Source organism: Alosa pseudoharengus, unplaced genomic scaffold, assembly GCF_046254945.1.
Source record: "Alosa pseudoharengus isolate Yale_2024_CS ecotype anadromous, Long Island Sound unplaced genomic scaffold, YU_APseudo_1.1 YU_APseudo_1.1_scf_18, whole genome shotgun sequence".
Classification (NCBI taxonomy): domain Eukaryota; kingdom Metazoa; phylum Chordata; class Actinopteri; order Clupeiformes; family Clupeidae; genus Alosa; species Alosa pseudoharengus.
The window spans coordinates 29,668,229-29,812,407 of record NW_027468650.1 but is presented as its reverse complement, the minus strand read 5'-3'; the positions used below and the strand labels follow the sequence as shown (position 1 = coordinate 29,812,407).

The 144,179-nt window shown below is 43.0% G+C and overlaps 4 protein-coding genes and 1 long non-coding RNA gene across 8 annotated transcripts in view; 2 read left to right on the top strand and 3 right to left on the bottom strand.

Annotated features, from left to right (window-relative positions):
* dok6 (docking protein 6) overlaps positions 1 to 32,595 on the top strand; it is a 43,756-nt gene extending 11,161 nt beyond the window's left edge. The window contains exons 2-9 of the mRNA XM_076291353.1: positions 4,947 to 5,054; positions 11,873 to 11,987; positions 18,954 to 19,073; positions 21,587 to 21,776; positions 22,302 to 22,440; positions 25,351 to 25,459; positions 31,518 to 31,559; positions 32,435 to 32,595. Of these exons, the coding sequence (XP_076147468.1) occupies positions 4,947 to 5,054; positions 11,873 to 11,987; positions 18,954 to 19,073; positions 21,587 to 21,776; positions 22,302 to 22,440; positions 25,351 to 25,459; positions 31,518 to 31,559; positions 32,435 to 32,595 (984 nt within the window). The remainder of the gene's footprint in view (positions 1 to 4,946; positions 5,055 to 11,872; positions 11,988 to 18,953; positions 19,074 to 21,586; positions 21,777 to 22,301; positions 22,441 to 25,350; positions 25,460 to 31,517; positions 31,560 to 32,434) is intronic.
* A 2,036-nt stretch (positions 32,596 to 34,631) lies between these two features.
* Positions 34,632 to 50,487, bottom strand: cd226 (CD226 molecule). 3 transcript variants are annotated; one of them, XM_076290842.1, is made up of 16 exons: positions 50,388 to 50,487; positions 49,464 to 49,787; positions 48,292 to 48,630; positions 47,113 to 47,190; positions 46,907 to 46,984; positions 46,330 to 46,401; positions 46,126 to 46,194; positions 45,725 to 45,787; positions 45,551 to 45,628; positions 42,190 to 42,258; positions 41,451 to 41,519; positions 41,102 to 41,173; positions 40,924 to 41,001; positions 37,984 to 38,110; positions 36,684 to 36,738; positions 34,632 to 36,058 (listed from the first exon to the last, which is right to left on the bottom strand). In XM_076290842.1, the coding sequence occupies exons 1-16, from the start codon at positions 50,452 to 50,454 to the stop codon at positions 35,924 to 35,926; spliced, it is 1,773 nt and encodes a 590-aa protein (XP_076146957.1). In that variant the 5' UTR covers positions 50,455 to 50,487; the 3' UTR covers positions 34,632 to 35,923. The 3 variants fall into 3 exon arrangements, with proteins under 3 accessions (XP_076146957.1, XP_076146959.1, XP_076146958.1); XM_076290844.1 differs by lacking the exon at positions 42,190 to 42,258; XM_076290843.1 differs by lacking the exons at positions 42,190 to 42,258; positions 45,551 to 45,628; positions 45,725 to 45,787 and adding an exon at positions 44,444 to 44,614.
* Positions 50,488 to 52,208: 1,721 nt separating this feature from the next.
* rttn (rotatin) lies at positions 52,209 to 112,333 on the bottom strand. 2 transcript variants are annotated; one of them, XM_076290840.1, is made up of 49 exons: positions 112,195 to 112,333; positions 111,441 to 111,628; positions 111,111 to 111,312; positions 110,827 to 110,904; positions 110,530 to 110,620; positions 109,383 to 109,497; positions 108,086 to 108,233; positions 107,196 to 107,367; positions 106,167 to 106,369; positions 104,763 to 104,878; positions 103,559 to 103,726; positions 102,961 to 103,173; positions 102,591 to 102,703; positions 101,906 to 102,032; positions 101,695 to 101,820; positions 101,269 to 101,385; positions 100,620 to 100,759; positions 99,793 to 99,964; positions 99,210 to 99,309; positions 98,726 to 98,814; positions 96,738 to 96,855; positions 94,727 to 94,826; positions 93,708 to 93,779; positions 92,886 to 93,077; positions 90,928 to 91,167; positions 89,932 to 90,088; positions 86,865 to 87,064; positions 78,349 to 78,574; positions 77,358 to 77,486; positions 76,433 to 76,543; positions 73,531 to 73,689; positions 73,076 to 73,153; positions 72,116 to 72,305; positions 70,645 to 70,736; positions 69,945 to 70,041; positions 69,305 to 69,512; positions 65,563 to 65,653; positions 64,360 to 64,510; positions 62,754 to 62,891; positions 61,720 to 61,925; positions 59,993 to 60,098; positions 59,708 to 59,808; positions 59,462 to 59,539; positions 58,251 to 58,377; positions 55,059 to 55,294; positions 54,368 to 54,677; positions 53,151 to 53,254; positions 52,627 to 52,696; positions 52,209 to 52,503 (listed from the first exon to the last, which is right to left on the bottom strand). In XM_076290840.1, the coding sequence occupies exons 1-49, from the start codon at positions 112,223 to 112,225 to the stop codon at positions 52,421 to 52,423; spliced, it is 6,879 nt and encodes a 2,292-aa protein (XP_076146955.1). In that variant the 5' UTR covers positions 112,226 to 112,333; the 3' UTR covers positions 52,209 to 52,420. The 2 variants fall into 2 exon arrangements, with proteins under 2 accessions (XP_076146955.1, XP_076146956.1); XM_076290841.1 differs by lacking the exon at positions 73,531 to 73,689.
* Positions 112,334 to 119,633: 7,300 nt separating this feature from the next.
* socs6a (suppressor of cytokine signaling 6a) lies at positions 119,634 to 126,039 on the top strand. The gene is made up of 2 exons (XM_076290839.1): positions 119,634 to 120,062; positions 121,087 to 126,039. The coding sequence occupies exon 2, from the start codon at positions 121,196 to 121,198 to the stop codon at positions 122,774 to 122,776; it is 1,581 nt and encodes a 526-aa protein (XP_076146954.1). The 5' UTR covers positions 119,634 to 120,062; positions 121,087 to 121,195; the 3' UTR covers positions 122,777 to 126,039.
* Positions 126,040 to 133,795: 7,756 nt separating this feature from the next.
* On the bottom strand, positions 133,796 to 135,628 carry LOC143131309 (uncharacterized). The gene is made up of 3 exons (XR_012988092.1): positions 135,423 to 135,628; positions 134,657 to 134,769; positions 133,796 to 134,053 (listed from the first exon to the last, which is right to left on the bottom strand). It is a non-coding gene; the product is annotated as an uncharacterized LOC143131309 (long non-coding RNA).
* Positions 135,629 to 144,179: the final 8,551 nt, after the last annotated feature.

Below are 144,179 nucleotides of genomic sequence, written 5' to 3'. Positions count from 1 at the left end.
ACTGAATGACTGCCGGATTAGAACCCCTGTGCTGACACCGCCTGACCTCTTAGGTAGCCGAGGGAGAGGAGCGACTGCCACTGCCACTGCTGCCGCCACTGCCTCCGCATATGTATCACATTTCTGGACCGGGGTGGAGAGCACATGAATGTTTCATTGAAAACTCCATCCAAGCATGGGTGATGAGACAGGGAGAAGGATTCCGTGATTACTTGTACAGGAGGTAGCGGTGCATTTTGCATGAAGGATTTGGGCTGTCCCAGATAAAGTAATCTATGATTAACTGGGCCAAGGCGCGCTCGCTCTCTCTCTCTCTCTCTCTCTCTCTCTCTCTCTCTCTCTCTCTTGCGCTCATCTTCATACAGCAGCTCGAGTCAGGGCCAAATTACAAAATGATGTTGGAAGTAAATGTGGTGGTGGTGGTGGGGGGGGCATAATCACATTGGTAGCCAACAGTGATAGTTCGGCTAACGCCGACTTACTGGAGGACAGGGTTAGACATGATTGCCATAATGATGATTTTAACAACTGCCCAACAGCATAATAAATCAAACTCTGAGGATGTAATGTGTAATGTTGGGCACAGAACTAGTCCTGTCACATTTGTGTTTGGATTCGCAACACTGTCGGCAATCATGTTATTTATGGACACACAGCCAGTGCTCATTAGTATGCTAGAGTCCATTCATTTTTTGTAATACCTCAAAAAGTCTCCCAGGATTGTCTGCACTATTATTTGTAAGCCTGGCTTTAAATTGCTTGGGAGTTGCTTAAAGAAGTTGTCAAGGTAGAAGCAGCTGTCGTCTATTATGCTTATTTCATTATTTTTATGCAGCCCAACTCTCCTTGTACTTGTGTTGGCTATTGTTGGAGGTGCTATGAATATAATTCACCCAGACTGAAAGCTACATGCCAATGAAACATACGAATAGCTTTTTTAAAAAGATTCACCACACAATTTGTTGGATGACTAATTCATTCTCAGAAGTTTGATAATAAGAGAGTGATTAAAAAAATCAACAGTAATTTCAGGCATTGCATTAGCACGTCACTGTGGGAAAGAAGAACAGTGTGGTGAGAAAATATTACAGCATCAAAGGCTTTCTTAATCTCACAGAAAGGCATTTTCCTCGTGATTTTTCCATATTGTCCCTGTACATTTTCCTTCCCTCGTCTCATGAAGACCGTCTACATGAGATCCCCATGATTGTCCCCGGGGACCAAAAACTATATTAAAGATGATATCTTGTCATCTCCTACATAGCTGCTCTATTTTTACCCACTAATAGAAGCCTATAGGCCTACCCAACACGTCTCTTCCCCATACCATCATCATCATCGGATGCTTGACTGCACGTAGAGTCCATACGTTGGTGTCCCTTTTCAAGTCACTGCCTCGGCTATTAATTGCTATCTTTGGCAGCAGACATTCTGCTGAATACCTGATTGAGCTGGCTGAACAATGTAAGGCCAGGCAGGGGACTGCAAGCCTGGCGATAACCTTGTGTGGCTGGTGTATCTGTCTGAGCTGGGGGGAAAGTGAGTGTGATTGTCTGGCGGGCGAAAGGGAGGGAGGCGGGCGGCAGCGACGATGACGGGCGCAGCTAATGAGATAAACTTCACCTTTGACTGCCCGCGACTCCGAAGGCGCACTTGACAGGAATTTTCGCTTTTAAAGGTGAGGCGTCAGGTTGCTGCAACAACAACACCGCCGTCTCGTTGTGTCTCGTCTCGTCCCGCGCTCCCCTGTCGGAACATGAAAAGGTCACGCACGCTCCCTCGGCCCTCAGTGGGTTGTTTTGTCTTTAGGTCAGATAACGTCTAACTCATGCATTACTGCCCACTGAGTTTACCAGGATTGCTGCAGTAAAGTAGGCCCACTGTCACACACGCTATTATTGCATATTTTCGTTGGATTCACAAAATGGTTTTGATGTCACATACTGTGGACAATATCTTAATTATCCCAGCAGGGTGCCACATGGTAATTTTGCACTACCAAGAGCTGGCAGTTCTTTTGTATATAGTTTTTGTTTGGTCCTTGTTTTAATGAAGTGGCTAAATTTACCTGTCTCTTGTTCGCTGAAGTGAAGGGCTCTCAAGCACGTCTCTAATTTCCAGCATTTGGGAGGAACACGGTGCCCCTGATTCATAATTAACCAGCCTGCCACAGACAAGGGGAGTTGTATTCATTAATCAGCCTTTGAAAATTTCTCTGCGCAATCAGCGCGCTCGCAAAAGGTAGGGTCCATCCTCGGCTCTTAGACCCCCATTGAGAGGCACTGTAAAGCTGCGAGCATAAAAGGAGTCTGATTGCCTATTCATTTGCATTTTTCTCCTTTTAAGGGACCCCGCTTGGCTGAGTGTTGTCTGAACCCCTTCATCAGAGTTTGAGACACGGGCAAATCAGCCGTGCTGCAGGTTTGCCCTCTCGGATAGAAAGCTGTGGGAAAACTAGGAGGGTGTGTGTGTGTGTGTGTGTGTGTGTGTGGGGAGGGGGGGGGGGTGGGTATATTTGCACATGTGCGGTGCTGTCAAGAGCAGCAGACAAGCACTGCAGAAAAGTCTCTTATTGTGTTTCCAGGAACCCACAGAGTTATCGTGAAACCATTTGATGGAGTAGATTACCCCATGGGGCTAACAAGAATGCACTGACTATGGACAGATATCATTGCATGATATGATAGTAACACCTTTTGCCGGGAAAAAATTGTACAAAATGGCATCTTATGAAATTACTCATGATTCATGATCATTCTCATTTTGCTAAGATGAATTCATATCACATTTGTTTTCCATGCATAATAATAAATGAATAAAAGATGGAGTCATCATGTTGTCATCATGTTGATGACTAAAAAGCAATACTGGAACCTGTCCTTCAAAACATATCAGAGGCTATGGTATGTTGACATGCAGAAGTACAAACCACATGCATCTATAAACCTACAGTAGCATCTTTGTCTAAACAAGACTGCAAAATAATGTGGTGAAGACCAGGCTACCTGGGAGCAGAGCAGAACACATGAATCTTACACTTTCTTCTCTGTGCTTAGTTTTAATCTAGATCAGATGGAGCAGCACCAACACCACCCTGGCTATTTAGAGGATGATTAAGCAGGAGAAAAGGATTTTCAAAATCTCACACATTAAACATATTGCCAATTAAAACACATGCTGTGTTTTTATGCATTTTACTTTACAATATGTTTTTATGGCCTTCATGCATTACTTTTCATTTCGCCACTTAGTAATGATACCCCTGTCTGCTCCTGAATGTAAATTGAATTAATCTGCAGCTCGAAGGAACAAAATAAAAAAGGGACTATTTCATTTGATTGTTAATCAACTGGGGTTGTTTCTTAGATGATAGTTCACCAACATTTAGTAGACAAATTGCAAGAGAAATAATGGAAAATAAGTATAAAGGAGGGGTGTGCTGCTCCTATCAATTACCCCCAAATGCCTTGTTAAGCTCAGGTATAAAAATGAATCTCGCCCAGCAAAAATGACTTTTGTGGTCGCAAACTGTGATGAGGGAAGACATATACATCAACAAAATGACTCCTGACCACCTCAAGGCGTGAAAAACCTCTGTGAGAATTAATTCTCGTAACCGGCACAGAGGTCTTTTCGGCCATCTTTCTGCGAGGGCCATATCGCCTTCTCCATGGCCTCAGACGAGACCGCCTCAACTTTCTATTATCATGTCTGCTCAGAGGATACCATAAAACAGTATTATATTAAGATAATAAAGCATGGACGGGGTCCAAATGTCCCTTTGGCCAACTCCTTATCAATCTATCATTAAATGTTAAACTACCTTCGCAGAGATGTCTGTCATTTTTAATGGGAAGTGTGGCATCATCTGCATATATCATTGGCAGAAAAGCAGATGTGGACGTTTGGATGGGGGAAAGGCCTTTCCACTTCATTTGTTAATTATGATACTTTTGGGTTATTGATGTCATTAAAAAAACATGACTTCAAGAGCCAAGACTCGAGGGTTTACGTAACTTTTTTTGCTATATATGGTGAGTCAGAGAGAGAGAGAGAGAGAGAGAGAGAGTCTCTCTCTGTGTGTGTGTGTGTGTGTGTGTGTGTGTGTGTGTGCGGTGTCTGTTCCTCACATTCATAGTGTTCCTGGTTGACCTTGAAGATGTCCCCGGGGAAAAAAGAGATGTTTAATCTGATAGAGCCATAGACCTGGCTGGGGGGGATTCTGGGCCATCTTACTTTACTTTTTTAATGGTCACACGTGGAGCAGACAGAGAGAGAGAGAGAGAGAGAGAGAAAGTCTGCAAATCAAAGAGGGACCTGGATATATTCCGTCTCCTGGAGTAACTGAAATACAACGACTTTAAGTACACAGAAATTGAATGCTAATAAATGCTAGTAGAGACTTTTGGTGAACTGAGTCTTGTGAATATTGTTCCTGAATAAACTATATTTCTTTGTCTCATACAAAAGGATATAACATAGAGATGAAAGGCTCTGTTAAATAAGCACTCTCAAAGAAAAACACTGGCTACACCTACACTCTGCTTAGAATATACCAATATTGAACAAATATAAAATGCACAAAGGTGGATCAATTGGATGTTATGCAGTTTGCAGCTTCATTGTTTGCATAGTTAAGACATAACTGATAATGTCAGTGTTAGTCTTACGCTTAAAGGTGTGTTTTTTTGTTGTAAAAACTAAAACCACTTCTACTGCAGTAATTATGAGGACACGGCAACAATAATATCTCCAAGCACTTCTGTATCTCCAGGAGACTCATTGCATTTGTTTACATTTTCATAAATAATCAAGGAGCGTGCATGTAAAGTACACAAACACTGTAAAACATGATTTATTGCACCTTGATGATTTATAGCGTCATATTTATGGCACCTTGGTCTTATTTGTCTAATGAACGGCTATGTTTTCCATATTTTTTGCAGATCTTCCGGCGATGTTGGCTGGTTTTTAAGAAGGCCTCCAGTAAAGGACCACGGCGATTAGAGAAGTACCCTGATGAGAAAGCAGCGTACTTCAGAGGGTTTCATAAGGTAACGTCTCCCTCACATGCTGCATTCATGATATAAAGTCATGATATAAGATACTCTCACAGCACCATCAAGCCAAAAAGAGAAACACTGTCAACCCACTGGAATGCCACAATGAAGTGCCATTGTTGTGATTTATGAAAAAAAAAGTGATTTTTCAAAAAATTGCTAGAAATAGATATTGTGAACATAAACACCTACAGATGAAGTTGTCTCAAACATGAAAATTATACAAAGTAGGGGCGGAATGTGTGTTGTTTTATAGATGTCTCACACACACACACACACACACACACACACAGAGGGGGACAGAGGCGCGTGCAAGGGGAACTCAAAGCCAAGCTGAAGGAGGCTAAGGAGGACTACAGAAGGAAGGTGGAACAGAAGTTGCAGGAAAACAACATGAAGGAGGCATGGGACGGCATAAAGGCTATCACTGGCCTGAAGAAGAACAGCAGCTCTGTGGAGGGGGACCTGGACCTCCACTTCTACAACAGGTTTGACTGCCCTGCTCCAGCTCCAATGGTAGTGGTCTGTCCACCACCCCCGGGTGACTCAGACACTGCTCTTGTTTGCGTGCCTGCCCTACCCCCACCTCCCAGCCTCCCAGTCTCTCCAGCTCTGCATCCCGGTGACATCCAACAACCTAAGTCACCTCACGCCCTGGCCCCGCCTGACGCCTCCTTGCCTGTGCCTGTTGAAGTGTCCACGACTCTGGCAGACTTGACAGGGACATCAAGGAGGTGGTCATCCCCCAGCCCCTACCCCCACACCCCCTCAATACCAGTACAACACTCACCTCCACCATCACAGGCTATCGTACCCCCACCATCACTGGATATTGCACCCCTCCCCCACATGGCGATCACGAACAATGAGGTGACAATGACCTCAGTAAACAGCCATCAGACACACAGATCCCAGATGCACCCCTCCCCCTCCCCTCCCCTCCCCTCCCCTCACACCCCCATCATCACAGCAGATCAAGTAAGAGCTCATCTATAGAAACTTCACACCAATAAGGCAACGGGGCCTAACAGACTGTGTCCAAGGCTACTCAAGGCCTGTGCTGCTGAACTGGGGGAGCCACTGAAGCACATCTTCAATTTCAGTCTACGCCTCGGACAAGTTCCAACACTGTGGAAGACATCATGTCTCACCCCTGTCCCTAAGAAGCCACACCCTAGTGAGCTTAATGACTACAGACCTGTCGCTCTAACATCACATGTGATGAAGACAATGGAGCGACTGGTCTTAGGTATGCTCAGACCCCAGGTACGCCATGCACTAGATCCGTTACAGTTTGCATACCAGGAGAAAGTGGGCGTAGACGATGCCATCACTTATCTTCTACACAGGACACATTCCCGCCTAGACAAGGGGAAAAGTGCTGTGAGAATCATGTTCTTTGATTTCTCAAGTGCTTTTAACACCATCCAACCCCTCAGACTGGGAGACAAGCTCTTGCAGATGCGGTTGTGGATGCTCACCTGGTAACCTGGATTACAGATTACCTGACCGAGCGACCACAGTTCGTCAGACTGAAGAACTGTCTCTTTGACACTGTGATCAGCAGCACCGGAGCGCCACAGGGAACTGTTCTCTCTCCAGTCCTGTTCACCCTGTACACATCTGACTTCTGCTACAACACCGAGTCATGCCACATGCAGAAGTTTTCTGACGATACTGCAATTGTGGGGTGTATCAGGAATGGGCAGGAGGAGGAGTACAGGAGCCTGGTGGAGGACTTTGTGCAATGGTGCAAACTCAATCATCTTCAACTCAACACATCAAAGACCAAGGAGATGGTGGTGGATTTCCGCAGGTCTAAGCCCACTCTGCTACCAGTCTCCATTGATGGGGTCAATGTGGAGGTGGTAAGCACCTACAAGTATCTGGGTCTCCACCTGGACAATAAACTGGACTGGTCAGCCAACACTGACCCACTCTACAAGAAAGGGCAGAGCAGGCTGTACTTCCTGAGGAGGCTGCGGCCCTTCAATGTGTGCAGCAAGCTCCTCAGGATGTTCTACCAGTCTGTTGTTGCCAGCGTCCTCTTCTATGCAGTGGTATGCTGGGGAGGAAGCACAAAGAAGAAGGATGCTGGGCGACTTGACAGGCTGGTAAGGAAAGCTGGCTCTGTAGTGGGAGCTGAACTGGAGTGCATCACTTCAATATCTGACAAAAGGACCCTGAACAAACTGATCAACATCTTGGACAATGAGTGTCATCCACTCCATAGCACTATTGTAAAGCAGAAGAGCCTGATCAGCTGGAGACTTCGCTCACTGCTTTGCACAACAGACAGACTGAGGAAGTCATTTGTCCCCAGAGCCATTGAACTGTTCAATGCTTCACTTAAGGGAAGAGGAGAGATAGACTTCTCCGCATAATCTGTCTGCCTCTTCACCCCCTCCATGTTTGGATACTGTCTGTCCACTAGCCACTTTTACCACTGTCATTCTGCCTCACTGTTTGCGTGCTATATTAGCACATATGCATAACCCCTCCCCCATGCCACAGCCGAACTGTGGCCACACTTATACCATTTCTTAATATAGTTATATATATAGATATATAGATATATATATTGACTTTATTCTTGCACTGTTGGACTTACTCATTTGCACCATCACCATGACACTCACTCACACAGAGCACCTTACCTTCCATTACTATGTACAGAGAGACAGGCTCAGTCCCTGTCTCAGTCATTGCAAGCGCCTCTTGATTGATTAATCACCCACTATGTGGATACTGTTTTTAGAATTGATTTAGATTAAGTGTTATTTAGTATAATTTGTATTTTAGTATATTTAGTATATTCTTTATCTTCAACTGTCCTTATTGCTTAGTTGTGTTTTTTATATTACATACTTTTGTTACTTTTTTCTGCTGTTAGTGAATGTGTGTGTGATGTCTGTATGCTACTGAGACCTTGAATTTCCCCTGGGAATCAATAAAGTATCTATCTATCTATCTATCTATCTACACACACACACACACACACACACGAGACTAAAGATGCATCACATGGCTGGATTTCATCCCAGGTACCCAACATGCCCAAGAAGACACTGTTCAATATTCAACAGTGATATGGGCTTTGCGTGTAGTGTTAAAAGCTCTAGATAGAGCTATTTTCCATTAAAAGTCTTCCCAAGTCACGCTGCATGGCCCTGAAATCAGTTCACTTACTGTCTTGCGCTGGCAGATAAGTGCATTATTCAAACAGACGCAGATATTGCTGTTAAGATTCCATTAGGACAGATTTTTGGTCTTATCGAGTTCCTTCGAGGCTTCTTCCTTCCTTCCTCTCCTTTCTTTCTTTCTTTTTTTACTTTTTTTGAAGTAGATAATCGGGAGCGGAACATCTCCCTCTCTCCCACTCCTCTGTTCTTTGAAACTATTCCAATTAGGACTCATTAGGACTGGTGCGGCAGCTCCGCGCGGTGTAAGTGACTAACGCGCTCGGCGGCAGAACTTAAATAATGAGTGGGAGAGCCCCGCTCCTCGATTGGGACCGTGACATCTCCGGCGCTCTCTTGATGCCGTGTTGTCAAATGCCAATTCATCCGTGATTATGAGCGCTCTAATGTGATGTGCTGTCAGAAACGGGGGGGTCATGGGGTGCGTTAAGACGAGTCCTCCCTCTCTGTCTGTCCTTATCTGCCCTCCTTTTTTTGCTCTTAGCTATCAGAGTGTGGGCTTAATGCCATGCTTCACAAGGACACAACAAACATGGAGGGGAGTATTGAAACGGTCCTCTAGAATGTCCATGACCGAGGAGAAAAGGAGGAATAGAACCCTGCGGTTCTCCAGTGTTCTTGAGGGTATTGGTCATGTGTCTGCCATCTAGCCAGAGATCTTTACCTCTTTGTTGATTGTATGTCTCATACCAGCTGGGCTGATTTGAACTCACCAACGCTAACTCATGTCCGGCCACAGCTCAACAGCTCAACAGCTAATACCTACAATCAGTCCATTCATTTAGTGTTGAACAATGAGACCCACGAGGGAGAGACATGATTTTTCAAACCCGTCAGATTGATGCCAGGATGTGTGTTCCTACATCTGGACACTTTGGTGATTTCAGCTCTAGGTTGGGTTGGTGAGGCGTAAGAAGGAAGGGGCAGGAGCCAGTGGTCGGTACATTACCTCTCCCAGTCACCGGGGCACAGCGTCCACTGCACAACACAGATCACAGGATGATCAATGGAGGCGATTTAGTTCACGCGCTCTGGGTCCTGTACCAGCCTGCCTGCACAGCCACGAGAGGAGAGAGAGAGCAGGAGAGGAGAGAGAGAGCAGGAAAACAGAGAGAGAGCAGGAGAGGGGGAGAGAGAGAGCAGGAGAGGAGAGAGAGAGCAGGAGAGGATAGAGAGAGCAGGAGAACAGAGAGAGAGCTGGAGAGGGGGAGAGAGAGAGCAGGAGAGGAGAGAGAACAGGAGAGGAGAGAGAGAGCAGGAGAGGGGGAGAGAGAGAGCAGGAGAGGAGAGAGAGAGAGCAGGAGAGGGGGAGAGAGAGCAGGAAAACAGAGAGAGAGCAGGAGAGGGGGAGAGAGAGAGCAGGAGAGGAGAGAGAGAGCAGGAGAGGAGAGAGAGAGAGCAGGAGAGGGGGAGAGAGAGAGCAGGAGAGCATGATAGAGAGAGCAGGAGAGGAGAGAGAGAGTGAGTCGGACACCTTGCCATAATGCCCGACCTAATGTCTGTACTTAATCCAATGTGTTATAATGTGTATGCTGTCTGTGTGTGTATGTGTGTGTGTGTGTGTGTGTGTGTGTGTACAGTATGTGTGTGTGTGTGACTGTGTGCGTGTGTGTGACCACATGCCTACGTGTGTGTGCGTGTGCGTGTGTGCGTGTGTGTGTGTGTGTGTGTGTGGGTGTGTGTGAAGGAGAGAGAGAAAGTGAGGGTATAGACACAATTTTTCATGCTACATGTTACTGTTTCCCTTAATGCTGTCAATGTTCTAATTGTTATGCTGTTTTAATTGTGCTTTGGCAACACTGTACTTACAGTCATGCTAATAAAGCAACCTTGAATTGAATTGAATTGAATTGAGAGAGCAGGAGAAGAGAGAGAGAGAGCAGGAGAACAGAGAGAGAGCAGGAGAGGAGAGAGAGAGCAGGAGAGGGGGAGAGAGTGGGGGAGAAAGGGATAGCTTGAGAGAGAAGGCAAGAGAGAAGTAGATGGTGAGAGAATGATGATAGGGGGAGACTGAGAGGATTAGAGAGAGAGAGAGAGAGAGAGAGAGAGGGAGGAACAAGGATACATAGGGATATATTGAGTGAGAAAGAAAAGAGAGTAAGATGGAGACTGAGATTTTGGGGGTGGCAGAGAGGAGAGAGGGAGAGAGAGTGGGGGGAGAGAGAGAGAGAGAGATAGGTAGAGACAGAGATGGAAAGAGGAAGAGAGAAATAAGGACACAGAAAAACAGATTAGAAGAAAGGAAAGCAGAGAAATGGAGAGAAAAGGGAGGGGCCGCACCCTGGCATGCCCCACCTCACACCCTCCATGCATCTTCCCCACACACACACACACACACACACACACACACACACACACACACATATCCACACCCCCGCACACACACCAGGATGCAGCAGCGGGCAGCCCACAAACCTGGCATCCGCCACCGTCCCAAAACCACATTCCCCGCCGCGGCTGGCAAAACACACATTTACAGCCTCGAAAAACACCCCTGGCACTGTGTGAGGAGAGGAATACAGGAGCAGAGGAGGAGGAGGAGGAGGAGGAGGAAGGAGAAGAGAAAAAAGACAGAGAAGGAGAAGAGGAGGGGAAGAAATCTCAGCACGCTGTCGGCTGTTTTTCAACCGGCTCACAGCACTAAAAGTACTTGAGCCCTGGGGGGCGCATCAGGGTGTTTGGGGAAGAGTGAAGTTCTGGCTCCGTGGATAAGTCAGGATAAGGTCTGAAATAAAAACCTGATACGACCGACCTGAGGTGCTAAACATCTCTGAATCTCACAGAATGTCACCTGCTTGGTATTAGTCTGGGAGTGAGTGTGTGTGTGTGTGTGTGTGTGTCGCCTGTGGTGTTTTGATAATGCCACAGCATATGCGATGAACTCCAGCCTGGGATCTGTTTTCTGATTTAAGGCTTTCATTCTGTCTCTTTTGCAGAAATGGGGTAAACAAATCATATGATGACAATCACTGATATTATTTCACAATGAGGTGCAGTCTCTCTCCCTGGGAAGAGCCTGTAAATGTCAGCTGTGTTTTACTGAATGCAGTAACCCAGAGTTTGATAACTGTGTTATACAGCACATTTGAAAAGGCTTCATAACCTCCTAATTTCCGTCTCATAAGCAGATATTGATTCGGAGCTGACGGCTTGCATGCGTTTCTGATTTATTTTACAGAGGACAAGGCACACAGCAGTTTCTTTTCTCAGTTTGTGAATTCACAAAGTCAAAGACTAAGCAAAACCAGCAATTTGAAGTCGAATCTCCACAACGTCCAATCCGTATCTCAAACTCACAATTTTGCGGGGACAAAAAGAGCGTCCTTTATGGATCGCTGGGCATTGTTCTTGAAATCTGAATCTACTGGGCTCTTCATCCACAAAGAGGTTTTGTGTGCAGCGTTCTGGTCGGGCACCATTCAAACCAAACTCCCAGAGCCGCGCAATTCGGCCATTGCATTTCACTAGCCGGATCAGTTTTTGTTGTCCAAGAGATTAGCACTAACTGTGTTAGTCTGGCTGCTGTCAGTCTCAGCATCCTGGCTCTCCGCTTGACTTACTCCCCGTCCTTATTCAGTCGGAGTCATTTCTCTCTGGTTTTTAACCCCACAGATAACAGAACTCCACCACATCAAGAACATCACCAGGATGCCACGGGAGACGAAGAAACACGCCGTGGCGATCATCTTTCACGACGAGACCTCCAAAACATTCGCCTGCGAGTCAGGTGAGAGAGAGAGAGAGAGAGAGAGAGAGAGAGAGAGAGAGAAATGGCGGTCCCCAGACCGAGATGGACTAGCCTAGATTGACAGCACTACATCTGCCCGCCTGGAACACGGCCATAAAAAGACTCATTCAATTCTCTGTTAAGTAATGAAGGGGCCGATAATATTGATTTTTATACATCAGGTACTTGTGTATGACTTTATGCTGTAATTCCATTTCCCAAAAACATTTAAACCTTGTAGGAGTGGCACTTGCTTTCAAACATTCAGGCAGGATGCCAAAATATTATCACAGTATGCCCAAGGGCTTTCTTTCGAAAGCATTGGTTTGCGACATGCTTTTCAAACTAATATAAAGGCAATGGCCAGGAAAACTGCATGTGGGGAAAAAAAGAAATAAATACAAAACATAGACAAATAGTACCCACGGGCTTGAAATGGAAATAAGCTATCTTTCCCAACCATTAACTTCCGCTATAAGCTGTAAATACAGACAGCATGCTCTCTTAGCCATTAAACTGTGTTGGCACAGGGGCCTTTTGTGGGTCTAGACTCCTACCTTCTGAACAGATGATGTTATATGACAACAGACTCTGCCATAAGTGGGGAAAACATTTGTCTGGGCTAATATTATAGAAAGTTTCCTTTTTTTCTTTTCACACATACACACACACACACACACACACACACACACACACAATACCCACCTCTGAGAAGAAATGAAATGGAACTAGCCGGGATTTTTTTTCTTTTCTTCTTTTTTTGTGTTGGCTGTTTCTTTGGCTCTGCCGGCAGAATGATTCCCGGGCCGAGAGGAACACGGGCAGGGGGTAAGAGCAGCCCCCCTGCTGTGACATCATTAACACCTCACCAGCACTGCTGCCTCACCCAGCGCTCTCTCTCTCTCTCTCTGTGTGTGTGTGTGTGTGTGTGTGTGTGTATGTGTGTGTGTGTGTGTGTGTGTGTGTATGTGAGAGATAGAGAGAGAGGGAGAAAGAGAGATATTTTTAACAAAATTGCTTCAACAGAAATTATTTATTTATTTATTTATTTCTCTCTCTCTTTCTTTCTTTCTTTCTTTCTTTCCTTTTTTCTTTCTTTCTTTCTGTCTTTCTTTTTTTTTCTTTCTTTCTGTCTTTCATAATTTCTTTCTCTCTCTCTTTAGTTCTTTCTTTGATGTAATTAAACAAGAGAAGGTTAATAACTGAGAATTGAGTGATAAGACTTTTGTTTTGCTCGAGAGCTAGTAACCCTATCAAAATTGAAGCTTCTTTTCGACATCCCACTGAAATGATAACATTTCAGGTGTATGTTTTAATATATGTTTGAATTTATACTGTAATTGATAAAAATGGAACGACGACACTGGACGAGAGAGCCCTATTTTCAGTTATGTGTGCTGGTGTGATTGCTCAGGCATCTGTGGCACATCCATCTCGGTAACTCCGGTCACACCGCGGTGCCAGCCGCCCGGTGGTGACCTCCGCCCTCCCCTCACCCTGCTTCTTGGCGCAGGTATCCTCACAGCTGCCACATGCTCACACTTCCCACTTCCCACAATCCCTTGCCATATGGAGGGCCCCACTCTCTGGCGTGTGCACCACACACCAGGCACTGACCTCCCAGGAGTCTTCTCTCTCTCTCTCACACTCTTTCTCTCGCTCTCTCTCTCTCTTTATCACTCTTTATCTCCTCTTTCTTTCTCTCTGTCTTGCTCAGCCACCTGCCTCTCTTATTCTTACTCCCATCTCTCCCCTCTCTCTCTCCCTCCCCTGTCTCTCTCTCTCCCTCTCTCTCCCTCCCCTGTCTTTCTCTCTCTGTTTCTCTCTCTCATTCTTCTCTCATCTCTCCCCTCTCTCTCTCCCTCGTCTCTCTCTCTGTTTCTCTCTCTCTCATTCTTCTCTCATCTCTCCCCTCTCTCTCTCCCTCCCCCGTCTCTCTCTCTCTCTCTCTCTCTCTCCTGTGGAGTCAGGTCTGGCCCCATCAGAGTGGCGATAAAGCGCTTCCGTCTCCTCCCCTGGCTGATGCCGCTCAGCGTGCTCAGGTTCCCCCTGGACGCCACACCGACCACTCCCCCTATGCTCCGCCAACTCCCCGTGGCCCAGGACGGCACTCAGAGATGGGCTCTAGCTGGGTGAAATGACAGACATTTTCTCTCTGTTGTTTTTTTTTTGTTTTGTTTTGTTTTGTTTTGTTATTGTCACTATCCCAGAGCTCCATTCCTCCGATTAAACTTGGGTTTTTTTTACGCTGTTTATTTCTCCTGTGCCAGTTTCATGGTGAAATAACAACAACAACAACAACAGTGAAAGTTTCGGGTGGGAAAAAAAGGAAAGAAATAAGTGTGTAATCCGCAGGGCTTGCTGTGTTGCATGTGTGTGTGTGTGTGTGTTTCCCCGGTGTTCGCCCGCATGTCTGTCCCACTGATGAAGTGTTTGTTTATCCAATTTTCCACTCAGTAGGCCTGAAAGTGAGTGTGAATTTAGACACACTGAAAGGTCATTGTCTCATGAAGAGAAAACATGCACAGAAAAGCCTGACAGCACACCTGAAAGCGCGCACACACACACACACACACACACACACACACACAAACAAACACACACACACACACACACACACACACACACTGACACACAGAGACACATACAGAAAGACATACAAACATGCATACACACAGCCACATACACATAGGCACACACACACACACACACACACACACACACACACACACACACACACACACACACACACACACACACACACACACACACACACACACACACACACACACCCAGAGAGTGAGAGTGATTTAGCTATGCTGCTGTTGTCGGTGAAGGTATGGTGTCATTATACTTCAGCTTGGTGCTAGAGTGACTCAGGACAGAAATTTCTGGAGAGCATGATGAGGGACTGTAAGAGCATGCCGGCCTCTTTTATTACAAAATGGTTTATCGCAGATGCCACGCAACACCAAAAGCCAGTAGCCACTCAACATGGTTAGTTAGACAACAGAAACATGAACAAACCTGTCCCACTATGTGAGTTACGGTTAAAAAAATCAATCAGAAATCAAAATCATTAAAAAAAAAAAAACGTGAAAAAGCATGAAAGAAAAAGTTAAGTAAATCATTGTTACAGTAATGCAATATTACAGTAACATCGTCCGTGATTCACTAATGTGGCTGAAATCCGCCACTGAACTCATGCCGAGCAGGGTCATGGATTCGTTAGCTGCCGGTTGGTATGAAAGAGTAATTAAACTATTTAATCTCATAACACTCTGACGAGGCCAGGCTAACGCTAAGCTGTTTAGACAAGGCTTATATTTGAGGCTGGCTGTGGGGGCATTATTTCCTCTGCCCCTTCCCCAGCCTCTCGGCATCAGAGAGGAGAGTAGTCAACCCCCCCCCCCTCCCCAAGCATGAAGCTGATTTACTGGCTGTTGCCTTTACAGCTTGACCAGTCACAGCTTTGAGGTACAGCTGATCTGGCTTTATCCAGGAAGTGAATTTCGTTAAAGCAGATGTTGCTGTCAAGTAGAGTTGATAAGCTATGAACAAGCAGAAATGACAAAAAATTGGGTATACTTGTACCATGATTTATGTAAGGCCTGCCACTGTACACTGTATGACTTCCAAACAAATACACAAGCCGATCTTCACAGTGTCTAACCTCTTGCGCTGTAGTATTTATTACTGTATGTTCCTTTCAAAGGCGTCATTCTCAGCAGACGTTGTTAGACGATCAGGTTGGACATTGTTTGTGTCATGATGCTAAATGTCACTCTTTACTGCTGAAACATCCAGCAAATCACTAAAGTGTCATCACCGGTAACTCATAAATGGCAATGTCTCTGTCATTGCCACTGTGCCTCTGAAAAGCCTGGTATGCACTCTGCTCATCTACAGTTGGATTATAGACAGTACCAAACATCAGGCTCACCACAATGGGAGCAAGGCCTTCTCCTATGTTGCACCCAAACTGTGGAACTCACTCCCCTCACACATCCGCACTCTGAACTCCATCTCACAATAACTAAACGGCTCTTAAAACCCACCTCTTGCTCCTAGACCTTTTGAAATATCGCCTCTGGAACGTACGGCCGGAAACGGTGTTGTGTGGTCACATATTGTCAGATCTTCACGAAACTTTACGTACATGATCTTCAGACCAAGCCTCATAAAAAAGTTATGAAAAGGATTTTTGCTTTTCGAAGGCGTTCTCCTGACACAGCCAAACGAAATCAGCTGCCAAACAGGAAGCAGGTGATAGCTAAGGAACGCTTTCACGTTTCAAAACCATACTTTGGTACATGGACTCGGGGCGCTATTGTGAAGACACACATACAATCTCGTCCTTTTTGACCTCTGGGGGGCACTGCAGCTACCATTGAAGCATTTTAGGTTTTCAGACGTGAGTTTATGCACGTAACCTTTCACCTTGCACGTAACCTTGTTTTGCCCGATGTAAAACAAATGAGGTACTGTTGGAATCCTTGGATCAAGCAGAGTTCAACGCAGCCTATTTCACTGACTGCACCCGTTGGTGAACCGCATCTGAGCAAGCACACTTTGCAGTTCCTCGGAAATATTTTTTCTAGTTATTCTTACACTTTGGTGCTCTGTACAGAAATATAACCTGCAGCTCCACACTGCAGCCCCACACTGCAGCTCCACACTGCAGCCCCACACTGCAGCTCCACACTGCAGCCCCACACTGCAGTTCCACACGTCCCCACACTGCAGCTCCACACGCCCCCACACTGCAGCTCCACACTGCAGCTCCACACGCCCCCACACTGCAGCTCCACACTACAGCCCCACACTGCAGCTCCACACTGCAGCTCCACACACCCCCACACTGCAGCCCCACACATCCCCACACTGCAGCTCCACACACCCCCACACTGCAGCTCCACACTGCACCCCCACACTGCAGCCCCACACTGCAGCTCCACACACCCCCACACTGCAGCTCCACACTGCAGCTCCACATGTCCCCACACTGCACCCCCACACTGCAGCTCCACACACCCCCACACTGCAGCCCCACACACCCCCTAACTGCACCCCCACACTGCAGCTCCACTCTGCACCCCCACACTGCACTCCCACACTGCAGCTCCACACACCCCCACACTGCAGCTCCACACACCTCCACACTGCACCCCCACACTGCAGCCCCACACTGCAGCTCCACACTGCACCCCCACACTGCAGCTCCACACTGCACCCCCACACTGCAGCTCCACACACCCCCTAACTGCACCCCCACACTGCAGCTCCACACTGCAGCTCCACACTGCACCCCCACACTGCAGCTCCACACACCCCCTAACTGCACCCCCACACTGCAGCTCCACACTGCACCCCCACACTGCACCCCCACACTGCAGCTCCACACACCCCCTAACTGCACCCCCACACTGCACCCCCACACTGCAGCTCCACACACCCCCTAACTGCACCCCCACACTGCAGCTCCACACTGCACCCCCACACTGCACCCCCACACTGCAGCCCCACACTGCACCCCCACACTGCACCCCCACACTGCAGCTCCACACGTCCCCGCACTGCAGCTCCTTTTCACCTTTTCATCTCTTTTCGATGAACAGGGTTCCCTTTTATCGTTATTTAGTTGAAAATTATGTTAAAGGTGTACCTACTGTAGTATGTTGGAAATTGATTCCAAGGGGTTGATACCAATTATTAGAATTGTGTTATGACTTATTGCTAAGTATTACCTGCAGTATTTTTGGATAGGGGTCTATTTTGACAGGCCAGAGCATGCTGTATTAGCTCTCACTCTTCACAAAACCATACCCTACTTTTTAATTATAGCCGTAATAAGAGTACTTGGCAATTCTTACAACAATTAATCGCTTTAATTGTTTTCACTCCCAGAGTTTTTGGCAGTTGCCCTCCCCACTCAATAAAAGGGTGCACACATCCCTCTATTTGGGTAATAGAATATCGATTGTGTAGGGTTTAGTTGGGCAGCTAACCCCCTCCGTTTGATGTTAGTGAAGCGTTGTCACGAGGTGACCGAGTGAATGTAAGACTCAGAAGAGGAGGATGAGGGTTTCAAGGTTCTGGGTCGACCAATCAACATGCATCAGCTGGTCCGTGTTCATAACCAGGTTGCCTCTTTTCATCAACACTTAGTCAATGATATGGATTTCTTATCCTCCCTTTGTCCTGTTACCTGTTCAACAGGGACCCCCAATCCCTATCTGCTCGCTCTCTCTTTTACCCCCTCTATCCCTCTCTCCATATATTCTATCAATTTTTTTCTCTGTCCTTTTCTCCCTCTCTTTTTTATCTGTATCTGTGTTTCTCCTGTTAGTCATTTTTTTATGATTCCTCCTGTCTGCCTGTCTGTGTTTTGACTCGCCTGTCTGCCTGTCTGTCTGTCTGTTTATCTGCATCTCTCTCTCTGGAGTCCCTTTCTTTCATTCATTCTTTAATTCACTTTCAGTCACTAATTCTTTCAGTTTTGTATTTACAGTGTGTCTTTCTCTCTGTCCCTGAGTGTCAATCTCTTGTCGTTTTCTGTCCTTCCATATCTTCTGTGGTTCCCTCGCTCTCACCGCTCTTAGAATCTGATATCTCTGCTGTGTGGCGTTCGAGTCTCATTCATCCTTCAGTTTTCTCTCTGCATTCTTTCATGTCTAGTCTGTGTGTGTGTGTGTGTGTGTGTGTGTGTTTGTGTGTGTGTGTGTGTGAGAGAGAGAGTATGTGTAGAGTTTGTTTCTCTCTATCCCTTTTCATCTGATCTCTCTCTCTGTCTCTCTCTCTGTCTCTCTCTCTTTCTCCCTCTCTGTATGAGTTTATGTATATGTGTGTTGTGTAAGTCTTTGTGTGTATTGTGTAGACACATTTTGTTTCCCTCCACCTATTCACATCTGATCTCTCTCCTTCTCTCTCTCCCTGTGTGTGTGTGTGTGTGTGTTGTGTTGACAGAGTTGGAGGCTGAGGAGTGGTGTAAGCTACTGTGTGTGGAGTGCCTGAGCAGCAGGCTTAACGACATCAGCCTGGGAGAGCCAGACCTGCTAGCAGCGGGTGTACAGAGGGAGCAGAACGGTCAGTGGCCAATTACCCACTCTTTTTTGGGTCACTCCTTTGTGCATTTGTGTGTGTGTGTCTGTCTGTGTGTGAGTGAGTGAATGTGTTATGTTTGTGTGTGTGTGTGTGTGCGTGTGTGTGTGTATGTGTCAGTGTGTGAGTTACTGTTCTGGTGTGTGTGTGTGTGTGTTTGTATGTGTGTGTGTGTGTGTGTGTGTAAGTTACTGTTCTGGTGTGTGTGTGTGTTTGTGTGTTTGTGTGTGTGTATGTGTGTGTGTGTATGTGTGCGTGTTTGTGCGTGTACATGTGTGTGTACTTGTGTTTGTGTGTGTGTATTAGTGTCTGTGTATTGCCACATCAGGAAATTAATCTATTACGCGCCCCAAGCATGTTTGTTAAACAACGGAACGCTGTGGGTCCGAGCGAGTGCGACACATTGCGGCGTGGTGCGAGCGCAGCGCGGTGCGGTGCGGTGCGGTGCGGTGCGGAGCGTTGCAGTGCGTGTGCTGTGCGCTGCGCTGGCGTGTTTATGGATCGGAGGTCTGGGCCGCAGCTCCTCTCCTCCCCGGGCCTCTAATGAGCACTGCTGCGCCTCAGTGCATTCAGCCCCTAATGAAGCTTGTCACCCAGATGGATGAGATTATGGGCCTCAAACAAAGTGAAATAAATGTGCTAGGTTGAGCAGAGACGGGGATACAAGACACCACGATGTCAGAGAGGCCTGCCATCATCCTCATCATCATCTTCATCGTCATCATCATCATCATCCTCCACCTCCTCATCTTCATCATCATCATCATCATCATCATCCTCCACCTCCTCATCATCATCATAATCATCCTCATCATCATCATCCTCCACCTCCTCCACCTCCTCCTCATCATCATCATCATCATCATCATCATCAGCATTATCATCATCCTCATCATCATTCTCATCATCATTATATCATCATCATCATCATTATTTCTCTGTTTTATTTTAATGACTAAATTCATCATTCATCACTTTTCAGTGTACTGAAGAAGGCAGATGAAGTACAGAGTAGTTTCTGTCTCAGTGTAGTTTCTATCTACAGAGTAGTTTCTACCATTTGAACATGATCATGTCATGATTTCTGATCACAACCTGCTTTTTTTACATTGTAAATTAGCTAGTATTTAAAGGGACACCAGGCAAGCCTGATGCTTTTTCTCTACGAAACTCCCCCTCGCTCGGTCTGAAGCTCTTTTCCTTTTCTTTGCGTCTTCCGTCAAGGGTTTTCGCTGCTTCTTCGCCGGCTCTGCCATTATACACACGTTTGCAACAATCTCTAGTGCTGTAAACTGATCCTGCTTCGGTCGGCGGGTAGGATACACCGAACTTGCAAGTGGGATATTCTTCCTACAGGCAGTAGGGGCGGGCGAGAGAGCCTTCATTCGCCTCATAATGAGTCATTTAACCATATACCGACTTACGAAGATGATTAACACGAAAACGTTGCCTGGTGTCCCTTTAAACTGAAATTGACCCGAAGCAGTCTCTAATCACACGTGCATGATAAAACAAAACCTCCGGAACGTCTTTAAACAGCAGTGGAAATATTGACTCGTTTTCACGACAGTGGCCCATCCGTGTGGCATGTCTGGCAGTAAATCAGCTGGAGGTCATCGTTGTGATCGCGTCCCCCTGGTCTCCGTGTCGGGGGAATAGTATTTGCCTCCAAATCCCTCCCAGCAGGCCGGGATAATTAAATCACAGGCTCATTTCCACATTCCCAGAATAGCCGCGTATTACCCAGCCACTTCCACCCCACCAAGACACATAGCTTATTTTGAAACATTGGAGATAATTAGGCACTATTAATTTTGATTATGAAGTGCATCCACAGTCTGAATCTCTAGTCTCTTTGCCGTAATTTGCACACACACACACACACACACATACACACACGCACACAAACACATACACGCTCTCAATCTTAACTCCATAGCAACTCCTCTGCTGACCTTCATACTTTTTTGCTTTTTATGGAATATGTTGAGGTTAGAAGATAACGAATAGCAATAAATAAAAAACAAAAATGAGAGAGAGAAACAAGCAAAACTGTCCAAGGCTTGTTTCTTTTTTATGCCTACATATATCTGATGCCCCAAGGCCTATCAGTTATCATTTCATTCTGGCTAAGAAGGAACAACGTTTATGGTGTCATTTCTGGCATGATTCTAGACATATCCAGACACTATTTTTATGAGTTTGAAATATTGTCCTTGGGAAAAGGTGTCCTTATCAAGAAATTGTTGACCGCCTTTACCAGACATGCATAAAAAAAACAAAAAAAAAACAAATGCATTGATGCATCTCAAAAGCCAGTCCAGACATTGCTCTCAGAAATCCACAATGGATACCTAGAGTGTTCATTTGTTGATGCAATGTAACAGTGAGTTGAGCAAAGCCTAACAAATTGACTGCTTTTCTTCTGATTGCGTGCTGTTGCGTGATTTCCTCATTTTGTGTGTGTGTGTGTGTGTGTGTGTGTGTGTGTTTTTCAGAGCGCTTTAATGTGTACCTGATGCCCACCCCAAACCTGGACATCTACGGAGAGTGCACCATGCAGATCACACACGAGAACATCTACCTGTGGGACATCCACAACGCGCGGGTCAAGCTGGTCATGTGGCCCCTCAGCTCGCTGCGGCGCTACGGGAGAGACTGCACGTGGTTCACCTTCGAGGCCGGGAGGTAGGCAGACAGGACCAATGCGGCAGCAGTGGGAAGAGGGCTCCACGATCTTACTTCCTGTATGCTTCACAATTCACCTACATCAACACATGGGCAAATGGCTTGAAAATGAATACAGATGATATGTATTAAGGATGTACGTCAATTGTGTGGTTGATAAATGACAAGGATGTTTCCATTTGACATGCTCTGCCTTACGGTAATACGCTTTTTACTCACTTTACACTTCATGTTTAATGTAGTTACCGGTAATTATCTAACCTGATGATCTATGCTACCAAAAATCAAACAAGATGCTGCATAAGGGGGGAATTTGCCCTGATGCAAGGAAAGTGATCCCCATCGGAAAGCAGCCAAACTTGATTCACAAAGTAAATTTGGATCTGGTTATGAAAAATAATGGTAAAAAATGTGAATGCCTTTGAATGTTTTTCTTTGGATAATTTTCACACACCATTTCCCGAGCGTCATTACCCTTGTTTCTGCACCTGTTCGAGTGAGAACCCTCTCTGTTTTTGGTTTTAGGATGTGCGACACGGGTGAGGGGCTGTTCACGTTCCAAACACGCGAGGGCGAGATGATCTACCAGCGCGTCCACTCCGCTACGCTGTCCATTGCCGAGCAGCACGAGCGCATGCTGATGGAGATGGAGAAGAACTCACAGGTGACTCTCAGGCCGCTCAAATCACCCTCACCCTTCAAACACAGTATACCAGCTCCCTTATATTCTAAGCTAAACAACAATGAATGGAAACTTCATAGGAAGTTCATCAGTCTTACTTCATGTAATTTAGTATTCCATCAACACAGATGACTGACCGCTGTTCCTTGCTAGGTCTGAACTAATGCAAGCTCAAGCTGTCATGTGGAGACTCTAATGTCTCATGTCATCCTTTATGCTCCAAAAATATATGGTGGCAGTATGATTCCAAACTTGGGTAACACTCCATAATAAGGTGCCATAATAAATAGCAAACTAGTAATTACCTAACCCTGTTAATATTTGTTAATTGTTACTAAAATATCTATTTGGCACAAGTTAATAGTTTTTTCATCATTAATTAAATATTAGTTGTTTGCATAAAATCTGTATGTTAATGTTTTAACAAATCTATTAACTAATATTGTATTAATATTTGTTAATAGTTAACTACCGGTAAATGTCTTTTTGACACTAATGAACAGTTATTTCTTACATCATTTAAATGTTAAATTTACAAACTATATGCTAATATAAAAGTTAATGACATATTATTTTTTATCTAGCTTTTCTGATTAGCTTTGTGGAGAATTTATGGTTTATGGCTTTATGGTCTTGTGGGGTGTATAAGGCTCCCTACTGCCAGTGGTTGGTTGTGTGAGAGTTTGCGCACCTCTTCTTCCACTTCATCCTTATTGGATACCTTTGTGGTTGGCTGATCTGTAATTGGTGACCCTCTGTCTAGTGTTTGAAAGTAGTGTACTCTTTGCCTTTGGAAGTACTATTTGGTTGCTGCTTGAATTTGGTGAAATTCAGGGGAGGGGGGTGTAACAGAGTTAGAAATGTTGTTTTTGTATGTGATTTTCGCCGTAATTAAGCAGCTTTATTGAGATTGGTGTTTTAAATACCCCTTTGGAGAAACGGTATACTGCAGCTCTGCTGCGTTTTGTCCTTGTATTGTTGCCATAGCCGATCAGAAGTGGTATGCTTTGCATTGGGTAGGTTGACTGTATAAAGCACTCCCCACTTTGTTTTAATTTTGTAACTGTAAAATGTTGTTTAAGTTGAAAACTTCGATATACCACCTGTATTATATTACTTTACATGTATTGTTAGGATTTGGGTGCAATTCTAGCAACTTAGATAACGTTTATTAATGTTTTCATTATGGCCACGAGTTCACACTGAGTCTAACATGACTAGCTGTAAACTCCGCTAGCAACTTTCCATGCATTCAGTGTAGTTTAGCTTAGTGTGCATAGAAAGTGCAATTCATTCTAGCAGGAAATGAATGTACATTTAGTTTAGCATTATGTTTATGCATTACTTCCGTATGGTCTATGTCTGTGAGTGTGTAGTGAGTCTCAGAATATTAATAAACTCGTTCTGTGCACCTGAACATTCCATGTCGCATGTCTCCTTTTGCTAGTAGGGATGACAGTGATGGTATAGGAATAGTGCATGTAATATAGCCCATTCAACTACTTCTTTTTATTTTGCTTGTGCAGATGCTGTTTTATGTATGCCAGTGCCTGAAGGCATGTTTTGTTTTAACTTTTCCTAAAGGAATAAATGTGATAAGCCAGTTTTGGTCTCCCTTCACCGTCTGACTAATAGTTATATATTACTAATATATTAATAAAGCTTAACCAACTTTATTATAAGGGTCCCCCATACTGATAGTTATATATTACTAATATATTAATTAAGCTTAACCAACTTTATTATAAGGGGCCCCACACTGATGGCTATATACTACTAATATATTAATTAAGCTTAACCAACTTTATTATAAGGGTCCCCCATACTGATAGTTATATATCACTAATATATTAATTAAGCTTAACCAACTTTATTATAAGGGGCCCCACGCTTATAGCTATATACTACTAATATATTAATTAAGCTTAACCAACTTTATTGCAAGCGGTTCCAGCGCCGACAAGAGTGGCAGCATGTCAAAGTAGCTACGGGTTTTTTTCTTGAATCAATAAAGTATCTATCTATCTATCTATCTATCTATCTATTGTAAGGGTCCTATGGGGAGTGGTTCATATTGGGATAGGCAGAAGCACAGTTTAATAACAATTAGTTAAATAATAATAAGTCATTAACTTTTCTATTAACATATAGTTTGTAAATAAACATTTAACATTTAAATGATGTATGAAATAACTGTTAATTAGTGGTAAAATACATTTAGTTAACTATTAACACATAATAATCCAATATTATTTAATAGATTTGCTAAAACATTAACATACAGATTTTATGCAAACATCTAATATTTAATTAATGATGAAAAAACTATTAACTTGTGCCAAATAGATATGTTAGTAACAATTAACAAATATTAACAAAGGGTTAGGTAATTACTAGTTTGCTATTTATTATGGCACCTTATTATGGAGTGTTACCCAAACTTGTAACAATGTATAGTCTATATTGATGGAATATAGAAATTCATAGAGATATAGGGAAATCTTAGTGGTAGTGATCTGACATTCCTCAACATCTACTATATGCTTTCCCTTTTAGGTGCTTATAAAACATGAAGAAAGTTGCTTTTAGAAGAACATGAAAATTCCAGAATTTTCTATGCTCAAGCTCTATGAGTCACTGCCTTGGAGCGCTGCCTTAGAATCTGTAGCTTCCCTATGTGATTTGCAGCACTTACTATTGCCCAAAGCACAGTAACATAATGGTGGGCCTGCCTATCTGTTGTACTGATGGATTGTGCTGCTAATGGAGGCGCTTTGGTGTGCAGCGAAACTCATTGCCTGAAACACTGGTGAATGTTCAAGTGGCAACGCTTAGCAATGGTATGAGTGAAGATGTAATTGACCAGCGGTAATGATTTTGTTTCTTCTCCAGACGCTCTCGAATGAGGCCTCATTAACAAAGTCAATATCCTTACCACGGAGTGTCTACTGGCAACACATCATACGTCAGAACAGCGTCGGAGATATCTACAGTTGTCAAGGTAAGCTATAGGTAGCAATTAGCAGACTGTGAGGCGCAGACACGGAATGGGTTATAAAAAGATGTGCTGTGTATAGAAGGATAAAAAGGTTACTTTGACATTTTTACCGCACTAGACTGAAATCAAATGAGTCCTATTTTGTGTTTCTGCTTTGTTCAGTCATAAATAACTGTCACAATTGTATCTTGTAATTGTACAATGTTCCTGCATACATTTTACATGATGGAAATGGCTCATTCCAACTCTCCTCAGACAACCTGAGGAGTTGACAGAAGAGGCGCTTGAAACATACAGTATGCTCTCCTGACTGTTCTCATTGGACAACTCGTACGTGTTCTATGCAGAACCGTTAACGGGGATACAGTATATCTCTAATAGCAGTTGACTCTGGAACAGATCCTCAATCCATACCGGAGACCCACAGGTTTCTGTACAAGAAACAAGCTGACGCGGCTTTTGTTGGTTGTTGTTCTGGAGGCGCAGCCTTGTGCTTGTAGTAGTTGCCCCCTCCGTGTACAGTACAACAGCGGCTCATTTGTTTTCTCACAGCCCTTCTGTTGACACTGTCTCCCCGGGGAGAAGGCGAGTCGTGGGCTGGGTTGGGGGTGGAAGGTGGAGGATGTTCGTGGCCATCACACAGGTAGCAGAGGGCCGCTGGTGGCCTCATCTCGTCCCCGCAGCCGGGAGCAGGGACACCTGCGGAGGAGGGAAAAGGCCCGGGGCCAGCTGTCCACTAGCCCTGCTGCCGCTGCTGCTGGGGGATTACGCTCTTTTAGCTGATTGAGCTGTTAGCATGGGACAGCATGGGCTTGCTCTCTCTCTCTCTCTCCTCTGTCTCTTCTTTTGCTCCCTCCGTTATCTCTCTCTTGCTCTCTTTGCCCCTCTCCGGTACTTTTGTCTTTCTCTTTTCTCTCTCCCTCTGTCGTCTTTAACTCTCTCTTTCTCTCTTTCACTGTCCCTCCCTCCTTTCTCGTGTCCCTGCCGTAGCTTGGGCTTTTGCTTTGGTAGTGCATTTGCTTTGGTAGTAATCTCCTAATCTAAGGATTAAGCGCTTTGGGAGGTTTTCTGCAATAAAGCAATTTCCGTGATGGAGAAATTGAATAAATACCCATAACACAAGAGATGTCTTCCTCTCTCTCTCTCTCTCTCTCTCTCTCTCTCTCTAGCGCTCTGTCTTTCTGAGGTACAGTCACATTGTGTTTTCCCTAATTAAGTATTGCATTTTGGATGAGTTGTCAGGTAGACAAAGAAAAAAAAATGCTCTTTGTCTTGCATAGCAATTATTTCCTCAAAGCCTTTGAAGAAATTGTCTCGTCTATCATCTTAATCACAAAAAAGCTAATTATTGCCTTTGAAAGTCTGAAACGTGTTCAAAGAGCATCTTATGTACACCAAGCTTTGATATCACCACGTGTTGTTTATCTGCAATCTGGATATATTTTGGGTTGATTAAATTGGTTAGCGTGTGTGATAGCAGCCAGCACTGTAGGAATGGCCCTTTAAGTTGTTTGTTTATGTGTGTGGGGTGTGTGTGTGTATGGGGGGGGGGGGGGGGGTTGGGGGGGTAAAACCAGGGTCTCATTTATCATGATGGCATTCCTATTGTTGTTCTCAGAGATGTTGCGAAGTGATGTAGGGAGCATTCGTCCATCTCACGTATTTGCCTCCGAAACACAAATTCAGCAGAATGTTGCTGTTGTGGGGGCCCTTTTTTCCAATGAATAAATTGAATGTGTGGCCATGACTGAGGATGCTCTGGATGACGACGTGTGCGAGCGTGTGTGCGTGCGTGTGTGTGGAGGAGTGCTATACTGATGCTGATATCCTGACAGCAGTGGACTGGACATATATACCAGATCTGGGCCAGATAAGAGCCAGATCAGTGTTCACTAACAGTGACCTTGTATGTGAGGTTAATGCCAGTAATATACTTCTGTGAAATGGCATAGTTTGCATATCGTGCTTTAACACTGCTGGATAACCTCATCCTCCTGACTCCAGTAGCTCAGGTCTCATAGCAGTATACACTGTGAGCTAGCTAAGGTGCAGAAATATCACAGGTTATCTCACTCTCATCAGTATAGGAGCAGTGTAGAGATGAACTAATCTGTGGGCTTCCCCTCTGTGCTTTATACAGTCTATGGGTTTTCTTTCAAAAGAAAATGCCTAATCCAGAATATGGATTGTATTGGCCCCAATTCAGGTGAGGAATGGAACCTTTGCACCGAACTTCCTCCCTCTGCCCTACTTGATTGTACACAAGATGAATTTGCAATCAACATGCTCAATTTCCTGAGTCATGGTACGTTTAAGACTAAATGCCCCCTGGTCCCAAGGTGTAATTAAGGGGAGCCCACTGGATGCTGTTCAGCCGAGCTTTGGAGCTCCGCTGCAGTGCTATTTGTTTATTTTTCATTTAGCTAATCATCAAACTGTGAAAACACTCCTTTTTTTTTATTTGCACCGGCAACCAAAACACAGGAGTTTTAATTACAGAGCAGACACGCTGGGTGGCTTGAGTGTGTTTTTGGGTGTGGGCTTCACCAGGTCCCGGAGTGGAGATGGACCCACAGTAGAAAGGGCCACGGCTGCCCCCCCCCCCCTACTCAGAATCACCCCAGCGGATGACAGCTTCTCCGTCAAGCCTCCCCCGTGTCATCAACAACATCCTCTCGCTCACGTAGAGCGCTGTGGGCAGCTCGTTTCGTGCTGGTATGCCCAGGGGGGACGCTTTACCTTCTGTTAAACTCTCCGGCTTCAAAAAAAAAAAAAAAAAAGATTGCAGGAAAAACGTATTTTTAGCAGGCTCGCTCTCTCACACCCTCGCTGTTAATTATTGAGCGCATGTGTAGTTAACTGTGGAGAATAGCGGACGATACAGCCGTGGCTCAGCGCAAGCTGCGGGAGACCGTGAGACCGTACGAGTTCAAAGCTAAGCCGTGGAAAAGCTTCCTCCTCGTCCGCATGTCGTATGATTCACCACTGCACCACCACCTCACACAAGCACCGGATGAATCACATCTCCAACAGTGCAGCAGTTTGTATGACACAGTGTTGCATTCCCCCTATGAACAGTTTGACTGTTGATTGTGTAAGTGACGGACTTGTAGAAGGATGTAGGGTATCTTCAGTGGTGCAGTAGAACTGCAGCAAACATTGGTTGGGCATGCAATTTTTCATTTTGTTAATAAGCTGTCCAGGAGACAGGGAGTGTCTTAGGGTGGAGATGGAGCTTGTTATCTTCAGAAGGGTCTGTTGAGGCCTGATAGACTAGATTGGTCCCAGGTGTGTCATTCGTAGCACCTGTTCCCAGTCTCCTGTGGTTTGATCAGAGAAAAAGAGAGAGTGTGTGCGTGCGAGTGTGTGTGTGTGAGTGTATGTGCGTGGAGTGGGGGTTGTCGCTTATGACAACCTGTTTCTGTGACAGATGAATGAACAAAAGGGAAAAAAAACAAAGCAGGAAAGGAGAAAAGAAAGCAATGTGGAATAAAAGAAAGAAAAGGGTGAAAGTCCGGGTAGCCTCGAGCCAATGCTGTTGACAAGTTGAACTTATTGCGGCAGACAGTGGATTTTTCTTTTCTGTTTCGCTGGCAAAACTCAACCTCAGCTTGGGCTTGACATTTTCAGCAAATCGTTGGCTACTCAAAGGCAAACGGAAGCCTGCAAATTAAAGGCAGCACATCAGATTTATTGTAATGCGTTTTCAGAAATAGATTGTTCTGCTCATTTCCCTCTCTCCAGAATAGCAGCTTCGACTGGAGACCATCCGGCCCTGATGTGGCCCTGGGTCGCCCCAGGCAACCCAAGTCAGATGAGAGCCACATCTCCTCCAGGGTCCACTGCTGCTACTATGGTCATTTTCAGTTTCAAATGGACTGTCAGATATGCTTGGACTTTTATGTTGGCATTGAAGATAAGCAACAAGCCTGAGCAGAGGCCCTAAACGATGATGGGTTCTTTATTTTTTATAGAAATATGACACCAATCTCTTACTGGTATGTGGGTCTTATATTCCAGTGAGAGAGAGAGAAGGAGGAAGAGAGAGAGAGAGAAAATGTCTTTGTTCAATGGAAGGATTGCTGATGCAGAGAAATAAGTGCACTTTAAAGTTAGCAGGAAAAAAAGTCCCCACACTCTGCTCTCTCAAATGGATCAATTACAGGCTGTTATATCGAAAAGGAAAAGTACAAGGATACCACTTTTATTCTAACTGCAAAGTTTGAAAAGTAATTGCGTGCAGTTGCTGTAGGGGTGAGGTGTTATTTAGTGAAGTATTCAACAGTCTTTTTAGCATTAGCAATTCTAATGGAGTCTGCATCAGCCCTGTCTCATTTAGATCCCGTGGGTGATGGGGGGGTATTACGTAGGGAAAGTGATGAACGGCACGGTGGAACCGGACGAAGGTCGATCCGGTGGCTAACGGCATTAAAGTATGCAAGCGAGCGAACGAGAAAGGGAGGGGGGGTGGGGCTGTAGAGGCAGTGGAACGCTAACATCTGCCCACCTGCTCGACTTACCTACCAGCCACCGCTCGTGAATCATCTGAGGGTGGAGTGAGTTGTGTTGCTCCACCAGTTGCCCTGAACCACACACACACAAACACTCTCACACACGCTTCTATCTTTACGCACTCCACTTCAAATGGCTTCCCACCACCATAATTCAGCAGCATCTGTTCCACCAGGTAGAATGACGCAACCGTCCCCTATAATGACAAAGCAATGACACATCCCTCATCTTCCTGCACACACCCCACCCCACTTCCCCCTCTTCCCGGCCGGTGATGGAGTTCAGGAGAGCGAGATGATGCAGGGGCCTCTGGCTGCAGGCACTCCAGCGCCACAGAAACTCAGGCTCCCTTGCCCAACAAATGTGCTTGTTTACTGCCTGCTCCAATCGCCCAATTTATTGTGGGTTTTTTTTTTTCACAATGAAACTCAAACACCTGGAACATTAAAATGGCAGCTCACTTTTCCCCCAGACAATATATATATACAGTATATACTGATTAGATTGTGCTATGTGTGGTTCAGATTAGATTGCATAGCACTTCAGCCATTTCAGACCAAAACCAACAGACAGAGAGAGAGCAATAGAACAGTCAGGCCTGTTGAAATTGTTTGCTGTTAGTAATGTTGCTCTGCTTGTGGCACATAATTTGACATCAGGGAGAAGTGCCTTCTACAACAGTCTCATTGTTTGTGTTGTCACGGCACTGCCGTGTGCACTGAGAGTGACTAGAGTCACTCCACCGGTTGCTTGTAATTGACTGTTAAGCCCTGGTGATGTTGAATGTGAGCGTGCTGTAGGCCTACCCCCTGCCTCCCTCCCTCCCACCCCTGTCTGAGTTGTGTCCTAATTAATATTATGATAATAGATTTCTTAATGGGCTCTTTTGGAATGGACCAGATGAGACTCTGGCTCTTCCGTGCCCTCTGGCAGTTTCTCTCTGTGTGTGTGTGTGTGTGTGTGTATTGAAGGTGTGAGTTTGGGTCAGCTATGTAGGGAAGAATTGACTTTGTGTATGTGTGTGTGTTGGGTGAGGGGGGACAGGTTACAAATGACCTGCGCGTGTGTTTGTGTGTATTTATGTGTGTGTATGTGTGTGTGTGACTGGGACACGCTGTGTTGAGGGTGTGAGTAGCCCCTGGCTCCTGCTCCCTTTTCCACCCACCACTAGCAGTCAACCAGCCGGCCAGTCAGGCGTCCCGTCCAGCCCGCTAATCAGCTCGCCAGGCTGGCCCGTCCACCACCGGCCACCTGGGCCGGCCCGCCTCAGTCGCCAGGGCTGCAGCTTGACAGCGATTTCCAAGGTGACTGGAGCACGTTCTGTGGCCAGGAGCCCTGGCAAACTACAACCCACCCCACTCCGCCCCCCTGCCCTAGCCTACGGTGGCCTGCTTGGCTCATGCTGGGAAGTCTCGGGGCTTGCATACATTTCCTGAGCATGAGTGATGAGCACAAGGCATGCATGGCTCAGAATAGACTGTCCTCCACCATGACCAGCTCTGATCATAGGCCAGTGGCCAGTATTAGTGGACGGAAGCTGTGCAGGTAGGATGGGGGACTGTAGGAGAGAAACACGCAAACTCTGACCGTGGTCACACCTTGCTGGACTCCTTTAAGTGGCAGAGTGCGCTGTTAATAACTGTAATTTCCAGTTTGGCCTATGCTTTTACACACAACACACATACACACGTGTGTTATACAGGCTACACAAACACATGCCGAGTAACACATACACACACACACACACACATGCAGTCGTGCGCGCACACACACACACACACAGTGACAAACTATGTGTTTGCATGTAGGAGTGGTGCAGTCTTATTTATATATAGTGTGTGTGTGTGTCTGTGTGTGTCTCTCTCTCTCTCTCTCTCTGTGTGTATTGCTCTGCTTTTGTGTGCTTTGCAATTACCAATGAAGGTATCCTCGCCTCACCTCTGTGGTTTTTTGCGCTCTCCCTTTCATCTATAATTAATTAGAGGCGTCCAGTAGCTCCCAGCCCAGGTATCCATCTCCCTCTGCAGCTAAGCAGCCACTGCATTAGGGACCCATCAAATTGGGTTATTAATTTGAATCAAGGAAGTGAAATGCAAACTAATGGGTATTAATCAATGCTGACATGAACACTCTCTGCAATTAATGTTAACAGCACCAAGGCAGTGTTGCTCATGATTTTTATGTGGACACAGTCAATATGAAGTTAGAATAAATGTGGCAAAAGCCAGTAGGATTTCAAAATTTCAAGGAGGAATTCCCTTAAAAATGAAATATTTTAAGATGGTCTTTAAACTGAAGCCTTGAGTGGTCCCTGGCTATTTGCTTCTTAGCTCTTTAGCTGCCACAGTAAAATAGAATGTAATAGATGGTACTAATCTCTTTTCCTTTCTGCCCTGAGGGTAAAATATGAACAAGATGAATGTTAACGATGCTAATTACGGCCTTCTCTTCTGCCTCTTTTGACAGGGAGCAGCCTGACGCTGACGCTGATTCCTCGGGCGCAGACGTTCCCAAGTTTCCTGTCTGAGCAAAAAGAGGACGCGTCATGCTCGTCCCCAAACCAAGAGCAAGCTCTGTCGCCCTCTAGTGACTATGAAACAGACTACAGCACAGCACCTCTGCAATGACAAGCACTACATAGATATCCCCATCAAGCCAAAACGAGACATTCCTTCGTTTTAGCGACCCTCTAGGGACACATATAAGATTCTATGATATAAAAACATATAATGTATATTAAATACATTATATTTTAATGTATTTAAAATGATAACAGTGATTTGTAGAGCAGTTAATATAATGACGAAAGGAGTATCCTTTTGTAGGCTACCTGTTGTAAAACAACAGTAGGGTGGAAGTTGCACCAAAAACTTTTTTCCTCTTGTAGATTTAAATACAGATTTATTTTTCTGCAATTATATGTTGACAACATAGTAACATCTTTTTCTTCTTGTTCATTTGTAAGTCACCATGTCCAGTTGACGTAGCCTACCATATGTCTTGATGTCAGGTTTTGTGTTGAGTTTGTTTTTCTCTCTCCCAAGAATATTGATAAATATAGTTCCATTGCAGTTTGGCAACCTCATATATACCCATGACATGCCCTATGATAGTTTTGTGTTTGTCGGCATTCACTCCATCTTTGAGGGGATATTTTTGTTTTAAAAAATTGACATGTATGTGGGGGACAGGGTCAGATTCTCATTATTCACTTCTGTCTCCCTACACGGCTACTCACCTATGAACTGCTGTATGAAGTGCCTTCTGATATCCAGGGAGGAGGGTTGTTGGTCAAAAATGTCAGATTAGAAAGCCTCTTGTAGCTTACTGAGTGTATTTCCATTGTAATAATGACTCTAGATGCCTCTGCCATTTTATTGAAGAGCAAGGATGACAAAGAGCAGACAAGAGAAGACGTAAAGGTGTCTCTGCTGAGTCTGAGCTGTCGGAAGCTCTTTGAAAATGCGGAGGCAGCGGGAAATTAATGAGCCTGACACCAGCTTCTTTACCTACAAAGACAATCAGGCCAAACAAACACACACTCGTGACTCACAGGGGAGTCGTGCGGTCACCCTGCGTAACTGTTTCGGATGGGAGAACGTCACTCGTCCGGCTTGACCCAAATAACTGCCGACACGAAAAACAGATCTGTGCCAGTTCAGGCCCGCATCTGTGAGCCACTATCAGGTGTGTGTGTGTGTGTGTGTGTGTGTGTGTGTGAGAGAGTGTGTGTATTTTTGGTGTTGTGTCCTTGTAGGGAAAAGACCAAGGGGAAGTCATTAAGATACCATGGCAACCAGGAGTTCTGCATGACTAGGCTGGGTGTTCAGGCTGGCTTAAGAGCAGTGTGGAGGATACAGCCATCAACCTCTTAAAGCAGAAATGAAAATGTTATGCTGTGACCTTAATTATGGTTGTTAGCCCCACCTCCCCCAAACCCCTCTCTCTCTACTGCAAACTGGAACATTTCTACATCCTGAAGATTCCCTGTGGGATCTTGAAAAGAGCAGCCCTGGCCAGAGGTGTAGCCTACTTGGTCTGTGGTGTAAAAATTGCTTTGTGTTTGTTGCAACAATTGAATTAAATTCAAAATCCATGTGGGGAAAAAGACAAGTAGGTATGCCTGTTAAAAATGGCTAACAGTATCTCATACTGTCTAAAATGTGTTCAATTATAATTATTTATCATATACAAAAAGTTTATTTTTGGAAGAACAAAAAGTTATTGATGCCATATAGTATGATACACTGACCATGTTTTTGTTGTGTACCTGCCGTGTATTTTGTGTTTTTTTGTGTCATATTGTAATTCTGTTCCAACACGAGTGTTTGCTGCTCTTAGGGGTTGAATAAATGACATGTGGATTATATACATATGTATGCAATTCTGTTCATTATATAGCAATGCATACTAACTCACTCAAACACACACACACACAAAATATGTAAGTGTGTTCCCACCAAATGTCAAACATTAGAAGTTTGTGTGAATTTGCATCATCCTCATCCATTTTTTCAACTGACCACTCCAAAACTAAGCATTATCTCAGTGAGTGAAGTGTCACTTTGTTTAAACAACAAAAAGAGAACCTTGGCTAATTATTAATTGCGTCCTCGCCCATTCTGTATAAACGTCTAGCACATCATGGCACACATACAGTCCCTTTTCAAGTTTCATATTTTATTTCACTAAAAGTCGAACAAACAACATAAAAAACAACAACATATGGTTTCTCTGAACATTACTCTTTATAGGAAGCTTTAAATAAATAATGACAAAATAAAATAAAACATAAAATAAAAACTGTTCAGAGGGTCCACTCTCTACCATTCCTCCGCCACTATTGCAAAGTGACCAGCTAATCTCTACAGTCCATGGTTCTATTTATGCACAGATAAAGAAACTAGGCAGACCACTCTTACCTCATTCAGCTACAATGGCAGTGAATAGCGAATTCATCCACGCCTACAGCCCTGGGCTGTCACAGAACTGGTATTCACGGTCAGAAGCGTCAGACAGGAACAATGAGGGATCTGAGGAATGGTGGCCATCAGCTGATTCTGGAAGGGATCCATCCCTGATTCAGCCCGATTTGGCTCAGTTCTGGTGGATCAGTGAGGGATCTGCCATTCTGTGTGCTGTGCACCAAACGGATATCTAGATTCATTGAGTGTTTTGCGGAGAAGTTCCAGAAGAACCTTTCTGCAAGAACCAATGAGTATAGAAAACATGGATATGTTGCGCATGGTGTCATGCACTTACGTTCTACAGCAAAACAAAGCCAAAATTGGTCGGCCATTTTCACAAATTTTTGCCAGAATTTACCATAATTGGTTAAGTCTTAGCCATTTTTGGTTTCTTCCTGTGTCTTTAGTTCTGACTAAGCATAAATTATCCATTGTTTTTTTTTTTTTTTTTTTTAGTCATTGGATGGAACTTACAACTATGCTCTTTTACTGTCCGCTGTATAGATTTTTTGAGAGCCAATGACCTTGACTGTAGAGGGTTCCTGGTATTGAAAATGGACCCTTGTACTCTGCACCCTTTAACATATAAAATAATCAGAAAAAACCTCCTCTGCTAAAGGGAGAAATTGCAATTCTACTATTGGATTTAGATGCATTGTTATATAGCATGAGGTCAGTGGTAGCCTTAAGATGAAAATTATGCTAAATATTAAAGTAGTGATGGATCTTTTAGGGAAACATTACTTCCGTAATGGTTGGTTATCCTTCTTTGTTGGAGGTTTTTTTCTTGGGAGTGTGTATTAGAATTCACATCAAGGTTAGTTCCATCACATCACAGGTCATTCCTTGTGCTTCACTTTCACTCTTGCGCCTTCGTCACATGAAACACACTGTCCTCAGATCCCCTGGGGTTTGCCTTGACCTTAAAACAAACAAAACTTTTTTTTTTTTGGCAGGGTACAGCGTGAGTTTCAGAGAGGTAGTGGAATCATCTCTTCCTCTTCTGCTTGGGCTTGTACTTGTGTTTGTGTCCCGTGCGAACGTTGGCATAAATGGGCTCCTGTCTGCCCCACCTGGTGCCCTTCCTCATGCGGTCGTAGAAGCCACCCTGCTCCGAGTCGCGCTGCACAAGGCACACAGTCGAAAGACAACACATCAACATCAGCACAACCATGACAAAATCAACATAATCAACAACGACAACGATGACAATATCAACAACGACAACAACAGGGTCATGTTATAATCTTAGATAGATAAATAGATAGATACAGTAGATGCCTTGCTTATAGACATCTTAGGTGTGGATTGTGGACATGGGAGAGCAATGTTCAACCACCCCCCATCCACATTTTTCCTACTAGTCAAGGATTGCACCGGCCACCCTTCAGTCACAAGTCTGACTCCCTAACCAGTAGGCCACGGCTACCTAATTGGTCATCACACCCCATGTGAAATCCCTCTTACTGCACTAGCTGGAAGAGTTTACACACTGAAGTTGCCTATTCCACTGTAGATGTATCACACTGTATCCAGTGGTGTAAATCTGTTACACTCTCAGGCAGTCAGGCCCATGTTAGGAGAGTGTGACCTCATCCACATTAGTTTTCATTAACCCCTGAGCAATGGCAAGCCATCAGCAAGCAGCACTATTGACAGCAGGAACTTGGAGTCAAATGGTCTCAGTGCAGTACTGGATGTCTTCTATTTTTTATATTTCACATATTCAATTTGCGTTATGTGCTCACCCATCTTCTCCCGGGATGGAGTTTGACTCTGTATGCCTCCCGTCTCTTTTTCCTCCTGGGGGAAAGAGATGCCGTTTGAATCCAACTATGTCATTTTCAGCATGAAATATTACAGACATGTCATAATTCAAGCCAGGGCAGACCAGCCAAGTTTGCTGAGAAGCCATGATATCAGGCTTCCTAGAAACAGGCTGAACCCTGGTCAGGGCATTTGAATATGTCTGCTAATGAACGTTAAGAATACTCAGGCACTCTGCAGTAAGCATATAACCTCATCACTCAGGCAGTTATAACATCACTTACTCGCACTCACTCTCTCCCGCGCGCACACACACCAGAGTGAAAACTTAAGTGACTGGTAGCTGGGCTGCATTTCAAACATATGGTGTGGAGGCAGCAGATGAGGAATTTCTCTGGAAAACATCCAGCAAGAACGTACACACCTTTCCACCCCCCCCCCCCCCCCCCGTTCCAGCCCCAGCCATCCTTAAAGAGCCACCGTTACTTTGCAGCCCTGGTAAGATGATCCACCCCACACTCGACTATGTGCATGGAGTACCACATGTTTATGTCTTATCAGGGCACTATTTACAGGTATTTTTTAAACAGTGATGCAATGCTCCATTTCTTTGGGGGTATTTAAAATATATATGAAACCATACAACACAGCTCTAAAAAAGTACACAATGTGTAATATACTAGATAAATAATATGTAATATATAATCAATTAATTATAATGTTTATTATTATTGATGTAAGTCGCTTTGGACAAAAGTGTTTGCCATTAAACACAAACATAATATATAACTGTTCTTTGGAGAGCCAAAGTTTGAAAACGGAGGGTGGGGTGAAAACCCTGATGAAAGATGTAATTTGCACGGTGGTTTTAAAGACACTACATACAGTACAGTAGGTGCGCCTGTAGTGTGTCTTTTATACACCGCCACAACATGACGCATCTGAAACCATGGTCACCAGCAGAGATGTACAGTAGAGCAGTGTTTCTCAAACTTTTTCAGACCAAGGACCACCTAGCTGAAAAAGAGTAGACCTACTTCAACAGTATATTAGGCCTACACAATAGGCCTACACACTGAACCACCTTGCTTATTGTCTTTGCACCTTGCTTATTGTGTCAGAGGATTCATATGATTTAAACTGGCATAGCTTACTTAACTGTTTGGATTTGCATACAAGTTTGTAATATTGCAAACAACTCATCGTCTGCTCGCGGACCACTTGGGATAGCTTGCGGAGCACACTGAATGTAGAGAACACTGATGTAGAGTGATAAAGTACCTGTACAAGCAGACCAGTATGATGATGAGCAGGAGGAGCAGCAGCCCAGCTGCCCCAGACCCAGCATACACGTAGATCCGATACTCCTCAGGGATGTCCAGGAAGTCCATCCAAGAATAGCCGTTGTCTGAAATGACAATTTGGACAGCAATTAATGCTTATTTCCATTGATGATTAATCTGTTGATTATTTTCTCGATTAATTGATTATATGATTGGTCTATACAGCGTTGAAAAAAAAAATTATGCAAGATCACAGTCTGTGTACCCCAAAGCAGAGGAGTACAGAAACCAGGCAATATTTAAATTCATCAGGCTGGAGGCAAATGGTTTTAGACTTTTTTTCTTCAGAAATGACTCATACCAATTGAACAATCACTAAGCTATAATAATTTAAAAGTTGACACCTTATTGATTAATAGTTCCAGCTTGAAGGGAGGACTGAGGAATGAACAAAGGAAATCCAAAAACAAGCCAGCTAAACAATCAGATTCTATTGACAGTCTTGTCTGCCCACCCAAGTCTGATCCAAGAGATGGTATTCCATGTCCACCCACTGACCACTGTATGCTAGTTGTTCAGTAATTAAGCGCACATATTTACATTCACTCAAAAACACCCACTGCTTTATACACTGTAGTTAGTCTAGAAACCTTCAAAGCTAACAGCTAACTCTACTCTTCAATTTACTAACTCCAAATAACTGCTGTCAGTCAGCAACCATTATGTCTATACAACTTTAGATCACAGTCTCGAGGGCATTGTCTGCATTGACCAGTTCCATCAACTATGGCGGCTTTGAGGAACTCTGTCCACTCACGCCATGACCTCGGACCTATCCATTAAAGCAACACCAAAGAACTTTCCCTCTGTTGCACGCACGCTATTTGTTTATACAGCACCGGCTTTGCAAATAACAATGTCCACAGACAAGGTAGAATATGTTGCATGATTTATGAAAGTACAATGTATTGCGACATCAAACGCAAGTCAAATTTGTAGTTTCTTTTATGTCTCATTCCATCAAACTACAGATCCGCTACCCGATCTGGCAAACTTACATAGTGCGGTTATAGCCGATAGAGGGCTGCGAAGCGAATGCAGAAGTGCCGTTCACCCTGTTACAAGTTGATGAACTACTGAAACGATTTTGGAAACATTATTTTAAGGTACAAAAAACTCTTTGGTGTTGCTTTAAAGAGATTTGCTAATAAAGTCATGCTAAGGTGCCTCCTAACCAACTCCATGCAGGGAGCTCATTCAATCATATATGAAGATGTTATGAAATTATCTGGCAAGAGCATTTTAATGGAACAATGTAGATTGTTTTCAATTGAAATTTACATTATGATTATGATATTAGATAGATATATAGATAGATATATAGATAGATAGATACTTTATTGATCCCCAAGGGGAAATTCAAGGTCTCAGTAGCTTACAGACATCACACACAACATGCACTTACAGCAGAAATGGTAAATATAAGTATAAACATATAACAAAACTCCACTGTACAATAGAGACAGTAGAAGATAAGAAAAACTAACAAAATGAAATACTAAATATACTATATACTATACTACTATATACTATACTACATACTATATTGTGGTATGATTATTATATTAGGGCCTCATACAACGGTGAACCAGGTCTTTCTAATAATCTAATGACTCTCCAGAGCTATCTCAATCTTTCTTTGTGCTGATATCTAAAGCCTTATCCACCTTCACACCTGTTAAAAGTCTGTTGAAACCACCCACTTTCATTTGGCTAAATTATGCAGGAGAGAAGATGAAATGAGAAAAGATATTTCTCAAATATTGCTCTTCTTAAAATCACAAGCAAGTGGGACAGAGACAGACAGGAAACAACAAGGACAGACAGAGAGAGAGACAGAGAGAGAGAGAGAGGGGGGGTGTCTTTCTGAATAGGTGGGTAAGTCTAGTTTAGTTAAAGTTTCTGTTGCTGCATTCACATTCTGTATTTGTACTTCAAGGCATTTGCTAAGGAAGATTTGTTTGTTTTTTTTTAATTTCCATCAAACCAAATATTGTTGTGTGTGTGTGTGTGTGTGTGTGTGTTGGGGAGGGGGGGTCTCTTGGGAGATCAGACCTTGAAGTCTGTCAAGCACTTTGAGACTGTTTCTATCATTTATGGCAGTATACAAATCCATACAATTAAATTCACAGAGGATAAAGAAGGAAAATGAGGGTGGGGAGTGGGTGTAAGCAGGGAAAAGCAGGTGCACTTGTGGCAGTGATAACACACTCACACAACCATCACAAGCAAGTGTGAATACAGTCACTGTCATTGTGTTAATGACTCTCATGAAAGCTCTCGTGTCAAAGAAATCAAAATACCTTGTCAGTATCCGTTATGATAAGTATAATGATGAATTATGTGGACTAGATGTGTGTGATTACAGCATGATTGTTAATATCTGTTAGTTTATAACTGAGGTGACACTGAACCAGAGATCACGCAAAGTAGTGTGAATCAACTAAAAACACAAACACTTAGGGAGAAATATATACACATAAAATATGTATGTCAATCAGTACTTTTATTGTGAGTTTAAGCTTAAAAACAAATTACACATTGCTTAAATTACACAACATATAAGCCAACATACAATTATAGCTTGCATTATCAGAGACAATTTCTGATATTATAAAATGGTTGCCTTTTCTTACAATAAGCGCTAATCCACTCAACTAAAATAAATTTTAAAAAGCATTTACATACTGTACATTGCATAGCATCATTGATTATGCTAGCTACCACTACTGATACTGCTGCTGCAACTAATAACAATAATAATGATAATGATATTAATACTATTACTACAAATAATAATAATAGGCTATAGGGTTAGCTAATAATAATAGGGTTAATTCCACTGATAACACTTTGCTCTGAGATCATCTGTACACACCTGTGGAATGAGGCACAGTGGTAGCTTTGGCTGAGGGAGCAGGTTCAGTGGCAGATAATATCTCGCCCTCAGATGGCTCTGAATGCACATCACAAACACAGATTAGTTCACATACAGTATTTATGGGGTGAAATGTACTACTATTACTACGCCCGTTACCATCACTACTATTGCTAACCTGGAGGAATTGGCACAGTAGTGGCGACGTCGGAGGGAGCCGATTCAGTGGAAGATGCTTCCTCAGATGGAGCTAGAGTGGTGAAAGCACATTCATTTACCAATAGATCCTACAGTAGGGAAATCCACTCACTACTACGACAACAACGACAATGGTGATGACGACAGCGACAGCAATGACGACAGCGTCGACAACGATGAAGACATCAATAATAATGAAAGAACAACAACATTGTTGACAAAATTACAACATCGGCAACGACAATGATGTCAACAAACACAATGAAACATCAATGACAACAAAGACAACAACTACTACTGCCACCACTACAACAATTACTGCTGCTAACCTGGTGGAGGTACAGTGATGGCTACAACTGAGGGTGCCAAGTCAGTGGTTGACTTTCCTTCAGATGGAGCTGGATTTACATGGGAAAAAACACTCTTTTAACTATATTACAGTTATAGACACAAATGGGAAATCAACTTACTACTACAACAATAATGGCAAAAACAATAAAACAACAACCACAAAGACATGACCAACAACACTGGCGACAACAAATTTAAAATAAAAAAGCAAGATACACAAAGACAACAATGATGATGGCAATAAGAAAACAACAACAACAATTATGATAACAAATACTACTCTCACTCTCACAGTTAAATTAAGTTGAAAATTAGCCTACAATGGAGCAGGCTAGTTCAGTGGCATAAATTATCACGGTTACCGAGCTGGGATTTCCGAAAAGCCACATTAATGGAATTATAAAAATAAGCCAGGATTTGCGTTTTGCTTGCTAGATGGACTACTCCTCTGGTGGATATGGCACAGTGGTCGCTACAACTGAGGAAGCCGATTCAGTGGTTGAATTATCGTGGGGAAAAACACATTATTTTACATTTGTCTATCAAACAATGTAGAAGTCTACTTATCAACTATAACAACAACAACAAAATGATGATGGCAACACTGGTGACAAATACAACAACAATAACGCTGAAAATTACAAAATAAGAACAATGATCATGACAACAGCCGCTACTACCACGACTATAACTCAAATAACAACCACTAGTGGTGACCTGGGGGATGAGGCATAGTGGTGGCTAGGACCGAGGGAGTCAATTCAGTGGTCACTCCCTCAGATGGACCTAGATATACATGGTGAGAAAACACATTAGTGTCATATATAAGTATACTCCTACTACATTACAACTACTTACTACTACAAAAACTACAACTACTACAAGAGTAAAAAAACATAGCTTCCAGCAGTGTTCAGGGGGCCAAGCAGCCCAGCAGGGCATAGTTGTTATGGAAACTTGATGCCATTTTATGGCATGGGCATGGCAGCATTCACGGCAAGTTTGGGTCAACTGACCAAAGACTGCCCAAGATATGATCTTGCTTCCTGTTTTCTGCAAAAGTAAATCGGCTGTAACAGACAAATGGCTTTGAAAATGAAAAATCCATGATTACTTCCGCAAGGTTTTCCTGAAGTTCATGTTTCTAAGGTTTGTGGTCACTGAAAAGGGTTACTTTTCAAGGTTTCTGATTACACTCAATGTGGTCATGTCCCATCCTTGGGGTCTTCCAGCATGTGATATTATCAACCACTTCGCCCACAAGGCCAACACATCAACAAAACATTAGGATGAACAGGTTTTTCCTTATTGTAGTACTCCCATGTGTCAAATGACGCTCTTTTTTGGGCAGCTTCAAAAACGGTGAATCCATTCCTGAATCCATTTCCAATCCAATTCAGAATGTTGGATTAGATGAAATATAGTATATTGAACTTGGCTTCATCCAATGAATCCAACAGTTCCCTTAAATTTTGAAGATCTGCCATACCTTTCAAAAGTAGCATCTACTGTACCTAGTAGACATCAACCACTAGTGTTGCTCAAGACATGATAATCAGGAGAGTTCCTAGTGTGCCAAATTTCAAAAACTTTTACCAAACAAGGTGTCATGGACTCCAATGGCAGAAGAAAAAATATAGAGGTGATTAATACAGCTACATGCAACAATCTGGCAGCCAAACAGTTCAGAGGGGCATAGCTTCCATGAATCCAACAGTACATCATTTTTGAAAATTGGGAATGCTTTTTAAAGTTAGTTGCATAAACACACTTCCACATTTGACCCATTGATGTTGGTAGAGTGCTCAAGACACAGACATAACGCTTGTTGAAATGAATCATGAGACCATCCCCAATCAGTGTGACAAATTGACCATACTCTTCTAGAAGTTGCCTTAGACTCCAATGGAAAAAGAAGAAAGAGCAAAAATAATAAAAGGTAGAGACTGAATGGGTGTCAACACAGCTCTGCTGCTTGGCCCCCAAATAGTTTAACTAAAACTGTATAGTAATTCAACTTTAAAAGCAGTTAACCTACACATTTTACCAGAGAATGTTGGCTACACTATTAAAACAGGGCCAACACTTGCTCTCTGTATTCATCTGTAAGATCAAGACCATCATCTGCAGACATTTTTCATGCTGATATGATAATCAATTCTCTGACCACAACCTAGCCTCATTTTCAAACTGTATCAATTTTACAATGTGATAAATAAATTGTCACCATGACCAGCGCCAAAATCCAAGTTCCAAAAGGGATAGTTCCGGTCCTAAATTATGATTGGCTGATTTACGTTCCATGCCGTTGTATAATCAGCACAAACATACACCTTGACCGCAATTCATTCTATATTACTGTGCTACCACAACTTGATACAAAAAGTAAGAGTTGCTGTGTCTCGATGTTGCTTGGCAACCATTCTCATAGAGGAAATATATTTCTTGGCGGAAGGGTGATTATCTATGAATAAATACTTACATTTCTCATTGCTGTGCCTCTATTTTATGAAATCTTGCCAGATATACAGTATGTAGTAACCATTTTAGAAAAGCAATAAGCCACTCGAGTCCATAGGTTACACTAATTATAGAACAGCTAAGGGGGATTTTAGGCACTCCGCTTGGGCGTTGTGCCTAACAACGCACCTTAGTGTAACCTACGGCCTCTCATGGCTTATTGCTTATTTGTCCCTCTTCAGTGAAACTGGGAAATGGTGTGCTAATCTAGTTACAGAATATTTGCTCCAAAGTATCCAAAGATGGATCAGTCTGCTCTTCATTTACAAATGGAGAGGCTGTGTTAAACTGAACTGAACCTAAGCCATTATTCAACATTATGGGAATTTACTCCCTTATGTGGACAAAAGCAAATCAAACAATAGGTTTGAACAGACAGTAAGTTTCTGTTTTCCTACAACCATGTTCACAAATGTGGTACTACTGCATATTTACAGTAAGATACACTCACCAGTTATGCTTTTGCATGTTGACTCACACTCCTCTTGAGTCAAAAAGCTATTGGAATTGCCCCGACACCCACCATAGATGAAACTCTCACAACTTTGGGTGGTGACATCATAGTAGAACCGAGGGAAGGAACCCCTACAGGGGCCGACTTGTGGTGGGGACCTGCAGCCCTCTGAGCAGAGGAAGATACCACGTTACAAGATGATCCACATACGACTCCAAGACTCCAATGCAATCCCAACTTTCTGCAGCAGTTTATACACTACCATTCAAAAGTTTGCATTCAGAACATAAATGACTTTTTTCCCCAGAAAATAAATATGTTTTATCCATCCAATGTCGTCATGCACCCCTCCAGGATTGTTTAATTTGTTCTGTGCCTCTGGTCTCTTCACCTCACCACAACGCCCATAAGTTCTTGCCAATCGTCTTCCAGCCATCTGTTTTCCGATTTTGTAGAATTTTGCCTCTTCTCTTCACTGGTCAGACTTGGATATGTTTCTTTCCCCTTTTTCATTGAAATTTTGTCGAGAAAAACAAGCATTACAAAGCCTCTTTCAAGCATTACAATGTCCTCTTGACATCATAAGGTGTGTTGATCTTCACTTGATTGAAGAAATCCAACGATTTTGACAATTGGGTGTGCTCTTCAAGCATTATATGTACAAACAAAAACATGTCCAATTTCAACCCATTGGGCACATTAGGATGCAAGCATGAAACTTGAACAAAATAATGAATCAATGGTTTTTCCACAATCCGTGTGCCAAATTTAATGGCTGCCTTAGACTTTCATGGCGAAATAAATAGAAAGACGATGAACAAGAAAAGGCAGAAACCCAATGTGGGTCAATGTCCATTTGCTGCTTGACTCCAATTATAAGAAAATGAAGAAACACATCTTCTCTGCTTGGCCCCCAATAATGACAAAAAGTAGAAAGTCAATAGGTGCTTATACATCTACTCTGCTTGTTGCCCAGTAAAAAGAAGCAATAAAAGCGCAATGGATGTCTATGCAGCTTTTCTGCTTGGCCCCCTATCATAAGAAAAGGTAGGAACACAATGGATGTCTATGCAGCTTTTCTGCTTGGCCCCTAGTACTACTAACCTGGGAGATGAAACCCAGCGGTGGTTATGACTGCAGGAGCCAATTTAGTGGTAGACATGGCTTCAGTTAAAGTTGGATCTACATCACAAACATATTAGTTTGTATTTTCATATCATACAAACACCTACTACTATAACTACTACTACTACTATAATTACTACTACTGCAGCTAACCTGTAGGATGAGGCACAGTGGTGGCTATGACTGATTCAGTGGAAAGCATTCCCTCAGATGGAGCTGGATTGACAGGGGGGAAACATTAGTTTACCTACAGATCATACAAAATGCGAAAATCAATTACTGTATATACAGTCTATTGTAATGATACACTTACTACTACATCTATTACTTCGGCAACTACTACTACAGCCACTACTAACCTTGTGGAAGAGCCACAATGGTGTTTCCCACTGAGGGAGCCATTTCAGTGGTTGACATTCCCTTAGTAGAGGCTGGGTTTACATCACAAACATAGATTGTGTTTTCTTATCATGCAGTGCAACACATACCACTGCTACTACCACAACAACAAACAACAAACAACAACAACGACGACGACGACCAGCACGACTAACCTAAGGTATGTGGCACAGTGATGGCTATGACTGAAGCCAGTGCTGTGGTTGACATTCCCTCAACTGGACCTAGATTCACATGGAGTGAACACAGATTATTTTATATAAATACATGCAAGGTAAAATTCACATAACTTATTTCACATCTACTACTGCTAATACTACTACTGCTGATAATAATAATAATTCTAATCATGTACACACCTGAAGGATGACGCACAGAGTTAGTTGTGGCTGAAGAGGCTGAATCAGTGGTAAACATTCTCTCAGCTGGAGCTGGATTTCCATGGAATAAAGATTAGTCTGCATATTCATATCATATGTATCCAAGGGAATACTTGACAGCTGCAGGTTGATGGAGAATGGATGGAGGAGCAATGATAGATGATGATTGATGATTGATGATAAAGATGATGATGATGATAAAGATGATGATGATGATAAAGATGATGATGATGATATAATGATGATGACGACGATGATGATGATGATGATAAAGATGATGATGATGATGATGATATAATGATGATGACGACGATGATGATGATGATGATAAAGATGATGATGATGATGATAAAGATGATGATGATGATAAAGATGATGATAAAGATGATGATGATGATAAAGATGATGATGATGATATAATGATGATGACGACGATGATGATGATGATGATAAAGATGATGATGACGATATAATGATGATGACGACGATGATGATTGATATAATGATGATGACGACGATGATGATGATGATGAAGATGATGATCAAGTATAATTACCTGAAGGATCAGTCACATCATGGGCAGTATCTGAGGGGGGCAATTCAGTGACGGGTATTCCCTCAGATGGATCTACATCTACACAGGGCAAACAGATTACTTAATTCAACAACCTGAAATACAGCAGAAGCAATTCATGTTTTACAACCATGTTATTTTATAACCATATGTCTCTATGGGCCCATTGCAAATAACAGGCTAATTACCTTCTAACACCTGTACTTGATGTAGTGTTGAGGAAGACCCAGCTTCCTCAGGACCAATAGTGGGTGTGTGAAGTTCATCTGAAGAGATAAAAAGTGCAGTAACTAATATTAGCTAGTTTCTACCAACTGCCAAGCTTCCCACGGATTTCTAGCTTGCCACCCCTACACATCTTTTCCTTTTGTTGCCTCTTTTGCACATACATGAAGTACAAATTAAATAAATCAAAAATAATCTGAAGGAGAAAAAAAAATAAACAAAATAAACATTGTCCACAACAATTATTTGTTGCAGCAAACTATAACAATAATATCAAATAGAATGTGATCATTAAAAGGCTGCTACCATATGTTAGCCGCTAGCTGGTCTCCTGCAGTTATGCTACAAAGTCTTGTGGGACCAGACATGACTCAATTAAGGCACATCGGTCACACCGTCACTAGTTATAATATGGCTCAGCTTACTACCATTACCTAACAGAGGCTAATTCACAAAAATTAAAACATCATGTGACATACCTTGACTCTTCCGATGATCCGTCTCACAGTCCTTGCTCCAGAGTGTCTCTTCATTTTTCAACACCTTAGCTTAGCTAAATGCATTCATCACTGTTTGCATGCAACACCTGACCAAGTGTTCTTGGTAATGCCAAGAAAAGTCCAGACCATAGCAACTCGTCAATGTAAGGTACATTTTACTGTTATTCTGTGACCTCAATGTGTTATTTTTTAAATCCAATTTCCTTGGGTGTCTGTATTGATGCAGGCATTTGCCACTGTGTAATGTCAATCTATTTCAGAGTGTAGCAACGAGAGGTGAATGAACATCCTTCCCTCCTTCCTTCCTCTAGTAGCCATACAGACAACAGAGAGAGCAGCAGACATAACAGTGCAGGCAGAAGGACTGCTATAAGTGTTAATTGGCATCTCTCTATCTATCTTTCTGCATATGTTTGTCTGTCTGTTTCCACGTGGGAGCTTCTAATAATGTATGAAGTAATATAATCTAAATATCCATACATGCATCCCTAAAGCATCAATCCCGCCTATCCCATCTAATTAAAAGTTGTGCTTTACTTCGAAGGGACACTGACCAATGACCAAAGCATTTTGAAAGTCTGAAATCAAATGAAAGGCCTCAATTGAAATTACCTTGCCCGTCAAGGCAAAGGTTTTACTCACCTTGAGAGTGGACAGTCAGTTGATATGTAAAGATTTCGACGCCGTGTTCGGTGCTCATCAAACACCGGTATCGGCCTTCGTCCGCAATGATCAAGTTGTTGAGTTCAAAGGTCACACCGAGGTGGGGATCGGCACAGTTGACTGGTATCGTCTCATGCTGGTCCTTCAACACATAAGTGCCATCTTGCAGTATACACCTGCCGATGATGTGCTCCTGGTCATCCTTCCTAATGAGGACCTCACTGATGAAGTCTTCACTGACAGTGTAATTGTAGATGGGGCATACCACAGTCAGATTCCCACCCACCATCATAGTCACCTCCGAATGAGGCAAAAAATCTGTTATGACGTGCAAAGGTAAACATGACAACGAATGAATCATACACATACTCCGCAAGTCTTATTCTCAATTCAGATTTTTTGCTCAGATCCGATTTTTTATTTGGCTGTTCACATTACCTTTTAAAATGTGGCTTATATCAGATTCCAGTGTGAACTGTTTGCAGTTCCGAAATGACCCGCATGCGCAAAATAACTGTAACAATGACATCAGCTAACTCCCGCCTGCGCATAATTGTGACAAATGTAGATGTAGATTGACGTAAAAGTCACATCAAATCCGCCTTGATTGTTCACCCTGCGGCTGCATTGAAAAAAAATCAGACCTGGGTCTGATTCAGGACCACATAGAAGTGGTCTAAATCTGATTTGAAAAAATTAGATCTGGGCAAGATTTGAGTGTTCACACTTGGTCACTTAACCCTCCCAAAAATCTGATTTGGGCCACTTTTGCCTACAGTCTGAACATAGCCTAAGAACTATGGAAATCATTTCAGCCCAGTACTTTTATCCAACTACTTCGCTGAACATGAATAAAGCTAAGTTCTTTCAAACTGATGATGTACACAAGATGCCATATTCAGTACATGAAAGCAACTTATTGTCATATCATTGGTGTCATATCATTGTAACAGTTAAAACGTTATTTTGTCTCCATCCATTCAAATAATACGGCCCCTGTTGTTCACAATGTAAACGAGCCCTTTTGCATTTTCTCAGAGAACAGCTTTCCTATTGCCAACACTCGAGACCTGGGTCCTATTGGCTCTTCCTTTGCTCCAGAGCCAAATGATATATACAATCTCAGGTAATTCAAAGGGGCTGTAACTTACTCTCTTTTATCACCTGGACATCTCTAGTCCATGTCCCAAGAGGAAAGGTCTGCATGGAGCAGTGGTAAAGACCAGCATCCTCTTCTGTGACATTGGCGATTGAGATGCTTCCATCCATAGAGGTTCTATTCAGGAACGCCAGCCTGTCGTTGTACCCGACTGCAAGGTTCGACCCAAACCGTGGATGGTAAACAGCTATGGGGTTTTTGCCAGGTACTTTGGTCCAGGAGACCATACTGAGGTTCCCATCCCAGGGACACAAACACTCCAGGATCATCCCATCCTCCAGTCTTACGGTTTCATCACCACTCTTCTGAAGCGATGCTGAATTACGTACCAAATCACGGAGGAGATAAACAACAATGACAGCATGAGTGCTTACGGAGCTATCACAAGAATCATCACTAATTCATTATACAGAGGGTATTATGAATTGAAGTGTGGAAAAAAAGTACTGCATAATTACAAACCATGGTAAATAACTTGAAAAAATTAGAAGCCATTTGAAATTTAATTCAACAAATTATTAAAATTGTATTCTGAAGAACTTCCATCTCAATAGAATTTTATTGTCTACGGTTCAGGAAAAAAGAGTAATATCACATTTTAAGAGAGCCTTTACCCTTAAAAACTGACTTGTTGAACACGAACATGCATATTTAAGTCGTGACAAGCCATTACATCCAAATAGGGTCAAACAGGAATTAAACTAACTTTTATAAATCTGATAGCTTGACCCGAGTTTGTATTTACTTGTTATGTATGTTCTAATACAATATTTATCATTACACAGGAGATAACGCACTTAGATTGAAAAATCTTTTTACTCAAGAAAACAATGATAAGCTGTCTGGTCTATAGTAATAGACCATAAAAGAGGCTTGCTATACTTTTAAGAATCATGAGAATGAATTAGCACAATACCTTTGAGAATAATGAGAAAAGTCAAAAGTGCCAGTGAGTACCAGTAATCCCTTTGTACAGCCTCCATCTTAGCCTTCTCGGCAAGAATGAATACTGCATTGACTGAGGAGTGACGAGACCAGGGCTTCCTGTTTGCATGCACTTGAAGGGGGGGAGAAAAAAGTCTATGGGGGGAGGCCTTGGTCTTGAAACCGCCTCAAAACAGTGCTCCCTGCTTGTGTAAATAAAAGACAAAGGTGAAATGTGCTCAGAGCTACTGTTATATTCTTTTCTTCTTTTTTTACCATTTCATTTCCTACTGTTATTTCTGGTCTTGTTGATCCAGCTCATGGAGCAATCAAACGAATGAGAGGACAGAATAGGTCCATTCACTACCACACTTGTTGATAAGAAGACAAAATGGTCAATGTGAAACTTCCCTGGAACACAGCTTCACTGGAATCAGAACAGATATTTACATTTGCTTACACCAAAGTGAACCAAAGAGGGGCTGAAATTAGCCATTAAGGTTTTCATATACATTACACACCCATGCTAAAGTTGACTAAAAAGAGGAATAACAAAATCATCTTTTGGAAATTGATCTTAATGCCTTAATTTAAGGACACCAATCTTCTTTGTGAATGAATAATGTATCGTAAATAAATAAATGTTCTTCCTTAAAATACAGAGGACATAAGAATACACACCCCTATGTTAAATTCCTATAGAGGAAGGCAGATTTTTATTTTTAAAGGCCAGTTATTTCATGGATCCAGGATACTATGCATCCTGACGAAGTTATCTTGTAGCCTGGCGGGGCCATCCTATATCATTGAGATGTATAGTCTGGCATCGAATCATTCACCTCGCTTAATCCAAGGGGCGGGCAGAGAATTGTCTTTCAAACTGCCTAGGCATGCAATAGGCCAGCGCTACGACCATATCCGTATCCGGTAGGCAAAACGGCAAACACATCCTTCTTAGAAAGGAATGACTTAAGTGCATTGTGTTGCTCAACTTTCAAAGAAAAGCACAAGTCCAACTCCTCCAAAGTTGACGCCAACGCCGATTCAAACAACCGCTCTTCGTTCGCCATAGCCACCTTCCTTGTTGTTCAGCGTCACAGGACTGTTGTTATCCTGTTAAGCCCGCCTTAAGACTCTCTAACGAAATAGAGCACTGTGATTGGAGAACATCCACGGTGTTAAGCCAATAGAAATTCCTATGGTTCGATACTAGACGTACAGGCTGAGCAAATTAATTTGCCGCCGCTAGGGTGCGTCTAGATTTCTAGGCTAGTTATCTTGGCCTTTGGAATTAAAATAGCCCCACATCATCACATACAGTACCACTCACCATACCTAGAGATTGACATGGTTTTATTTCAGTTAGCCTAATAGCTGGTTTGATTTGCATTGAGAGATGATCTTATGGAAAGTACCCCATGGTACAGGTATGGTGAAGGGTATGTGATGATGTGGGGCTATTTTAATGCCAAAGGCCAAGGGAACTTTATCAGGTCAACTTTAGCATGGGTGTGTAAACTTATTCTCATAAATGTACTTTATTCTTAAATTACATTGTCACAAGCATGTAGGCATCTAGTTGCTTTAGAAAGAAGGAAATATTCAGTTCCTCATCATATGTCTTGTCAAATAGGATTTTAAAATAAGGGAGGTCAGCACTTAACAGCTTCACACATCGACATAATGTGAGAACTTATGAATTGTGACGTAATCACAATAGTTTTTACAAGCTAAATGTGTTCCAAGTTATTTTCTTTTTCTTTTTGTATTACTTTACCGACTTGACAAAGAAATGATCAATTACACTCAATAGTTCCACTTAATTACACTTTATTTGAAAAGTATAAAATAAAGAAAAATGTAAAAAAATAATAACGTTACAAACAAATCACAACATATTCTGTTTTTATTTTGATACAGAATAGGAATAGCAGCATAGCTCTTTCTGCAACTGAAAACAAGCTATTAGCAATTTTAGTTAAATAAGTTATTAAAGAATAGAAACATTTACATAGGCCACTGTTGCTAAACATTCAAGATTTGTTTAAGGTTCTCCAGGCACTTCAAGAGGTATGAAGTCAGGGGCTCACTTTTCTTCAGCTCTGCATCTGTACAGAACACCAAACAAGCTTTAGGAATGGATGTGCAATCATTCCATTGCATAAGAAGACAATACAGAAACCACGGGTCCCACTGTTGAAAATATATGATCAAACTGAATAGATGCATACCTTTTTTCACTTCCAAGTACATCTCATCGACCTTAAGTCTGAAGGAGGGGTACTTCAAAGCCACCTTTGCCTTTGTTGAGAGATTACACATGCAGTTTCCGTAAGAAATACAGGCTTCAAAAAGAGCACAAAGACAAGGCAGTCTACACTTATATCAACTGCCAGTCTGCTCTAAATGGATAATATGTCTTACTTTCTTTTCTCTGGTCTCAACAGACATTAGAGATACAGTATGTGATTCTAGCAAAAGGTAGTTGATATCGGAGCTCAGCAGCCAATCAAATTACACCGTTTCCTTGTAATTCCGTGTTGTTGAAGCCATGTGTTGACAGGACAGAATTGTTTATGGGTCGGTCTGATCCACAAGCTCCGGAGTTTGCACAACCACAAGAGTGTAAAAACTAAATGGACAACTAGAGGGCTGCGAGGTGCAATCTGTTGAACTGTTGACGAAAAGCACCTTTAAGACCAATAGCTTGGTTAGAACAGACTGAGCTAGCAATGGATGCGTGGGGCTGAGGTACCTTCTGATAGCTGTGCAGAAGAGCCCACAGAGCAGAGGCGCCGATTGCACGCACGTCCAGGAAGTCACTGTCCAGACAGGACACGAGCAGACCAACCGTCTTGTCTAAAACATAAAAAGATCAGAGAGAGAGAAAGATCAGAGAGAGAGAAATAACAAGACATTAAAAAAAAAAACCAAATTTGAAAAAATGTACAGTGACACCCAAATTGTATACATACTAGGAAAGCACCCAACTTGGGCTTTAGATTTGAGAACTATTTGTGTACATATTTCAAATTTCAATGGTAGCACTTATTCCAACGTCAACATTTGTTCACCACTTGCTCAGACTCAACTCAAAGCCAATGAAAAACTGTTTGAAAACAAACGATTGCCTTTGATTGTCCTTTTCAACGCACCAACCTATGTTGTTTATTACCATTCTACTGTTCACTGTACTAGGGTGAGGACTAGGAGTGCAAGCTGCCAGAACCCAGCTGACTTCTACATGGCAGACGTCAAAGCAATCATGTCAACATAAAACTGTCCTCTAGCATCATCACTCATACGTGGTAAGTCTCTGCCGATGAGTCCGAGCAGTGTATGCTGGTCTCCTTCATGTCACATTACGACAGTTGAGTCAGTATGAGGGAGCCATGGAGCCAGGCCCAGTCAAAAGCCAAGCCCAATAAACAAAGCCAATACTGTTTGTACAGCGAGAGAGCGAGAGAGAGGGAGCGAGAGAGAGAGCGCAGGACAAAGAGTCAGAGTGAGAGACGGAGGAAGAGAAGAGAGCGAAAGCTACAGAGAGGATGAGAAAGAAAGCGAGCAACAGATACAGACAGAAATTTGAGACTGAGAAACAGCCAAATAGACAGACGGACGGACAGATAATAGATAGTGTTGTCAAACAGAAAGACATACAGACAAACACTCAAACCCATAAACGTGTCCCATGACACCCCCTGCAGAGGCATTCCCCTGTGGCCCTCTAAGGAAGCCCACGGAACACAAGGATGGGAGCAGAGGCTTCACGCACTAGTGTGTGCTGGACCAAACATAGTAAGCAGGGCATAATAAAACAAAACAATAAAAGGCTGCACTTGTGCTTAAGCTGATCCCTTTTATTACAACATCTTCAACTCGTCTTTTGAAGACATTCTAATAAAAAGATTCAGTTATGAGGAAAAATGCAGGCTTTGCTTGCTCTCTGTTACTAAGGTGAAGCACGCGTACCGTTGGCCAGGACCTTGGGCTTGTTGGCGGAACTGAAGCAGATGTTGTGGAGGATGAGGAGGGCGGCGGGTTTGGGTCTGGTGGCGGCCTGCCGCTGGTTCTGGTTCTGGCTCGGTCTCTGGTTCTGGGCCAGCTCGGTCAGCAGCTCCAGGCTGCCGTGGAGCTTGAGCAGCATCTGCTGGCCGTCCTCCCCAAACGAGACGTTGAGCAGCAGCCGCAGCCACAGAGCGGCCAGGGAGCCGGCCGACGACGAGGACCTGCGGCCCGGCCTGGGGAGGTGAGCCGTCAGGAAGTTCTGCAGGAAGTTACTCTGGAGGACAGAGGGAGATTATTATCCAACAGCTGCCTTACTTCAGAGGATGGTCACAGAGACAGAATGAAAGGATGTAAGAAAGAGGACACAATGGAGTTGAAATCTTAAAAAACCTTCTAAAAAACAAAATTGCAGTGGCGGACATGGCCAGGTTGGTGTGTGTGTGTGTGTGTGTGTGTGTGTGTGTGTGTCTGTGTGTGTGTGTGTGTGTGTGTGTGTGTGTATGTGTGTATGTGTATGTGTGTGTATGTGTCTGCATGCTAAATGCCACCTTCAGGATGGTAAGCAGAGGGCGAACAGAGGGCCAGGCACTAGATGTGTGTGTGTGTGTGTGTGTGTGTGTGTGTGTGTGTGTGTGTGTCTGCATGGTTAACGTACCTTCTGTAGGATGCCTTTGCAGTCACGGGAGATGGCCAGGTTGGCGAGCAGACAGAAGGCCAAGCTCTGGATGTGGCTCTGGCTGCTGCCGGCGTCCGGGGCAGCCTGGGAGGCCAGCTTCATCACGCCGTGCATCAGCGAGTTGGTCAGCGGCCCCCGAGGCAACACTGCAGCCTGACCTGAACCCGAGACACCAGCGGGACAGCCGCCGCCGCCTCCACACACAGCACTGCACGCTGAGGAGGGAGTGGGGGAGAGAGAGAGAGAGAAAGTGATGGAGGAGAGACAGGGAGACACAGAGGGGGAAAGAAAGGGGGGGGAGAGGGAAAGGATGAGTGACAGGGAAAAAAGAGGGGGAGAAAAAGAAGGAAACAGGAAAGCAAAGACAGAGCGAGAGAGAAACATGTGAAAGATGGAGATGGACAGAGAGACAGGGATGGAAAGATGGAGGATAAAAATGGAGTGAGAGAGAGAGAGGGAGAGAGAGAGTATGAGAGAACGAGATTTGGAGATTAACACACTTATCAGTGGGTTAATCTCTCCAACCACATATATAAATGACACACTTACCTCGGTACTACCCCTCACACACACACACAAACGCACACACGCACACACACGCACACACACGCACACACACACACGCACACGCACACGCACACACGCACACACACACACACACACACACTTTCCCCGTCATTACAGTGGGATGGAAAAGAAGACCGTTGTCAAACTGTTCAGTGCCGATTGTGTGGGAGAGAGCGCGGGGCCCCAGGTTGCTTTACTGGGACCCCAATCAGAAACTTCTCAAAAGGTCCCTGACTGACAAACAGAAAAAAAGAAAAACTTACTCAATCTGCTCAAAAGCCCCACTGACTATCTGCCAACTAACTTTCTCTTTCTCAGTCTCTCTCAAGCGTGGGCGTTTATCAGGCTGGAAATTGTGCAAGAGTGTTGGGACACACAATGAATGCGCCCCTGAATGCGTGTAAGGGTGTGCGTGTGTGTGCCGTTGTTTCTGTGGGTGACAGTGAGTGTTGCCGCCTACTTCATGTCTATAAATAGATCAAGGGGAAGTGGCACACACGCGCACACACACACACACACACACACACACACACACACACACACACACACACACACACACACACCAAGGACCCTGGGCCTTCAGAGAAAGGGGCTCAGTTACTGTAAAAGCGCACCTAATCCACATGCTGAACAGGTAGAGCACAAACAGACAGCAGAGCTGGAAACAGTGACTTCACACAACAAAAACACTTTGACAGACTCAATTGCACCACAATGGGAACACAACAGTTTGAAAGGCTATGAAACACATGCAGTACAGTGCCGTACGTGCTTTCTAATAATAAAAGTTAAAGTGCCAGTTGTGACAGGGCACTCTTCAGATGCATTTCCACTCCGTTATCTCAAATGATGTGCCAATGTTACACAGTCTTGACTTGATTTCAGACTTTCAGTTTTAAAACATCTTGCAAGAAAAGATAGGAGTCTTGCAAAGGGGTGGGGAGTGGGGGGCTTTTTTTTGCTGCTAGTGGTTCAGTTGCAAATGCAATCGTGCGAATGCGCACGCACACACACACACGCACGCACGCGCACAGACACATGCACACGCACAGACACATACACACACACACAAACGTACACACACACAAAGACACACAAAGACAGACACACAAAGACAGACACACACAGACAGACACAGGAACACCTGTTGTACTTTCCATGACCTCAACCATGCACACGTCTTGCCATAAAACCAAACATAGAGTCCACACAGTGAGACACCCACCCACTCACAGAACTCCACGCAACAGATGCAGGTACGGTATATGTGCATGCAAACACACACAATGCATTTCTAGGGTTATGCAAGGAATCACTGGTACGGCAGCCTTACCCTCTGGTACCACATACACATTGACAAAGACAGACACAGACACTTGTGAATACTCTTGAGTAATGTCAGGCTCCAGTGGTAAGGTATGACAAACAGCTCAGGGCCTTTGTGGGGTTTAATCTGATCTTAAGCCACCCTAAAATCTTAAATAAATCATCTCATCACTCCTCTCATCCTCCCCCGATAGTTCTCTCTCTTACCCCTTCCTCTCTTTTCCCCCTCTTTTCTCTCCATCTTCTATCCCTCACTCTTTTTTCATTCTCTCTATTTCTCTCTCTCGCCCTTTTTTCCTTTTCTCTCTCTCTCTCTCATCCTCTGTTCCTCCACACAATAGAGAGCTCTTCCTTTGACAGAGACATACATTGTGCAGTATGTCCTGGCTCCATTCTTCCCGGCTATACATTAAACATCATACAGAGAGAACGCAGTCTCACATGGGCTCTATTGTCAGTCGCCAGAGGCAACTTGTTCTATAAGGTGGAGATGAATTCAGAGATCTTCAGCGAGACGCTCCAGAGCTAGCTGAAGACCAACAGTCGAATTCAGACGCAGACACACTCACTCACTCACTCACTCACTCACTCACACATGCGCCTGCACGCACACAGACACACACAGCAGTCTCAAACACAACAATGGTCCACAGAGTGTGTGATGCATGAGTCAGACTGACATGCTAACAAAGGCATGTGTGTGGTACACACACAAAAAAAAAAATCGCTGTGCTGATACAGGCAGTTTCTCAGCAGCTCCAGGCTCTTCAGCTCCTTCAGATGGTTCTCCTCCTGCATATATGTGTGTGTGTGTGTGTGTGTTTTGTGTGGTACGCATTGGTGTAGAGTTGGTTGCAGGCTAAAAGATGCATAGATACTTGGACCACAAGCAGAAATACCTCTTCAATTATTGTTCCCACACACCGACTTATGCAGAAAGCCATGACGAACAGATACACAAAGAAGGACTCCAAAGAAATATTGGCGAATAAACATACCATACACATGGGTATGTCAAATGGGTTAATTGACTCCAAATTGCAGTTAACTAGCTAAGCCCTGATAACTGTATGCTTCTCGTTCACACACACAACAATGCTGAAGGCATCACATATACAGACAGGCATAAAACTCTTATATATTTACAAAGAAGTACAAAGAGAAAACAACCACGCTCATACCCACCCTGCCTGACCACACACACACACACACACACACACACACACACACACACACACACACACACACACACACACACTCCCCAGCTAGCATACTGACCAGCACTACAGTTGGCCGTGTAGACACAAAGCAGCTCCAGGGCTGAGGTCATGCAGGGGTCATCCAATAGGAGCCAGGGCCAGAGGGCGTACAGTATGGCAGCCAGACGGGAGTCTGTGGCAGCAGTCTGTCATAGAGGAGTCGGGAGAGCAGAGGAGAGGATGAGGAGGGAGAAAAGAGGAGGAAAGGGAAGAAGAGAGAGGATGGTGCTGAAGAGAGGAGAGAAGAGAAGAGGGAAGGAGAGAGGATGGGATGAGGAAAGGAGAGAAGAAAAGAGAAGAAGAGAGGAAGGGGTGAGGAGAGGAGAGAGAAGAGAAGGAGAGAGAGGAAGGGGTGATGAGAGAGAAGAGAAGGAGAGAGAGGAAGGGGTGATGAGAGAGAAGAAAAGAGGAGAGAGAAAGGGGTGAGGAGAGGGAAGAGGAGGAGAGGATGGGGGTGAGGAGAGAAGAAAAGAAAAGAGGAGAGAGAAAAAGAGAGAGGAAGGGGGTGAGGAGAGGAGAGGAGAGAAGAGGAGGTAAGAGAGAGGATGGGGTGAAGAGTTGAGAGAAGGGAAGAGAAGGGGGATGAGAGAGAAGTGGAAAGGGAGGTTGCCAGAATAGATGAGAGAAGCGGAGAGAGGGAAGGATAGAGAAGAGGCAAGTAGAGGAAATTAGGGTGAAAAGGAGAGGACCAAAGATGAGAGTAAAGAGTGAGACAGAGGAATAGAGGAGAGAAGAAAGGACAGGGAGAGAGGGAGGAGAAGATAGAAGATGAAAGAAGTGGGACAGAGAAGAGGAGAACAGATGAGAGGGGAAACGAGAGGAGAGGGCAAAGGAGAGGGAAAGAGGGCAAGACGAAAGGGAAGAGATTTGGGGATAGGACAAGAAGGGAGGAAGAGACAAGTAGATACAACGGAGAGGGAGGCGAGGGAGTTCAGAGAACAAAATAGGGAAGAGGGAAGAGAGAGGGAGGGGATGAAAGAGAAGAGGATGAAAACAGAGAAGTAGAGAGGATGAGAATATGGCGAAGAGGGGAAAGAAAGAGAAAAGTAGAGAGACAGAGAGCAGAGAGAGAGAGAAAGAGATAAATAAACAGAGATAGATAAGTAGAGAGAGAGAGAGAGAGAAAGAAAGAAAGAGAGAGAACACAGACACAACAAGGGCCTGTGATGAATTTATTCGATGAAAATTTCATGGTTAACACAATAAATAAAACACTGCACATGGACTTGCTTTGCATTCGCTGTGCTGATACAGGCAGTTTCTCAGCAGCTCCAGGTCCATCTTCAGCTCCTTCAGATAGTTCTCCTCCTGCATGTGTGTGTGTGTGTGTGTGTGTGTGTGTGTGTGTGTGTGTGTGTGTGTGTGTGAAGAAAAAGAATGACTCAAATCCATGTTCTATCAGTCCTAAGCAGTTCCATCAAAAGCAGTAAAATGATGGTGATGGGACACACAGATGTCCACTGAGACCAGGCTGACCTTTTTGTTGCGTAGCGCTGCTTTGGTTGGTCTCAGGGACTCTAGGTTGAGGTAAGTGTGAATCTGCCTCATCTGTTCCACTGTGGTGTCCACAAGCCCAGCTGAGGGAGAGAGAGAGAGAAAGGAAGGAAGAAGCTAATAATAGGGCAAGATATGGTCACACTAAACTAATGTGTTACATTTAAACTAATCAGACGTGGCCAGCACATATAGTGCTAAAACAGACACTCTATGCTCTGGGTATATTTGGTGTGTGTGTGTGTGTGTGTGTGTGCGGTCGGCTACCTTTGCACGCATAGCTCTGGGCACTGGAGCTGCAGGCGAGGAGCGCGGTGAGGGCAGCAGCTGTGGGCTTCCTCAGCTGGTCATGGGGCAGAGTGGCCTCGTACCTCTGAACAGGACCCACACAGGAGCGTGAGAACAGCACAATCAGACGCAGCACCCAACACAGGAGCGTGAGAACAGCACAATCAGACGCAGCACCCAACACAGGAGAGTGAGAACAGCACAATCAGACGCAGCACCCAACACAGGAGCGTGAGAACAGCACAATCAGACGCAGCACCCAACACAGGAGCGTGAGAACAGCACAATCAGACGCAGCACCCAACACAGGAGCGTGAGAACAGCACAATCAGACACACACACACACACACACACACACGCCACAATCAGTCGCAGGCTTCGGGAGCTGTAGCGCAAACGGCTGCAGCGTCTGTACCACATTCGGTTCCAAATGCCCACGCAGAGCCCAATGACTGTACTGTATAATGACTATATACCGTAATTTCTATGACGTAAATACACGGGGCAGTTAAAATGGTATTAATATGGTTTTGTTTTTTTAACTTGCATAAAACAGTGTCCTGCGGTTTATACACAATGCGGCTAATACACAGGAAATTACTGTACAGTAGAGGTTAATAATAGCCTGGGTGTTCCCATGCTGCCTTGCGCGCGATTTGATTCACGCTGCTAAGGCAGCCTGGAAACTACCGCCCTAATTTTTGCCTCAGATAGGGAACCAATCACAGAACAAGGGGGAAAGCAAGACAATGATGAGCTATGCACAGACGCATTTGATAGACATCCGTGGCACCCAATAAACGGATCTGGGCATTTTTTTCAAATACGAGAAAATTAACGTTTGGTTCCCAGACCACGTCTCATTGAGAAGTGGTGGCGCTAACCAGGCTAGGTTAATAAGCTAATCAGTGATGCAAAATCTCTTTCTCATATCTTATCAGGCATAGTGGGTACTCTACATTGCACTGTGGGAAATGTAAAACTCCAAAAATAGAATACATTGCGTGACAGTTCTAACCTCTGAAACTGCACTCTGCACCTTTTACACCTGTGAAGTCAGTAGTAACAGCCACATTGCACTGCATAATATGATATAAAGTTATAAAGAATGTCCAGAGCTTGCACCTGGAACTCCATGTGCGAAGGTCTGCCATGCTATGTACAGTATATGTGTGTGTATGTTTTGGTGTTTGCATTTTAACTCAAATCAGTAATTCAAATTCTTTTTTTTTTGCACATTTAATTGGAATAGTTCAGCATTTTATGATATGACATTTTTGGATCAATGCTTGTGGTTGCCTGTGTCTCTCAAGACCTATGCTGATGTGTGGTCACCCACATACCCCAGCACAGAGTCTTATAGTGTGTAGGGGAGAAGGGCTGCGACTGTTGCAGCCCTAGTGGGAAGTGAGGCTTGTATGGTACATAGCTGTAACTCTCCATCATTACACTATTGCTTAACACTTTGACTGTCAAAAAACGCAATAGGCATGTAGAAATAAATGGTTTGTACCCACTGAGAGCTTAAAGTCTCACCTTTCAAACGAGACATAGTATGTGTCCATAGTTATATTCTATAACAGAATACGCTGTGGCTCTACAAAAATCGTCAACAATGATCTAGATTGCTGGCACTCTGGGCCAAAGCTTCCGAAAAACAGCGCGGCATTCAAAGTGTTAAGGTCCGCTATGAAAGGTGAGGTTACCTGCAGTAGGAGTTCACACAGCTGCTCACCCGGGGTGCCATTCAAAAGCTCAGCCAATCGACTACGGCAATCAGGGGTCAGCTGACCAGTCACTTCCTGATCCCGCCTCTTGGCTTCCTCTGACAGCACTACACTCAGGAAGTGAAGAGCAGCTGTGTACAGGCTAGGCTCTGAAGACCACTGGTCCACACATAGGGATATGGTGGCTAAAAAGGGACAAACAGTACAGAACATCAAAGAAGAGAAGAGGAGTCACAGACAAACGTTTGTAACCGTCCAAAATCAGCATCGCCATCATCACGTGTAGCAACATGTAAGCAACATTAAGCACCTGCCCTGCGTATTGGATAAACACTTCATTTCAATACTCACTGCTACTATACTGTGTAAACAAATAAAATTTAAACTTGCACTGTGCTTTGTATGAAACTGCCTGCTAAATAAACAAACACAAATTACTGTATGAAAACAAACAGATCCATTTTTCTGAAGCTAGCAGATCTTCCTCTTCCTCCTGGTGTGCTTGCTAAGCTGCTCTGATGCGGCGGAGGCATCCGTCAGCCCCCCTCCCTGGCCTGACACAAGCTGACAAATCCATCATTAGTCTTAAACAGGGCTCATTACAACCCACCACTACAGGCCCTCCCTCAGCTCCTGCTGGGCAGAGTCTGTCTACCAGACACACACACACACACACACACACACACACACACACACACACACACACACACACACACACACACACACACACACACACACACACACACACACACACACACACACACACACACACACACACACACACACACACACACACACACAGACACAGACACAGACACAGACACAGACACACAGACACACACACCCGTACTCACTAGGTCTGCATATAAATACTCAAACTCAGATATATGGAAATATAGATACATCTGAACAAAAATGCACCAACCTACACTTCCAAATAGACCATTCAAAAATGCACATCCTGTGAATACACACACACACACACTACAGCCCCCAACCCACAGACTCCCTACCTGAAAATGTGTGCCAGTGCCTGTGCATCGCCGTGGCAACAGATGGGAAGAGTGCAGTGGTGTTCCTGCGCACCAGAGTGGCCAGAAGCGTCAACAAGACGGTCCAGGAGTGACGCAGTGCCCCAGCCGTCCGTGAGTCTGACACACACACACACACACACACACACACACACACACACACACACACACACACACACACACACACACACACACACACACACACACACACACACACACACACACACACACACACACACACACACACACACACACACACACAGAGAGAGAGAGAGATGACAACAAAACACAAACTTACAATTCAGTATTACCACATTCTGCTACAATGCACACTTCACTAATCAGCCTTAAGATGCACTTCATCTAACAACATTACATGTATTTATACACCTAAAAAAGTAGTTCCAGAGTTTTGGCCGCATACTTTGAGGTGTAACTTTGCGTTGTAGCCGCTTTACCACCTCAAACGTGCATTAACTTCTGATACCTTTCTGATTATCCATTACATACCACTTTTCTAGGTCCCCATAGCACTCTGCAGTGAACTCCACCAATGTGTAGCACCCACCTGGGTGGTGCACAGCAGCTATTTTGCACTGGAGGTGGAGAGTGATGGAATCAATCAGCACACTAGGGAGATGGTTAGGTTCCCAGACAGAATCAGCCAGGTTGGGAATTTGGGACTGGGGTTGGGAACCAGTACCTAGCTTTAACATCTCCTACAGCACAGTGTCCCCATCACTGCACTGGGGCATTGGGATGGTTCTATGACCAGGGGAAAGACCACCAACAAGCCCACAACACCACTTCCAGCAACATCTAGGACTAACAAAGCCCGCAACTGCTACAACACACATTTCAACTGCAACACACCTCAAACACAACATACACTTCAGCAACAACACTACAGACTGACAAAACAGGACTTTTTTTTTCAACGCATCAGCAATGTGGGTAAGGTGTGAAAACCTGCCCAGCAGAACAGGAAGCAGGTGTCTTTGTGCTGACAAAGTCACCGTACACAATGGAAAGTTCTCTATAACACAGTGAATTATTGCTAAATCTTTTACCAATGACAAAATAATCCTACATCTCATCTACCTCCACCTTTCTATAACACAGACACTCCTTACTCATAATGTGGATGTATTTTGAGGAGAGATGATGTGTGACAAAGGCTCTGCTGGCATCTAATGTCTTAAAGGAAGCACAAATTCTGATCCTGTAGTCGTCGTAAAAAGAATCTAAATCCATATTGGCTAACTTTACACTTCAAAAAGTGTAACATTGCACTTCCATGTCTGATGAAGCTTCAAATTGTTGTGGTAGGTGTACAGTATGTGTGCTTGTCTGTGGTACTGTCTGACTCTGATGTGTGTGTGTGTGTGTGTGTGTGTGTGTGTGTGTGTGTGTGTGTGTGTGTGTGTGTGTGTGTGTGTGTGTGTGTGTGTGCATGTGTGTGTGTGCGTGTGTGTGTGTGCGTGTGTGTGTGTGCGTGTGTGCGCGTGTGTGTGTGTGTGTATGTGTGTGTGTGTGTGCGTGTGTGCGTGTGTGTGCGCGTGTGTGTGTGTGTGTGTGTGTTGGTTACCCAGGTGTGCAGGACTGAGAGTGAGGAGTGTGAAGACATGGCTCAGCAGAGGCTTGAGGAAGTCCAGCTGAGGGATCAGTTCTGCCTGCAGGGAGGCCACAGACTGCAGCAGCTCACAGAACACACCCACATACTGGAGCAGAGAACACACCTGAGAGAGGAGGAGAGGAGAGAGGGAGGGAGAGAGGGAGGGAGGGAGAGAGGGAGGGAGGAAGAGAGGGAGGGAGGGCAATGAGGAGGGGGTTCAGATGGAGAGAGAGAGAGAGAGAGAGAGAGCTTGTTTGCTTGTTTGTTTAATTTAAGGCCATTTCCGCAACGAAGGCTATTTAATGGCCAGAGCATTGTGTGTTATAGAAACTTAAATATGTTTTTTAAAATCTATGCTAGTAAGATATTCTAAAACCTTCAAAGGTGGGACCTTACCAAATCAGCTATAACATTTTGATGATAAAATTGTTGTCTTTTGGGGGGCAACAGATCAAAATATGTCTCACTGACAGGGGCGTTTTGTAAAAATTGGCATAATGGAGGATCTTCACCACTCAATAGAAAGCTATGAATGAATCTTGAATGTCATATACGCCATCTGGTATAGACTATTTGATGTCTGGATTGAAAAGAAAAAAATAGTCTCTTCCTTACAATAGGATGGATTTCGTATAGCTTGTTGAGAGAGAGAGAGAGAGAGAGAGAGAGAGAGAGAGAGAGAGAGAGGGAGGAATGGAGGGGGGGTGAGTCAGAGAGGGAGGGGGGTTAGAAGGAGAGAGACAAGAGAAGGTGTGAAGAGGAGAGGAGGACACCAAAGAAAGAAATAAAGAAAGAAAGAAAGAGGGGATGGCACGTGAGGGGAAAACATTGGGGGCGGGTGAGAGGGAGGTAAGAGAGAGAGCAGGGGCACAGTGAGGAAAGGAAAGTGAAGATTTAAACGTGAGAAAATGAAAGAGAGAGTGAGGAGAGTGAGGGGAAAAAGAAACCGACAAGGCTCAGAGAGACTTAAAAACAGAGGCAAAAAATTATTCATGTGTGTGTGTATGTGTGTGTGTGTGTGTGTGTGTGTGTGTGTGTGTGTGAGTGCTCACTCGCTTTTATGACATTAAACCATGGCAGAAGCCAGCGAGACAGGAAAGCCCCTGTTCTGGTTGCCCTCCAGAATGAAGAGAATAAACAGTTGAAGCAGCAAGTGTCTTTAAAAGCCTGACAGACCTGATTCTTAGCATCCTCCTCATCTCCTGGCAGAAGAGTGGGCGTCTTCAGCTCACTCACACAGCGCTCAATGCCAACAGCATCCACCACGCTGCGGCACAGGAGAGGGACACACACACTAATAAACAGTTCTACATACAGTATATGCACACACAAACACACACACACACACACACACACACACACACACAGATAGACAAACACACACACGCACACACAGTTAAACTCTCAGTTTCCCAGCTCTGGGGTTGTTTGTCCGTTTGACTTCACTCCGAGTCTGCTATAATCGAAAGGGAAAATGAGATGAAGATGCAGGACATTATGACTAGGATTCTGAGCAACTGCCAGAAACTGTGACAGCCAGCTAACCTGAGGCTAGTGTCACAGTCAGAGAGGAAACTGATGGAATTTAAACTCTGGTCTGACACCCTAGAGCTTCACGTTAAACCTGAACCGGACACTTTCAATTCCTGTAAATATTTGGAACATTTATATTTGCAGATTGTTTCTGCTTAACCATTACCAGATAAAACTGCCACTGTCTCTGTCTTCATACAGATATGCTGTAGTGTTGTTGTTTTTGCCATATAAACTTTAATTACCTCTCTACAGGCATTGCTTGCAGTTAGCCAAGGATAGCAATAAATATATAACTAAATAAATAAACAAATAAATGCATGTTAATAGCCAGCGTTAAAGTGCACTGAACCCCTGATAAGGTTCACTGAGCTTTAGCTAGGTAATTCACAATTAACTGCACCCAAACATCCACAAAGTTACCGCAACTGACAACATCTTTCATGGGAGGCTGTGGTTGTGGTTTTTCACCAACACTCTTAAGCTACTTTTATTCTTCTGAGAAACAGGGAAAAAGCTGACCTACGATCTTTCTACCTCTGACCAGGCTACCCTTGGAATACCCAGACCTTCACAAATGTACAATTGGGAGTTGGTCTGGAAAAGATTAATTGGCTTTTCAATTTCAGTAGGGGAGCAACTAGCAGTGAAATTAAACTTAAATTGGTACATCAAACTCTTACCGAATTGTTTCAAAAGTGTAGCAATCTTGTAAACGAAGGTTTTAATTGCAGTTGTTTACTCAATTTCTGAAGAAATACACGTCGATGCCGGATTAGCGATTGTATTTGCATTCCTGTGTTTTAGGGACACTAGAAATGGGCTTCAAAAGAGCAAATCCCAAATTTGCCGAAAGTTCGTATGGGTATTCCCCGGCTGGCTGTTTTCTGGCAAGAAATCTGCTTTCATGTGTACATTCACAACCTCAACCTGATAACCACCACCTTGGGCAAAAGGTGCTAACCACTACTGTGACAAGAGTTTTGTAAATCATGTGACATTTTTTGTAAATCTAACTCAATCAGAAACCCCATGATCAAACAGCCATAAGGAAGTGGTCTTTTTCCTGTACGTATGGTGTATTGATATGTGTATAGGTATGAGCAGTGAGAACTACTAGGTAGTATGCTTTCCACAACCATCTAAAGTCTCTCACTTTGATTTTTGTTCCCTCTATTAGAGCACTAGGGGTGTCACAATTCTCCAAATCCTTTATTTGATTTAATTTAATTTAATTCATTCATTTATAAATAAATAAATACATTCATTTTAAAGTTACAATTTTTAATCTTTTTTAAATGATATTACTATTAATACATCTATTATGTTGTTTATTTGTATTATTTTTTTGCCTTATTTCCAGATATGTTTTGGGGGCTTTCATCTTGAAACCACTTTTTTATTTTGAAACAATTCCTACCACGAGCTACTAAACAGAATAGACAAACATGTACGTGAACACAGTAAAATGAAATAACACTGAATGACAATTTGATTGTCATCGCACACTCCGAAGAGACGCAAGGGTAGTGTTCACGGAATATTACTGTACACTGTAATTGTGCATTTTAGGCCTTAGTAATTTTGTAATTTATCTAGAACTTCACTTGCAAAGTTGAGTAACTGATGTGACTAAATGAACCTCCAAATATTTCTACACCCGTGATTTCAGAGAAGCAGGAGGGGGTTGAGTTCAGATGATGTGTTTTTAAAGTGGCTGTAGCTTAAAGTTTGAGGAGATCATGTTGTCACTTCAACACGCGTGTTTTTTTCCCCTCTTGGCATGCATGCTGGACCTTACGCTGGGGGTGTGGCTGCATGCATTTTCAACTTAAAACTGAAATTGTGTTATGACACCCTTATATAGCACCATGCAATGAAACCACCAGTGCAGAGTGTGTGTGTGTGTGTGTTGAACTTGAATCTTGACAAGTCTGTAGGATGTGGTTGTTTGTGATTCAGTACTCCTGCATAGTGGTGGTACTATACATGTAGGTACTGTCAGTGGTGGAATGTAACTAAGTACAAATACTTTGTTACTGTACTTAAGTAAATTTTCCACGTATTTGTACTTTACTTAAGTAGAATTTATAGTGCATACTTTTGACTTTTACTTTGTTACATTTTACAGCAATTATCTGTACTTTTACTCCGCTACATTTCTACAACACCATTGTTCCTTTTTACGATACATTTTATGATCAGTTTTTTTCTCTCTCTCTGACAAACACGTTTGTTTTACCAGGGGGCGGAGTTGCTACCAAAGATTCTGGAGCGTTACCTGTCTGTTATCTGCAGTGTTAGGGCCTCCTCTCCAATGAGATTGCTATCCGCAAATCAGCGAAGTTACAGGCTATGCCCATGCTTCTGTCACACGTCTGATCATTTACGGCACAAATGAATGGTAGACTATTATAGAACCGCTGGCCGAAAAAAAACGTAACATTTTCCAGATTAGGAAATATTTCTTAATTGTGTGTGATCAAATAAAGAGGCATAGCCTACAATTGGGGGGTAGTAATGTGAGCGCTCATTCAATGTCTATGTGCGTCTGCGTGAAGTGAAACTGAACCTAATCATAAAGACACCTTTCTCAGCAACTTTTCTGTTCAATCAGTAGAATTGGCATTACGATCCACCCGACGTTTCCCTTGTCTACCCCGTTAAACTTCAGGCTCTCGTGTTTTGCTGAATGATGATAGCAATAATTTTACGGTTAAAATTAATAATAATTTAATTTCTAGACTTGTTTCCGTTGGCCATGTGACCCTTCACCCTCCCCTCCCCCAATGAAATGCTAATGTACTGGTTCTAAGGGCTATCAGATCCACAGGACAAAGGATGTTACCTTGATATAATGTATCCATGTATCATGAAATGTAAATATATTCATGTTTGGTATCATTGTGATAGTCTCAGTACAAGGATTGTAATGATTTGATTGTGAGAATGTTTAGAACATTCTATAAGTGATATTTATGATTAGGTTCAGTTTCACTTCACGCAGACGCACATAGCTTAATTAAAATGCCACAGCCCATACTGATTTTTCTTTTAGAATATAGATATTAAGAGAATAAATCATTATGCAAATACTTTTAATACTTAAAGTACATTTAAAAGCAGGTACTTTTTACTTTTACTTAAGTAGGGTTGTCATTGTGGTACTTTTACTTTTACTAAAGTAAATATTTCTCTGTGTATTTGTACTTTTACTTAAGTACTGAGTTGCAGTACTTCCTCCACCACTGGGTACTGTATGCTATGCACTGTGCACTCCGGTGTGGTCTTCTGTGCATGAGTGCAAATGCAGTCGCATCATGTTAACATCTTCATTCTCCATACAGGTGGTGGCAGTGTGTAAGTGTGTGTGCAGTGCACGTACCTGGCCATGGCTGGCAGAACCTGATGGAGTGTGAGGGCGGTGAGCGTGAACTCGGGCAGCACGGCCAGCAGGTTGGCCAGGACGCCGCAGAAGGCCGACACCAGCGGAGGGGTGACGACGGCTCCAGACACACTCCGCTCCACACACGCCTCGCTAACGCGGGAATCCTGGGAAAGCACCGAGTCGCTGCTGTCTGCATCGCTCTGACCTGCAGCAAAAACAGCTGGGTAATATATGTCTGTTTACATACCATTTTTAATCATTTCACTGGATCTCATCGGAAATGTGAAAGTAAAGTTGTCAACTACCAAGTTATTTCACAATTCTGTCAAAGCAACCAGCTGCAGTGTATAGCAGTGGCCGTCATAATAAAGACGAATAATGCTGAACATTGAATTGCTGAATGTTGAGTGTTGCCTCTATGCTGAATAGGAAGATCTGTCTACTTTTCTGCTCTTTCCCATCCCAGCGCTTATAAGTCCTGATACAGCAGCTCTTCTGCTGACTGGAGCTCTAACACTCTGGCACTGCTGGCATCACATCACGCTCCACCAGCTTCAGTGCCGCAACTGTAAGGACTGGATCATTCCGTGGGGGTATTTTAGGCTTCCCCTCCACCCCTCCACCCCACATCCAGTACCTTGTGCGGTGAGTCTGTTGACAGGCGAGTGCTGGGCGAGGGCCAGCGAGGATGACAGCGCCGGGGTGTGCACTCCGCTCGACCCACCTGGCTGGATCTAATGGGGGCAGGAAGCAGGCGGCAGGATTCAGTGACAGCCTTGTCCTCTTCCTTCCCCTCACAGCATATTTTTAGTGGGGTGCTATTCTCAGCATACAGTGCTGTCTCAGTCAGACACATGATTTCAAATAATATAAACACACACACACACACACACACACACACACACACACACACACACACACACACACACACACACACACACACACACACACACACACACACACACACACACACACACACACACGCACGCGCACGCGCACAGTGTATTCCTGGGGTTGCTAGACTGGATCTTATCCTCTAGAAACTGTCAAGTGGGAAGAACCCGATCAGTGTGCATAATATATATACAGTATACATATCCCTATATATATATATAGTGGTGTGATTGAGTAGGAGGATGGCAATCTTGTGTGCGCTGTGTGCATATATTCATGTATATGCTTGTCTATATCAGTGTGAACAGGGTCTTTATGTGTGTGTGCGAGTGAGTGTGTGCTTGTGTGAGTGTGCGTGCGTCTGTGAATGTGCGTGAGTATGAGTATGAGTGTGTGTGTGTGTGTGTGTGTGTGTGTGTGTCTCTGAGTGTGTGTGTTCTCACCAGCGTGCTGGATGTGGAGAGGGAGCCTGAGGCTTGGCTGTGGCTGCGCTGAGCAGATGGGCCTCTCCAGTGCCGCAGAGAGTCGCTCAGATCTGCCACAAATCAACAGCAAGCGAACAAACAGACAAGTAAACAAGTGAACAAAACCATCACCATAAACTCAACCTGACGCCTGTGCACTACCTTCAGGGAGGCTGGACAGATGACACACCGCATGTTTACATGGACAGCAGCGAGAGAGAGGAGAGCTTTGACTGAGCCGCGCCTGGCTGACATTGACGGCAGTCAAAAGCACGAGAGTGATAACTAGCGCAGCTCATTATCGGACTGTCAGGCAGCAACTCCGCGCTGAAAATGTGCTCACAAAAAAAGTTCAGCATCACGATAATGATTTGAGTCTAATTAAAAAGAGGGCACATATTTAACAAAGTTCACACGGTTGTCTGGAAATGTGAGATAGTTAGAGGCTGTCAGATGCCAGTCTGTCTGCAACTCACTTCAGACTTTATTACAACTTTATGCGTGAGAGGCAGTTAAAGTAGATATTGTGCAGCCAGCGTTTTGAAACACACTGTCCCGAATTGCACTCAAACCACATACTCTTTGATAGCCTGACGAGCCATACCCACATCAAGATGTAGGGTCTGGGAACTATCCATTGGCACTGCTCAATCGGAGAGGCGGGATAAACAGTTGTCTAGATTTCTAGGCTAACTCTTTTGACATGAGAAGTAAACCAACTAGCTAGGAGAGAAGAACCTATAGAAGCTAGCTCTTGTGGCAAGGAGTAGGGAGTGAGGATCATAGTTTATGTCAGATGCTATTATGGCGGGATCTGTACTAGAGTTGGTTATAGCAGATTTTGTGTGATCTGCATTAAGAGACACACAGGGCAGTGATAGACTCTTAACCTTCATCCTCCTACAGGAGATGCATGAAACCTATCTAATCAATCACTAGCACTTGTCTTCATGCATCAGGTAGTGAGATTTACAATAGTCTTCATTACAGGGTTACCACTCTTAGTCAAATATAAAATTCCATGACTTTTCCCTGACAAAAAAAATCTTAATTTCCATGACCTACTATACAATGAATAGTACAATATACAGACCAATGATGTCAGAGCAGCCGCGTAGCATTCAAGAATCTTTTACTTTTTTAGATTGGGAGATGAATACATGGGCAAAGTTGGGCTACTCAAGCAAGCAGTAAATCGAATAACTTTTTTTAAGCAAGTAGCAAGTACATTCTAAACTTCTACAACTAAATTCCCTGATATTCCATGACTTTGCCACAAAAATGATAAAATTCCCTGACTTTCCACGTCTGGAATAGACTTTCCAAAATTCCATGATATTCCAGAAATTCCACGACCCGTGGGAACCCTGTCATTATGGCAAGGTTTGTGCCTGAGAAAGCTACAGCCGACTTTGCAGCATGTCCTGGCTGGACATGCGTAAAAGCGTACCTTCCGCGTCCTCGCTGTGATGACTGGGTGCCCCGGGGGGGAAGTTGAGGTCAAACGCGTGGCGGCCGCGGTAGCAGGTCTGTGCCATCTGCGTGGCGTGCTGGAAGAACTGGCAGTGGTAGAGCAGGGCCTGCAGGGCGGGCAGTCCCACCAGAGACACGGCCGACGCCTCGTCATGCACACACGGGTGCTGGGACACAACACAAGACAATGTCAACAGAGCAAATCTAGATCTCAAGAAAAGGAGACTATGGACAACATGTCTAACTCATAAAAGGGGGTTATGGAGAATACCTTTAATAACTCACTCAGAAGTGGTTTATTAAGTGTTTATTATGCACAATGGCATATCGTTCACTTTTTAACATTCCTGACTGTAACTGTAGAATTTCTAACTCATTATTAAGTGATTGTTACAGGGTCAATGACTAAACTTCTGTATGAAAGAAATTATAACAGTTAATAACACATGTTACAGTCTCGTGAATGTGTAAACTATAAATTCTACAATATTCTGACAGTCCTAACAGCATTCTCCTGTTAAAATAAAATCGCAAAAACTTGTTGATTAGTCAGACAACGGCTTAATACCTGGAACACTGACAGAATAGGATAAAGTCCTGCCTGGTTTTCACTACCCATGAGCAAGTATTCAAGTAAATTAAGTTATTACAACTTAATGTCAGTGAGACTGGGACCAGCACAGAGCTGGTATCAGATATGGGTTTTGGACACAGCTCAATTCCAACTCCTGGCTCAGGAATTGAGGTTTCCCCCCCAGAAAAAAGTGGTTTAATTTTGCAGTACTGCAACGGGGGATTGAGGTCATGAATTTTTCAGCCAGGAGCGACCACCTCTGGTCAATAATGTTACAGGTGCCAGAGATCTGTGGCATCCATTTTAATCACATTCATCAAAAATTCCTTTTTTTCCCTCACTGCAAATTTCCCAGTATATTACCTGCCAGGCACAGCTTTTGGCCTCCTCACTGTTGGCGGGCATGGGCATGACCAGAAGGTTCTGCAGGATAAACGCAGCCTGAGGAGAGAAGACAGGAGAAAGGGAACGCTAAAGTCAGCAACACTGCCATCTGGTTGTGACTTAGTGGTAGCACAAGTGGTTCTAAATAATTCAATGCCTTCACACTGAATGACATCTAAGCTTCTCAGCCAACACAATTACAAAGACCTCTGTGCCTTTTGGGTGTACTGCATAGACACTGCAGCAAATAATGTTGGTACTTTTTGCTATTGCGTGAAATGTGCCATTGGCATATCTAAATATGTACCAGCATATGTAGACATCAAATATCACATTTGATCATTGTTTAGAGTTATTGTTTAGCGTTTATCATGTTTGGTGAGTGCATATGTGTGTGTGTGTGTGTGCGCAGGTGTGTGACGGAGGGCCCCCACCTCCCTGCGGACCATGCTGCTCTCGTTGGACTCGAGCAGGATGTTGAGTAGAGTCCCCCACAGACCCCCCGAGATGTTCTGGCAGCTGGACGCTAGTGCCATGCAACCCGTATCTAACGACGACAGCGCTGAGCCCACTCCAAGACTGGCAAAGCGCACCTGGGACAGGAGAGGAGAGGAGAGGAGTGGAGGGGGCAGGAGGGGAAAGGAGAGGAGGAGGGGGGAGGGCAGGAGAGGAGAGGAGAGGAAGAGAAGGTGAGTGGAGATAAGAGTCAGAAGAATAAAAGAAGATGTGGACATAGAGCTGGACAAAAAGCAGGAGACCCATAGAAAACAGAACATGTCCTGAACTAAGATGTACACTGAGATATATATATATACACTACCGGCCAAAAGTTTGGGGTCACTTAGACATTTTCATTCCACTCCATTATAGACAGAATACCAGCTCCAGCTTAGATCAGTTGCATTGTTTTCAGAAGATTTCAGATTATATTATGAGAAGTAAACAAACTAGCTAGGAGAGAGAAGAGAAGGGCAGAAGTTTTCAGATTATATTATGTGTTAACATAATTGCAAAAGGGTTCTCAACTGTTGTAGAAATAAATGGCTGATCTTTAATGCAATATCTACATTGCCCATCATCAGCAGCCATTCATCCAATGTTCCAAAGGCACATTCTGTTTACTAATCTGATATAATTTTAAAAGGCTAACTGAGAAAACATTGGAGAACCCTTTTGCAATTATGTAAGCAAATAATGTCATCTGAAAACTTCTGCCCTTCACTTCTCTCTCCTAGCTAGTTTGTTTACTTCTCATAATATAATCTGAAAACTTCTGAAAACAATACAACTGATCTCAGCTAGTATTCTGTCTATAATGGAGTGAAATGGAAATTTCTAAGTGACCCAAAACGTAGTGTATATATACATACATATTGCATTTTGTTCTACCATTAATGTACATCAAATTTACTTTGACAAACTGTCATTACATTACAATGACCACATAGAAAGTCATAATATTTGGCTGCTGTGTAGTACATGAGTAGGTTCGATGTGGCTAAGGACTCCACAAACTACACGTTTGCAGATATAACGCCTACCAGTAAAAGTTTTCTTCAGAACAAATATATTAGTCAAGTGAAAAGTGAACTTTCCAACATAATATATATATATACACACACAAATTATAATTAAAAATGTCCCTGTATCTTCCAGGTGTTCTAATTAGTGTTTGACCCCTTTAATGACTCTGTGGTTTGAAACTGCACCTTGCTATTAAGTTTGCGGTGATCAAACGGGGGCGTTTGAAGAGTGGTCTGTGCAGCGCTGGATAGGATAGAGTGTGTGTGTGTGTGTGTGTGTGTGTGTGTGTGTAGCTCAGCATTAATATGAGGCTGTAACTGACTGACAAAATGCCGGAAGCTCTATAAAGGGACCATACACTAGAGAAGTTTGAGAAGCTGTTCACACACCAAACTCTGCACAGCAAAATGTGTGTGTGTGTGTGTGTGTGTGTGTGTGTGTGTGTGTATGCATGTACATACGCAGGGCTCTACACTAACATTTTTTTCCAGGAGCACTTGTGCCCCCAAGTTAAAAAATTTAGGAGCACAGACAAAAATTTGGGAGCACAGTCAGTTCTGTACTTAACTTACACATAATCTAACATTACACTGCAGCTAACAGTTAAACATGCCAGTGCACCAATTGCGAATATTAAGAATGACTGACAACATTTAGGCTACAGGAAACAGGATTTTAAAGATCAGTGCCTACTTTATTTTCAGTCTGTTTTATTTTCCTACATTTTGTTAATGTAAAATAATATAATACATTGCCATATTTGCATTTAGCCTGTATATCAAGTATCCTGCCAAATGTAGGCTAATTTATTTATTTGTGAATCCACCTGTAGCTAATCCAAATATGCCCATGTGACCTATCTGACTGCATACTGCCTAATACTACTACTAAAACAGTCAATTTTCTCTTCCACAAAACATAGTCTAATCAAGGATATATATATATTTTTATACTTTTATTTTTTTATTTGAAATATCTGCATTGCTGGGGGCAGTAGCCAAACGTTAGGCCTACACTCGTTTTGCACTTAAGCTTGTATTCGGTGTAAACAAACAAGCATGCGTGGAAGCCTGGAGTTGTCAGTTGTCAGGAGTATTACGGGAAGCTACTTTTATGCCTGTTCGCTACAGCTATATTTTGCATATTGCAGCCAATACGTCAACTGGGCTAAAAAGCATGTTAGGTTACCTTTCCTTCTCTCACTGCATTCTCAGAATCTTATCCTGTTCCTCCTATATCCAATTAATTCGGTGGATAGAAGGCGGAAGAACTAATTTATTCAATCTTTTCATCTTGGCTGGCTAGTCTAACTTTCCGCTTTCTCTGCGCGCTCATGGATTTCATAGAAGCGACTACTACTATCGAGTCCCAACGCGAAACTGCTAACGTTGATGGGAGGTGTAGTTTTATGCTGCATTCGCGACGTGATTCTATGGTTTGCACCAGTACTGTTTCTCGATGTTGCGGTGTATTTTGTAGACAAACATTGACATGGTTAGAAGTCATTCGCACCAGTGCGCCTAAATATTTTTTAGCACTCGCACATCATCATTTTTACTCGCATATGCGAGTGAAATGGGCGCACTGTAGAGCCCTGATACGGAAGGTTGTTGGGTGAGAGGTCAGTCACATTGAGTGCATACAGAGTGTGTTTGTGTGAAGTAGCACAATGCATGCACCAGTAAGGTTCTGTGTGAATCATGTGTACATTTTATGCATGCGGTCTTATATGTACTATCCTATATGTATCTATATTGAGTGTGCTATTACCTGTGTGTGTGTGTGTGTGTGTGTGTGTTTTGAGATGCTAACCTCGGGGTCTCTGTCTACCCACAGTGGGATAAGCCAGGTGAGCTCAATTCGCGCTGCAGTCTGCTCCTCTGCCCTCTGCTCCTGAGATAGACACCAGTGGGACATCCAGTCCTGTTACACGCACACACACACGCACGCACGCGCACACACACACACACACACAAAAATACACACAAACACAAGCAAATACACATTAGTCAGACATCATACTCAGAGCAGTCACACACAGACATGTCAAAAACACAACCATGGATATCAACATTCAAATCACACTCAGACCAGTAAAATAAACACAGGCTCCCTCTCACAAACATAAACAAATGTGTATGCATGTCACACACACACACACACACCTATTAGAGCCAGCTGATAGGGGTCTTCCACCCCATTTCTCTCCCTTGAGGGAGACATGCACATGTGTGTCAGACCAGCGTGTTAAATTATGGAAATGACAAGTTGGCACACAGGCGGCATTAACATACTTCCACTGCCACGCACGCACAGCACGCCCACACATACACAACTGAACACACACACATACACTGGCTGAAAGCAATTCTTTGCTTGTTCAATCCCATGGTATGTGTGGGTTTTTTTTTTTCATTATTGGTCAAATGGTTGTTTTAGAAGTGTTTGGATTATAAAACACATACAATTCAATAAATACACACAACTGAAGTGCCTACAACTGAGCTGAATGACAATGATCAAAACAAAGAATATCCCAAGCAATGAAGACAGTAATGGTCTGTGATTTAGAAGTTATCACACACACACACACACACACACACACACACACACACACACACACACACACACACACACACACACACACACACACACACACACACACACACACACACACACACACACACACACACACACACACACACACACACACACACACACACACACACAAACACACCTTATCTCTACTCTGGGCGATCATCTCATGGGAGAGGTGCAGCAGACAGATGATTGCATTCTTGGTGACGCCTTTACCCATGAAGGACATGGAGTTGCCCCCCCACTCCACATAGAAGGAGGAGATTACCTGAGGGGGTGAACAGAAGGGAAGGAGAAGAGGAGGGAGGAAGGGAGGGAGAAAGGGAACAGTTGAGAGAGGATAGAGGAAGGAAAGAGGGAGGGATGGAGGGAAAGAGGGTAGATGGAGGAATAGAGGAGGTGGAGGTGAGAGAGGATGGAGAGAGGAAGGGATATCAGAAGGGAGAGAGCAGAGTGAGAGGTGGGTGGAGAGAGAGAAAGAGGAGATATAGGAGGTAAAGAAGGATATGTAGGGGAAGGGATGTAGGGAGTTAGAGGGAGAGAAGTAGAACAAAGAAAAAAAGGAGAGATGGAGAGAGGGAGGGGGGGAGAGGGGGAGGAATGCAGAGTAAGCAGAAGGGAGAAATGAATGGATAGAGGCATTGAGAGGTAGAGCGGAAGGATGTAGAGAGGGAAGAGAAAAGGCACAGAGTAGGATGGAGAGAGTAGGAGTGGAGAGAATAGAAGAGGAGGCAGAGGGTAAAGAAGGGATAGAGAGGGGAAAGGTGAGGAGGAAGAGAATGAGTTGGAGTGGAGAGAGGGACAGAGAAGGAACAAGAGAGGAAAAGAGGAGACAGAGAGACAGAGTGATGGAGGAGGAGATAAGAGGAAGGAGGGATGTAGAGGGAGAGAGGACAAGAGAGGAAGGAGAGAGGGGTCATTTGTAGTCTGTACACATGGTGGTTAATAAGAGTCATTAAGAGAGGCTTTATGGCCCAGGAGGAACAGCTGGGCCCTCTGGAGCTCAGAGACCAAACACACACACACACACACACACACACACACACGTATCCCATAGCAACACTTAGGGAGGCTGGTGGCCATGCTCTCTCACCCTGTGTGTGTGTGTGTGTGTGTGTGTGTGTGTGTACCTCCAGTAGCCCACTTAGGTATTTCAGGCAGAGGGTGTGTGTGTCCAGCTCCTGCTGCGGTGAGTGTGTGCTCCAGCCGGGCAGGGCGGTCAGGTGCTTCATGCTGCGCAGGGTGCGCTCCAGCGAGGGCAGGCCGTAGAAGCGCGGTGCCTCGGACACACGCAGACGCTGCAGCAGACGCTGTGCCAGCACCGACTCCAACACACTCGCCAACGTCACACACACACTACATGTAGCACACACAGAGAGAGAGAGAGAGAGAGAGAGGGAGAGAGAGAGAGAGAGGGAGGGAGGGAGAGAGAGAGAAAGAAAGAAAGAAAGAAGGAGGGAGAGAGAGAGAGATCAATATTAAGTTGATACCCAACATGTTATACCTGTAGCCGATGGCAACAATGACTGCATTTTATTTGCATTGATTTGCTTTGCTTAGATTTGAGAGAGAGAGAGAGGGGGGGGGGGTAATTAATTTAGGCTTAACATCATGTCAGTGCTCATGGCTAATTTCATGGGGAAAAAAGGTGAATAAAGAAGGTTACAAACAGTGAGGCAAAGTGTGTGTGAGAGAGAGGGCGAGAGAGAAACACAAAGACTGACGTGTCAAATTCCTCTATTATCAGTCAAAATGAAAGAGAGAGAGAGAGAGTGTGAGAGTGAGGCAGAGAAAAAGAAAGGATTGGGCAAAGGGAGGTAGAGATGGACAGATGGACACACAGAGTGAGAAGCCAGATATGAAAGAAAGTAGAAATAGTTGAGAGACAGAGAACTCATTAAAACACCAAAACAGACCGACGGAACCAAATAAGAGAGAGAGAGAACTGGAGAGGAAAAAGCAGAGAGAGACAGGTATTAGTCATACCTAACCCAGGTCACACACATTAGAGAAGCCCTCGGTGGGTTTACCTTCACAGGACATTGAGTATTCCAGCCTTCACCATCTGTGTGTGTGTGTGTGGCTCAGACATTGGGTTTGCTCGAGAGCGGCCTGAGGGTGTCATTTTTTAATAACCGATTAAGGTTTCTGTTCCCCGATTCAACCAGATACCCATTTCTGCGGCGTGGGGCGGCAGAGAGACTAATTAATTCAGCAGAGGGGGGCCTTTGAGGTAAGGAAAGAGCAGTCTTCCAGAAACAAAAACGTTTTTTACTTTGCAAGAATATATCAAACTCGTCAGACTAAACGCTTCCGTGCCTTTCATATCGGGATGTCAATGTTTTAGATTATTTTTGCCCCCGTAACGTACGACTGGAAGTGTGTGCTCTGACGTGTGGGGTTCTGCAAGTCTAAAACTTTAATTCGGCTCCACAGGCAGTTTGAAAAATGAGTTAACGATATCCCTTCTTCAATGAAAAATAGGAGCATCGCATCAAAGATATGAATGCTTCCGAGGCCTGCAGTTATTTAGACAGAGCCTCAAATGGAGCTCTAATTGGATTCTGATTAAACCAGCGTTGTCATGATGTATCGCTACGAGTTGGGCTGCTTTTCTACGCGGGCAGAAAGCAGGGAGTTCGTCCAGAGAGCGCCTGCTGCTGTTGCGTTTGGGAGGAAATGGATGAGCATGGGGCAGATGGGTTCGTGCATCTTGTCGACAGTGGAGATTCCTGAGAGCCGTTTCTCCTGAACGCCGGTGCTGTGGATGTCGGTTTGTCCTTGCTGCAGTCACCGGGATCAAACGAATGAGTGGCCGACTGAACACACCCACAAGTGGTGCCTCCCTCCCGTATTCAACACGCTCTGCATACCAATGGACCCCAGGTAACACAGAGAAGCAAAAAAAAAAAGAGGTATCCTGTACAAGGAGGACATAAAGACTAACACACAGAGGACATAAAGACTAACACACAGAGGACATAAAGACTAACACACAGAGGACATAAAGACTAACACAGGAGGACAAACAACAAGGGAAATATCTGACAAGGTGGAAGAAATTCTGCTTTATCTCTCACACAGACTTCCATACTCTCATCCTTCAGTGAAGAGACAGCTAGCTTCTAGCTACACCTAAGCTGGGAAAACTAGTATTAGCATTAGCTAGCGTTAACCAAGGACAATGAGCAGCCTTTATCAATACTGTGGTAAGTTTCTTCCAAGGAGACTCGCAATAAATAAGAGACCCACAAATAAATCAGAACCTGTGTTAGAGTGTGAGAGATAGGAAACTCTTTTGGACTCTCTCTTTTGGACATAAACCAACGCTTCTAACCTTTGGCTAGCTAACTAGCTAGCGGCTAATAGGCTAAAAACAAACCAGAGTGGAACTGTTGACAGTTACTGATACTCCCCGCTGATTGGTTAACATAACTACCAGCACTGTTTTGAAAATTTGATACATTGTAGCAATATGGCTGCTGCCTGTGTCTTTGAATTCCCCTCTCACATTAAAAGTGAGAATAGCAGAAAGGATTTTAAACTACAACTCAAAATCTGAGTCATCACCAACAGACGATGGAGACCAACCCACCTGCATCCTCCCCTATGCCACCAGAGAGACTGAGAGAAAAACACACACCTACTCAACTGCCCCAGAGACATCCTGATATTGCTGTTCTGATTGACTCCAATGGGAAATTCCTCGATGAACAAACACTATTCCCAGGACGGAAAGCAGCAAAGATATGGTGCCCAAAAATTCAAGACACCTTCCAAATTTTTTCAAACACAGATTTTGGGACACCAAGTCATATAATAATCCACACAGGCACCAACGACCTCAGACAACACCAGGAGAGAGTTGGTAGTATGCTATGTATAGTCGCAGAGAGGGCAACAGAAGCATTTCCAGACTGCCCAGAAAGGACACCATTAGTAAGGTAAATGCAGACATCATCAGGGGCTGTGCACACCTACCAAACATACACCTGGCCCACCACACTGCCATCACTCCACACCACCTTTATGACCATGTGCACCTATGCAAAAACACACTGGGAGTTTTCACAAAAGCTCTAAAGGATGCTACATTGGGAATAACCACTCAGGTCAAAGGTCAGTTCACTCCACCCCTTAGACCAGACCAGCGTGCTGCACCCCCCAGGCCGGACCAACGTACACCAGCCCCCAGGTCGAACCAGCCCACCACACACTCCAGTTCAGACGACAAACTGCACACCCCAGGCCGGAACAGCGTGCAGCACCCCCCAGATCAGACCTGCTCACCCCACCACCCAGCTCAGATCAACACAGCTCATCCTTCAGATACCAGCGCCACACACAACTTAGGCCAAACCGACCTACAATACCCCCAGGCCAGATCAACACACCCAACCAGGTCAACCAATACCACACCACCAACTCCAATCTATAGGAAGTATGCCGCCTTCGTTCCTGCCTACTTCATCCTATCAGCACAGCTATGCTGAGGTCCTGAAAGGACAGCAGAGCGATACCGACATGGGTGAGATCAAAGAACTGCTATCCATAATCTGCAACAGACTTCTACATGGGTGAGAAAAAAAAAAGAAGAAAAAAAAGGAATCTAGAATCCATGATGTAAACTCACACAAAAAATAAAAAATGTATGTTTATTGTGTTCAAGTGTTTTAATTTATGTTTGATCATCTTCTTCAGGTTTATCTCAGATTTAAACTAACAAACAAAAATGGACTCTCTCTATATTAGTATGTGGAACATACAGGGGTTGTCCTCATCAACCTTTGGTATAAAGAGCCTCAACAGGGACTTTCAAAACTGTGTTAAAAACATGGACATTATCATACTGCAGGAGACATGGTGCACAACTGATGTGACTACACACTGTCCTCTACAACAGCGGTCCCCAACCACCGGGCTGTGGGACATTCCTAACCGGGCCGTAGCCTACGACATGAGTTTAAAAAAAATGCATGCAAACTAAATTTAATTTAATTCGCAATAATGTCACGTTTTTACATGACATAGGCCTATATGCAGTTGTTTGATTGCACGCATGTTTGCATTTTACAAGGTCTATTTTCTTACGTCTGTCTGTCCCGCCTTCAACACTTTTACATATTGCCTTCAGCGCTGCACAGCCTCAGGTCAGCTCACTTCACCTTCTTAGCGAACGGTAGTGTCACACGAAGTTAGCTAAACTGCTAGAATGAGCAACACAAAACAAGTATCTTTAGCAGGTCACTGGCCAGAGTGTTTGAGTTGCGAGAGCCGCTGCAGAGATTTCTTACAGAAAAAAAGTCACCGTTAGCTGCACATTTTAGTGATGAGGACTGGGTGTCAAAACTTGCTTACCTGCGTGACATATTCGGGTTGCTTAATGAGCTCAACCTGTCACTCCAGGGGAGAATGAGTCTTTAAACTGGCAGATAAAGTCGCTGAATTTAAAGCCAGGCTTGATTTGTGGGGACGACGAGTGGACCGGGGTGTATTTGATATGTTCCAAACAGTAGTGGGGGTTTTGGGAGAGACTGAGGCAGGGCCTTTTCTCTCGCAGCTGGTGCGCGATCAAATTAGTTTGAGCGTTACCATCCTCCAAAGATCCACGGCAAACCAATGAGTGGGTCCGCAACCCATTTGTCAATATTGAATAGTCCTAACTTGTCAGCGCAGGAGGAAGAGCAGTTGATCGAAATTGCAAATGACGGTGGTCTTAAGAGTGTGTATAAGGAAACCTCTCTGGCGGGAACCAAAGCAGAATATCCCGAGATAGCCGTAAAAGCGCTGAAAACGTTGCTACCATTTCCCACCACGTATCTATGCGAGGCCGGGTTTTCGGCAATGACTGCAACTAAGACCAAATTGCGCAATCGACTGGACATTTCAAACACACTGAGGGTGTCACTGTCTTCCATCACCCCCAGATGGAACCTTCTTGTTGCAGGGAAACAAGCACAGGGCTCCCACTGATTATATTCGTAATGCACGTTTAGTTCCCATGTTTTGTTCCCATATTTTGTTAAGCATGTTCACACTTATAGATGTAGCTTCGAGTTGTTCAATATTCATAGTTCATATTGTTCAATTTTCACATCTTCAAGTTCACGTTTTTCACATGTTTAAGAGATCGTTACCTTCACTGTTCATACATAACTGCACAACACATATGGAACATGGAACCCCCGACACATCCACCAGCCCCCCCGCCCCCCGCCGGTCCGTGAAAAAATAAATAGGAAACAAACCGGTCCATGGTACATAAAAGGTTGGGGACCCCTGCTCTACATTACAGAGAGATCATACTACCATCACAGAAATTTCATACAGTGCGCAAAGGCAGGACCTCAGGGGGATTAATCATCTGGTATAAATCAAAATTGCACAACCACATAGACATCATAAAAAAGAGAAAATATAATATATGGTTAAAAATTAGAAAAACATTAACATCAACAGACAGATACTTACCTTTGTGCAATATACATCCCCCCATCAGATTCCCCATACTATAGTGAGGATATGTTCCATGAGCTGGAGACAGAAACAAGCCATTTCCAGACTCAGGGGAATGTACTGATATGTGGTGATCTAAATGCCCGAACAGGTTCACAGCCCGATATTTTGAGCACCCAAGGAGACCATTTTCTTACAAAAAATGTCCCTACTAATATTATATCAACTCACAGGAAGAACTTTGATCCATCAGTAAATCGCAATGGGAAGGATCTCTTGCAACTTTGTCGAAGCCTGGGTCTGTACATTGCCAATGGCAGGTTACGAGGGGACTCGTTAGGAATAGGGGTCGACCAATTATCGGCCTGGCCGATTATTAGGGCCGATATTTAGCATTTTTATAATAATCGGTATCGGTCATTTTTTCCACCGATAAGCCGATATTGAAATGGATAAAAAATGAAACGCGCTATTTTGTCTGTAAAGCGTCTCTCACTCCCTGCATTTGCTACTCTGTGGTCAAGAGCATTGTCCCGCCCACTACACCGTCTGATTTGTTAGTTAGCACGAATGCAGCCAATCAGGATCAAAGACTGAACACAGACAAAGTTTAGGATTCTCACTGAGGCAGACTGGGCTTCAGCTGTAGCTTACGGAGCTATTTTTCGAAGGTAAGGAAGGTAGCCTACATTGCTGAAGTTGCAGTGAATCACAATCATCTATACTGAAGTTACAAAAACACGACTTTGTAAGCTATTGTCTCTTTGATCCGGATCAATAAGTAAAGCACCCACTTCCTTCATTTAGCGAATTCCCGATTGATGCACGTTACTGATGCTGTTTACTAGTTAGTACTACTGCTCTTTGCTGATGATCTGGTACTGCTCTCACCCACCCAACAGGGATTGCAGCAAAACCTAGATCTGCTGGTGGAGTACTGCCAGACTTGGGCCCTGGCAGTAAACCCAAATAAAACCGAAATAATGGTATTTGAAAAAGATCCAGATCTCAGATACAAAAACATAATTTCACAATAGGAACAAACACTATCACACACACAAATGACTACAAATATTTAGGCCTAAAAATAAGCTCAAATGGAAAATTCAATGTTGCAGTGAATGATCTGAGAGACAGGGCACGCAGGGCTTTCTATGCCATAAAACGGCAGATCCCTGTAGAAATCCCAATCAAAATCTGGTTGAAAATCTTTGAATCAGTGGTTGAACCAATTGCCCTCTATTGTAGTGATGTGTGGGGTCCACTTACAAACCAAGATTTCAATCAATAGGAAAAACACCCTATTGAAACCCTCCATACAGAGTTTTGCAAATTCATCTTAAAAGTACACAGATGTGCCACAAACAATGCCTGCAGAGCTGAACTAGGCCAATATCCTTTAATTCTAAAAATACAGAAAAGAGCGATCAAATTCTGGAAACACCTGAAAAGTAGTGACCCCTGCTCATTCCATTATAAAGCCTTTCAGTACCAGGAGATATGATATGAAAAATGATATGAAAAGATATGAAAAATGTCCCCTAACTAAGCTGGTCCTGAGTTTGATCTCATCAGACCACTCCACACACACAAATTCCCCACTGACACCGCAGCATCTGAATCACAAAGCAACTGAAATTAGGATAAACCAAATTACAAAAACTATTAAACAAAATTACATAATCCACTGGAAGAATCAAACAAAAAATCAAAGTAAAATGCAATTCTATTTGGCCTTAAACAGAGAATATCAGCTAGCACCCTACCTGACACACATTCAAGACAAAAACCTGAGAACCACACTGACAAAGTACAGACTCAGTGAACATAACCTGGCAATAGAAGTGGGAAGGCACAGACAAACATGGCTGCCGAAAGACACTAGACTGTGCCACCACTGTGACCTAAACACAGTAGAGACAGAGATACACTTCCTGACACAGTGCACAAAATATGTTAACATTAGGAGAACTTATTTTGAAAAGATGACAAATGTCCTCCCTGAATTCCTGCAAGTGAGCGATGAGGAGAGGCTTTCATTCCTCAATGGAGAGAAAGAGAAATGCCTCCTCCTTGCCGCTCAATATGGATATTCCTGCCATAATGAAAGGACCTGCTGATGTGAAACTTACATTACCTAAATATGAACATACACTCATACATACACACAGACACAGACACAGACACACACACACACACACACAAACACATGCCCACACAAACATGCAGACACACACCCTTCTCCATTGCCATAGTTCATAATTCATATTTGTGTACAATTATCATTATTCTGTTTTATTTGTGATTTGTGTGTTTCCCCTTCCTCCCCTCCTCATTTGATGTATTTGACCCAAATGCTTTGGCAATACTGTACAAACATATGGTCATGCTAATAAAGCTCCTTTTGAATTTGAATTTGAATTTGAGAGAGAGAGAGAGCAAGAGAGAGAGAGAGAGCAAGAGAGAGAGAGAGAGAGAGAGAGAGACACATAGAGAGAGAGAGAGAGCGAGAGAGAGCAAGAGAGAGAGAGAGAGCAAGAGAGAGAGAGAGAGAGAGAGAGAGAGAGAGACACATAGAGAGAGAGAGAGAGCGAGAGAGAGAGAGAGAGAGAGCAAGAGAGAGAGAGAGAGAGAGAGCAAGAGAGAGAGAGAGAGAGAGAGAGAGAAAGAGCAAGAGAGAGAGAGAGAGAGAGAGAGAGAGCAAGAGAGAGAGAGAGAGAGAGAGAGAGAAAGAGCAAGAGAGAGAGAGAGAATGTTTGTGTATGTGTGATAAAGTGGCAGAGAAAGAGTAAAATAGAGCAACAGGGCAATAGAGAGAGACAGAGAGACACATAGAGAGAGAGAGAGAGAGAGAGAGAGACAGAGAGAGAGAGAGAGAGAGAGAGAGACACATAGATAGAGAGAGAGAGAGAGACAGAGACAAATAGATTACAGTACAATAGAGAGATAGAGAACAAGCAGGAAAGACTGAGGCAAAATGAGAAAAAGAGAGAAATATACAGGAAGAAGCAGACAGAGGAAGAGGTAGCCGGTGAGGGTGAAAAAGGGTGTAGAGAAGAAAACTTTCTCCAAATGAGCTCTCCTCTCCTCTCCGTACATGACTCAGACAACCCCACGATTCTATATATGGATCCCCACAGAGGTGAAGGTGTGTGTGTGTGTGTGTGTGTGTGTGTGTGTGTTTTGTTACCCGTCACAGGTGTGCTGGAGGAGCTGCATGAGGGTGATGAGGAGGCCTGTCATCTCCCTCTGAAGACGCTGGGACATCAGGGCCCGAGTCTCCTCCTCTCCCTCCTCCTCTGCACGCGTGTTTGGGGGTGGGTGGGTGTGGGGCTGTGTGTGTGACGCAGACTCAGAGCGCAGGAGAAGGTTTAACAAGGTGCTGGGCTCCTGCAGGAGGTGACATTGACACAACCACACACACACACAGTCACATAACAATGCATAATACACGAATATATACGCAGAGACAATGGCATACAAGTGCCCAGAGACACAAATATGAGATAGGGCATAGTGGCATAGGCTTAATGATATGAACTGTCAATCATCTCACAAACATTTGTGGGTCTGTTCATGTATGTATGTGTATGCGGCTGTGCGCGCGTGTGTGCATTTGTGTCTGTTAGTTTCTGCACAATTTTGTGCCTGCGCATGTGTGTGTTTGTGTGTCTAAGTATGTGTGTATTTCTGTGTGTGTGTGTGTGTGGGTGTATGTGTATGAGTGCACACACCAAAGAAAGACAGCATCAAACCAAAGCAATCAGTAGGGTTGGGTATCGTTTGGGTTTTATCCGATACCGGTGCTAAATCGATACTTTTAAAACGGTGCCGGTGCCGAAACGGTGCCTGAACCGGTACTTTGTTTTTAAAATGTTTTAAATTAAAATGGTCTAAAGCATGAATTGCTTTTTTTTTTTATTGATAAGACAAACATGCATGAACATGAAATTTAACTGTTATATTCAATTTACTATCAATATCTCATTGCTCCTACGAATAATACATTTAAACGTTAAAACAGCTTGCCATGCATGCACACACAATGGTGAGCTCTGCTTTCAAGTTTACCCAGTGTAGGCGGTTTGCCATAATGTATGTTAAAACCGCTTGCCATAAAACTGCCAGGTCATGGACAACGGCATTTGCAAGCAAGCTAATCTAACAGGGACTCTATTTTCCAGTTAATTCAGTGTGTTCCCAAATGCTTCAAGAAATTTCATGTCTTAACCCATAACACGCAGTAGTTTTGAACATGTTAGGCTACATGTCGGTGTTGAAGTGTTTAGATTCCCAGCGCTAGCCTAGTAGGCATTTTAAAAGCAACTATGGCTATGCGCTAACACCAGTCAGCTGAGTTTAATTAGCGATAACGTAGCCTACGGAGATGGTTTCGTAGCCTCTTTGACAGCTCAGTGACATCAGGTATGTAACCTACATATTTATGTTTTTCCCAGCTAACTTTTAACATAATCTTCATATTCATAGTGATGCTATATGGGCCTCATGCACATGAAAGATTAATATCATGCCATTATGTTGTTTAACACCGTGAAATAAAGTTTTCACCTTACAACTTTGCTGATAACATTTCAAATAAATGTCAGTTAGCACATTAGCAAGGATATTGTGTAATGTATAGGCTAGCCTACTGTTGATGTTGTTTCATAGCCTTTTGCTTGTGTGTAGTTAGGCCCACTGCTAGATTTTGACAGGAGCTCGCGATATCGCTTTAAAGTAAGCTACTTGGGCTCACGTCAAAGACTGTCCACTCGCCTATGTGGTGCACCCCTCTGGTTTATACATCCAGTGTTTATCATATGTTAGCTAACTGTATCTGGATATGTTGCTATCAGAGCAAGACGTTAGAGATGGCGCATGACATGCAGTGATGCCTTGTATAAAAAAATAAATAAAAAAAAACGCTATTTAAGCACCGAAATGAGGCACCGAAATCCACGTTGTTATTCGATGCAGTTACTACCGTTTGTGTCGGCACCGGTGCCATATTAGGACCGTGTTTCGGTGCCCAACCCTACCAATCAGCATCCTCACTTGTCCTGGTCTCTTAAGGAGACAGCAGTTTTCACACTGTTACATATGGCAATGCACATGTAGCTACACAAACATGCATGTAGGCTTGTGTTTCTTTCACACAACCACCCACACCTCCTCTAACACACACACACACACACACACACACACACACACACACACACACAGGCAGATGTTTAAGCAACACCTGAGAAATGACAGGGGGAAACATGCAAAGTCTAATCAGCATAATCCCTGCCAGGCATCTCCATCACCTGTGTCTATGCTCCTGCTCTTGCACATGTGTTAGCTGTGCTCTGCACACACTAATGAGGCAGGGTGAGACTCATTACACCCCGCCATAAACACCCGAGAGAGAGAGAGAAAGAGAGGGAGGAATTAACTTCACAGGGAAATGAAAACAGAGACAACATAGAGTAGTGACAATAAATAAATTAGAGAGGAAATAACAAAACAAAAGGAAAAAAAAAAACGTAAACATGGCTCTTTCTTTTCTGTTGTAATGGGACATTAATGTGCTTGCATGGTTTGGCGGCGTGATTTATTCCCCCTGCGTATTAAATAAACAGTCTCTGCTGCTTGGGAGAGGTGGGTATAAAAACCTAAACCCAATTACAGCAGCAGACTGGGCGTTTTATTGTTCTAGGATGGAGGGGAGTGCTCAGAGTAATCAAAAAAGCACACCGGACGAAGCTCCTCACGTCGGGGTGCGAGGACTGACGATTGTGGGGGGTGCGGGGGGGGGGGCGCAGCTGGGGATGCGATGCAGAGTAAAGGCCCTATCAGATACGAAGCAATGTGCGTAAATGGCATCCACCACAGCGCGCCGTGGTTAAAGTTCAACAATATTGACAGTGTTAGTGGTTTGAGAGCAAGCTAGCTGTATGCTTTGATGAATGCAACAACAAAACATTGTGGTGTAGTGTAATCCATTCGACATAATAAGGTTTCAGAGTGCAGTGATGCCAGTTGTTCAGAAACAAAGCGATTGACACTGCGCTGGCTACTGGGATTAGCCCAAAATAGTATTTGTCAAAATAGTATTGGTAGTCGTGATTAAGGTTCAACAATAGCGAACTCTGGTGTGAGTGAGCGCAGACCATCACTGTGTGGTGCAAGCCACAGGAGATGACAGAGCTTCAGAGGGTTTCAGAGCGCAGTGATGGCTTGATCGTGTGAATGGTATCTGAAGGCCCCTTCACCTGTTTGAGGAGGAGCTGGAGGATCCAGCGGAGGTCAGGGTCGTCTGAGTGCGAGGCGCAGTCGGGCCGGTGCTGGCTGAAGAAGGCGTTGAGGAAGGCCACAATCTCCCCCAGAAGCCGCTCGTCCTTAGCACACGCCGGCTGCACCTGCAGAAACCTGCCGGGTGGAATTTAGAACCCACATTACACTTGATCTTCTAATTTAGAACCCACGTTACATGATCTGCTTTACAATTCATATGAAGTGATTTTATTTACTGAGTATTAATGAACACCTAATTAATACACATGCATGATTAATGCATGAACTCCTAATTAATACACATGCATTAAAACAATTCTTAATTACTGAGTATTAATGAACACCTAATTAATAAACTATACATCATATAAGATATTTTATATGCTTTCACAATATGTTCCTCAGGTAATGTTTTAACTGTTCTTCACTGTTTACTATACTGTAATAAATCCATTAATTAACTTGGTTTCACTGCTTTGTTAGCATAGCGATGGATCGTATTAGGTCTAATATAGACATAGGCTACCCCCTTTATCTATTCTGATATATGCTAACATGAGCAGTGCCAAACTGTATAATATACTGCAAGTTAAAGATCTACAGACAGAGCAGTGTGGCCAAATCGATCACTCCAGAGTAACCACCAGACTAACAGCCAACATCTTTACATAATGGTCTACTCTATTCTGATTTCTGCATTTCAAAGCTACTCAAGAATCATAAGAAAGAAAATGTCTTCCTTAGAGCCGGAGACCCTCCGCAGGAGTTAACCCCTTTACATCTATTCTGATGTACGCCACAAGACCTCTGACAAACAATATATTGCAACTAAAAAATCTATGCACATAACAGTGTGGTCATATGTTTAAACAATAAACATAATATCCCTAAAGAAGAATAAACAAATTAGCCTAGCGCTGACCCACAAGCCCACCACTGGTTCTGGGACCCTGTCCAGGTCAGGAGTGGCTCACCTCTCCAGGGCCTGTTGCCAGCTGAGGCCCCTGAGCAGGGCCGGGCTGTTGTGGGCCCCCTGTTTGAGGGCCAGCTGGTCGGTCAGCAGGTACAGCCTCATCCTGGCCAGGGCTAGCCCTGCCTGACCGTGGCAGCTGGCGGTCAGCACGGCCTGGACGCAGTCCTGCAGTCCCTGCCTGATGTGACTGACCCTCAGCAGAACGCCCTGGGTAGCTGACAATACCAGGTCGCCATGGAACCTGAAGGGAACAAGGAACGATGATGATGACTGATCAGGAAGTGATCATGCTGAGAAGAAATTATCTCTCTCTGCATAGCCCCCCCCCCAAAAAAAAAAAAACAGTATCATGGGATTTCTTTTGAAGAAGTGAATATTCTTTCTGTGTATTTTTTGCGCTTTTCCCCCACATGCCTAACATGACCAAGCCAAAGGACGATACCCTATGGCGCCCAATAATAATAATAATAATAATAATAATAATAATACGTTTGATGCAGTTAAAAGTGCTTTACATTTGGAACATTTAACACAATGGCTATGCTTTGCTAGGAGAATGTCTGTCTGGAGGTATCTTAGCCAGGTATGTCACTAAGCCACTTACTTGCACCACCCCCATATTATATTTTGCAATGGAACCTTTAAGGAACAGGAAAGATTATGGAGCAAGATCAGAAGGGACCAACGTAATAATATTGACCTTCTTCTAAGGACCTTTTTTTTTTTTTTTATCGACCATGAACCCTCAAAGGGGAAGGAAAGAAGACAGTCCGGCATCAGAAAGGCCACAACATTGATCACAATATTGATCTCTATCGGTGTTTTTCTTTTTTCCACCATGGAGCTATCAAGGAAGAGCAAAGATGATGATGGATAGATCAAATCCTTGACCTCTTTCTGTGTGGGTTCTTTTCAAGATGGTAGACTGATCAGCAGTGGCGGAAAGAAATGACCTCTTTCTCTATAAATGTTTTCTTTGCCTTTATTTTGTTTTCGTTTGTCGTTTTGTTTTGCTTTGTTTTGTTAAACCTTTTTTGTCAGACACCTGAGTGAGCTGACGTGGGTGCTTTTGGAAAACTTCCTATGGAAGACAGACAGACTCTGGTAGTTTTTGGCTTCTCTTTTCCTCAAACACACACACACACACACACCGCACAAAAATACAATTCATCATGAAAGAGACAGACAAGCTTTCCACCAGAGAATTTCGCTACGTGTTTAAAAACATTCAGCTGCAAAATAAAAACAATGGTGTCTGCAGTGGCAGCAGCTTCCATGAATAAGACAGGAAAAAAGTGGAGGGAAAAAAAAAGACAATCTAGTTCAAAGACATGTCTCCTGAACTTTTAGTGCGCGGTGGGAGACAATAACAAAAAAATAAGTGCCTCTCTAACGAAGGAGGCCTCCGTGCTTCACACAGCAGGGAAAAAAAACGAAGTGTGAGAGGAAAAAATAAGACCCACTTTCACTCACTCCGCAGTTAATGACTTTTGACAGGAAACAATGGCTAACGTGTAGAGACCTTCTGTGTCTGGAGAGCTCTCTCGGCTTAATTGCATTAAAGAGTGAATGCTAGTGAGGCCCATTTGTTTATATTACGTCACATCAGAGGCAAATGAAGACAGATTAGCAGCAGATGCTGCTCTTATGAGGCTTCTCCCTGGCGACGGCTCATTTAAACACACTGGGAGACTTTGCTGGGTTAACTTTGGGAAGGCCCCTGCGGAAGGACACATGACCCGACGAGGACAAGAGGACACAGGAGTGGCCGAGTTGGAAAAGTGGACTGTGGCGTGTGACCAGAGTGTTGACCAGTACATGATGTCCTCCTTACAAATATATATATACCCGAAGATGCATAGTCTGGTGGTAACACAAACCCAGAGATACATACAGTACATACATACACAAACACAATCACTAGCAAGTGTATGTGACACGCAGGCCGGTGTGTCTTACTTGGGAACATCGCTCCCATTTCCCCTCAGCTCTTCCAGGAGGTTATCGATCCCAGAATGCCACGCTCTGTTCCAGGCCAGCTGCAGCATGTGCCAGGCCGGCTTCAGGCTCACCAGGTCAGCGTAGGGGGGTAGCACACAGCAGTAGGGACTGACCACGTGATGAGACGCAGGTTGGAATGGGAGATTGTACCTGAGGGAGGACAGACACCAGGCCAGTCAGTCCAGGTCCTGTGCAGACTTCTAGCTCAACAGGTAGAGAAGACTGCTTACATTATATAGGTCACTGCTTTGTGCTCACGTGCTGATAACATGTATACCGTACTTTACACATTTTTCCTAAATATCCTTTGGTCTCTATCTCTCTGTCCAGCCATCCATCTATAATCTAGCCATCTACCCAGGTACACTGTTCTGAGAAATGGATACAAGCATTAATAACACCTCCTAAACTCAAACTACACGTCATCAGATTCCCCCTCTCGAGACTATAACGTCATTATCACCGTAAAAACAACTAATCTAATGGATGCATAAAACACTTTTATATCTCTTCTGCTTGTATTCTAAAAAAAGAGGATGAGACATACAGATATGGTCATCATAACATTGCTAAAACAAGAAATTGAATTGTTGCTCAAGACTTTTGCACAGCACTGTATATGACTAGGTTTTTAGTGCAAAAGTACCAAACACTATTTGGATGGCCTATGTGTAAATAAATTAATGTTCAGGAAATCTGCGTGTCTAGGTTCAGCAGACATATCCTCTACCAGCAGTAGCAGCGGAATGAGATATTATGGGATGGGGGGGGGGGTGTTACCTGCGGATGACAGAGACAGGGAGAGAAAACGAAGACAGGCTTGTCTCAGGACTGCCATCTGCTCTGTCCGTCCTGACGAAGACGAGGAGACAACAACAACAAACAAACAAACAAATAAATTAGTATCTGAGCTTTCCAGTGCCAAAGCCACATCTCATATTGCCAACACTTTGCGTCAGCTGACAGGCTGTACTGAGCAAAGGAGATGGCTTTTTCACACACTCACACACACAGAAACCTGTTCACCGTTCATCACCACATTCTACCGTTTTTAAGTACATCCGCAATTAATCTTCAAAGGCATGACTATCACTACACTGATGAAACACTTGTATCTCTATATCTCCCACTTCGGGCATTTTACTGATGAAATTCTTTGAGATTATGTTGAATACAGTGGCAGATCGATGGACTTTCTAGTCTTTGGTTTGTTTTTCTTGCTCCAACATGGAGACACTAGTAATTGATTGCAAACAATTTGTTGAGAGAATCTAAGCACTCTTTGTCTAGGATTTCAGGTGTTCGCTTCAAGTCATTGACGGGGACTGTCTCAAGTTTCAATCTGTGTCTGTCAAAACTGCACTGAGGCAATGCTGTCTTTAATGGAGTCTTCCTGACTGAATGCAGCACTTCAGCTCAGAGGAATATGGCAGAATGACAAGGGCACGGCTTTAGCTGCCAACACACAGAAACTTTGATTAAATGGATCCACTGGGGGAAAACGAGAGAAATACACAGATGATTTGGACAAGAACTAAAAAGTAAAACACTGCCAAATGTTACAGAACTCAGAATTCTCCCACTTGCTTTCGTTCCTCTTCTTTCGTCTAATATTCCTTGAAATAAAAGTGTAAATTGACTTGCAAAATCAAGACTGAATGGTTTCAATAAATTTCTTTTTACATGTGAGTGTGTGTGTGTGTGTGTGTGTGTGTGTGTGTGTGTCTGCCTGCGCCAGTGTTGTGAGAGTGCGTGAACATGTGTGTCTGGATGATAAATGGCAAAGTGCAGGTGCTTACCACACATCCACGGTGGCGATTTCATCAAAGAGCAGTAAGGCCATGAGAGCGGCCACCTCCACCACGCCTCCCTCGCCGCCCTCCCTCAGAATCAACGAGGCTGCGACCACATCGTGCAATCACACACACAGAGACACACAACAGGAAGACAAACGACAACACTCTCAAGTAAATGGCAACCAATCAAAGGCAATATCCTCTTTTCACACACATATACAGGCTCACACATACACAGACTCCTACACACACAGTCACTCGCACGCACAGACACACGCATACATACGCGCACACTCACGCACGCACACACGCACACACACACACACACAGACTCTCACACACACACACATACATACACACACACACACACACAGAGTCTCTCTTCACTATTCTTCCTCAGGTGGTTGAGAGCTGGGCTATAAATCCAGAGTCCTCAGAGGCAGCTCGACGTGATTCCCTAAAAGGCCTGGAGGAGGAAAGGCTTCTCAAGGGGCAGGCTTTCCAATGTAGTGGGAAGCGTTCTCCAGGGGGGTCATTGACTGCCTCGAGTGGGACACAGGTGTTATCTGGAGTGGACAGCACGGAAGCCTGGTACTCCCGAGAGCAAAACATTTGCTCTAACGCAGATGTTTCAATGCTCTCAAATAACGACAGAATGAGCGCCACTTTCATCCAGTCCAGGGGGAATAACATACGCCATCACCGTCATCAAAGTCACCCTGTTCAGGCTAAACACGGCCTACAAAAATAGGCAGGCAGTTTTGTTTGTGCTGATTGTCAAAGGCATTAAGAGATCTGTCATGGATCCAATTTTCCACCCCGGTCCCATTGATCCAATCTGATCCATATGTGCGGAGGATAAACTTGTTGCCAGAGCTCAACCTGGAAGCTGCGGAGGGTGCGTGCATATTCCAAACGGCCAGATGGAAACATAATGTAATCTGTCTGCAATCGGCCCACTTAGATATGAGGGATAATGCGAACAGAACACAACACAACAGAATGTCAGGCAACAGACGGCACTGCACTGGAAATTACATTTACTTACTTTCCATCCTCTTACCTACTTTCTGCTTTCCTCGTCACCGTCTTTGAGGTTGTCTTTGAAATTTTGCTTCTCATATACGTAAGCATAAGCATAAGTACATATACTCTTTTGATCCCGTGAGGGAAATTTGGTCTCTGCATCTATCCCAATCCGTGAATTAGTGAAACACACTCAGCACACAGTGAACACACAGTGAGGTGAAGCACACCCTAATCCCGGCATAGTGAGCTGCCTGCAAAAACAGCGCCGCTCGGGGAGCAGTGAGGGCTTAGGTGCCTTGTTCAAGAGCACTTCAGCCGTGCCTACTGGTCGGGGTTCGAACCGGCAACCCTCCGGTTACAAGTCTGAAGCGCTAACCAGTAGGCCACGGCTGCCCACTTATGCACCATTTCAACATTACTCATAATCTGCATCCATTCATACCTATCTATACTAGCTTGATGATATAGCAAGGTAGGTATTTCTAAGGGTATGTTTGTGTCGGTATGACTCTCACTGTGAGAGCTTTGGGTGCAGTAGGATTGCCCACTGAGTGTCTGTGTGTATCTTTGAGTAACTCCAGACGGTGTTGTTATCGGCCTCTCTCTAAGTATAAATGCAATGGTGTGCAAATGACTGCGTGTGAGTGAAACAAACAGGTGTACCCATCAGTCTACCTTTATCTACTTGTCTACAGTCATTTCCTGTGTATAAGCCGCAGGACTGTGTTTTATGCAAGTTAAAAAGAAACAAAACCATACTAATACCATATTAACTGCCCCCGTGTATTAACCTCATAGCTGAAGACATTTTGCAAAATCAATGTATAAGCCGCGGCTAACAGTTGGGAACCTACGGTATATATTATTTATTCATCCATATGCCTCTACATATGATTTTGGATAACTGAGTGTCTGACATCTGACATTGTATGTGTGGCCATGTGAAAGTGTGTGTGTGTGTGTGTGTTGTTTCAGTGCAGCCTACCTCTGAGCAGAGTGAGCAGGAGGGGGGGCTGCTGCGCCAGGCTGTGGCGCAGGGTGGGGTCTGCATACACCAGCTTCCTCAGCACCGACAGGCTCGGCTCCAGCAGGCAGTCTGTGTTCTGCCCACCCCACACACACACGCACGCGCACACACACACACACGCACGCGCGCACACACACACACACACACACACACACACACACACACACACACACACACACACACACACACACACACACACACACACACACACACACACACACACACACACACACACACACACACACACACACACACACACACACACACACACACACACACACACACACGCACACACACACACACACACGCACACACACACGCGCACACACACACGCGCACACGCGCACACACGCGCACATGCACACACACACACATATTACTGGCACAGGTATAAGAGGCGTGGCGAGTGTTTGTGTGTGTGTGTGTGTGTGTGTGTGTGTTTACTCATACTGTAACTGGCAGGTATGAAAGGTACCGTGGGTTAATGCTTACAACACCCATGGGTGACCACCCATGCGTCACACTTAGCTTTGTGTGTTCTGGGGTTTGTGTATATTAGAGCAATATGTTACTAGAGGGCATTTCTCAACACATTGTTTGGGACAAATGCTACAAAGGTGTTGTTGGATAAGCTGCTTTGACAAGAGGCAAAGGCCACCACAACAACAGAGGTCAGCATTTATAAGGCTCACTGTAAAAAGTTCATATTGTGAATCTGAAACCAGGCTGGGGATGGTCATTCATGCACAACTATATAGCTTTCAATTGTAAAATGTAAATGTAAATGTAAATCAGGATTCTCGGCCAAGTATACTTGTGGCGCTCCAGTGGCACTCGGGGAGCAGTGAGTGATTAGGTGCCTTAGGTGCTCAGGGGCACTTCAGCCGTTCCCACTGGTCGGGGATCGAACTGGCAACCCTTCAGTTCCAAGCCCGAAGCCCTAACCAGTAGGCTAGAACTGCCCCAATTGCTATTTTAGTAACTATGCCACCGCTCCAAATGGTATATTCCTTTCTGTGTTAACCAGAACATACGAAGAACATTCGAAGATTGCTGCCAGGCTATTCTGTGACAGAGATTTACGCAATATCATGTCATGCTTTGTGTTGCTTTGACAGATGTCAACCAAAAACAGTACGGAACTGTGCTTCTGTGACGACAGAGCAGCCACAACAGCCCCACACGTGCATGCACACGCACAAACACACATACCCTCTTGACTAATATAAAACCTAATTTTTCCCTGAGCAATTATATGTGGCTGGGGTTGTATCACGATCACAGCCAACCACTGACGTGCTAAACGAGTGAAAAGACAGGCGTTAATCAGTGCTAAAAAATCAAATGAAATACACCCGACTTGTTATGCAGTGCGACCCCCAAACCTTGCTCATTTCAGCAAGGCCTGTGTCTCACATCTTTTTAATTAGCGGTACTCACTTTTCTCCCTCTCGTTCTTTTTCCTTGTTCTGAATGGAACATAATTATCAGGCAAGGCCTGGGGAGGCACTCCTTAGACAAGAGGTGACAAATTAAGAGTCTGACACCATTAACTCCCATTACGCTTGCCCTGACATGGAGAAAGTGCCTGCAGCCAGCAAGAAAAATACAAGTTTTTGTAAAGAGGTTTTTGTTTGTTTTGTTGTTTTTTGTTTTGTTTTTTCTCAACCGCTTGGCCTCCTTCGACTTAAATCCCAAGCCGTGATGGAAAGATTGCTCAGCGCAGCAAATTGGAATGAAATTACTGTTTTGCTTACGCCCTAAACAAATGAGTGCATGGACGCTTTTTTCGTTTGAGTAATGTGAGACTATGCAAACACATGGCTCGCAGACTTCACCCCACAGCTGGTGGGATGGGTTTTATACTTCAGCAAAAAAAAAAAAAGGTAATGAAATAAAAACTAAATTAGATAAACAAAACAAACAGAGCAGTTATCCAGTTGTACCTTCATGGCGTTGTTCACAATGTCACTGATGACGCTGATCACTTTCTCGACAATTCCGAGGCTCTTCAGTGCTGCATGCATCGCTGTGTCTGGAAACACAAGAACATTGCCTCTCAATGTACAAAAAGTTAGGAGACCTTGTTAACTTTTATTTTCTTAATGAGAATGCTGTGGCGTGGTGCAGCAGCGGTAGCATAGCCACACAACAATCGGTCAGCCGAGGTTCAACTCCCAAACTTATCGTTTTCAGTATGTGCCTGCTGTGTCTACTAAACATCATGATCCTCTGACCTTTACATTTAATATGAAAAATTCAAACTAAAAAAAAACACTTACCTTAACTGCACACACTTACTAAACTTCCATACTGTAACTGTGGCTCTAGTTAGAGTAGTGAGGCACTGGGCTAATTACTATAGGTGGATACAGACTGGAGGTGTGTTTTGGGGGATATTGTTAGGGGGTGGTGGTACTAGTATCTTACCCTGTAGGATGACCACCAGCTGCTCTACGGCAGACCTCCTGAGAACCAGGTCAACCGTCTCAGAGGTGAAGATGTTGTACAGCTTGTTCACAGAGTCCACCTGGGAGTAGGGCAACACATAAGCATATACTGTAAAGAGTACACTGTATCGCAAAGTATGCAAGTATGCACCTGTGGGTGTGAGAAGACCAAATACAGTACAATGCACACATTAGAGTAAGTAATATGCATGTATGCATTAATGTACCCATACCTCTCACCTAGTTAATGAGAGCATGAGAGAGGGCTGTGGTTCAGTCTGGTCATCATCTGGTACTGGCACCTGATAGTAAGCAATGGTACCACAAGGGTCCCAAAGTCTATTCTGTGACCGGTCAGTCAAGGCCTCTGGCATGGCCTCTGTCCGGTCAATCCTTCACAAAACAGACTCTGCAGCTCCTACTGGTGGTACCAGCCAGTGCTAAGTATATGTTGCAAGCACTCACAGGAATGAACAGTTTGAGCTACAACTTGTGGAGACTACAGCGGGGGGTGGGGGTGGAGGGTCAGACAGACAGGGAGCTGACCGTGTATCTGTGTTTACCTTGAGGAAGGACTTGTCGGTGGTGTCGAGCCGGAGGTCCACGGCCTGGCTGAGCAGGTAGAGGGAGGGCAGCTGGGACATGGCGCTGCTCTCCAGGGCAGGGCGAGAGCTGCTGGCCCCGTCAGCACCCGTCAGGTGGGGGATCAGGTGCTGCACTGCTGCTGCTCGCGCTCTGAACACAAACACAAACACACGCACACGCACACGCACACGCACACGCACACGCACACGCACGCACACATCATCAGTCACCATAGAGCCAACATGAAGAACCATTTGATGTAGAATGCTTCTTGAGTGTCCATCTATTTTCTGATATCAGCATTTTTATTATCAATATGACTATATAATCATATAATATAATCACAATTAACGTTCCAGCTCCGCTAAGTGTTCAGACCGGATTTCTGGCATGTCAGATTTTTGTTGTTCGTCTTTGCAGTGTGAGCAAACGTACAGTATGAGCACAACAATCGCACCAGACTGAAACGTGTACTGTGCCTGGCTTTAAACCAACATTTTGGAGTGTTGACGGTGCTCCAATGTATGGCTCACTAGCCTACAGTATTCAAATCATTCATCAGTGGGTTGAGATTCTACCCATTCATGGGAGTTACTGCCAGATCAATGCCAGTCTGCGCTGAGAGTGAGAGGGATGACAAACATTTATGGACGCCATGGGAGGCCTCTCACACCCGCATATTAAACTTAATTAAAGTGTTTCTGTCAAGTAATGAACTTGGCAACACACACACACACACACACACACTCACTAATACACACACACACACACAAATTCATGTGCACAAACAGACACACACACTCACGCCTGGTGCTTGGAGAACAGCAGTCGGAGTGCAGCACGTAGCTTGGCGGCATGTGAACTCATCCCAACGCCTGCTTCGCCTGATGGTTCACTTATCAGCAGGATACAGTTTCCCAAGGCATCATCACTGCCGGCATAACTCTAGAACACACACACACACACACACACACACACACACACACACACACACACACACACAAAGACTTGATTTAGAGTGTCTCCCAACAACAGAGGTCCACAGAGAGCTGGCTGAGCTCAACATTGAATAAATATGCATAGAGGGGTGTGCAGAAGTGCTTCTCTGCATCTCCTCTGTAATGACGGTCCAATTACAGAGAGCACTTGGCAAAATGTAATCAATTTTGATGACCTTTCTGCTTTATTGAGAATTTTTTTATGCCCCCCTCCCCCATTTGTATTACCAGCGCTCAATCTAACCCAGTCTGTATTTATGAACTTTATACGAGCAAGGTTTGCATTACTTATTTAATTGGAGAACACAGATAAACACACTGCTTAAAATGTAGTATCTCTACATCCTTGCAAGACAGTTATACAATATATGCTAATGCCTACATTAGAAATGTAAGATCTCCCCTCCTCCTGCAAAGCTGGCATACACCAGGCGCTTGACTGGAGGCAGCACCTACCTGTAAGACGGGGATGACCGGGTAAAGAGCCTCATTAAGTTTGCTCCAAGTCGCGGCTGTCATCATTAATCTCCCTTTGAGCAGGTACAAGAGGATATCCTTGGCAGCTGACTTCACCTGTGGGCGGCACATAAACCAAATTGATGGCCGCGTGAATGGCGCTCTCAGGTGCTCCGTCATCCATTCCTGACGTGCAAGAACGCCTTACGCACAGCACAGCATATGTGTGGCATCTACCAATGTCAAATATTGGCTTAGCGTGACCTCGACATGTATTACATAGAAAATGCCTGCGTCGTCTTTTTTTTTTTTTTTTAAACACAAAGCATAAAGAATCCTTCAATGTGTCCTTGTTTACAAGGCATGTCATAGTCATGTGCGTCATGTCATCGCAGACACTTTGGGGGATGTAGAGTGCAGCGATACCTTCCCTGCTTGGTCCTGAAGGCCGAATGTGCAGATCTCGTAAAGGACTCGGGCATGGAGGACAAAATGGACGCTGCTGCTCACCGACGACACAGGCTTCGCCACGTTCTGAACTCCAAGGCACTCCTGTGAGATTGACATCAACAGTCCCTTATAGCCTTCTGCTTGGTTAATGTAAGGACATTTGAATAGGATGGCTCAGCAAGGTTACCTTGACAATGTTGAGGGTCCAGGTGTAACATTCCGTCTTGACAGGTAGTAGGGGGTGAGATAGGAGCTTCAGGTAAACCTCCTGACTTTGAGATCGGAGCATGGGGCTGGCCTGGGCAAACTTCCACCTGTGGGACACGTTCAAAGCCACATTTACTTACTTGCTCTCATCCAAAGTGACTTAACTGCACAAGCAATGGCACATACATCAATAGCAATTTGCACTCCGGGAGAAAAAGTGGCATGGCAATGTGGTTGTAGCTGTGCTTGTAATCAAATCTTTCTTTCCGCAAAGAGGCCGGTGATGGGCACTTGTTGGATTGCCTGTCTCTTTTCGTTTTTTAATGATGAGCCAAAATCAATTAGTAGAGATGGCAATCAATACAAGGCATATCATATTCTCTCCACTGATGCAAAGTTGACTTTGCAATGACAAAATTAAATCTATAAACTAACAAATTGATACTACAATTTGAAGGCTTCATTCTTTATTTTCTATTTATTAAGTATTATGCTATTGTTGAGAACACAGGAATTTGTTTGTTTGTTTGTTTTGACAGAGGTTTGTGACATCACCATCTAGCAGTCTGAGTAATCAGAGATAACCTGGGTACATTGTTGCCACAAAGTGCTGTCCAGTTTCCACAACACAGGCCACCTTTCACCTCAATAGCATTGTCTCTTACAGGTAGGAGCAGATCTGCACCGTCTCCTTCACCACAGGTAGGTGCTGATGGTAGGGAAGGCCGTCCACTGCTTGCTCAGCAAGTTCCAACAGCTCCAACCAATTCTTCTCTCCCTACAAGTCCAATCCATAAACAAATAAATAACAATTATATAATTATTAATAATTATTATGTGAGCCCATCAGTAAATAAGAAGTTGTAACATTACACTCTAAAAAGTAAAGACTGGCGCAAACGATCGATACCAACATGCTTTTCAAGTCTCTCCCCCACCGCGATGCCTTCGATTTGGCTATTGATTGAATTAATTATTAATCTTGCCCTCCTGCTGAGCATTAAGAGGCTGGGGGACGGGAGGCAGTTTAATTACCTCCGCTTCAGCCTCCTTCAAGAAGGCACAGGTGGCCTCCATGCTGCGGGCAGCACGGGACACGCGGCGGAACAGGCCGTGGCTGTCAGGGCTGGCCAGCTCCAGGTACGCCCCTGCGGACTCATGGGTACTGGGGAAGGCCTCGGCAAAGGGCGAGTCCAGGCACAGGAAGAAAATTGTCACCACTAGGTTCTCCGGAAGGTTCTTGTTAGCCTGCGTCAGGAGTGTGCCAAAGCAACAGAAGAAAAGAAAAAAAGCTGACAGTCATCCACAAACTGTATCAGTACAAATATCAGTTCAAATGAGGACACAAAGAATTGATGGACAGAGGTCTAGAGCTAATTTGGAAAAAGGTGAGCTAACTCAGTATGAAATGCAGGCAAACTGAACCAACTGAAAGGGAACTTAAACAATACTTTAGAGAAAAAACATAAAAAACATAAACAAGATTATTGAAAAATAAATTGGATCAAGAAATAGGGATATTCACCAAAGTAAACTCTGAAATGGTCTAGAGTTTGTAACACTATTTCTTCAGCAAATGTTTGAGTTTATGTCTATCACACACACACACACACACCCACACCCACACCCACACCTTCTCCACAGGTATGAGAGTTTGCAGCAGACGGATCGTGAAGACAGCGGTGCTCGTGTAGGTCATCCTGTGGAACACCAGTGATGCCTCCTGCTCCTCAGACATTTGGCTGTTGCGATAGGACAAGATGTCCGCCAAACCCTCCATGCATCCTTGGATCTTCTCCTTCTGGAGTAACAGAAGAAACGCTGAAGTTATAATCATTCCACCCAAATCAAGCCAAGCTCTCAGATGTTTCAATGACAGCAGTCAGACAGCAGGGGGCAGTAAAAGCACTGTGCATTACCACAGGAAACTTTCTCTAAGATGACAGAACACTTTTTAGGGGAGACGGCAGTGCCGTGAGCGTGCATAAAACACTGATGATGAGCAAGACGCATCGTGAAAAATACATAAATCTCCAAACAACGGAAGGCATTCTTATTACGCAGCACTTCTATAGTGAATACAGCACTAGCTACGAGCACAGACACAAGTAATACCCCACTTCAATCTCTCAACACTTGGAGTTGGAGTCTACTCTACCAGCCATTTACACAGGACACGACTCTACTAGGGCAGTAGCATACTGGAATAGTATACTCCTATCCTCCTGGTAGACTTCTAAAGATACAGCTGATTAGAATGGCACTGGACAAGTACCCTTAGTAGTGGTCCAGCGTGGCTGTTTGTGTATATGGACAAAGATGGGAGCACTTGTTATGTAGCTACCTGAAAAAGTATGCAGATCTTGTGGTGGGATTATATAAAGAAAGGGAGAGGAAAGAAAAACTGGAAAGAGGGACGACATCAGGTGTTTTTTTCACACACGCTAACAGACATCAGGCCGTGACGCAGACGTGGGCAGAGGGGCTAGGTGGGAAGAGAAAAAGGAAAGAGAGAGAGAAATGGAGAGAGGAGAGGAGAGTTAGAGTTAGAGTAGGAGGATGAGAAAGAGAGTGTGAGAGAGTAAGGCTAGAGGAGGAAGAGAGAAGAGACAGGATAGAGGGGAGGGAAGGGAGAAAAAGAGGGGGGGGGGAGCTTGTGAACAAGCGAGGGAGAGAGGGAGGAAAAAGATGGGAGGAAGAAAGAAACAAGATAGACAGAGAGAGGGAGAAGGAGGGAGAGATGAAAAGAGAAACAAACTGAGCGAGTAGCAACTCAGAGGGAGAGAGAAAGAGGGGGAGCGAGGGAGAGGGAGAGACGGAGGGCTAAAGAGACTTGCCAGTTCCAGAGCGGTGAGGCTGAGCTCGTCCCACAGCTCCTCAGACACGCTGTCTTGGAGCAGGGGCAGCACGGCGGACAACAGCTCCAGGGTCCTCTGGAACACGCGCACACTCTCTGCAGCACAGGAGTGCAGACAGACATCAGCACAAGAGCATCATACAGACCTCTCAAACACACACGCACACACGCGATTAAAAAACACACACACACATAATATCAGTATACAACCCACCCACACACACACCCACACACCCACCCACCCCAAGTCTGAGGTGAAAATACGATAACAGATGAACTAACATCAACATAAAAAAAAAACCAACACACACATACATACAGTATATCAACAATACCCACAACAGACATATGACAGGCATATGAAACTGATACAGCTATAATCACATGCACATGCCCATGTGTGTATGCCTCTTGCAGCCTAGGCTGTTGCGACATGCACAGACACACAGATAAACATACAGGCAGAATTTGAATGTGAAAGCTGTGATACGACACACAAGAGAAGGACACACAGAGAGACACACAAACACACAGTCAAAACAGAGACACAAACATACAGGCAAATGACTCAAAGTACTTCCATATGCATGTTTGAGCAGATTTAACCAGACACAAATGGACACTACAAGCATAAAGACTCTAACGCACACATTTACACTCACAGTGATATGAGACCAGAAGTGCAGGAGAGAATACACAGAAGCATCTGGTCTGGCTAGGCCTCATGCACACACACTCACTCACTCGCACACAAACACAACCAAGCAGGCACAACCACACACACACACTCTCTCTCTCTCTCTGATAAGAATGCACACACACATACAGTACAACAAACAAATACACAAATTCTGCATACACATACAAACACACACACACACACACACACACATATAAACTCTCACAAGAGCGCACGCGTCCACACACACACACACACATATAAACTCTCACAAGAGCGCACGCGTCCACACACACACACACACATATAAACTCTCACAAGAGCGCACGCGTCCACACACACACACACACACATATAAACTCTCACAAGAGCGCACGCGTCCACACACACACACACACATATAAACTCTCACAAGAGCGCACGCGTCCACACACACACACACACATATAAACTCTCACAAGAGCGCACGCATCCACACACACACACACACATATAAACTCTCACAAGAGCGCACGCGTCCACACACACACACACACATATAAACTCTCACAAGAGCGCACGCGTGCACACACACACACACACACACACACACACACACACGCGCGCGCCCAAGGAGTGGCCTGGGGAATGAGAATGGAAGAGCCACTCAGCACGTCTCAGCAGGTGTGTTCCTCCCCTCCCCCCTGCTCCCCGTCGCCTCCTCACCGGTCCTGAGGAGAGGCAGCGCGTGCTCCAGGGCCGCCACGCTGAACTGGGCCAGGCTCCACTGCTGCACCTGCAGCTCCAGCGCCTCCTCCTGGACCTCCAGCTCCGGCTCCGGCTGCTCCGGCGGGCCCCCGGGGACCTGGGGGGACTGCAGGGGAGGCCCCGGGGGAGCGATGCCCCCTCCCTGAGACCCACTGCTGCCGCTGCAACCAGAGGGAACGCTTAAGGGCACGAGGCAGAAAGAAAAGGCGTAAAAGATGTAATACACGGCTCCGCAGAGCGTGACGAGAGGGTTGGGGTTCTCAATTGGACTACAAATAAAATTAATTCAGTCTATAAATGAGGAAGGAGGGAAAAACCTTCCACCTAATCCTGTAGCTCTGCCAGTGGAGAAGATCATAGTTTTGCACCCCAGGGCCAAGCGAGAAATATAAAATGAGAGGGAGAAATATAAAATGACCAAATTTTACATTTACTTACTTAGCAGAAGCTTTTATTGGCTCAGTACAGTAAAGCCATGGGATTGCCTACATAAAACAGGCTTTAAAAATAACAATCACAAAGTACAATAAAGGCCTACGCACACGGCCGGCAACGCGACTGTGATTTATGGCGGGCGACCAGCAAAATGGAATAGAATCTATTGAAGTGAGCGGTGCGACGCACCGTGCAAGTGGAACGACAGGGCGACTGTCGCCGTCGCTCGACCCTTTTCTATTTTTCAGGGCGATTTTGATACGTCATAATAGAAAACAGCTGTCTGGCCACTGAATCGATGGGTGATCGCGTCGCCAGCAGTGTGTGTAGTAAAGCGATTACAGAATTCCACATTCACGTTTGACTATCATATTAAGTGCTGCTATACTGTAAGTGCTACAAATGCCAATTGTGCACACAATCTTTTCCTACATTGACTCAAAACTAACCTGTCCATTTTGGCTTCAAGCATCTTATTTAACATAAACTGACCAGATCATTTTCAAAATCCTGTTTTACTTTACTGGGCAAAGATGGCAGAAGGGCTCTGACCTTGAGGAGGCCGCATCTCCGTCCTGGCCATCTCCCCGGACTCTTTGCCCGGTGCGACCCAACGCCGACGGCCTCGGGGAACCGCTACGCTCCGGCGATGAGGCCACCGAGCCCCGTTGTGTCCCTCGTACTTCTTGGGAGTACGACACTGAGGAGTTCTGAGATACAGGATCTGAAGTGTAGAATACAGCAGAAATTCGACAATGTGTTGTGCTCTATTTATTGCTCAGCTGCCAGAATACCTGGGAGAACAGCACCAAGATCATGCTTTAATTTCCCACTAAAAAAAAAAAACACGCTATTCACAGAAATGTACTACAGTCTTTACTGTCAGTCACTTTGGATAAAAAGCATCTGCTAAATGAATAAATGCACAGTTCACAGATGGGGCTGGCATAAGTGCATCTAGATTTCATTAAAGGAAATGTACAAATAAGAAGAAAGTTTCTGGCAAAGGTCAAATCAATTTGAACCAACTTTTCATCCACCAAGACATCTGACAAACTGAACCAATAGTGACAGAATGATTTTCCATCAGCTTTTGCTCACTATCAAATCTCACTCCAATTCTCCCAGGAGTAAATTTAACTTATGCAAACCTTGTTTCTTATGAATTAAATTTCTCACTTCCCACTGACACATGCAAAGGCAAGCTTGTGCTTTTCTGGTTACATTGAGAGCAGACTTAGACAGAGAGAGAGAGAGAGAGATAAAGAGAGAAGAGAAAGAGACAGACAGACACAGAGAGAGAGTGAGAGAGAGAAATAGAGAGGGATATAGAGTGAGAGTGCATGAGTGAGGTAGTGTGTGAGACTGAGACTGAGGGAGTTTGGAAGTGTGGAAGACTGACTGAAGGAGTGTGTGAAAGTGCAGCCGACAGCTGGATGTACCTTGCTTGGCTGAGCAGAAGCCAGGGTCTCTGTGGAAGCGCAGGCGGCTCCTTAGGTTGCAGCAGAGCTGCCGCAGACAAGCCAGAGCCTGAAGTGTCAGGTAACTAGCCTCACTCTCTGCACTCAGGCTCAGCAGCGACAGCAGGCTCTAGAGACCAACCAGGAAGGAAGAGAGAAAATCAAACGTGGGGGGTCAAGGATGCACATCAGCGCAGACTCCCCAACATCAAAGTCACTTAGCTGCGAACCCACAAGATTATGCTAACAAATACTCATGCTTAAATTAAAATAAACAATTACATAAACACGGCTTAACAGTAAGGGCTGGTGAGAAACCACTCGCAGCATGTGTGTCTTACCGACTCCATTCATAAATAAGATAATACACTAAATACAAGGGCAAGCAAAATTGAATTATCAAGGATATAATGCCTTCTGGCGGGAGTGAAATCCTAGCTTTAAATCCAAGTCATTCAATCCCACTAATTGGTTCTATCGACCATGAGGAAAACTTACAAAAAATAAAAACACACACACAACAACAACAACAACAACACAATAGAGACCATATGCAGACACAAACAGGTGTCTTACTTATAGGGGTGTGCAATATTGACAAAACAATCTTATAGGATATTGGTTTTTAGATCATATTTTGCATCCTTATTGTTCCTAATTAATGCTAATAATGGAAACATATCTTTATTAAATGAACAGGAAAACACTTTATCACCAGTGCAAGTATTAGTTAAGGATCAGAGTGACATAAATGCCGTCCGAATTCCAGAAGGTGTACGCGCAGCTCTATGCATATATGTGACCACAAGTTACAAGAGCACCTAGAAAAATGTAAGTAATGGACTCTAGCCCATATGCTTTTTACTGAAGTTTTGCCGGAGTTTATTAGAGCAGACTGTTAATCTCACAGAAGACTGAGATCTCACACGGAGCATAAACTCGGGGTTCGCTAACTACGTTGTTGGTGCTTCGTTTTACGTGTAGGGACCCTGAGCAAGCTACTGACGAGGTTTGGTGCTGTTTTTAACAATATTACTGGTTAAAACATGCTATTTGGGAAGTGTTTGGCTCACTGCCCCTGCTAATCCACTGTCACTGCCCCTGCTAATCCACTGTTTGCGATTTGGGGCTATAGCATATACCGGGCCAAGCTCTGTAGTGGTTGATCAACGAAAAATACTGTCTCCACCGCTTATTTGATGTGTTTTAATTAGCTTTAGCTTGCACATCTTTAAACTACAAGCTATTATCGTAAACAATATTGCACAACCCTACTTACTTGCACTATACTTGGCCGCTGCAGGAATATCTCAGCAGGAAAGTCCTGCATGATGACATCTCGGAGAAGTTCACAGGTGGTGCATACTGAGCCTGGGTCGTTCTTTCGTAGTGAGCTACAAGAAAAGATCAAGCATGCAAAGTAACAAAGTTTATTCTGGCCAGGAGCCTCAGTCTCCAACACAGAGGTTGAACAGTTCAGCATGATTCATCCACATGTATGAAGTAATACAGTTTTTCTCAATCGTTTTGATACCTGTGTCAACTCTGACATCACATTCTCAAAACACCCGTGTCTGAACAAAAGCACTCTGGACAAAATGACACATTTCGCTTGCAAAAGGCTGTTACTCTCTCAAAACACTTAAAACATGCAGCAAAAGCAAATCTTGCCTTCAAACACTACAACTCCTTGCCCATTCAAAAACACTCTTTAATCAATCATTACACACTGGAAAACAAAATGCAAAATCTAGTTCTCAAAATTAGCATTTTTGCTATGTCTGTTCCATTACTTTCTCATTTTTCTGGTATCAGAAAAAAACTGTGAAAAGACTAAATGTACTGAATAAAAAAAGAATTTATTCATTCCTCCCAAGATGTAACTGTCATTGACATGTAAGACATGCAGCAAACACCTAGCAAGATACTGTACATTTCATTGAACTACAACTTTCATCGAAATAGATCTACAGTAAACACCTTTTGTACTGTTTTCTCCACCAAATAGGCAATACAGTACTTTGTCTAAATGTGCATTAGATCCATAATTGCAAATAGCAACACAGACATCTCTTATGTATAATGAATGATTGCTGATTGAAGAATTGTGCAAAGGAGTTTCACACAGGTGTATCAGAGATTCAGACATATGCAAGGAATCTATACCACCTGTGAAAATATGTTTTCCTTTTGTTTAGCATGGGAAAACCAAAAGAGTTTGGGGGTTTTGAATGACACCTGTGTTAACTGTTTTGCAAAGGGTGTGAGACTTGACTTGAGACTTTTGCTGTGCAAAGAAAGTAGTCATGAAGACCAAATAGATTCCAGTTTACTTAAGCAGGTAAAAGCAATCGAGAAAAACTGTAAATGTGCAAACTATTTCATTGGTCATAGAATATCTCTTGCTAGAGTGTGAATGTATTCACCTTTCACTTGATGATAAGATGTGTCTGTCCGTAGGTGTTAGAGACAGCCAAGGAAACACCGAAAACTTAAGACACCTGATTGCTTTGCTTGCTGCTCATTGTTTTGGGAAAACACAAACAGGGCATTGTGGAATGACAATTAATCTTAGATAACTCAAACAAGGCAATTATCTCTCATATATCCTGCTGGACACAAGGCACAAGGTCTATGAAATAATAGTATTTTAACAAAAAAAAACACACACAAAATATCTGCTTGAATAATGCATTTCATTACGAAGCAAACAGCAGGGGTACCTGTTCCTTGTTGAGGAGGAATATCTAATTGATTGGGCCTGCTTCTCTGGAAGTACCCTCTTGCAAGACACTCCTCCTCTGAGAGAGAAAATAAGAGCTTCAGATCAAAAGCAAATGGAGGAAATTACTACCTGCATCCCCCACTAAATATTTATCTCTTCAGTGTGACAACAGTGTGCACGGTTAAGCCTTTGAGGGATTTGTCACAATGGAAAATAAAAATGATCAGTCCAAATAATAGCAGCATTAGATAGAAACAGGAGATTAACTATTACTTTACATACCCATTTGAACAGCAGTCGAGGTAAATTGTTGTTCATAATCGCTAGTCAGAGCACTAGAGACCTGTGGTATCTTGGGGAGATGGAACAGCTGATCGATGATGCTGTCGATGATGGCCTGCAGCTCTTTCTCAACACTGGGCGAGAGCTGGGTTAGAAACTCTACTGCCCCTACATCCATAAGCATGTGGGCAGCTGTCGAGTGCTTTAGACAAAGATAAAACAGACAGAGCTGAATGTTTGCTTATCTATCCACCAACTGGGAAAGTCATTCAAATGCTAGACTGTAACTGGTTAAACATGGAGACTAAGTTACAAATTATGAGACAATACCTTGGATAAAGTGCTGAGCAACTGAAGAATCTCTTCTTGCAATGGCACCTCAGGGAAATTAAACCACTCAAGAAGGAAAACAAACAGTGTTCGCTCTTGGACAAGATCAGGAACTGAGATGAGGCCATGATCCAATTTGCTCTTGATGTTTTTGAGAGCTCGGACTCTGATTTCTACCAAAGAATGACCTGTTGAAAGCACATTACTCATCAGTGAATAATATTGCACTAGGCTGCATAAATATATTGCCTACAGTCAAGTTACTCTCCAAACAGCAAGGCAGTTGAAGATCATGTGTAGATGATATGAATCTTCCATAGCTTGTTAACTTGTTGATCACAGAGCCCAGCATCATATTATCGTGTAGGCTCAAACGTCATTCCGCGAACATAGCAGACACCTAAGTTTTGACAGCTAGAACGACAGCATCGATTTAGATCATTGGTTAAGTTAACTGGCAATTAACGTTAACGTTAAATTTAGCAAACAACCGAGGGGGATGTAAACAACGTTACCTTGCGCCGTTAGACCCAAACCAGACTTAGCTATAGTATTTGTAGTTGTCTACGAAGAGCAACATTAACTCAGACATCATAATGACCTTGCCAAACTTTTATTTTCACCTTACTCTTAACTTGTATGCGAGCTAACCTAGCTATGGCTAACGTTTAGTGTTGTCTCAGTTATCGACAGTGTTATTCACCTGGACTAGCGAGTGCTACGAGCTCAAAGAGGAGCAAACTGCTTCGCTTACCTAATTTTTTAATAAGTGCTGATAAATCCATAGTCCCTCTGTAATACGACAAAAACGGTTCAAATGCCGTGCACTTGTGTTTTCAGTTACTTCATTGTCAACTCCAACTGCCCGGGGTTTGTTTTCAACAACCGCGCCATTGCTACATGAGACGTTTCTCTTGTCACGTGACATATGGGGGGCGTTTTCATGTTGACCACTGGATACATTCTGACAGCATGGTGATGATATAGGCATGCGGCCCTTTAGCTCCTCTGGCTTTCTCTAAAAATGGAAGTTATCAAATATTTCGAACAATTGCATATAGTTGCTAAGCTTCAAGCTGTCCCAACATATTACAGTAACAGTTAGTGAAAATATTATACTGTACAATACAGCATATATGCAGAGTATGGCGAGTAGGTTACCATATTCCTGAGGCTAACAAAGATAGAGATGTTTACTGTAGGCCAGGCCTAAACTGATTTCTTTTAAATGGTTCCGATATCTTTGCAACCCCATACATTTTTTTTTATTATTTCTGGTAAAAAAATGGCCCTTTTACAAGAGAAAAGGTTGCCAAACCCTGATTTAGCCGAACTAAAGTAATTTTGCAGGTACACCTCACAGCAACAAATGACGCTTTTTAAAAAACACATCTCTTGGGAGAGTCCATGCTTTGTTCAGTTTCACCAGCAGCAGAGCGCATTCTCACATTCTCTCCAAAAAAATAAATCACGCTTCAATTTGTCTCCATCTCCTCATCAGCTACTTTTGTGTATGTAAATTAGTGTGTGCATAGTTGTTTCTGTGTATATGTGTGCTTCTGTGTGTGTGTGTGTGTGTGTGCGTGTGCCTGCTCACCAGCATGTGTGTGTTTTTATGTTTGTGTGAGTATGGGTGTGGTTGTCTGTGTGTGTGTGTGTGTGTGTGTGTGTTTGTGTGAGTGCGTGTGTGTGTTTATTTGTGTGTGTGTGTGCCTGCTTGTGTGTGTGTGTGCATGAGTGTGTGTGTGTGCATGTGTGTAGCTGATATGGCCCCCCATGAACGGAATTCCACAAAACTTTGCATGCACTAAGACGGTGTGTCATAATGATCCTTTGTGCAGTTTTGAACCTGTCAGCCGCTTCAACCGCTTCACTATCAGCGGCCCTACGGTTCTCGAGATATTCACAGTAAACTGTGTCCGGCCATCTACAGGCCGATTGGTGTACAGTCACTAAATTTACACATATATTCATTTATTGTATGGCCTCCCATGAGCAGAATTCCGTGAAACTTGGCATGCATTCAGAGGGTGTCGTGCAGTTTTGAACCTGTCAGCCAAAGATATACAGTAACTGATTACAATGCCTTGTTTTTGCCTTTTCATTTTTAACCAGGTGGCGCTATACCTTAAATGAGTGGATATGTGATGGGTTGACATGGCCCCTTGAGACCAACATACGAAAAAAAGTTGGTCATCATAGGCCATATGGTTCTCGAGATATTCACAGAAAACTGTGTCCGGCCTACCCTCCTTTCAGGGGGCCTGGTGCAGCAGGTGGGCGACGGATCAAAACGAAAAACAATGGTTCCGTGTTATTGTGAAACTACATGCCCATCTTGTGAGACTACATGCTCACCTAGTTTCACGGTCTTTCAGTGTCCCGGGAATCGTTGACACAACATTACTAAAGAAAAAAAGAAAAAAATCCAGAAAAAAAAAAAACTCTGACTAAACCTATATGACCACTGCTTCACCATCAGCGGTCATAATAAGCCAGAGTTGTCACTAAACCATGCCTACTTGAAATATCCTAACAATGTTGACATTGCTGTTATTATTGGTGTTAATGTGTGAGAAAGGTCCTGACAGCCTCTCACTAGTGGTAATTTCAGCTCCCTCAACGGCTAATTTCAATATGGCCTAAGAACGCTAAAGCTTCGGTCTCTAATTCTGACCAACTGCCACAGAGATGCCCATAAGCAATGGGATTATGTACTATGTCCATAACATCTGCAGCCTGTTGTGATGGAAGCATAAATCTGACCCAACCAGTAGGCTACATGGACCCTCACATTTCCGGGCTGTCACTGATAAAAAGAAAGAAAAACAGTTCGGTTATTTTATTAATTGCTCTGTTCAACTTCAAATGACAGCTGATGCAGCATTGTGCTGTCACAGAACTATGACACTTCTTGGACAAATAAAATTTGACATAAATAGCCCCTAAGATATATCAGGCTGACATTGTCGTAGAACTGCAGTTGTTTAGATTGACTCTACCTTTGAAAGAGAGAAATCAACAAACCAATATTCCATATTGCGAAGGACAGGTTCACATGATTCCTATTTGGACTTCTGTGTGTTCTACAGTAACCCATATCAGTGTTCTGCTTGAAAACACCATGCCATTGTATCAAAGTGTATCAGACTTTTTGACCTCCCCCAGTCAGTTCTTTATACCCATACTGAATCCATTCTAATCCAACTAAAAGAGCAAAATCGTGTCTCAATCTGTGTTGACACGGCATATTTTACTCAGCAAATACAGTGAAGAAATGGTTTCTATAAGGAAATTACCAGTGACATGGTGAAATATCTTCTTTACACAAAGAATTGTTTCAGAGAAAATTATCCTGTCATCACCTAATCTCTGGTCAAATATCAGCAGAATGACATATCAGTCATTATCTTTGTTGACATCACAGACGTGAGGTGTCTTTCGTTATCAGCATGATCTATCTGTTCAGATGAGGATTTCAAATCCCAGGCCAGTGGGTATTTGATGAGTGAGATGGGGGGGAAAAGTAGCTCTTTTTTTGTTATTGTACAGCGGTGCTTTTACAAGCTGAAAAATGGAAATCAGACATGCAAGGGCCGCGGATAGAGACGAGTATCATTACGTAAGCAAACGTGGCTTGCGGTCAGTTTTCATCGATAGATGAATACAACAAGTTATGAAAAACCAATGGTTTGATTAAAACAAACAAACAAATAAAAACATGGAATTGCAACAGGGTGCAGTGGAAGTGCTCTTCACAACAATTACTTTCACAAAGAACAAAAGCTGTTTACTTGTGAATCAGCCTGTGTGTGTGTGTATCTTTCTCTCTGTCTCTCTCTGTCTCTCTCTCTCTCTCTCTCTCTTTCTCTCTCTCACACACACACACACACATACACACACACATTCACATTCACCATCACACACTCATACAAACCCACAAAACCAAGCACACAATCCTGAGTTGTGTGTTACTGGAGGCACAAAGGAAACACTGCAAAGCTCTCTGGCATTTTTTCGGCACCCTCCCAAAGAAGTATCTGATAGCCTAATCATACAGGATAGATGAAAGAAGTGCACGGCTGGATTTTTCACTTTCCTTCGCAGTGAGAGTTCCTCCTGGTAATCTGTATTTATCTGCCATCAGTCATTCACATCACTGCGGCAGCAGGAAAAGACTTCTCCTCAAATGGATCGGGATGCGTGGCGCGCTCATCTCTGGCGTGACTCATCTTGTGCCCCCTCGTGTCGAGATATATTGGTGAAATCACTTTATTTGTCTCCAACACCAGTGTCTGCTGTGGCCGACTATAACAAGTAACCAGTTTGAAATGGCCCTCTGAGCCAAGGTTGAGCCCGGAGACCTCAGTGGTTATTTTTATGGTCGTTTCTGGCTGTCAATCTCTGATATGTAAACATTGTGACATGAAAGGTGGGTAGCAATCTAGTCTGCCCGCTGATATACACAGTACCATCCTCAGTGGCATGTTAGACCTTGTACATGCATCTTTTTATGTGTTTGTGTTTTACATGTGAGTGTGTGTGTGTGTGTGTGTGTGTGTGTGTGTGTGTGTGTGTGTGTGTGTGTGTGTGTGTGTGTGTGTGTGTGTGTGTGTGTGCTTCCTCTGGGTCTTTGTGCTAATTCATTTGATATTTTAACAAACAATAAGATATTTCTTTCTGATAGAAATGCCAGAGGCATATGGATCTGGTATAGCTGTTATTATATGTCAGTGCCGTGTCTGTGACTGATTAGTTTTATGTGATCGGCTAAATTCCTGCTTGCAGACGCAACATTCTTTGTCCCTTTATCCCTTTGATGTCTCACACACCTAATAAAATTGCAATAATATGCTCCAATGGCTAATAGTCATATATGCGATAGATGTTAGATAAGATTAGATGTCAAATAAATGTGCATAAAAAATACTGCGTAGTTTTTCTCACCATGGAATGACGTAAAAGCTTATATGTTTATAAGTGTCTGTGTTTTTCTCATTTGAAATCAGGACAGTTTCCCCTGTCTGGGAGACAGCTGATGACTCGGTTATGGTATGTTTGTTTTGTGGAGACTCGGATGTTGATTTGAGAGATGATCCAATTAGGTCAGATCAAACAGCTGGGCTCCCTTTGGGGGGCTCTGTCAAGCAGACTCTCTCTCTCTCTCTCTCTCTCATACACAGACATGCTTAAACACAAACAAAGGGAATGCGCAAAATACATCTATACACTTTGTTTTCCTATTGTATTTAATGTATTAGTCACATTATTTTCTCACTCAAAGACCATTTTCAATTGTTCCACTTTCATTGCATCATCAATTCTCAGTATGCATTTCATGTTCTATGTAAAATATTTAAGGTTTTGTCCCCAGCATTATATGTTCAAAGGTTATATTGCAGCTTCCGATAAAGGGACACAAATCTGTTAGCAAAGGATGTGTCTTTTTTAGTAACAACCATGTAGCGTGTTGTGATTCATATGCTCCTGCACTCTTAAATAAACAAAGATAACATCTCGGTGCACTCAATGCCAAAGATCATTAAATTCCGCACAGGTCTGCCTCTCGCTGACTCATTACATTCTGTGTAGCTACAGCTGTTGCAGGTGTAATTAATGTAGACTCTCCTACACCCCTTAAGGCTTCTCCCTCAGGGGAGAGAGGGGGTGGAGAGAGGGAAATGAAAGAAAGAAAGAGAGTGAGAGAGAGAGAGAGATAGCAGGGAGAGGGACTTGAAGGACTGATTTACCGTGGGCCTGCCTCTGAATGCTAATCCAGGTGTGGCTGCACTTATTGGCTGGAAATGAAAGGAGAGCACGGGGTAAAGAGGTAAACATGATCAGTTCAATAAATGACCCCGGACAGGGAGAGATTGCACCAGACGCTATTTCTCAGTAATCCCGGAAACAAAAACCCAAGTGGTCCCAGCGGCCCCATCACTGTTTGACATGCCTGCTATACATGCCTTCCACTCGGCTGCAAGTGTTGAGGATATTAGGGTGGGCACTCTGGGACCTCTGACAAACCCCCCTCGGCGAAACAGTCAAGTTGAAGGACTAAATCAATTTGAGGGATGCTACAGCCATATTGAGCAAATAATTTCTGGCTGATGCGGCTTTCACATGAAATAAGGCGAATCTCATCACAAGAGGATATCTAGATTTCTGAAAGAAAAGGTTGTCAGAAAATCAAAGGAGCTCTGTCCAAAAAAATAAAGAAACATGTCAAACATGGCTTGAATATACAGAAAATCACCACAAATGAAGTGATACTGTAGTGGTTGGTGTGGAATTTTATTTTTATCCTTGTTATCATCTAAAGGAGCATTTTGTTCACTGATTTGTTATTTTGGAAATAATGTGACTGTTGGTCTTTGCTCGTCTCCCTATGAATTCTGCACAATCAAAGGGGCACATTAATTTGTCATTTTGTCAATGGAGAGAAAGCAATGATCTGCATTTACAGCAAAAATGTATTTCCAAATGACCCATACATACTCACAATCTTTCTTTTCATGTTTTCTACAGGTGTTTTGTTTGCCTAATTCAGTGTCCGTGCATCAAGTCATATACATAATAATGTACATAATTGACAGCTAAAATATGTAAAATATCCTCTGTTATATTCCCATGTTTATTGTTTATATTTATTATTTTTCTAGGGTATTTTAATCAATGCTTTTTGCTTGGGTAAAATGTGTGCAACAGGGCATGACAAAGTCATTTCAATGAACTCTCACAAAAGCAATCTCATCTCTCTCTCTCTCTCTCTCTGACTAGTGGCTGGATAAGCCCTAACAAGACTGTATAATTAGAGCCACTCTGCATAGAACCTGTCTGCACACAGCAGCCTGGAGCAGGTTTGCCACAGCCTGCTATGAGCTTGACAGTTTAACTGTGTGGGGGAAGGAAAAAACACTATTCACAGTGCATGGCCCCAAATTAGCCCAACAGCAGTAAACACCATTATCCAGTTTAATACAATACTGACACTAATTAGGCCACCAATGACTCATTTCAAAGTTCAAGCTTTGTTTGTAGCACAAACATGAAAGACTTTCAAAAGAAAGCACAACAAAGGGAGTTGACCTAGAGAGTAGATTTCTTTATTTCTTTTTTCCCTCGCAAAAATCTATCCATATTTAGATTATGGAATAATTGTATGTGTACACAAAGGTGACCCTGTTGTCTACAATGACATTAGTCATATCTGTTGATACAGCTCATCTGTGATGCATATTCAGAATTCATTCCTATCTAAGCACACTGAGGAAAGATATATTTAAACTACCATGCCAAAAAGACAAAGTGTTTCAAGGTAAACCTGGGACCGGTATAACAAATGTTTGGCAGCAAATGCTTTCTCACAAACTAAATATGGTCATGAACATATTTTTTTAATAGACTCCTGACCCTTTGTCAGATATTTTTCATGAGATGGCAGAAACATTTATCCTTAAAGATATAAAATCAAAACAATGCCTTCAAAACACCAAGCATCAGTCTTTTTGAACAGATTCACTCACAAACGATTTAAATCTCAGAAAATGTGGCCTTAAGCCTTATCATCCCAAGACATTTCTGTCATTTTCTGTAAATATTTAGATGCATTCTTAGACAGCTGAGGGCCCATCCTAAAGTTTCCATTTTGATTTCACACTATCCAAAAATAATGCTAGGCCAAGCTTTCTTTCCTAGTCATAAGGACCATTAATATTTGATTCATTCACAATTTACATTTCTAAGTCTTGTGGTCCACTGAATATTGATGAGAAAATTCACAGGGTGGCAGTGCATTGTCCAGGATTCTCAGTTCAGGTTATAGATATTCCATTCAAGCAAAGCAAAAATGTCCCTTTTTCACTCTTTTTGGCATTTCAGAGCTACTGTTCAGAAAAACTAGGCTTTAAAAGGCTGATATGGCAGTTTATTTCAGTTGACACTGAAGTTGCCTCGACAATGATTTCCTCCCAACTGCTGCAGAGTGAGGATACACATAGCTTTTATGTCGCATAGGCCTATAAACACTTAACACAAGACAAAATATAATTAATAATTGGCCAATCAAATATGTTTGTCGTGGGATTTTATAACCAACAAGGACAGCACTTCATCAATATTGCTATCGCCTCTCATTTGAACCTCTCCTTGTCTCAGTCCTCTCCCACAATGCAACAGGCAACAAAGGAAGAAAGGGACAACAGAAAAGTAGCAAAAAGAGGAATAGGGCGAAGAGACTGTATCAAATATAATAGGTCAGATGATTTTAGTCCTACAAAAAAGATGTTAGCTGGGTGTCGAAGCAATCATTGCCATCAGAGGTTAAATGTGTAATACGAATTGCGTTAACTTGCACGTACACAAGCCCTCAAAGGCGCATGTTTTGATGTGCTAATTTACGTTAGCGTGCTTGCTGGTAGCCAAATAATGGTGAGCTATGCCGAGTTAGCCTGCTAAGGTGATATCTGGAGGTTAGCATTTGCTAGCTAGTTGACGTCAACGATTTCTGATGAATGGCGAAGTTTAAGAAGTCAACAAGTAATAGAGAAGGAAATTCTATCGCCGGAGCATGATGCACATGGAAATACAACAACTAAAAAGACCGATTCTTTGGAAAATATGGTAAGTTGACGCGAAAGTTATTTGTTAGCATGTTAACATTGCTATCTAGGTAGCAATCTAGGTCCTGATGTTGACTTGCCAGCTAGCTTTGACGTTTACCACCTCGCTAGCTAGTCTAGTAACATTCTTTGGATTTTGACAAGCTAACCCTTACTTAGCTAACTAGCTATAAGGGTTACATATAAGTTTTCCTTATGTGAAAAGGTGACAATTATTATGGTTTAACGATTTAATACCCTGTTGTAAAAGTTCCTTTATTATAATATTGTATTCATGGGAATGGGGTCACTGTGGGTAGCAGCCGCCTGTTTTTATTGCAAGTCAACGTTAACCCTATTTCCTGATTGATGGCCTAAGATAGCTTTCCTTCTTATACACTGGTTGTGGAAAAGCCCTGATGAGTAGGCTCTGAAGCTGTTTGAGGCGGCTGACAAGTCTTTATAACGGCACAGTCTGTTATAAAAAGTGCCAAATTGATGGATAATCATGTCAAACCACAGAGCTAATGTTAAGCATGCAATGATTTAGTGGCTAATTTATGGGCAGACAGTTAGCAAACGGTAAGATTAGCTAAATAGCATTGTATGTACCTACTACCATCATTTCCTAAATTCGTAGTCTTTTTTATTCACTGTAGTTGCCTATCCTATCATATTGTCATTTCTCACAGTGACCTTACTGATAGCCAGCTATTTGGGAGGCCTAAATATCTTGTAGGTATATTGAATCTTCTACTTCACATCTCCAACTCTTTCTTGAGAGACAGACAGACCGAGAGAAAGACAGACTGTTGTTTCATGAACACCCCATACAAAGCAAGTTCAAAGGCTATTATGTGGAAGATAACATCAGTTTTTCACTTCCAGGGAAACTTATATTAAGCACTCAATGGTGGTGTGACAAAACACAGTGTAGTTCTAATTCTCGTCCATTTTAATAGTCTACATGTTTTAGTAACAATGACTGAACAGGTTTTAAGATCACAGTAATTTCAGATTTGTTTTGTTTGTTATTTTACTTTCAGGTGAGGACAACTGTATCGTCGGCAACTGTCAGCCACTATTTTTAGTGTCTGGCTAGCATAAAGGCGAGGCAGACCTCTTCCATGTTGTCACCACAGAGAAACATCCAAAATGAAGAAGATGATCAGCCTCAAGACCATCCGAAAGTCCCTCAACATGACCAAGGGCAAGGAGGAGGGAGATTTTGTGATGCTCCAGCAGCCAGTGCTGACCGCTGACTTCCCAAAAGAAGACTCCTTCTTTGCGGGCTGTTACGCTACAGACATTACCTCCTGCGATCTTGGCTGCACCGAAGAGGAGAAGGGATCGAAAAGCCGCTCCAAGGGTGAAGGTTTAATGGGCACCCTGAAGAGAAGGCTGTCGGCCAAGCAGAAAGCAAAAAGCAAGAGCGGCAGCACCCCTTGTGTGGGCTCAGGAGAAGACGATGACACCTTCTCCTCCTCGTCTGTTCCCGTGAGCTTTAATGAAGTCAAAACGCAGCGGCCGCTGAGGTCGGCATCGTTGCGCAGTCACCACTACAGTCCTTCACCTTGGCCCCTGCGGCTGGTCAACTCGGAGGTGAAGGTTAAAGCCATGGTCCACTCGCCCAGCCCCAGCCCGTCGCTCAATGGAATGAAGAAAGAGTTTCACGACATCGACATGGAAGGACTTTTCGCTGACCACGGAGGGTCGTTGAAAAACCTGGCCCCTCAGAACGGAGCCTTTCATTTGAACATTGACGAAAATGTGCCTGTTGTCATAGGGCTGACGCCTCAGGACTATATCCAGTACACCATGCCTTTAGATGAGGGAATGTACCCCGAAGGGTCGCACTCTTGCTGCTTGGACAGTTCTTCACCCATGGAGGTGGTTGAACAAATGGAGGGTGGCAGCGCTGTTCATGTAGAACCTGGAAGTGAAGATCAGGATTTGGACTTGCCGCCCGAGCTCTTCCTGGAGCAGTCGCTGAATGGACTGCTTGCCGGCTCCTCAGGGATGCTGTTTCAGAACTCCAGTGTCCACATTCCCTCACTTTCCCCCTCGCTCTCCCCCCTCACCGGCAGCGAGATCCCAAGGACATTTTTGGGATTCAGCGGTGCAGATGCGCATGTAGCGGAAAGGGTCAGGCATCACCTGAACTTCGATCCCAATTCAGCTCCCGGTGTCAGCAGGGTCTACGATTCGGTCCAGAACAGTGGACATATGGTGGTAACGAGCCTTACGGAGGAGTTAAAGAAGCTGGCCAAACAGGGTTGGTACTGGGGTCCGATAACGCGGTGGGAGGCTGAAGAGAAGCTCACCAATCTGCCGGACGGTTCGTTTCTAGTCCGCGACAGTTCTGACGACAGATACTTGCTCAGCTTGAGTTTCCGTTCACAAGGCAAGACCTTGCACACAAGGATTGAGCATTCGAATGGCAGGTTTAGTTTTTATGAGCAGCCAGACCTAGAGGGCCACACATCTATAGTCGACCTTATCGAACACTCAATAAAAGACTCAGAGAATGGTGCGTTTTGTTACTCCAGATCTCGTGTGCCAGGGTCAGCTACCTACCCCGTTAGACTGACTAATCCCGTCTCCCGTTTCATGCAGGTACGCTCGCTGCAGTACCTCTGCCGGTTTGTCATCAGACAGTACACTCGCATAGATTTAATCCAGAAACTGCCTTTACCAAACAAGATGAAAGATTACTTGCAGGAAAAGCACTACTGAGATGCAATGCGTGGGACACAGTAGCTAGCAAATTGCACTTTTCAGGTTCAGAATTGAAATGGAACAAGGTTTACAGACATCTGTAGGTTTTAAATGATTGTTTTAGTTGAGTTTTATTTGATTAGAAACATAGTTTTTTGGCTTTTGACATCTGATCTTTAAATTGAACCATGATTAATATCGTATGGCTCTGATTCAGTGTTATGATGTCGATTTAACTTGCAGAGTTGATTCCTCATGTAGAATCTGGCACATAGCATGCTTAGCCTAGCACACCTTGTCTGTTGTCACGGTGACATAATAACTATTATGTACTCATGTTAAAACATTGTTTTTGCCATAGTATGATTTAATGCTGTTGATGTTTTGATTACATTTTTATTTTGTCATCATCTATCACATTCTCTACAAATCCTATGAAGATATTATTTTTAAGTACCAGTTTCTATTGATGTCAGGCAGCAGATTGGCCCATTTTGATATGAACAGGATACTGCAAACAGTTACTTACATATGTGTTTATTTTGATTTAAATGAAGGTACTGTTCTGAGGACTTTTTGTAACCAATGCTGCTGGATATGTCATAGGTCTTACGTAATTGCTTTGCTTTGTGTGGGAATCATGAAAATGGATGTCACTGAAATCGCTGAGGAAGACCTGGTAGTTATCTAGTTAATGCCATGTCACACTAAAGCCAAATTATCAACCTTGAGAGAAAAATCACATTATACTGGTGCCGCACCTGTTGAAACTGCAGTGTGAACGGGGTGTGAGGGAAAAGTAGGTAGGACCAAATGTTGCAATGAAAATAAACACTATATAAGGGCAAATATATGTCTTACACTTTCAGAAAAGGGAATGGAGAGATGAAGTTTGTAGACACTTCCAGACCTGGTTAGGCTTTGTCTTTTGGTGTTGAGTGTTGTTCTGTATCTTATGGTCTAAGGGGAGCGATATGTTTATGTCAGCCATGCTGAAATTGGATGAAACATCTGTTTTCATTAAGAGGAACAATGGGAGAACTTGAAGCAGAATGTTAAGAATTAGATTAGAAAGAACTGACGACTCTCTGACGACTTTCTATGAGAGTTCCATGCCTTATGATTATCATGTTTTTAAAGATACAAGTTTCAGAACAGACATGATTCTTATAGTTGTGATGTCAGTTGAAAGTGACCGAAATTGTCATTTTTGTGAATTTGTCCAGGGACAGGTACGTGACTGATGCTGTTATTTGCAGGATGGGACATTTTAATGTTTTGTTTTACAGTGTTGCTGTGTGTTTTGTACTTGTGCTCTCTTTCTAACTGTCATCATCTGTCAGTATCGATTTTTGACTGTTAACAATCCGAGCACTTCTTAGCATATCAGTCTTCTCTTTCTTACTTAACCCGATGCAGAGATCCTTTACATTTTTCTATATTTACTCTGAAAGGGAAGATCCTGTTGTATTTGAAACGAGGGCTCACAGTAACCAGAGGGGATCAGCCTTTTCCAGTCTTTCCAGTGAACTCTGTGTTCAGTTGGACCTAGTCGAATGTACATGTGTGTGGGAATTAGGTTAAAATGGCACCTGGATAAGCAGCTCAGCAGGTGCTTTGGTCAGTTTTTGTCATGTTCCCTGTCAATAGTTGCCCAAATAATCTTGAAGGAACTGCTCTAAATAGAAACAGAGTATGTCCTTTACAGTTGATGAACATGTTAGACTATTTTTTGGGAGCTTGACAAGTTGCTTTGATGGGATTGTGAATGCTGTGTATTCTCACTATTTAGTGCACAAAGTAGTCTGAAATTTTTGAAATTATCATCATTGGTGACAATGGGCCAAATTGAGTGAAGGGGCTCTAGTATGGTAGAGGTAGTGTATAGTGTAGTATTGGAATTAAGCTGTTCCACAGAGGACAATGTGTATGTGGATAAATTCTGCCATTCCTAAATAAATACATCTTTGCTTATTACTAGCGACACAGGCTCACGTTTTTATCTGAGGCTCTTGGCTTTAACTGTGCCGGCCTTTTTTTATCCCGATATGATTGTTTAGGTCTTAAGGAGTGATAAGTTCAAAATTATAGTAGTAACTCACGGAATGGGATCAAATCGATCATGGCATCCGTATACCGTAGGTACGCATCATGTGTTGCCTATAGGCTGACTGTTAAAGACGTCCATCCGCATTGATTAAGTGTAGTTTGTGGCCTATGGTTATGTACAATAGACTAGGTGTGTAGGTCTCATGTCCATTCAGTAAGCTAAGTCTTCAGTAGATATGATTGACCTGAATTCAGCAGATATGGAAATTCTGGTGAATAATTGCCTTATTGAGACCATGTATCCTTTCCCTCTATTTCTTCTTTTTTTGACACGTTTGCTTTCTATGATCAAAAAAAGAAGAATGTGCTCTAGGCAAGGCACAAGCGTTGGTGTTTTTTGACAAGGAAAAAAGAACATTATGCATAGAAGGAAAATGTTGACGTTGATATGAGCAAAACTAAATGTGAAATGAAGTGTTGGGTGCTGAGCTGTAATGTTCCTTTCATTGTTGTTTTGTTTTTATACCTTTTTTAATTGTGTTTTGTTGCAGCCATGTTTTCTAATTGTCTCAAGACTGAATTATTTGGAGTATTGTGCTACCCCCCCCCCCCAAATACTTTAGTATGCTGAGATCCCAGAAGTTCACAGACAGACTTTAATGAGTGTTTTCTTTTAATTGTTTTAGGTAGTTGCTTGTTTAGGTAGCTGAAGCATATTGAAATTAGAGCCATCAAGCACTTAACGAGCACTGCCTGTATTATGTTTTATGCTTCCCCCTTATATACATTTTGTTTGTTTTGACTCTGTGCTGCGAATGAAGGTAAATGTTTACACAAAAAAGTTTAAATGTCAAGATTTTTTTTGTTAATTCTCTTCTCATAAACATTGGTACATGGTATTACCTGTATGTCTTTTTATGTGTTCTACACGCTTCAAGCTGCTTTATCATAAAGATTGCCTTTCTGTACACTAGAGAAACCAGAATGTTGCCATATACATGAACTAAAAGTGATCAACTAGGAGACTAAAATAGGTAACAGCTATACTTTATTGCCCACTGATTTAATGACCGGTATGTAGTGAAAAGAAATCCAGCTCTGTCCAGTTTACATTGTACATTTTCCAGAGTAATTGTTTTGGTTTGTATCCATTTGTTATTTGAATGAATCAATAGTGATTTATTGCACATTTTTGGATACAGTTCAAGTTTTTGTATCTGCTGATATAAATTATAAATAAAATAAAAAACTATATAAAAAATCTATTGTTCTATCTCTGTTTTTATTAATAAGTGGAGGCATTTGATTTTGGAAGTTTAAAGAATGTTGCAATATTACTCAATCCTGTATTCTAGATATTGCTACTGGAGGTTTGTGAATTTTTAGACACATATTTTTCAGACATCAGTTATCTTGCAGGTGAAAAATGCTTAGTGCTTTGAGGGTACGGCTGTCAGATTTGGGTTCTAGATTTGTCTGTATGCAGCCTGCATGCGAATGAGGTTGTAAGTTGTGTTAGCGCCAGTCTCTGACAGGAGGGCTTAGCCCTCAGAGGTGAAGATACACAAATGTTTATTCTTCTGCTGGCCTGAGTATGGTTTATTCATGATGCAGGATGGTGGTCGCATGTCATGCAGGGAGGCCTCCTACTTGTCGCACCCCCCACCCCATCCTCATCCCCAATCCCCCCCCCCCCCCACCCACCTTTGTACAATATTCTTTTTTTCTTGTGGGTTTCAGCTGAGTCTCTCTCAGTGGAGTGGAACTTGAAATAGTTTTGTTATCCCTCCTATTACAATCACTTTATTGACAATTCGGTGTAACATAACCACTGAACCACATGGGCCTGGTGAGCCACTGCTTTTCCCCCTCAGATTTTCAATTCCTCCCTACTGCAACCTGTAAGACATGGAGGACTGTGAGGTAGTTTCACCAGAGGTACAACATCCTTTGCACATATTACGGCAGCACAAGGTTTGGCATGCTTCAGGAGTGCTTTCTACAGACATGCACACACATAGAACACCTTCAGTTATACCTATAAAACATCCACTCCGTTCCTTGTCATATGTCAATTTCTCCAGTGAAAATTGAGTGTCATTTAGAAGTACTTGCTCAAGAGCACCATCTATCAGATGTCTGATTTTCTAAGATTTATGGTCAAACCCTACCATCTGGTACACCGCATGAAGTTACATTTGTCACCCACAAAATGGAGGGAAAGACAACTGGAATTAGTATGCATGTATATTTATGCAGCCTTAAATTGACATGCAAGGAATATGTTGCCTGCTGCAGTATAAAGGCTGATATAACTGCTTGTAACAGATCTCTTTTGTACACAATCAAAATGACATCTGTTGACCTTATGCCAGACAAAACAAATGGATGTGGTTATAGGTTGCTTCAAAACATTAGATTTTCAAACAGTATACTAAATACCTAAATAACTCATATCTTCCATCGGACTATATTTGGCAACATTGGTGTCAGCAGTTTTATATACACTTTTCAGTTAGAGGTTCCACAGGTTGAAAGCATGGCATCTTCAAAAAAATAATATGTTTGGCTCGCAGCAGTTGGATTTTGAAACAACACAAGATACCATTCACAAGTGGTGACTCAAGATTTATATAGATTTGAAAAAACTAAACAAAAACAAAGCATACAATAAATGCTAAAAGTCAATTTGCATACAAATAGGGCTACAACAGGATAATCTGATTATCTCCTCTTTAATGAATGTTGACACCAAATCAGTCCCTGGTGCATGTTACAATAAGCTTGAGCTGTAAAATAGAATAGCTCCACAACCTGAATTCAACAAACACAAATATTTCAACAGAACTGTTTGACAAAAGAAATGTAGTACAAGGGGTTGAATGCTCAAAACAAAAGGACAGTAATCTAATATCAAGTTCTTTACTTTCAGCACTGACAGAGTTAAGACATAATGGACATAAACAACATGGCTCCCACTGCACCTATCTGATTGATTGAAGTGTGCTATTTACAAATAACTTCTCTGTCGTCATTCAACAGACATCCGGCAGCTGAAATTCATGTATGAGAATATAGTTATGGTGACGGTACCGTTTTGTAGCATTAAGACATGGTTGTTGTGTTCTGCCATAAGTGCTTCGTCATATGCCTTAGCTGAGTTCAGATGGATGGGCATTTTGGATGTGCATTTTTCATCATGAAAGAGCCTTGGTTGTTGTGCCTATCCAAGTTGTCTCCCTCAGTCAGGACTAAAAACAGCTATTATACATTGTACAAACTGTCTATAAAGGGTAAAAACATTTGCTCATGATGTTTTTATAACTTAAATGAATGCAATGAAATAAAACCACTTTTTCATTAATTGATTAATTCCAATATTTTGTTCAAATGTTTACATTTGTTTTATCTCCTGAGATGATGAGTTTATGAGTAAAATAGAGGAAAAGCATACAACTTAAAATATAACTACAAACTGCTGTCATTTTTATGGAGAGTTGTACTTGATCCTGCGAGCCAGTGAGAGACTATGGAGACATAAAAAAGCCCCTGTGATGAACACGTTTTCCATGCGCAGGCAAAAGAACAGGTGGCCATGCACAAAAATTCAAGGAGTATCCTGCAGTCCAAATGGCATAACATGAAATCAAATATGGCCTCACCTCTGTTTGGGTAGCTATGGTAATGTTGTTATTTATTGTTATTTGTGTGTCATCATGTGTCATTCAGCATACTTTTGAACACATTAGGTTTAACTTGTTCAATTGGATGGGCTTTTTATCATTAATTGGATAACCAACAACATAGTTTGCACAGTGATGTCCTTCGTGCAGATTAATACACATTTAGCCATCTAATTACACAGGATTCCAGTTCCATCTCAATGTCCTCTGACTCCACAGGGACCAGTTTAATGAACAACACCTCCACACGACCATCTCAGTCTCAAGCATAGATACGGTTCAACTTTGTTGAATAACAGTTGATGAACAATTTAAACGTGTGTGCCTGAAATACACGCCTAGGCCTCGGCCAATCTGCGCTCGCTCTGCGCTCTGATTGTGTTGCCCCCCACGCTCCTCACACTTTGAACCACTCGTGTCCCAGAGGGGTGTTGACGACACACACACCATCCAACATTCAGGATGCTGCATGGCAATTAACCAACAAAGCCTCCATACCAACGAGTGCGCATGACTCCTGCAGGCTTGCTCTCATCGAGATCCGTGCCCCTGCGCGTGTTCCTCCAAGGCAACCGAGATGTAGCCTAATACCTTTCTGAGATGCCCCCCCCTCACCACCCACCCCCTCTCTCTCACTATCTCCTCCTCAGGCACTTATATGATCTGGGGATCTCTCAATCCTCACATGCCTTGCCTCAGCATGGCCCTGATTAATGATGCTTCTGGAGATGGCAGCCATGGCAATGCGCTCCAGCGACAACATGCTGAGTTCCCTGTCTGTTTCCCCACTTAAAAGACACATGCTAATTTTAGCCGCAGCTCCATGTTTAATTTCACAGCGCAACACCAGAGCTTTTATTCCTGCTAAATGATGAGACTAATTACTTCATTGCCATTACTTATTGTGACAGGAGAACCACGTTCGAGCGGGGGAAATCGCATTATCATTTTTATTTGTGTAAAAACGTAGCCTGTTTTTTTTTCCTTTCCCTTTAAATCACCGCTACAGGGTTTGTGATTTTGTATGCACGCATCACTGAAAGATATGGTAATTTAGCTGCCTCACTTCACCCAGAAATGTGAATCATGAAAAACTATGAAAAGGCCTCAGTAAATATGAAAGTGTGCGCAAGATGGAAACATCAGACATGTCAACCTGTCATCTGTCTTATTATTGTTCTTGGATGACGTACCTCACATAATAGCCTACTGCTTCAGATTAGCTCCAGACAAAACTTTTGACCAAACTCTTACCACCTTGTGTGTACTTCAGTTATATGTATAGATAACTTTAACTGATTATTATGACCGCTGCGCAGTGAAGCAGCAGTCATATACTGTACTGTAGGTGTAGAGTTTTTTTCTTCCAAGTTTCATGGAATTCCGTTCATGGGGGGCCATACAATAAATTAATCTCTGTGGAAATGTAGTGACTGACACAGTTTTCTGTGAATATCTCGAGAACCGTAGGGCCAATTCTTTTTGTATGATGGCCTCCAGGGGCCATGGCAACCCATCCTATATCCACTCATTTGATGCATAGCGCCACCTAGTTAAAAATGAAAAAGCAAAAACGAGGCATTGTAATTGCAGGTATCTTTGGCTGACAGGTTAAAAACTGCACGGAATTGGGAGTGTAGGATCATTATGACACCCTCTGAATGCATGCCAAGTTTTGTGGAATTCCGTTCCATGGGGGGCCATACAATAAGTAAGGGATAATGTAAAGGCCGGTCATTATTGGGAAAATAAGTCCCGACAGGGCGAACCGGACGCGGAGGGGTCTTGTTTCGCCGTGAAGGGACTTATTTTCCCATAATGACCGGTGTTCTATACATTATCCCGCTATTATACGGCTACTTGCCAAAACGAAATAATAAACTCCCCATGATATGACTTTAGCCTACATAGCCTAGCCTATTTGTTACCGTTCATCGTGGCCTTTTCTGAGAAACATAGTTCGCAACAACACACGCTGCTGAACTTGAATCAAACATTCTTTAGAACACAGCTGATCAACCGTCTGCTTTCACGTTTGAATGAAGTTCCAGTCCTTGCATAGTGATATGAAAGACGTATCAGAAGCACAAAACCCGTTGCCATTGACAGCGGTAATTATATGTTTGCAGCGGTAATTACATGAATTTATTTTACCGCTGAATGGGAAATCCCATTCAAGTCAATGGAGCGTTCTACTAGCATTGTGAAGAACCGTATAATAAGTAAGGGATAATGGACGACACGGTGGTCTGTTCACAGAAGTTAATGCACGGTCGAGGTTGTAAAACGGCCCCGACACGAAGCGGAGGGCCGTTTAACCTTCTAACACTGTTCTGGTCAAAAATGACCGATTTACACATTCCCTCTACCATAAATATGGCATTTTTCATCAGATTGCCTCAAGATCGTATGATATCCTTCACAAAAGGCTTTTGAACACATAGAATTTATTTTGACTACTTTCTTTTAATTTTGAGTGGTTTATTCAACGTAGAAACACTTCTTTTGTTTACGGTCAAAAATGACCACCATAGGAAATGAATGGGAAAGAGTATAATTTTCATCCAGGAAGTAAAAGACATCTCCTTACACACACTCCTACAACTTACCACCAATGTTCCCACACACATGCATGCATGCACACACAGAAGCACACACACCCACACACACACACAAACAGACACACATAAAGTACACACACGTACACCCACTCACAGAGACACACACTCACACACACACACACACACACACAGTATACACACGTACACCCACTCACAGACACACACACTCACAGACACACACACAGTATATGTTGTCAGTTCATGTTGTCATGTTGCCACTTGCACGTTTGAACCACCAATGTTCGCACACTCACACACATACAGAAACACACCCACACACACACACACACAAACAGACACACACACACATGTACACCCACACTCTCTCTCTCTCTCTCTCTCTCTCTCACACACACACACACACACACACAATACACACACACACACACAAACACACAGTTCATGTTGTCAGTTCATGTTGTCATGTTGCCACTTGTGCATGTGAACCACCAATGTTCGCACACACAGGCATGCACGCACACACAGAAACACCCCCCACACACACACCCACAAACAGACACATACACACACATGTACACACACACACACACACACAAACAGTTCCTGTTGTCAGTTCATGTTGTCATGTTGCTACATGTGCAGGAAAACAACCAATGTTTGCACACACATGCATGTACAGTACACACACAGAAACACGCACACCCACCCACACATGCACAGGCACAAACACACACACACACACACACACACACACACACATTTACACCCACTTTCTCACTCACACACACACACACACACACACACACAGTTCATGTTCTCAGTTTATGTTGTCATGCACTGTGCATGAAGAATTCGCACACATTCACACACATACAGAAACACACACACCCACACACACAAACACACATGATGTAGATATTAATGTTCTCATAAGGGTCTGTTTACAATAATGTTCTATTGAATAATATTTTTTGTCATGGTATTGGTATTTAAGAGCAGTTAAAACTGTCCGGTCAAATTTGACCGTGAACAGTACATTAAGGGGGGTAGCAACGAACAGTGTTTAAAGGTTAAACCCATAGACTGTAAAAAATATGGACAAAGCGTCTGTGACGTCACCCATAGATTTTCTGAAGAACGGTTATGAAGCCGTTTATGGGGGGTATGGGCGGCGCCATCTTGGAAAACGTTGGGAAATCCTAACCCCGCCTACCTCCTAGCCAATCCATATATGGGTAAAAGGGCGGGGCTTTGTATGAGACTGAGCAAGCCGGTGAACCCGCCTCGTCGTCAGCCGAGCAACCTCAGCTAACGTTAGCCTACAAGATGGACTGGCACAGACGTTGCTGTAACATTGCTGGTAAGTTTGATCTGCTAACGTGAAGTTCATGTATGTTTCTTAATGCCATGTTCAGACACTTTTTAATGTTGTATGCTGAAAGGTTATATTCGGGTGAACGGTTGAAAAGTTGAGAATGAAGAGTTGAGTTTGCAGATTCTAGCTTCTAGATAAAATAAACTAACGTTAGCTATCCCTCCCTTGCTGAAGTTACGGTCAACTAACGTAGAGTAATCTAGCGTTACAGGTTTACCAACTCACGTAGAGTAACTTAGCAGTTTACAGGTTTAGCAACTCATACTGACAAAAATTTATCTTTGCCTTTATTGTTTTGTAATTAACGTTATCCATCTCATATTCTCAGTGGCAGCCATCATTGTAACGTTAATTAATTTACGATAACATCAGCCAGCTCGCTGTATTCTGTCAACGTATGGTGTGATTAACTCTTAATATCACGTTTTGAAATCGCTATATTGCTCTAAAGTTGTCAGTGGTAGTTTGGTCTAAGATGACATTGAAATTTCTCATCGGTGGCCATTTCACGATCCAGCGTTCATGTTCGGTTAGCTTGCCTTATTTCCCCTTGTCAGGCTATTATCAAAACGTTAAATCCAGTTAGTGTCCGGTGTTTGGCATAACAATGCCAATATTAGTGTACTTTGTCACTGAAGACCCATTTCAAATCGCACAATAGTACTACAGCATTGTACAACAACTGTAATTTTGTTGATTACAACAAGTGGTGTTGGTTTGCATTATTGTATTATCTTGTAAGTAGTTATGACTAATAAAATGTTTACCTTTCTGTTTTGGCAGTTCACCATGGGGAGGAGGCGGCAAGGAGGTCCATGGGCTCTTAACCTGGGACTAGAGGTCCAGGTGAAGTGGTTTGGCTGGGGTGTGGTGATATTGAACCCATTAAGACTATACAGTACATTTCACTTTATGTCTATTGATGGTTATGTTGGAATGTTACACCTACCCTTTACTTATGCCAAACACTAATTTTGTTCTTTAAATATCAGAATCAGAAAGCAAACTTACTGTTGATGGCACTGAACTTGGAAATGTTTATGGAACTTTTCTGAACTGTGAATTACATTAAAACTAATGCCAGTATTTAGTTTTGTTAGTTTTTCTTATCTTCAGCTGTCTATTGTACAGTGGAGTTTTGTTATATGTTTATACTTATATTTACCATTTCTGCTGTAAGTGCATGTTGTGTGTGATGTCTGTATGCTACTGAGACCTTGAATTTCCCCTTGGAGATCAATAAAGTATCTATCTATCTATCAAACCAATTTGCCTGTGCTCTCAAAAACATTTATACAAATCTGTCAGCTTCAGTCAGTAGGTTGAATTGAAGACCCAGATGCAGAAGTAAAGGTGTTTTTTTTACTTGTATATCTTGAGCATTACAGGTAACCACTGAATTTGTGAAACTAAAATAACAAAAACTAATATGTACTAAGCTAGTACATAGTCAATACATATTAGATCACTTTAAAGACTGACAGATGCAAATGCTGTAAATAAAGGTAATCAAGGGGTCTGCTGGTGAACAAAGTCTTTGAAGTCAGAAGCTGCCACTGCTCAATGACTTGTGCCCCATCTGGTAGGATTTCAAAATGTTCCAGATCTGAAAACAGAAATATTGGTATATGTCACATCCTTGAACTTACTGCAAACTATGAACAAGTGGTCACAAATTAAGCTAAAAAATACTCCCAATATGTATAATGAACAAACTCACAGAACACTTAGCTGAATGGGGACAGGACAGGCGTATTCAACTATTTGCACATGTCCTGTTTATGCAGGCAATAAGCAAAACCAAATTTGGTGTATTCAAAGTTCTGTAGAACAACCATTTCTTGTATTTTAATGTTTTCAGTGGAACAGTGTAAGCTCATGTCTACACCCCATTGAGGTAGTTATTAACAGTTAGGCCAAGGTCCAGTCAAACAATAGCCAGTCACTGATGCCATATTCTTTAATTATCCAATCTGTATCCAACCAAAACCTGCTGATTTAAAGGCTACTTTCCATGTGTGACTTATCAAAAGAGGTCATGATAATTATTGCACAGATGTGCCCCGGACTGCTCACAATAAAAGGCCACTCTAAATGTCTGAAATGCATTCATGTTTGTTCAGTATGCTAACCATGTCTGGAATAGACAGCTAGGCCAATTGAATCCAGTAGGTTGCTCCATTTAAATGTATGAAAAATGTCAAAGTACCACGGAATCAGTTCTGAAGTGATGCTTCTGAGTCGACTGCACAGACGAGAAGTGAAGTTAGGAGTCCAGAGCCCTCTCCAGCACCCAGCCTGTCAGGATCACCTACAGGGAAACTTTGCATAGACAAGAAGTGTTGTTTCAAATTTGTGTTTAACAAATAAACGGCATCAATAAGAGTTTCAGACGTCAGTTATAACTAACAACAGTTATGGTGACTAGCTAACGTTATCGCTCGTTATCAGCTCCATGTTCAACTTATAGTCAATGGTTCATAGTGGTTCACAATTTTACCTCCACTAGCTAGCTAATGCTTCGGCTGAAGTTATCATCTGAACGAACGCTTTTCTATCTTAAATATGACAACCCAAAGACTATATAAATTGACAACGGACTAAGCATTCACACAGAGTATTTACAAAAGGTTTTTTGACGAGAACACATGCTTTGTTACCCCAGTATGTTTGTGAACTAACGTTAACGTGCTTAACGTTACAGCTGTCTGATTATTGACTAAACACCTGGCTAGTAGCAGCTATGGCAAACGTTAAGCTAACTCACAACGGGAGCACAATCGGTTTTCACTAACGTTAACTTTATTCAAGTTAACTAAATTTATGTGTGTGCTTCAGCCATTCGGTCATCATTTTCGACATAAACTTATTTGAAATGATTTGACGCTAACGTAGCCTATAGCTGCTACAGTGCCCACTAACATGGATGCTATAATGCTAACATCTACGTGAAATAGTAGTGGAATGTAACTTACCTCAAAAACTGGAGCGAAGTCTTCTTAAAGTGTCGGTTAGTAGGCTTCAGTTAATAGCAACCCATTTTATGTCAGATATTTGAATAAACATTTTCAGAAAGGATGTGGTGTGTAGGATCACAGCCAAGACATAATTTCGGAGTTTCCTTCACTCAGCTAGTGACATCGTCTGCTGCCTCGACACCAGCCGTCAATCAAGTTGACCACGCCCTTAATTATTCATACATTTAATATCTAAATGCGATCTAAACTAACGAGTTAGAAAAAAATTCACCCCCCTCACAGTTGTCAGGCATTCGGGAACTACCAACAAATACAATAAAAGTCCATGGGACCAACCTGTAAAAGCATGAATTTATGCTGTGAAAACGGACATTTTAACATGGGGGTCTATGGACATTTGCTCCCTTTTGGGACCTGCCCCTAGCGGATTTTCGATGTATTGCAATTTTTCGCATTTCCGGGTAGGCTTCATTGTTCAAATTAGAATGTTGCCGCTTGGTTAAACCTCGTAGTGCATTAACTTCTGTGAACAGACCACCGTGGAGTCCATTATCCCGCTTATTCCACTGTTGCCACTTGCGTTGTGTTCATTTCCTGTTACAATTTAAACGTTTTAATCGCTAAAACTGTCTTGTTTGTAGAAGTAATTTCTTCCGACACGTATCAACTAATTTCTCAACTCACAGGACAAACTGCCGTTACTAGTTCTAAATGGATGGTTGCTACGGCCAAAGGCCAGTCGTTAGTTCTATCTCTCCCGTTGTCAAGCGGGCGTATCCCAAGATTCTGATGAACTTTAGCTTTGAAACATCGCTATTTTACTTAGCCTGCTGTCAACCATCTAGCTAAAAGCCACCTCCGTCATATGCTACAATGTTGCAATGTTCTGAACGTCTGCATTTTACAGCTCGGATGCAACGTGACAGTTCATTTAAACTTCACAACGAGTTCGGCGAATATACAAGTGTGATACGGTCAAAAAAATGGATCTACTTCATAGGTGTGCAGATAATACGGTTAATGATCGTTCTAAATTATGTAGGACAATGGGAAATTCAACCAAGCAGTGGAATAAATTAATATATGTGTACATTTAGTAACTGTACACCACACACACACACACCCACACACCCACACGTCGGGTTAACCTCACGGCGGTGGAAAAACAGGAGGCAGTGCGTCAGATGTTGGGCAAAGGCAGTTGTATGCGTTTTATTTTCTTTTGCCGCAGGTAAGCATCAGCAAGTCAGGAGAAAGAGGGAAAGAAAAATAACTAACTGAAATAAACAAAAACAAAAAAAAAAACTCCAATGCACCGACTCTCAATTAACACTAAAACTTAAACTTCCAAAATAGCTCCAATAATTACAACTCAAAAATATAACAATTCTCCCCTCACAAAGATTGACTGATGTGTACCGCTATTCAATGTCTATAGGTGTTGTCTCAAGCTCACTTCAGACCCTTCTCTCCTTTAGACCCGTTTTGGCCAAGAATATATTTCGCATGGCCTAACCCACAATCATAACCAAAATCAATTATCTCTACGAACATACATTTCTGGTTCAAATATCACCATACATAGTCAACACAATACTCTTCACATATTTACCTGCCTAGCATCATTATACATCATCTGTATCCCCTTAAATATTCCCCCAACACATAAAAGCCAAAAACACCCCTCTTATCCCACACACTTGATCCCCGCACCTCTCTGACGTCACCCCCCCCAATGCACAAAGTCCTTCCCGAATTCACGTCGGGACACAACAATGTGAGGACTGCAGTGGTGCGAAATGCCAGGTGGACGTCAGCGCAAACGGAAACTGACTCCGTGTCAGGTGGATGGCAACAGCTGGGCTGTGAATGGTCAGGAGATGGAGGAAGGAAGTGACGGAGTAGGAAGTGAGACAGGAGAGTTGGGGAGCACTGGAGAGTTGGAAGACAGCGAGGTTAACGAAGAGTGGAATACTAATCAAAGTAAAAAGAAAAAGAATAATACATCTGATTGTGGTGAAAGTGCTTCTTTAAAAGATGGTGGGGAACAATATAAGGTATTTGTTAAGTTGGGAAAAGAAGGTACTACGTTCAGAGAATGGAATCCGATACAACTTACAAAAGGTCTAAGTAAAGAAATTGGAGAGGTAAGGAGCGCAAAAATATTAAGAAATGGACAATTACTGGTGTTTTGTAAAAGCGAAGAACAACTCAAAAAAGCAGTTAAAATGCATACAATTCATGGTAAACTAGTGCAATGTTCAAAGGCTAATGACAGAAAGTTAGTCAGAGGAGTCATTACTGGTATTCCGGTAAATGTACAGACAGATGCTATAATAACAAACATTAAGCACGTTAAAGTATGTGAAGCTAAAAGACTCAAAACGAAGAGGTTTGGAGATATTTGCGACAGCCTATCAGTCATGCTAACGTTTGAGGGGGAAACATTGCCAGAAAAGGTTTTTGTTGGATTTATGAGCTATGTGGTTAAATTGTACATCCCTCCACCACTTCGATGTTATAAGTGTCAACGGTTTGGGCATATAGCGGCTGTGTGCAAAGGTAAGAAGAGGTGTAGTAAGTGTGGAGGAGATCATGATTATGATAAATGTGACAAAGTTCGCAATCAATGCTGTAACTGTGGAGGGGAGCACAGTGCAGCATATCAGGGCTGTGAATTTAGTAAAAGAGCCAAAGAGGTACAACGAATTAAGGTAACCGAAGGCATTAGTTACTCTGAAGCAGTAAAGCTGGTCCCCAGAGTGGATGTAATACAAAAACAAAATGAGGGTATTGGAAATTACACAATAAATGAAGAGGATGGAAAGACTGGGAAGGACAATTTAGTTGTCAGCCAACATGACTTTGTGATTTTTATGGTTGAAATTATCAATTGTTCCGCACAGACCACAAGTCGTACTGAAAGGATCAAAATTATTGTGAAAGCAGCTGAAAAATACTTGGGGATAAAAGGAATGGTTTGGGAAGCAGTTAGGGATAACTTAAGTACAGACAATCAGTCTACCCAGCACAATGCTGGTGTAGATTAAATGGTGGTAAATGTAGGCATACTACAATGGAATGCTAGAAGTTTGATAGCAAATGGCCAAGAATTTAAGAAATATTTAGATGAGATAAAAGAGAAGCCTAATATAATATGTATACAAGAAACATGGTTGAAACCAGAGTTAGATTTTATTATTAAGGGATACTCAGCAGTTAGAAGAGATAGAGGGAATGGTAGAGGGGGAGGATTAGTAACATTCATACAAAATGGTTTAAGCTATGAAATTATAACTGTAAATGATAAGAATGAATCAATTACGATAAGGATATGGACTAGTAAAGGTTCTATAGATGTAATAAATTATTATAATCCTTGTGGAAAAATAGAGGGTAGTATCTTGGAAAATATTGTGGGATCACCAATTAGTGAGGTAATATGGTGTGGGGATTTTAATGCTCACAATACGTTATGGGGAAGCAACAATACAGATGCAAATGGTTTAGTTTTAGAAGGATATATTGATGACAAATGTTTGGTATGTCTTAACAATGGTGAGGGAACACGGTTTAACAGTACAAATAATACTGAATCAGTACTTGATTTAACTTTTGTGTCTAGTGTAATAGCAGGTATTAGTACATGGAGTGTAGATAAGGAAACAACAATAGGTAGTGATCACTTCCCTATTCTAGTTAAAGTGGGATCAGGGATGTGTCAAGACAGGATTAAAAATATTCCAAGGTGGAAAATAGAGAATGCGAATTGGGAATATTTTCAGATTATATGTGCAGTAAAATGTCTTAAACTTAATAAGATTAAAGAAATAGAAATAAATGAGTTTAATAATGCATTAGTAAATGAAATTATATTGTCAGCTGAGGAAACAATACCTAAAAGTAAAGGAAATAGGAAATGTAAGAATGTACCATGGTGGAATGATGAGTGCAGTAAAGCAGTTAAAGCAAGAAATAAAGCTTTTAAATATGTTAAGAAATGTCATTCTCAGGATGCTTTGATAGAGTATAAAAGAAAGCAGGCAGTAGTTAGAAAGACGATTAAGACACAAAAGCGCAAATTTTGGAGGGAATTTTGTAATAGCATAGGAAGGGATGTGAAGTTATCTGATATATGGGGAATGATAAGGAGGATGGGAGGAGTTAAAAGGAATTATGAATTACCTGTATTAAAAAGTGGTGATAAAGTGGCAGTTACTAATTTAGAAAAGGCTGAGGTTTTAGCTCAGACATTTAGGAAAGTACATAGTTCTGAGAACCTCACTAAGGAAGCACAAGTGAACAGAAGTAGAGTGTTAGAAAATTTCCCAGATGTATTAGAAAAGAAAGGATATTCAGGAAATCCATTAGACGTACCTTTAAATATGTGTGAGTTGAAAAAAGCAGTCCTTAATGCAAAACAAACTACTCCAGGAAAAGACATGGTATGTTACAAAATGGTAGCAAATATGACAGATGAGACACTTGAAATAGTACTAAAATTTTTAAATAAAATTTGGGAAATTGGTCAGCTTCCATCAGTATGGAAACATGCCATTATAATACCTATTCTAAAGCCAGGGAAAAACCCATCTGACCCGTCTAGTTATAGACCAATTGCTTTAACATCGCAGCTGTGTAAAATAATGGAAAAAATAATTACAGTTAGAATGACCCATTATTTAGAAAGCAATGACCTTTTCTCTCCATATCAGAGTGGGTTTCGTAAAGGGCGAAATACAATGGATTCATTATTATGTTTAGAATCAGATATAAGGAAAGCACAGACTAATAGGGAGATGGTAATAGCAGTATTTTTTGACGTTGAGAAAGCGTATGATATGCTTTGGAAAGAAGGGTTATTAGTTAAATTACAACAATTGGGTATTGGTGGTAAAGTATACAATTGGATTTTGGATTTTTTGTTTAAAAGGAAAATACAGGTAAGAGTAGGAGCAGAATTCTCTGAGGTATACACCGTTGAGAATGGAACTCCACAGGGTAGTGTATGTAGCCCATTGTTATTCAACATTATGATTAATGACATATTCTCAAATATTGACCAGAAAATTGGGAAATCCCTGTATGCTGATGATGGAGCATTATGGTTTAGAGGCCGTAATGAATCTTATGTTAAATCAAAAATGCAAGATGCAATTAATGAAGTGGAAAAATGGGCAAATAAATGGGGATTTAAATTATCTGTGTCTAAAACACAAGTCATATGTTTTTCAAAAAAGCATAAGATTACTCCTGTATCTTTAAAACTGTACAGTCAACCTCTTGAGCAAATGAGAACTATAAGGTTTCTTGGGATGTGGTTTGATGAAAAATTGACATGGAAGACTCATCTGGAAAAAATGGTTAATAAATGTAAAAAGATTGTTAATATCCTACGATGTCTATCAGGACAAGCATGGGGTGCAAGCAGGGCATCTTTGCAAAATATATATTGGGCACTAATGAGAGCTGTTTTTGATTATGGAAGTATAGCATATATGTCATCAGCAGAGTCTAATACCAAAGTATTGGATGTCATGCAAGCTCAAGCTCTTAGGATATGTAGTGGCTCTTTTAAAACATCTCCAGTGTCTTCTATGCAAGTGGAAATGGGAGAGATGCCTTTGAGGATCAGAAGGGTACAACTGATGTTAGCATACTGGGTTAATGTGAAGGGACAAGGTGATAGCCATCCAGCTAAAGCTATCTTAAAAGACTGCTGGGAACATAGTAAGTCCAACTACAGAAGTTTTGGGTGGATTGGCGATGTGAAAGCTGAGAATATAGGGTTACATAAGTTACAGTACTGTCCAACGGTTTCAGTCCCTCCTATTCCTCCATGGTTTTTCCCTATACCAGATGTAGATTTAGGCATTCACAAGGAAATTAAAAATAAATCAAAGGAAGTAGCAGTGAGGGATATTGTTAAATATTATCTTAATGTGCATTTTTCTGAGTATATATTCATATTTACAGATGGTTCCAAGGATCCAAAGACAGGACATGCTGGGTCAGCAGTATATATTCCAAAGAAAGGGGTAATATGTCAGGAAAGGCTAACAGATCATTTGTCAGTATACACAACAGAGCTAGTTGCAATTTTGTTGGCCTTGGAATGGGTAGAGGGGAATGATTTAAATAATTCAGTGATTATATCTGATAGTTATTCAGCTTTAGAAAGCATGAAAACTGGGAAATCTATAAGAAATGATATAATTAATAACATTTATATGGTTTTGTATAAGTTAAATGCAAAGGATTTAAAAATCAGGTTTCTTTGGGTACCTGCACATGTTGGAGTGAAAGGGAATGAGGAGGTTGATAAGCTTGCAAAACAAACACTGAAACTCAATAAAATATTACAAGTCCCATTTAGCAAATCTGAAGCTAAAATGTTCATTAAAACATATGCAAGATCAACATGGCAGGAATATTGGATGGATCAGGACAAAGGGAGACATTTATATAATATCCAACCAGAAGTGGATATAGGAAGGACAGAGTGTAGGAGTAGAAGAGAGGAAAGTATAATTACAAGGTTAAGAATAGGACACACAGGACTTAATTCTTCACTGAAGATAATAGGGAAACATCCAACAGGGAAATGTCAACATTGCAGTCATTTAGAAACTGTAGAACATATTTTATTTCATTGCCCAAAGTACAGCCAAGAAAGAAATCAGCTTGCTCAGTCTCTCAGAATGGTCAAACAGAATAATTTTACAATGCAAGGTTTACTTGGGAAATCATCTAGCAATATATATCATTTTGTTATGAAATTTCTGAGAGACACAGACTTAGCCAAAAGGATTTAATCTATTTGGTTTCTTTTCTTTTTATTTGTTTATTTAATTATTTTTCCTTTTTATTTCTTTTATTTCCTTCTTAATCTATATATTCATTTAGTTAAGTTCCAATATCTCTTGATTCACACTCCAGCCCAGTCGGTGGCGGTAATGCACCGTTAAGTTGGTTTGCCAACCGCCATAAAACTCAAAAGAAGAAGAAGAAGAAGAATTCACGTCGGGTCCTTTCCCAGCCTACAGCACCCGGAAGCCAGCGCGGTCGCAGCGTGAGTGTTTCCTAGTCTCTGTCCATGTTTGTCAACTGTTCGTACCGTGTTTCATTGTCTTTGGCCTTTCAGTAACGTCGCGATTTATATTTGTGTTGCAGGCGGCGTCCTGAATGCCTTGGAATGTCATGTTCGTGTGTGCGCTGAAATATTATGTTTGTGCTAACGTGCTAATAAAAGGGTGTTTGTGAACCACGGTCTCAGTCCAGTTCGGATCAGCTGTATTCACTTTTGGGGTAGCGGGCAGCCGCACCGCTACACACACACATGCACACAAGCCCGCACATAAGCACACGCATGCCACGCACACACACATGAACACAAACACGTACACGCATGCATGCACACACACACACACACACACACACAAACACACACATAAAAACACACACATGCAGGCAAGCAGGCACACACACACATAAACACACACACACACCCCATTCCCCCCACACACCTACTCACAAGCGAACACACACGCACAGACACATAAAACACACACACACACACGCAGGTAAGCAGACACACATACCAAAAGCAAACGCACGCATGCACACACTAATTTACATACACAAAAGTTGCAAGAGTAGGGGATGGAGTAGGAGATGGAGACAAATTGACATGTGTGATTTATTTTTGCGGAGAGAATGTGCAGGACTGGGTGGCGGTCATATTTTGTCCTGCTCTGCAGTACATCTAGTTCTATTTTATACTTGATATTTTTTTTTTTATTGTTTTTTTTTAAATTCACTCTGAACCATAATGCCACTTTCTGAAGAATGCCTGTGTTCAACTTAGGGAGTATTCCTTCTATCTTGTAGCACAGGCTGATTGGCTATGTGTTGGTTAATAGAACGGATAATCTGGTATATTTGGACTGTGTGTGGACAGTGAGACTTACACTCTATTATCTCTATTTGAAATATGTGAGTTTTGAGTGTCTTTGACCAATGTAAGCAAGTAATAGATATAGACCAGCAGAATAATGTAACTTTGCATGTGTTGGCGAAAGCAAATGTTAGGTCTACTATCTCTTTTCTGCCACTGCTGTAGATCTGCCCTTATTGAAATGTCTTAATGGAATTAAAGGACAATTGATTTCCCCCATCAAAACTGTTTTTACTCATTCAGGGAAAACCCAAGAATTTTTCACTGGGCACATCCTCGCCCCCATACCTCTGCAGCTGAGAGCCACATGATAAAATGCTGGCTATCACTGTTAGAAGTTAATGAGACACCCTGGAGTTCACCAGTGTGGGTTCTTTGCCTCAAGTGAGGTTCCAGGTTTCTCGCAGGGTTCCTTCACTAGAATGATTAATTAAGTCCACTTTCTGTTGGGGGGGGGGGGGGGGGTTCATCCTAAGACTTATAGGGACAGTCTTTGTCTCACTGCCTGTCAATCAATTTTCCTCCCCAAACACTGATGTCTTCTTACTCTGTCATAGTTGTTTCCTGGAGATGTACACACACACACACACACACACACATACAGAGAGAGGAAAGAGAGAAAGACAGCGTCTATATATAATTGCCAACAATAAGCCATTACTGAAATGAAAGACCCAAATATTACAGAAATGCAAAAGAATGCATTAAAATGTATACAGTTTAATCCTACAATCTCATATGATACACATTTTCCATATCAATTGAGCTCTTATGTGCAATTATGGTCTGTCTGCTTT

What these genes read in the sequence shown, in the direction of transcription:
- rttn (XM_076290840.1), bottom strand. Translation starts at nt 112,225, where the DNA reads ATGGATTTATCAGCACTTATTAAAAAATTAG. An exon ending in TCCAGCTCCTCCTCAAACAG is followed by an intron (nt 87,065 to 89,931) that starts GTGAAGGGGCCT and finishes CACCTCCTGCAG; the next exon opens with GAGCCCAGCACCTTGTTAAA. An exon ending in GCAGCATGGTCCGCAGGGAG is followed by an intron (nt 73,154 to 73,530) that starts GTGGGGGCCCTC and finishes TTCTCTCCTCAG; the next exon opens with GCTGCGTTTATCCTGCAGAA.
- cd226 (XM_076290842.1), bottom strand. Translation starts at nt 50,454, where the DNA reads ATGGAGGCTGTACAAAGGGATTACTGGTACTCACTGGCACTTTTGACT. An exon ending in CACTGTGCCTCATCCTACAG is followed by an intron (nt 45,629 to 45,724) that starts GTTAGCTGCAGT and finishes TTTGTGATGTAG; the next exon opens with ATCCAACTTTAACTGAAGCC. An exon ending in TCCATCCCGGGAGAAGATGG is followed by an intron (nt 36,059 to 36,683) that starts GTGAGCACATAA and finishes TGCCTTGTGCAG; the next exon opens with CGCGACTCGGAGCAGGGTGG.
- socs6a (XM_076290839.1), top strand. Translation starts at nt 121,196, where the DNA reads ATGAAGAAGATGATCAGCCTCAAGACCATCCGAAAGTCCCTCAACATG.